The sequence below is a fragment of the Eupeodes corollae genome, chromosome 3 (assembly GCF_945859685.1).
Source record: "Eupeodes corollae chromosome 3, idEupCoro1.1, whole genome shotgun sequence".
Lineage (NCBI taxonomy): Eukaryota > Metazoa > Arthropoda > Insecta > Diptera > Syrphidae > Eupeodes > Eupeodes corollae.
In genome coordinates, this window is record NC_079149.1 from 62642017 (window position 1) to 62786195 (window position 144179).

The window sequence follows — 144179 nt, forward strand, 5'->3', positions numbered from 1 at the left end:
TTTAGCTTCACTAACAGTTCCCGTACATTTTGCACGTGAATTGCCCGTGAACGAAAACTCTCCACTTTGTTCTCCACTCATCTTCACGAGCAAGTTCACGGGTGAACCAAAAACTGAAATTTGTATGGGTTCACGAGATGGTTCACAAGTATGTACTAGGCTTTAAGTCGCAGAGGAAATTTCAACTATTATTGTAGTTGCATTCAGCCAATCAGAATCTCTCGACTACGTAGCAACTAGCTTTGTGAATGCGAACAATGCCCAATATTGTAGGTATTCACAAAATTCATATTTTGGACAAATTTTAGTAATACTTTAAATAATTTGAATTAGACTTTTCTGAGAGAAAGAGGAAATAGCCAATTTGATATTCTGATAATAAAAATTTGTTTACTCTCTTAACACAAATTAAAAGTTACCTTTGAGTTCCTGAAACTCATATTGATTTCCCTTTTATTTGTATAACACATATAAAGAGTGTTAGGCTTTTTGAAATGTTTTTTTTTTTTCTTTTAAAATTGGTCATCTATTAAATACATAAATTTGTAAGACCTTAACAAATTAAAAAACTCTACTAGTGTTGGAGTGAATTTGCTTTGGGTCCTCTAGAATTGGGATTTAAACAAGAATTTTAAGAATATAAATATTCAAGAGCAGCAAAAGTAAAACTTTCGTTCAGTTAATCGCTCATTAAGACTCTTGAGACCTGATTCTGCCACGTGGAAATTTTGTGTTCTACATTATACCCAACTTATTTGTTTACCTTAATTTGCTTGTTTTTATTTTGAAGAGAAGTATGTACCTAGGATACAATACCTAGCTTTAAATTAAAGAACTAACAGTTTTGTGGACTTCATTTGATCAAAATATTTTAAAAGTGTTTTAGTATCAGCTCCGCCCGGCAAAATCCTCATTCAAACCCTCCAAGTGGGTGCCAGGCGGGCAATGATCACCACAGATGTCCTGTGCGTTTTTGGCAGGATGGTGATTAGCTAAGGTTGAGTTGGATCGCTGAATTGTTGTAACTCCTCAATAGTGCAACGTTTCGGAAACCCAATTTAATCATAGTTTAGAGGTTCCTAATTTCAGTGGTGGTGTGAGCGTACTAGTACAAAAACCGTGCCGAAGAATGAAAGGCTGGAGGATAAACCAGCCGTTAACGAGCTCTTTCGCATGCTGTGGCAAGGTCCGTCATATTTCTGCCTTACCCTGGCAAGCGGCTCTGCCGGGGCTGACCGTCTTTCCGCTTTACTCGTGGGAACAAAATGAAAAATTTTAAGAACAAACAAACAAACAAAACAATAATCAAACAAAAAAATCGTACCAAGGCTGCCAATGCGGTCACATCACCTGAAAAGGCTGTCGAGCCAAATCAGGTGTGTGAACGTGTTGTCAACCCTGTGGTTGCTACAAAATCTGCGACATGTGGAATTGACTGGAAGGGTGAGGGCACACTTGGATTGGTATCGGTAGCGATTAAATTTGGAGGTGGACCCACATCTGTGACACACGGACATAGCTCTGAGCCGGCCAAAAAGAAGTCCAAGAAGTCACAGGCCAATCGAGACCAACGCAATGCCGAAGGGATTCTAGTCGCAGTCGGTGGCATACCGGCGGCGGAAAGAACCCCAGAGCAAACGCGTAAACTCGAGTGGGCTAGTGGCTTTCTTAGCAAAAAAGCTAAACCGACCTGCGGCGACTCAACGTCAAAGCGAGATAGGTCATTTGAGGGTGACAAGCCCGAACCAAAAAGGCAGAAGGAGCTTTCCAACAGCACAACAGCCGTCAACAAAGATCTCTCCTTCAGCGACGCGCTCAAAGGTAAGATCATTGCCGCGGTCATTGACAGGAGTCATGTGGATGGTAACATCTCTCATGATCATTGGGCAGAGGTCAAGGCTCATCTCGGTTTCAGATTTTTATCTGTTATCGAGGAAAATCCGGGGCCTCTCCCAGACACAGCCGATGCAGGATGGTACCAAAATCGTATCAAACTCATCGCCTGTGGTGATCAGAGAACTTTCGATCTATACAGGGCTGCTGTCAATGGCTTGCCAGAAGTCTGGCCGGGTGCCAAGCTCGAGGTTGTTGTAAGGGAGAATATTCCTTGCCGGCCAACAGCACGTATTATGGTCCCGTCTCTTCACAAGTGTCCAGACATGATCATGAAACTGATCAAAACAAGTAATCCGGACCTGCCTACTCACGACTGGAAAGTACCAAAGGTTGAGAAGCAGACTGTGGGTCACTATAGATCGGCTCTCGTGCTGATCAATAGGGAATCACTGGCTCCACTGGCCGCGACCAAAGGTGTGATTAGGTATGGTTTCGATGAAATCATGATGCGTATATACAAAAAAGATGAAGATACGCTAAACACGCCCCCCACAGAAGCCTCTTCAGCGGAGGGAAGCGATTCATTGGCAACGAAAATGGAGGTCGATGCAACACCAAAAGTGGAACCATCGACATCCACTGCCCCAAATAAGCCATCCGACGTGGAGGCTAAAACTAAAGTCGACAGTAACTCCGACATGGAGACTGAAGACGCCATCTTAGGCATCACCCAGAGTGAGGAAGACCTCCTTAGGTCCTCCTCAGACGAGGAAAACGCCGACAAAACAGTGGTGGAGGTTGATCTGACTAATAGGAGCAATGCTGCGATTAGTACAGATTAGTCTCCATCACGCCATCATGGCCACGAACAACCTGATACTCCGACTGCATATGAACAAGGAAGACATCGTATTAATACAGGAGCCGTGGGTCTCAAACTCCATCATCAGAGGTCTCAGGACTCCTGGCTATAAAATATTGTATGCATCGGAGAAAGGTGAACCAAGGTCATGCATGTTAGTAAGAAATGACTTAAAGACAGCGACAAGGACACCACCACCGCTGTCCTAACAACGGATAAAGCCACCTACTGGCTCATATCCTCCTACCTTGGCCACGACAGCCCAATTCCAGGAAACACCTTGAGGAAGGCAATTGCGGACGCGCAATCGAAAAAAGTTGGTCTCCTAATTGGTTCAGACGCTAACGCCCATCACACGGTATGGGGTAGCTCTGATATAAATGAGAGAGGTGAGTACTTATTTGATTATTTACTAAGCACTAACCTACTCATAAGTAATATTGGTAATGAACCCACATTTGTAACCAAGAATAGGAAAGAGGTACTTGATATTACACTTACCTCTGACTCGATCCACAATATGATTTCAAACTGGCATGTCTCAAAAGAGAATTCCTTCTCTGACCACAAATACATTCAGTTTGAGCTCAAAGATGTAGCAAATACATCTACGGGATTTCGAAATCACCGGAATACCAACTGGGAGCGTTATAGGGAGGTACTAGCACAACTGCTTAATCATAACCTTCTTAAAAGCTCCTCCAGTAAAGATGAACTAGACCTTTCTGTAAATCATCTCACCGAAGCCTTAAATGAATCAATGAGAACTTCATGCCCTGTAACCATTTTAAAGGGTAAAAAGAAACCTCATTGGTGGCATAAAGAACTCCTTCTGACTGGGACTTATACAAACAAGCTCTAAAGCAATATAAAAAAGAATTAAGAAAGAGTAAGAGGTCTTCTTGGAGAAATTTTTGTGGTAAAATAGAAGCCTCAAGACTCAGGAAAATTCTCTCAAAAAGTCCAACAGTACCCAGTGCTTTAAAGACAGAAGCAGGCACGTGGACTATCACAGATGAAGAATCTCTTAATCTGTTATTAGACACCCACTTTCCAGGTAGTTCTAACATACTCAACGACTTAACATCAGAGTCTCAAGCTTCTACAAGCGATTTAGTTGATCTAATAACGCGGGAAAAACTGCAATGGGCCATAGACAGCTTTGATCCATATAAATCTCCAGGACCAGATGGAATCATTCCGTCCGAACTACAAAAATGCTCAGACATGATTATTCCACCATTGGAAATCATTCTGACAAGCTGTGTAAGGTTGAGATATATTCCCAAAGCCTGGAGAATGGCAAAAGTAGTCTTCATTTCCAAAGCAGGGAAACCCTCACACGTTAACCCTAAAGATCTACGACCAATCAGCCTATCATCCTTCCTTCTTAAAACCTTGGAAAGATTGATTGAAATTTATATCAGACATAATTTAAAACCATGTCTCATTTCCACAGCTCAACATGCTTACTCTAAGTGAAAATCAGTAGAATCAGCACTTCACTCACTGGTACGTACTATTGAACATTCCCTCGAATACAAAGAATATAACCTGGTAGCGTTCCTAGATATTGAAGGAGCTTTCAACAACGTCAGTTACCAGGCGATCACAACAGCAATGGATAAGCTGAAATTAGAGAAGTCACTCATAGATCTTATAAGTCTCATGCTCAAAAGCAGGACAATAATTTCTAACATGAGAAGTTTTACTACCATCAGATCGGTGAATCGAGGCACTCCCCAAGGTGGAGTCCTTTCGCCTCTTTTATGGAACATGGTAGTAAACGACTTACTTACAGCATTGGAAACAGAGGGTTTCAAGGTGATTGCCTACGCTGACGATGTTGCGATATCCGTATCTGGGAAGCACCCCAAGTTCTCTCGGAGCTCCTACAAAATGCCCTAAACAGGCTAACTAAATGGGCTAAGCAATGTGGATTGGACATCAACCCACACAAAACAGAATTAATACTCTTCTCGAGAAGATATAAAATTCCTCAGATTAGCCCACCCAAGATTAAAGGAATACCATTAAGCTTTTTCGACCAAGCTAAATATTTGGGCCTCATTTTAGACAAAAAACTAAATTGGAAGGCAAATATTGATGAAAGAGTCAAAAAGGCTACTGTAGCGCTTTTTACTTGTAAAAAGGCCATAGGATCAAAATGGGGCTTCTCCCCAAAAATAACCCACTGGCTATACACTTCGGTAATCAGGCCGATACTCATTTATGGAGCCGTATGGTGGACCGTATGGTGGACCGCACTGGACAAGATGGTAAATCTAAATCTTCTCTAAAAAGATGGCTGCCAACTCATGTGTAAGGCTTAGAGCCACCTCTCAATGGACCAGTAACAATACTGGACATACAACTATTCTAGACAATTTCAGATCTATCCCAGATCGCTTAGACTATACCACCCCAAAAATGGTATTTGGTAAAAGATTCCATGTGTCCATCCCTTCAAGATCCTCCTGGGAAGAAGAGGGACCCCTGGAAGACGATGCGGTACACTTCTATACTGACGGTTCAATGACCGATCACGGAGTTGGAAGTGGTATCTTTTCAGAACAACTGAATCTCAGTCTATCCTATAGACTTCCCAATCAATGTAGTGTATTCCAGGCAGAAGTAATGGCGATTAAAGAAGCACTATCCTGGCTCAAAGAAAACGTTATATCTTGTAAGGATATACGAATCTTCTCGGACAGCCAAGCCGCTCTTAAATCTCTCGCGTCTGTCGCCACAAACTCTCAAACATTCCACGATTGTCGATCATCTCTGAATGAGATGACGGAACAGTTTAACATTCACTTCATTTGGGTGCCGGGCCACAGAGACATTCCGGGACATTGTAAAGCCGATGAGCTCGCCAAAAACGGAACACTTCTGCGTCATGTTAGACAAAAACATACCATAGGAACACCACTTGCTACATGCAAATATCTTCTCAAGCAATATGCTCTAGAAACAACAAATGCTAGATGGTCACAAAGTACCACCTACCTAGCAACCAAGCAAATATGGCCAAGTATTGACTTAAAACGGTCAAAAGGCTTGATATCACTGAACAGACAAAGTATAAGCTCTACAATTGGAGTAATAACGGGACACTGCCTCATAGGTAGACATGCTCTGAGGCTAGGGGTCTACACAAATGACTACTGTAGAAGCTGCATGGACGAGGAGGAAGAGGAAACAGTCCAACACCTTCTATGTACATGTCCAGCACTCTCCATTAGAAGGAATTACTTTCTCGGTAATCCCTTCTTCGATAATACCAGTGATCTGGCAACGATTAACACAAAACGTCTCTCTGACTTTATTAAAAGTACGAAATGGTTTGTTTTAATTCATTACTCTCCCATGAGTAACCTCATTAGTGGTATCACAATGGACCCTTGAGGTCTACGTGTGTCAATGATATCTGGACAGCCACTCCAACCTAACCTAACCTAGTATCAGCTCCAATTTATGAGAAAGCAGCCTAAAATGATGGTAATAACAGATTCCCGGAAATTGCGGAAGACAATACGCAAAAGAAAACTATACATTTTTTCAGATTTAATTTCTCTTTTTCTGGCTTGTTGCATCCAAATGTTCTTAAGCGTACAAGAGCAGAATATATTATTAATATTTTTGAAAAAAAAACCTTGCGTTTTAACTGCTACAACTGTATTATCTTATTTAGAGTTAAGCAAAAACATTTATATAAAATTATATTATTATAAGACATGTATAATGTATATAGAGAACTGTACAATTATACATTGCAGCGTCTAAACAGATAGGGTAACTATGCACACTCCCTGCGTGGGCACACTTTAGGATTTGGGGTAGGTGCTGTCACAATTTTCAGAATCCCTTTTAACTATTGTATATTAGCTCTTAAATAGGGTATATGTATTTAGAAAACTGTTGGAACCTTGGAATGCTTTCATATGTCGCACTTTCGGTGCAATATCAACGCAATTGCAATATTTTCTGAAATTGAGTTAAGAACGCCATAATGTCCCAAATGTCAAGTTTTATCCGTGGTAAAATTGACGTGATTGTATCTTTGCTAGTGCCCAAAAGGGGCCACTTTTTTGTTTGACACAAAAGTTTAAACTATAAAATTTTTCGGAGCAACAAAGTCGTAATGTACCTTGCGCTCCACAATAGTTCAAACCCTTCACAAGCTCAAAAAAGAAACAGGTGAAAGATATAAAAGGTTATAATATGAACTCTAACTCACTGAATAGTCAGCTATTTTTAGGACTCTTGAAGTCGATTCTGTAGGCCTATTTTAGGGCGATATAGTATTTTCAATAAGCAAACAAATTTTAACCGTGATTCCTGAACATTTAAGAAAATATCATTTACGTCATTATTGCACCGGAGGTGCGATGTATTAAGTCGTCCAAATTAAATGTATGTTATTTTAGTTATGTGTGTCATCCTTCTTTACTGAACATTAAAGAACATTTTTAAGCGGGGATTAAAAACTTTTGTTAAGTGTGTGAAATTAAAAGTTTGTAGGCCTTGGGTTTTAGGAACATATAGGTTAGCGGAGATAGAAAGAGTCACTTAAGTTTCTTTTGTTAATGAAGGAGCAATAGAAAGCAAAGCGAGCGCTCATTTAATTTAACTCTACCGCTCATAAACAGTGCATGGAATATATGTTTATGTTTCAGTTAGTAAAGTTCGTTTGCAAGTTTTTGGGTCTCCCGATATATTTCTGAATATATCCTATTGTTCACACCATAAGTCTATTGTCTCGGTTTTGCAATCAACCACAATAATTACCCATTAATAAATTTAAAAATGATAGTTTACAGATAGTTATTATATGTATGTTGTTTGTATTAGGTAGCGCAAAAGTCCGTTGAGAATTAGGGCGTTATGACTTACAACTAACAACTATCAACCATGCAAGACTTTAAGCAACAAAGAGACTGAGTTTAATATTAAAATCGTTAATCATGTTTTGTTAAAGAACTACTTAGCAGCAGTCTATGCACATAAAATATCGCTTAAAACGTCTGGGTCCCAAAAATTCTTCATCAGAGAGTAGTTGGTATTATTTTATTTGTATTTTATTATTCTAAGATGCTGATACCCTGCAAACAAAAATCAAGAAAATCCGCGTTTTGAACAACCTCCTCTAATCCGGTAAAAAAACTTACCAGTCCACTGGTTTCGAAAACAAAAGTACAACACCTCAAAATATGTTGGTACATGAATAATATAATGAATAATGGCTATAACTGAATAAAATGTCTGTTTGGTCTTAGATTGTTTGTAGTTTCATTAATTAAGAACAAATAAGAAATTCCCATTTGCCGACGAATGTGATGGTACCAAAAATTCAGTTTTCCAACGACAAATGTTCGGAACGTGATTTTACTCTTCAACTGATTTGATATTTTTAGCCAAATTCCTTTCAACTTTTATCTAATGTTTGCATTCAGAAGATATATGTACCTTGGTAAAAACGTAAATCAGAATTGACCATTTTGATGGCCCACAGAAAGAGTGGCTGCCCAGTGGTTTTGTGGGCTTTATTTTATTTTCTGTAAAATAATGGCGTATTTTTAACTCAGTTGATGAGATTATTTAAAAAAATATCGAAGATCTTTTATCTTTGAAAAGAAATAGGTACATTAAAAATGTTTGACTGTATTTAAAAAAACGCGAACAACTTATCGCTTTGCTCTTAGCAAAATTACCACGGCTACTGTCACAATAAAAATAATTGTTTTCAATGGGGAGAGGAATTGTGGAACTGAAATTTTTGTATCTCGTTACAAGTGGACATGGGAGGAGTAATACACCATTCGTTTATTGTCGTACTTGTACATAGATATTTCAGTGTAATTGAAATTGCGTACCTAGGGAGAAAGTGAGAGACTTCAACAATGAAGACTTTTGGTCTTGAGCAAACATAAACTTATGAATACATTTTATATGGGAAATATAGGGTATTTCTTTAAGAGCTTGAGAATAATGCTAATATTTATAATAACAATGCAAGACACAAATGTTTTTGGAAACAATTTTTAATTTTTACAATCTGATAGTTTAATGGCATTCATTTTTGAAGTAAGATTTCTGACATATATTCGAGAAGAGTACAAGTTATATATGTATTATGTACATATGTATATAAAGTCCATTCAATCAGTCCAGCTTTTTAATAAATATTGCAATAAAATTGGACACATTTTGTTAATGGTGGCTTGAATAATGGTTTCCAATACTTCAAAAGTTGCTGGTACGTGGGAAAAACAATGGGCAAGTTCAGGCAACATAAGGGACTCGAAAGTTAGGTAAGTTTCTAGTATCTGATTGGCCATCTGCCAAAAGATTACCTTAAAATTAAGTCAACTTTATAGAAAGTCAATCAAGTCAAGCCTACTTCTGTCAAAATGACAGTTGATCATGTTTTTTCATTGAACACAAAGCTGAACTTTATTATTTATTTTCTGCACAACTTTATTTGATGCTTTCTGTAAAAGTTTCCCTTGTCAATTAGGAAAAAAAAAATAAGTAATATTTCTTTACAATACAGAATCCAAATCGTGACTTATACTATAGCCGGCTTGAGAAGTGTTTTGTAGACAATAATGTTTTGTACTATGAACTTACAGTTGCCTTTGTCAAAATGTACGTTCAAAGAATGCAGTTGATTATTTTGTCTGAACCTGCCCAATGACTTACCGCCCTATACAAAAGTAATTAAGAGGATCCAAGTTACACGAATCAGAGTCCACTTAATACGACCATTTCTGGAAATGAAGTTCTTATGAAATTAATTTTTGCAAACAAATTGTGGCTAAGCGATCTTGTCAAGCCTTGTTCCGTCTTTTTGGAACGGAATAGAATAGTCTATGTTTAAATGATTCATTTTTACAAAGAATAAACACATAGAATTTGGTGGTCTACATTCAAATCTAACTTCAAAATAAATATATCACGTCAGGTTTCTGAGATATTATTTTTTAAAACTCGAAAAACACGTACATAAGGTTTTTTGAGGCTATCTAAATTTATGAAGTCGTTTTTTTTTTGTCTTTAAAATCCTTTTCTATAATATTCAGTTGGAATATTTACATATGTATATTATTTTTATATTATTCCAAAACTCTTCATAAGTTGTTAGATTTCACCTTTCTTAAACCACCTATACTAAAACGGGTTTTTAAGAGAAAAAGGTAATACGGTAAGTTTTTGCTTTTGTAATGAATCTATTGTCTACAAAATTCAATTGTAGTGTTACGAGTATGTTGAGAATTTTTAAAACTTGAGCAAAGAGTTAAAATTAAAGCTTGGGTTCGAATTCGGCACCAATAATTAAGTCCAAAAAGTATTTTTCAAAACTATAAATGTTTAAAATTCAAGGTTTGCTCAAAACTTTATGTAGAGTCAAGTAAAGACTCATAACTGAAGAATTTCCAGAACCTAAGTAAGGTACTTGAATGATTTCAATTGTTACTAGTAGAAAATCCTCAAAAGCAAAGGCATTACAATTTATTGTTAAGAAATATTTTGTTTTACCTAAGCCTTAAAAACCCTATTTTTAAGAGGCCTATTCTTTAAACATGATTTGATGGAAACATTTTAAGGTAAAATTCGAATTAAGGACATCTAGATCATTTAAATAAGTGTTATTTTGTTTGTGGGTCGGAACATAAACGTCAGCTTGATAGCATGCCATTAACTTAAAGAAAATCCTTCCTCATTTGGAAAGAAATAGCACCAACTACATATTCAATTTAAATGTATTAAAAATGATTCGTTAATGGCTTTAGGATTGTCTTCGCTCAATATATACCAATTTCGCTTATGATGAAGCTATTCAACCAGAAATGAAATTTGTTTTTTTCTCTATGAACTTCCCAAACGATTCCATGTTTTGATGTTAAGAGATTCTCGTTGAATTGCCAAACCTTACTGAACAGAAATGCCAACATATTTTGACATTCTTAACTGCATAGCATAGAATCTTCTTATGCTGCTAAAAAACGCCCTTTAATAGATTACATTTAAACGGAATGAAACTTAGAAGACTTGAAACAAAATTTGTAAGTAAATGAGGTCTTCTAAAAGATCTATAGTTGGTTCACTATGTTGTCCACTTTTTTATGGAAACCAGCTAAAATCATCTTTTGTTTGATTTCCGCTTTCAATAGCTTGACATAAAATATTAGATATGATGAATACGAACTAGAAATTAACGTTTATACAAAAACCTTTTAAAAGAACCAAGTCCAAGTCTCCCACTTTTCCCCTACATATTTCGTTCGCTAAGCTCTTGAACATAAGTTTACAAACAAATGATCGCGGTTGCGTGGGGTGTTACTTTTATCCAATGTTCCAGTTCCAGATTTTAATTTTCGTCATCTGCCCACTGCACACTGTGCCTCCGCTGGTACCTGGAACTAGAAACCCGATTGAACAGTCAGAGCTCTGAGTTAGGGCATGGCTCGATCACTTGTTGATTCAGATTCCATTTCAGTTACAATTCTGTGTCGGTGCATTTAATATCTTTAAAATGCTGATGAGCTCATCAAATTATTTATTTTGTCTTCTATAAATGTAAATTGTGTCTGACGATCGATTGTTTGATTATATTACATGTTAACTCATTTAAATGTAATTAGTTAATATCTTAACTTGTATATATTTTATTCGATGCGTGAAATCTATGCGTGAATATTTTATTTGTTTGGACAGTGTTGAAGTGACGTCATTTAATGATTTTTTGTTAAACGCAATTAAGATTACAATTTGAATACCGTCGTATGCTAATTTTTTATTTCTTATGGCATAAAGTCAACAAATAAGTGTTTCCTTCATTTCTGTCTCTAGATACATATTAATTAAAAGAGGAATAAAAATCTCATTTGGACATACCTACCTGATAGAATACGTTTCCGGAGCTGAAGAAAAAAGTACATATTTATTGCAAAAGCTCCTACATTTTTTTCTCGAGCGGAAAAATTAAAAAACAAATTAACAGAATCTAGATCATAAAAAGGTAAGCTATTAAATTTCGAAGCAAATGCAAATTTTTGTTAGATTAATTATTATTATAAAAATTTATTGATAGAAGGTAAAATTGCTGTTCGTGATTTGATTGTATATTTTTCATCCAAAAAAGTTTCAAAAAGGAAAAAAGTTTTCTTAAACTGTGTATAGAGATTGACTTTGCGAGTGAATAAATGTTTGACTTTGTCATTGTGCATATGTTTTGTGTAAAAATCTTTGGATAGCGTTGGCTACATTGCATTGCCTTGAATTTCAAGGGCCATTATAATCAATCAAACCGACAAATAAATTAACTTATTCTTTGATATATTTATTATTAAAATCATTGCTATTTGATCGATTTGAACCTTTAGAAATATGTATATAATATTGCTGCAGGTTTAATACAAAGTGAACAAATTGGCCCTTAGTCTATTATGCTAAATAACGCCCCCATGATTTTTTTGCAAATCAATCTTAATTTTGTGTTCTTTTATTTTTGTAAGAGTTATTGGATATCATAATGTAAACGTAATCCCAATTTAAAGAAAATCAGAAATACATTCGAATCTAAAGTATAAGATTCAAGGTCATATCTTAAGTCATTAGAGCAAGTTTCACAGAAATTTATAAATTTAAGAATGATGTGCTTTATATGAATAAATTATACAAAATTACGTGAATAGATATAATGCAGTTTCAACTTTGTTTTTAGATTTTTGTGCGAAAAACTTGCATTAATAAATCATTTTGGCATTAAAGTATCAGTTAGAAAAAAGAAAAACTAATATTTTTTAAATGTTAGTATTCCTATTTTCAATAAATGCAATCCCAACTCGAGGTATTAAATGTTCATGTAGTCGATTATGCTTTCTATCTACTAAATTATCATAACTCTAACATTCCGAAAATTGAATTAATCGTAAGAAGAGAGCATGTGGGTACCTTAACTTAATGACTGATTCGACATCAAATAGTAATGAACCGAGTATAATTGCGAACATGTTTGCAAACTACTTCAAATATGCTTTTGTAGATCGTAATACTGTAATATTCGGCTTGGTCCAACAATTAAAACTTATTCACACTTGCAAATAAAACACAATTTTACTTTATGTAATTTATTCCAAACTTATTTATTGAACACTTTCAATTAATACTTTTCAAACACAGTCTTTTCTCAATTATTACTTTTTAAACACAGTCTTTACTTTATCGCAGTTCACAACCAATAATCATCCCGCTTCGCTTATAAGCGCCTATTTATATACCTCAAATCGGTTCGAGAAACTACTAGGTTGTTCTCGATGCTTAGTTCTTCTCTTAATCATTAGATGTTTCCCCTTTTAGGTTCTTGTATGCGCTGAATGTTCTCAAAGTTAGTTCTCCTCTTAATCACTAGATGATTCTCCATACTTAACGAAGCGAGTTCTCCTCTTAATTACTAGATGCTTGCCCCTTATTTTATTCTAAAGGGTGATTTTTTTGAGGTTAGGATTTTCATGCATTAGTATTTGACAGATCACGCGGGATTTCAGACATGGCGTCAAAGAGAAAGATGCTCAGTATGCTTTGACATTTCATCATGAATAGACTTACTAACGAGCAACGCTTGCAAATCATTGAATTTTATTACCAAAATCAGTGTTCGGTTCGAAATTTGTTTCGCGCTTTACGTCCGATTTATGGTCTACATAATCGACCAAGTGAGCAAACAATTAATGCGATTGTGACCAAGTTTCGCACTCAGTTTACTTTATTGGACATTAAACCAACCACACGAATGCGTACAGTGCGTACAGAAGAGAATATTGCGTCTGTTTCTGAGAGTGTTGCTGAAGACCGTGAAATGTCGATTCGTCGCCGTTCGCAGGAATTGGGTTTGTGTTATTCGACCACATGGAAGATTTTACGAAAAGATCTTGGTGTAAAACTGTATAAAATACAGCTCGTGCAAGAACTGAAGCCGAACGATCTGCCACAACGTCGAATTTTCAGTGAATGGGCCCTAGAAAAGTTGGCAGAAAATCCGCTTTTTTATCGACAAATTTTGTTCAGCGATGAGGCTCATTTCTGGTTGAATGGCTACGTAAATAAGCAAAATTGCCGCATTTGGAGTGAAGAGCAACCAGAAGCCGTGCAAGAACTGCCCATGCATCCCGAAAAATGCACTGTTTGGTGTGGTTTGTACGCTGGTGGAATCATTGGACCGTATTTTTTCAAAGATGCTGTTGGACGCAACGTTACGGTGAATGGCGATCGCTATCGTTCAATGCTAACAAACTTTTTGTTGCCAAAAATGGAAGAACTGAACTTGGTTGACATGTGGTTTCAACAAGATGGCGCTACATGCCACACAGCTCGCCATTTTGAGGGAAAACTTCGGAGAACAATTCATCTCAAGGAATGGACCGGTAAGTTGCCCACCAAGATCATGCGATTTAACGCCTTTAGACTATTTTTTGTGGGGCTACGTCTACATAAATAAGCCAGCAACTATTCCAGCTTTGGAAGACAACATTTCCGAAGAAATTCGGGCTATTCCGGCCGAAATGCTCGAAAAAGTTACCCAAAATTGGACTTTCCGAATGGACCACCTAAGACGCAGCCGCGGTCAACATTCAAATGAAATTATCTTCAAAAAGTAAATGTCATGGACCAATCTAACGTTTCAAATAAAGAATCGATGAGATTTTGCAAATTTTATGCGTTTTTTTTCTAAAAAAAGTTCTCAAGCTCTTAAAAAATCACCGTTTACTATAACACGATATTAAAAGAGATAAAGAGTGTATATTACAATTTCATCCATTTTAAAGAAATGTGCTGTGTGTTTAGCATACCGGTTATGTGTTCTTTTAAACACGTCTTTAAGTAACTCGCTGTTTTCTTTTATCTGGAAGAGCTCCTTTATAATACCAGTACACGAAAAAGGTCCTAAAAACGAAATAATGAACTACCGACTTATTGCTAAACTAATACTTTGGGCTGATCGGTGTGGACTGGGTGTTAATCCACACAAAACCGATTTGGTATTATTTTTGAGAAGATACAAAATTCCATTTGTCAACCCTCCCTATATTAAAGGAATCCAATTAAAATTCTCAGACGAGGCTAAATAACTGGTCTTGTCTTGGATATAGAACTAAATTGGAAACGCAACGTACAGGAAAGAGTCAAAAAAGCTACTTTAGCTCACTTTTCTTGCAAAAAAGCTATTGGTAATAAATTGGGCTTACAACCCATAATCACGCATTGGCTATACACATCGGTAATCAGACCGATTTTAATGTACTGTGCAGCAGTATGGTGGACTGCTATAGAGAAAGGTATAAACAGGGATAAGTTAAATAAAGTCCAACGTTCAGCTTGCCTATGTATAAGCGGATCGCTTCGCACGACCCCAACTGCGGCACTGGACACCTTACTCTACCTAACACCTAAATAGCTGCATGCTCTGCTATTCGCCTCAATGCTTCGTCGCAGTGGACTAACAAAAACATTGGCCACTCCGTAATTCTTAGGTATTTAGAATCAATATCCCAATTCGAAATTTCCAGATTTCTATACCTCCCAGATCTTTCTGATGGGAGGATAGGACATTCCTGGAAGATGGGTCAATCCATTTTTATACAGATGGTTCAAAAACAAAAGAAGGGGTTAGTGGAGATGTGTACTCTAAACAACTGAAATTAAGTCTCTCATTCCGTCTTCCCAATCATTGTAGCGTGTTCCAGGTTGAACTTTTGGCGATAAAAGAAGCCTTGTACTGGCTTAAAGAAAACGTGATATCAACATCTGATATCCATATTTTCTCAGATAGTCAGGCCGCTATAAAATCTCTGGACTCTGTCTCTACAACCTCTATAACAGTCCATAACTGTCGATCATTTCTAATGGAGACGGCACAGCGGTTTAATATTCACCTTTGCTGGGTGCCGGGCCATAGAGACATTCCAGGTAACTGTAAGGCAGATGAACTCACCAGGAACAATACAGTACAGCCCATCCTACCACGTTTTTCACGTACTGGCATACCAATCGCTACTTGTAAACTGTTGCTAATGCAAGACGCTGTGAGGAGGGCAGGCACCAGGTGGAACAACATCACCACGTGTCAAGTCACAAAAAAAATCTGGCCAACACTGGATTTAAAACGTTCAAGATGCTTTCTCTCTCTAAGCGGATCGCATATAAGCTCGATAATAGGTGTCATAACCGGACACTGTCTAATAGGAAAACACGCCATGAGACTAGGCGTATTCTAAAAAAAGACTTTTGCTGAAGCTGTATGGACTAGGAAGAGGAAGAAACAGTTCTTCATCTTCTCTGTACTTGCCCTGCTCTGGCTTGAAAACGAAAGAATTACCTAGGAGATTTCTTCTTTAACGATCTAAATCATATCAACATAATCAGCCTCTCACGTTTCGTAAGGGACTCATAGGGAGGCTTAGGAGGAAGCCTCAAGATTCATGTGGTCTCACAATGGGCCATTAAACTGGCCTTAATGTGTCCGTTTCCATCTTGGATAGCCACTATAACCTAACGTAACCTGGGTTTTATTAAGAGATTTCTCAGTTAGGTCAAGTCATAACTTATCAGAATTGGGTTACTTATCTGTACCGCATCTTAACGGATTTCGAGTAACGGTTGTTCTACTGAATTTTTTAAAACCTCTTATTTTAATCAGTTTTTTACTCACTCTGTCCGCAAATGATATTTGTTCCCATTATATGTTTGTTAATATTTTACAATCTTGAATAAAAAGGGAGATTTTTTACCTTTAAACAATTTTAATTTTCCTCACTATTTAAACAAAAAATGGTTGTTCAAATCATATTTTAAAAATAAATAAATAAATTGGATGGCGCAACAATCCGTTGAGAACTAGGGCCTAGTGACTTACAACTCTCAACCATTCCTGTGTGCGAGTAATGTTGTCAGGAATGGAGGGATGACAAGAGTTACTCTTGGAGAATTTGTCAATTCCTTGCAAGAGGCAGTATCCGTGAAAAGACTTTAGATGGCATAGGTAGGGATCGAACCCAAGGCCTCTGGCATGACAGTCCAACGCACTAATCATGATGCCACGGCTACTACCAAATCATATTTTAATCAAACTTAATTTCTTATTTCGAACTTTACAATACTCTTATTAAAAAGTGATATCAAATAATACTAGTCCTTATTTTTAAAAACTGACTTTAGTTTTTAACAACACCAGTAAACATCAGAATAATTGATCTCTTTAGTTTGAGAAGATGTCAACAATAATCTAAGTCATAAACATGCCCCTTAGCGGTTACATAATTAAACTACAAAGCCATTTAAGATCTTGAAACATAGGTACGTTGACCGTTTATAATTATGTAAGCTTTTAACTTTAAATGAAGCTAATATATTGAGATACTTTAAATAGCTAGATGCAAATGTTAGACTAAAGGCTACAGCGACGGATTTATTGACCTCATTGGAACATACACACTTTGGTCCATTAAATAGATTTATTGCTTTTTTATACACTCTGGCTAGAGAGATACAAGACAGACTTCGCTCTTTTGCTAGGTACTTGATAATGGTCATGAATATGTTTGTTACTAAAATGTCTCTTATATATTATGTGTTGCTAGATCTACATATATATTCAGGCTTTATATTCCAAAATTAATTATTTAGCTATAGTAAAGTCATTTTAAAACTACCTTCATATAATTTCGAAATGTTTTTTTTTCTGGAAATGATTAAGACTTTTCTTATCGGTTTCAGTGTGTTTTTGATTTTTAATTAGATCTATCGTTTGATAAAGAAATGTATTCTTTTTTAAATGTTCAAGTTTAAAGTTGTAAAAGGTCCACAAACAAAACTACATATGTACATACATACATATATACAATTACCTACCCGGTATGTAAACAAGCTTACTCACTTTACTTTAGCTAGCGCTACAGCAGGTTCAAAGAAACACCGATTAGCAATAGTTATTATAAGCTGTATTTCACCACAATCCCATTGTAGAGTTAACAGCAGTACTGAGGTAGATTCATTCTTTGACAATCTCGAAGTTGTATCTATCAATAATCACGTTCTGATCAATTCCGCAATGATAAACGACGTTCTTTGATGGAAGTATTTATTCTGTTTTGTCCTAATTAATGACAAAATCTATTTTGTTTGCTTAAGACTTGATATTAGAAAAAGCTCGCTTGGTTCTTTTCATACTGTCGAAGTCATCTGGCATATCAAAGAAAGATAGTTGTCTCTGCTATAGAATGAAAACTGTTGAGAGGAATTTTTGAAAAGAATTTTAAGACTACCAAGCAACACCCCAAATCATGCCATCCACGTAGAAACTGGCTTTCCCAAAATATTTTTAAAAACCTGAGGGCAAATGCAGATTACATAACCAAGAACATGCGTCGGTGTGATCAAAATCGCCAAAAATGTGTCTCCAAAAACTTGTACGATCTAGCGGTGTCACTCAATTTTGCATAGTTTTACGACTGCATAGCCCGCATAGTTGATGTATGTCAAGTTTGGAAGTCTCTTACAGGATATGCCTTTCATGCGAAAAAATGTCGAGACTAATATTTGAGCATGTTATAATCACGCATGTTATAAAGAAGAAGTTTAAGTTTAGTTTTTGAAAACATTGCAAAAAAGACAGATTATTTTTGTTTTTAACAAGTTATAAAAGAGAAACTTATAAATTCACCGTAAAATAAAGAAGAATTGATTTGAATAACCAAGATATTGGATTTTTGAAAGAAGTGCCATTTAAAAAAATGTGCCATTCAGATTGGCCGTGGAGTTGCTCACTACTCTCCCTCTAGTTTTGAACCGAACAAAAATACTTTTAAGATGTGGGATTCTTTTTATATATTTTCAATTTTTTTTGCTATAATAAGCGCACACTTAAGGGGATATTACTACCCTTATTATGTAAAGACACAGTGTGAGCACTAGGAAGAGGAGAGAGAGGTTGAAAGGAGGTGTGTCGGTGTACATTGGTTTTGAATTCCTGAATATTGCAATGGCTGGGAAAAACAAAGTGTGGTAAGGCATTTCACATTCGCGTAGTACGGCTAAAGAACGAATCTCTATACTTGACAGTACGACCAAAGTTTGGCTCGAGGGTATACTGATGAGCATTCCTAGAAGCGCGAGTATTACGGTTGAATTTTTTAAGGGGAGGAATGCAATAATTTACACAAAACGATAATTAAGGTAAAAGAGAACTCAAACTACAAAACAAAACTAAAAGAGGTTTATGGGAGGAAGGTAGTTAAAACACTAGAAAAAATTATTGATCAAAATAGTCTTTTAGTGCAGGCTTTTGAAAATCGGTAAATGTTTCATGATTAAACAAATTATTAAATCACAAATAAAGTGTATTACCTTCATCGTACATTGGCTTCTGTGTGATTTATTTTCAGTTTACAAACGGCTATATCCGAAACAAAACCAATGAAATGCATATAAACAATTTCATAAATAGCAAAGCGATTATAACCATAAGCATTCGAATTAACTTTTGCAAATAGACAAGATTTCCTTTATCCTTAACAATACTAAACAGGTGAAGGTGTATCTACCTTTTAGTATAAATATAAATACATCTTTAAGAGTAAACAGAAATTGTAGCTACACATTAAATTGTAATGCATGCATATTTGGGTGGTTCTTAATTATTGGCTTTTTACGAAAAATATTTTAAAAGTTTGTGTTGTGCCTCTTTTTGAGAAATTGCATCTCTAAAGTCTCTTTTTAAGATAAGTACCTACCTAAAAGAATAAAAATAGGATTTTATTTAAAAACAATGTTATTATTCAGACCATTACAAAGCCTTTGTCCGTCCAAAGTTTGAATATAATTCGCATATCTGGGCAGGTGCCACTAAAATAAGTTTAAATCTCTTGGATAGGATACAAAAAGGGCTTTAAACATGATAGGCGATAAAACTATAATCGAAACATTCACATCGCTAGAACACCGTTGCAATGTCTCATGCCTTTCGTTGTTTTATCGATATTTTTACAAACAATGTTCTGTCGAATTATCCAGTTGCATTCCACTCCATTTCGAAAATGTTTCGCAACTATATTTAGCTCAGCCTAAGCTTTCATTTGATACCTTTAATATATGACATGATCATAACGAACTTGACTGAAATCGTTACTCAGCCTGTGGCAATTAACGCTTTGAGTTCAGATCATATTCCAATAAACTATTATATTCTCCTTAATAGTAAAATAAAACATGTACAATACTTAGATTTTAAAAAAGCAAATTGGAATAGTTATAGAACAAAAATCAAACAACAACTTAGATATAGATAGTATGAGTAGTTCCCACCAAATTGATGAAAAAAATGATTTTTTTACAAATTCCTTACTGGAATTTGTTGAAGAGTCAATTCCTAAAAAATCAAAAGCTACGAGAACATCTGTTCTTCCACAGTACATTTTAAATTTAATCAGGCTAAGATATAGATTTAGAAGTCAGTGAAAAGATATAGACAAGTTAGTGATTTTAATGAAATAAATATATACACAAAACAAATAGACTTCGAAATTTCTAAGTTCAGAAACAAAACATGGAATGAGAAACTTTGCACTCTCGATCCAAATTCGAAACCTTTTTGGAAAATTGCAAAAGTGCTTAAAAATAAAAATAAATTTGTTCCTCACTTAGAACACAATAATTCATTGCTAGTGAAGAAAAGGCAGAAGTTTTTGCAGATTCTTTGAAAACAATTTTCATAATCCGTTGATTAATGAAACCAGTTCAATTGATAATGAAGTATATGACACAATAAATGGCTTAAACCATACTAATGAATATTTACCCGTAGACGTCTTCGTTTTCAACGAAGACATAAAAGATATAATACGTAATATGCGTAATAATAAAGCACCAGGAATAGATACTCTTAAAAATATATACCTTAAAGAGCTACCAATCATTGGAATAACTTTTGTATGCTTTATTATTAACGTTTATATCAAGTTGCAATACTTTCCAAGTAAATGGAAAACCGCGAAGATTATACCGATTCTCAAACCAGGAAAACCATCTAATAACCCAAATAGTTATCGTCCAATAAGTCTGCTCAGTAACTTAAGCAAAATATATGAAAAGGTCATCAAAATTAAATTTCTGTATTTTCTTGAGACCTCGAATGTCGTACCAGACCAACAATTTGGTTTTAGCACCTCACACCAAGTCCTTAGAATTTGCAGACTCAAGAAAAATGATCGCAAAACGGTCTACAGGTCTTGTCCTTTTGGATGTTTAAAAGGCTTTTGATAGCATATGGCATGACGGGATACTTCATAAATTAAAGTTATTTGGTTGTCCTTTATATCTCGTAAAAATAATACAAAGTAATAGGTACTCATTTCTTTATTTATGTATTTATTTATTATTTATTCATATACTTATTATTATTATTATTATTATTATTATTATTATTATTATTATTATTATTATTATTATTATTATTATTATTATTATTATTATTATTATTATTATTATTATTATTATTATTATTATTATTATTATTATTATTATTATTATTATTATTATTATTATTATTATTATTATTATTATTATTATTATTATTATTCTCCTTCATTGTTTTTTTTTCATTTATTTATTAATTAATAAAAAAATGTACTTATTTAGTACATTTCTTGTTTCTTATCTTTAAAATTATTATTTAAAAACGCAAATATTATGTCCCATAGCCTGGCAATTCCCTTAGATCTTAAGTTTTATTTGTATTTAGTCATTTTTTCTTTTTATATAAAATTCTGTATAAAACATATTAAATGAAGGTTTTAATCATAGTTTTACTTCAAATGAAATCTCCAATTCAAGATATCTTTAAAATATTATAAAATTTGTCAGTTGTAAGATATAAATTAAATATCAAATCCCTGAGCATGCTGCGTATTATAAAAACAATAACAAAAATTTGTAAAAAGCATTTATCTATGAAAATAAAATATCTATCTATCTATGTTTTATACGTATACTCCCCATCGGCAGAAAAATGAGATATCTTCTCTCAGCACTATGCAGGTACAAAACTTTAAAAATAAAAAAAACCGTAGCCACGACATTTTTCATTTATGGTGCACAAAAAAGGAAAATTAAGATCTGATGTTTTTGATTTATAAGATCACTTTCTGATAATTGATATCAAATAAAATTAGCACTTCCAATTAGTTAAAGAATGATTAAATTTTGTAGAAAGACAGGACTTTTGTATTTAAAACAAATAAGTCTGCAATGATGTATTAAACAAGTGTCCCCAAATTTCAAAGTTTTTTTTAAGAAGGGGATGATCAACATAAATCAAAACTATTAAAGCAAGTTTTTACGTACAGTTTTGCTTGGCAAACATGGTATATTATTTCAGATAACTATAATTTTTAAGCGTATTGTTGTATTGTTGTTCATTTGAAACCTTTAACATTAATCAGTGAGAATACAAATAAGTTTCAGTTTTCTGTTTTTCAAAAAATACAAATGAATTAAAGGGGTTCAAAATGTTTGCCACAATTTCCTACAATAGCCGTGTTTTATTGGTATTCCATATATAGTACAGTGAGAAATTGCCAAAAAAAGATCCACAGTAGTCCAGTTTTTATGTTTGAAAGTTGATACAATTGAATATTTGCCAGAATGATTTATCAAACAATTCAAAAAAGGAATTGCGAAATTCAGACCAGGGCCAGGGGTGAAATCGGATTAGCTGGTTTTTTTATAGTTGACCATCAAAATCAAGAAAATACATCTGTGTAAGGTAACCAAACAATTTGACATAAAATAAAAACTTCAAGAAGGGGGTTTGTTCGTAGACTACTACATTAACATGTGGTGTTGAAGCGTTAAATCTGCTTCGGAGGTAGAAACACCAAAATCATTTATTTAATCTAAACTGAGATAAACCTTTGGTGAAAACATAGCAAACATAGGCCCATTAAGTCCATTTTCATGAGGTAGTGCGTACCGTAGAACAAACAATCCATTATAAAGAATTTACTCTTGCCACCTTCCTAGACATAGAAGGTGCTGCTGCAATACAATCACGTGAGTAGGGGAACACCCCAGGGTGGTGTTCTTTCGCCTCTTCTATGGCTTCTGGTCATGGATACAATTCTCCTTAAATTAGAGAGATGTGGAGTGAAGGCGGTAGCCTACGCGGATGATTTGGTGCTATTGGTATCAGGAAAGTACACCTCTTTGATTAGTGAAATCACGGAGTCAGCTTTGAAGAAAGTTAGCAAATGGGCCACTAGTTGTGGACTAGGAGTTAACCAAAGTAAAACTGAACTGTTGCTCTTTACCACCAAAACTAAAGTACAGCCCTTCACGCTACCTCGACTCAATGGTCATATCCTATCATTATCTTCCAGTGCAAAATACTTGGGAGTTATACTCGACCCTAAACTAAACTGGAAACTAAATATTGAAGTACGGGTTAAGAAGGCCTGTGTTGCCTCCTACGGGGACTTCAGTCGAAGATGATTTTATGGACGTACACAGCCGCAGTACGCCCTATCTTATCATATGGTTCGATTGTGTGGTGGCCAGCTCTTAGCAAAGCCTATAATATTAATAAGCTAAAGAAGGTTCAGAGAACAGCTTGCGTGGGCACCACATGGGCCATGCGTACTTGCCCAACGGACGCCTTAAACGTTATTTTGGATCTTCTACCAATCGACATTTTTATTAAATACATAGTTTCCTGCAGCGCTATTAGGCTGAAGGAATCAAATAGCTGGTTGTCAAAACCTTTGGTTGGTTCTGGGATCTTTTCTGGGTCCCTAAATGTAGCCAAATCCTTTAGGCTTCCTGACTTTGCTAGCGTTTTTCAGGCTGAACTGCTGGCAATAAGGGAGGCATGTAAGATACTTAAACAAAACCCAAACCAAAACCGAAATGTTGCTATCTTTACAGACAGTCAGGCAGCTGTCAAAGCCATTTACTCGGCCATATCCTCATCTAAATTGGTCCAGCAATGTCGCGATGAGCTTGCGAACCCGAATATTAACCTCGATGTCACCCTGATCTGGGTTCCGGGCCATAGTGGTATCGTGGGAAATGAACGGGCTGACGAGCTAGCCAGGCAAGGATCGGCCCTTCATAGCTCGCTTGCGGAAATGAAGAGTAAAATCTTTTCTATCTACCAAACTGAATCAAGCCGAAGGTGGAGCAATTTACCCAACTGCATTATATCTAGGAAGATATGGCCCACCTATAACAAAACCCGTACAAACGATCTTCTATGCAGGCCAAGTCAAGACATAGCCAGGAATGTTGCGGTTTGTAGCGGACATTGGCCTAAATAGGAGTTCATGCAGATAATTTGGGAATCTCTTACAACACCTTTTGCCGTAGGTGTAGTGACCAAAGAGAAAGTGAAACGATAATCCATTTCCTCTGCAAATGTCCTGCTTTGGCAAACACCAGAATGAAATGCTTTGGAAAAGCATTCTTTCAAGAACTCGATGAGCTATCTGAGACAAAGATTAGAGAACTAATCTTTTATCGCAATGCGACAAAATGGCTCTAACATAATCGCTATGAAGCTTCTCTATCAATCTATCCCTTTCAATCAAAGGTCAAACGAGTTTTTGGTATCAAAACGGCGCACTACAGCGCTAATTGGATCTCAGGCTAGGTTGCCTTGAGATCGCCATTTCTACCTACCTAACTACCTACCATTTTCATTAACAAAACTAAATTATATCAACAGTAACAGATTGATTTGTTCCTTAATGGAAAACACATGATTCCAAATGCACAACTACTAAACGAGATACAAATGCAATTTCAATCGTGCCAATATTTTAGAATGAAATCACATAAGATCCATTCAACACTAGTATAAATGTCAAAAACCCATCCATAGTATGATTCTACTTTAACTTTTATCGGTAGTATTCATACTGCGGATATTGTTGTTGTTATTCGTATAAAATCCAACTATACTATTAGATAGATTTTCCAACAAAACACGGATAATTCCTACCTACTATTTTATTCCTAAACTTGAGTATATATTTTTTTTAATTTGTTTAAAGTTCAATATTTTTCGTTACGAACCACTCTAATATTTTTAAAGATGTAAGCAAATTGTAAGCAAAAATGGGAAAGGTGATGCGGAACCTGTATATATTGTATATGCATATGCAATTAACTGCAATTTTGAGATTAAAAGAAGACATGGTATATTCACTTTAGAATAAAATTGAGTATACTTGCTTGTGATTTGTGTTTTAAACATACATACGTGTTTAGGTTTCTCCGACGATACAAGAAGTTTTTTACCCCTTCTGATGTGGATATAATTTACAAACTTGAGTATAACTCTCATATTTGGGCTGGTGCTACAATAACGTACTTGAGTCTTCTGGAAAGAATTGATAAAAGAAATCTGAAAATGATTGGAGATCGTTCTCTTACCGAGACATTTGCTTCTCTTGAACATCGCGGCAAGGTCATTGTTTTATCGTTACTTTTATAAACAATGCTTCGCTGAAATAGCCAGTTGCATTCCTCCCCTTAAACAATTCAACCCTAATACCCGTATTGCTAGGAATGTCCATCAGTTTACCCTAGAGCCCAATTTCGGACGTACTGGTACAGAGATTCTTTCTTTAGCCGCACTACACGAATGTGGAATGCTTTACCAGGCTTATTATTTCCCACTCATTACAATGTACAGATATTCAAAACCAATGTGCATCGGTTTCTTCTTTCTAATCCTATTCTCCTTTCCTAATTGTTCGCACTGTTGTTAATCATTATAACGGTATTTAGTACGCGCATAGTAAAAAAAATAAAAATAAAATCTTCATAGTTATACCTAGTTAAAGTTAGGAAAAGGAATTTGAAAATTTGGTCTGGTAGTTTTGTTTGTACACGAACCTTAAAAAAAAGTAATTTGGAATTTTAATAATTTGAAGAAAATGTTTAACCGAAGAAATATTTACTTTGTGTCATTTTTGTGGCCGTTATTTGTTATCACTAAAAATGGGGCTATGTAATATGTATGTCCATCATTTTCAAGAAAATTTTCTGCAATTGTTGCTAGATACTATACAACATATGTGTGCTGCTGCATCCACAAAAAAGTGAATTTTGCACCACTTTTTAGGCATCCGAAATAGAGATGAATGTCTGCTATATTTCTAGTATATGAGTATTTTCTCTTATTTTCTGGCATGCCACACTTTTTACCGTACCAATAAACTAATAAATGATTTTTTGATCACTTTGGGTTGGGTCTAGTGGAGAAGAAGGTAAAAGTGAGACGTTTGGGTACTATAATTCTTTAATATGAAAATTTGTTGGCAAAATACAATTTTGATAAAGCCCATCCACTAAAATTAGACAAAAATATACAAACAAAATCTACCCTACATTGGTATTCACTCACCAAATTTTCTCTCGGCCTAAATTTACCCTGAGCTAATTTAGCTTGTAGGCAATTCGAATCAAATTGGCTGAAATCACTTCAGGATAATTATATTTCTGCACCAGACGGCATTCCTTTGGCAGTGTTAAAAAATTGTTGTGATTCCAACTGTTCTCCTTTACTTAGCATAGTCAACAAGTCCCTCCAAGAAGGTATTTTTATTGATGAATGGAAAAATGATGTAGAAAATTATAGGAATATTTGTAAACTCTTCACAATTCCCAAATTGTTTGAAAGCATTGTGAAAATAAAGATTGATTTTCTTACAAGTGAATATTTATCAGAAGTACAGCATGGTTTTGTATCCGGTCGATCATCTGTTACAAATTCAACTTATTTCATTTCGTATGTCACTAATGCTATAGAACAAAAATTTCAAGTGGACGCAATATACACTGAATTTAGTAAAGCTTTTGGTTCTATGAACCACCAAACACTTCTGAAAAAAATTGAGATTTTTGGTTTTATTTTTCACTTTCTTCGTTGGTTATCGTCATATTTAACTAGTAGAACACAACAAGTTAAGATTATGGAGATACTTACTCAAAGAAATTCAGGTGTCCCGCAAGGTAGCCACCTAGGTCCGCTCCTTTTCATAATGTTCGTTAACGATATTGTCTCGGTCTTTAATTATTGTGAATGCTTATTTTATGCGGACGATCTGAAAATATTTTATGCAATCTGACATTTATTCCTTTTCAAATTGGTTCACATCAATAGCCTTAAATTGAATATCAAAAAGTGTAACACGATTTCTTTTTCCAGAAAATCTCATATTTTGTTATTCATCTATGCAATTGAATCTGTTGATTTAAATAGGGTTTCAAGTATTAAAGACTAAGAAGTTATTCTTGTTTCCCAACTTTTTTTAAAGGTTATTTCGATTATTTGGTTCCTAAGGCCAAGTCGCTGATAGGTTTCATAAAACAAAATGGAAAAGACTTTAAAGATCCTTTCGTGTTATTATACTTGTATATATCTCTCGTCAGATCAATTTTTGAATACCAGATGTTATTTGGAGTCCTATTTATTTATTTCATTCATTTTTAAGAAAACGTGTTGGAACTTTGGTGTTTGTTATGAGGCTAGATGTCAATTACTTGAATTAAAGTCGTTACAATCAAGAAGAAAACTTCATAGTGTTAAGCTTATTAGCGCCTTACTATGCTACCATATTAAATGTCCATCACTTCTTGCCTTGGTACTAATCCATGTTCCCGCTAGGTCTAAGAGAACTAAAGTCTTCTTATTAGAAAGAATTCATATGACAAATTATAATAGTAGTGGAACTTTATCAAGATCTATTGTATATTTTAATGAAGTGTATTCAAACATCGACTTTTTTAATCTTAATCGTAATAAATTTAAAACTGAATGATTATCTACAATATTATATTTTCTTCTAAATTTCGAAGTACCCAATACTTTTTCAAAGGAATTTGTTGTCCTGAGTTGGATCACGATTTTTAAATAAATATGATACGCTGTTTTACAATTCAAATCATTTTATCAAACAATGTACGAAAATTTTAATTTCTAATGAAAGCTTGCATGTAATTCCTTTATGTTTTTGAAAAATTCGTTTAGAATCCGTTTATTACTTGCGACATATAGGAACTATATGGCAAGTTTTGCATTCGTGCAAAATTTCGAACTCGAGATTTTAATCAAACATGATATTACGATGGTAGAGAAGTCGAAAAAAGTGGGTCCCGCGATTCCGTCCGGTCGGTTTTGTCTGTCTGTCCACGCTCCTACAGCCTAAACCATTGGGTCGATTGAGTTCAAACTTGGAAGTTAAGGTTTTGAGCAGATTCGCGTTAGGCGTTTTTTTCATTTTTTTTTTAAGATCGAAACTAACAGTGGCCCCCATACAATTTTTTTGGTCAAAAACCGAAAATTCGAATTTTCTCAAAAACAAACCGATAGATTTTTTTAAAATTTTCTTTAAAATTTTATTTTTTAACTTGGCTTCTTTTTATAAGAAAACCATATTTTTGTATTGCTCAGGAAAGGTACCGCTCATAGAACTGTTATTTTGTTTTTTAATTTTATCAGCAACTTATGAACTGATTTTAATAATTTTTTTTCTGAATAAGCTCCTTTATTGCCTCAACAATATTTGATTAACAAAAATGCAATTTTTAATTGTTTGGATTTTTTAAAAAATATTGAATTTTTATTTTTCAAAACTCTATATCTCAAAAACGGGTCAACAATTTTTTACGAAATTCAAACGTAAGACGTATATTTACAATCACTAAACAACTGCATTCCAAAAATATTTTTAGAACAAAATTGGAAAATTTTATATATAAAAAATTAATTTAAAAAAAAACCGCTCTAACGATTTTCAAAATAAAAATTTGAAAAATCAACGGTTTTTTAATTTATAAAATGGCATTTAAATTTTTGAAGACAAACTTATTTTTAAGGTAAAATTTTGAATCCTAAAATATTATTTTTTTAATTATTTTTACTGTGCATGAGCCCGAAAGAGCGCATTATTTTGACAAAATTGTAATTACATTCCTATCTTTCATCCAAATTAATGCATTTGGTACACATTTATATGATATATTTAATCAACAATCTATTTTAAAGAGTCTATCAAGAAGTATTATCTTGGTAACTTTGTATATGTGATTTTAAAATATTATTCTTTACGAATAAGGTTGTGAAACAACCTGGCTTTCGCCTATATAAAAATATAAATACTTAGTACAAGTTAAAGAAACTGGCCAGAAAGAGTATATGTATTTTCTATTAGAATCACTTTTTCAACGCATACATATTGTACCTATTTGTAAAGGTATTACGTACAACTTCTACAACTACTGCTTACGTGTCACTTCTTAACTAAAATCCAAAACGCACAAGAGCCTGACTGTAAACAACACATGAACAGCAATTTCTTGTACTTGTTCGTATGCTTGTTTTTAAAACTTTAGTGAAAAAAATAGACTGAACGTAATAACTCCATGTTTGCGCTGAAAACTTAAGAAGGAATGTAGTATGTACCTTCTAGCCACCAATAACATTCCTTCATTATCATCATAAACATGTCCTTATCTATCTATCTGCATAAAGCTAAGCACGCCAAGTGAACTATTCTATGGTCGTTTTAGACATCTACCTGCTACCTAACTACACAACCAATAGGCGATCGCCTTACAATTTAAACATTCATGGTCTGCCTCTTTCTTATCTTATTTATTTTCCATCCTGGTTCTTCTAATATGAAATTACAATAAAGCTATCTAAAGGAAAAAAGCTTTTAAGGAACCAGTTGAAACTATATAAATCGCATCGTAGCTTTATACATAATAAAAACCATTTTTCATATACAAAGATCGTACCCAAGTAAAAGCAGACTAAAGAATTTAAATAAAAACAAATATCGGTAAAAGATCCTAAACAGCTGACTTAAGCATGCAAAAGTTTGTTTCAACCCCTTATTAGATACAATATTAAGCCATTTTGTTTGTTATATGAAGTGCATCGAAATTGTGTTGACTTTTTGGGTCGAAAATTAATTATCTCCCTTATTCTGCTGGCTGCTTATGGGAATGGGAATAATATTTTTCTCTCGCTCCCGCTGAGTTTCTCCACTTTCGATACTAACGCCACGCCAACGACTCGGCATCTCGTCGCCCTAAAAGTTTCTGCTCATGAGAGTACTATGGTTTTCATATACAAAGATCGTGCGGTTTTTTGACAATTCAAATGGCATTTATATCTTTGAAGCCAAACTTATTTTATAGGAATATTTTTAAATCTCATATAAGTACTTTTTTAAACAGACTCTTTGCATACAGGAGCAAGTTCGTGCGACCCAGTCGTGCATTTTATTTTTTTCAATATATTCCATAGACTTGATGTTAAGGCTACGGATTCGTATTAAGATTCAAAATTCTTCTTATACCGCTTTGTGTTTTTCTTTTACGAACCGTTTTAACTAAAACGCTTCAGGGTTCTTTTAAGGTAATTTTTATGAAAAATAAATGAGATACTGAAAATTTTCATACGGAATATGGAAGGTAGGGATTGTAAATTTCTAAAAGAATATAACGAATTTTATTGAATAAAAAACAATTTCACTTTAATTTGATCACCAGCTACATAACCTTGTTGCCCAATTTTATTGAAACCTAGAACAAAATTTGTTATTCAACTTTACTGGGGTGTTCATTTGAATGACATTTAAATAGTGTTAACATTTAAAATGTATCGCTATGTGAGTTTTATTTAGTTTTACTTTCGAATACGAAAATCTAAGGATCCAATAATTAATTGGATCTTATCTCATCTAAAGAAAAATTAAAAGCTCTTTCAATAGATTTTATAAAACTTTGTCATTTAAAATAAAAATAAACACCAAAACATTTTTGCTTTTCTAATTTCCAGGAACAAAAAACAGTCAAAATGACGAAACCGAATCGATTTATTAATGTTTCAGACCTCAACAGTTGCGGTTTTGCTGACTCACAGGTACAATTTTTCAGTTAAAAAATGTGTCATCATTAGTCTTTAGTGACTATTTGTATTTAATTTATGTTTGTGTAGGCTCTTTTGGCTACCGCATTGGAACAAAGAAATATCCGAGAATTTAAAGTTGCCTTGGATATGGGAGCAGATCCAAAGCGACAAGATTCCAAATATATTAGTATTTTTGAAAAAGCTTTACAAACGAAGGGTTGTGCTGAGTTTGTCAAAGAATGTTTGGACTATGGTTGTGATCCCACTCATGTAAGTTAATAAAAAAAGCAAAGAATTCTAATAGAATTGAATCTTTTCAAATATACAATTTAAACTTTTACCTACGTTCTTTATTTTCTTCCAGTTCAATAAACGCTCTAATAAAACAGCTTTGAGTTATGCAGCTGACTCTCAGGATCCAAGGATACTAAAAATTCTTCTCGATTATAAGGAAATTGAACTTAACCCAACATACGCCAATCTCACTCCACTCAATAGTCTGGCCAAAAGTCTTTCATCAGTGAACGCAGCAGACGTTGAAGCCTGCATTGATCTTCTTCTTCAATATGGTGCCTCTCCAAATATCCCCGATCAGAGAGATATGACACCGATTCTTTATGTTCTTAAGAATAAACAAATTTCCACTGAACAAAAACGTCAAATAGTCGAAAAGTTACTTTATCAGCCAAAAATTGATCTGGATACATTTAGAGATGGTGAAGCACGAAATCTCCTGGAGAAAAACTTTCCAGATTTGAGTCTACCTCCAGCTACTTCAAATGCCGTTGATTTAAATTCACTTATGGCTTTGTTGCACAACAATAACGAAGATAAATTTTTAACAAGCTTTAGCGATTTTCAACTGTACGCTTCTGAGATGAATAATGGACCCAGTACACAGGAACCACACCTCGAACTTCTCATTGAAACTATAAAAAAAGGACTTCATAAGGCTTTTGATGCTATTTTGAAGACCATTTCTAATATCAATGCTCTTCATAATGGTTGTAGTGCCATCGAGATTGCTTGTATTTGGGGCAACTGGGTGGCTTTGGAAAAGTTGATAGATCGAGAAGACTTAAAACTTCACTATCAACGAAGTCTCTTAGTGATTGTGATTAAGAAATTGGAAGAAAAGCCTTTATTGAAAATGTGTGATCATAAAAAATGCTTTTATATTCTTCTAAATTGGAAAGGAATTGATATTAATGAAACTGATTCGTCTGGCTCGACACCATTGCACTATGCTGTTAAGTACCGAAATAAACAAGCTATTCAGGAGCTATTAAAACGTGGTGCTTACATTGGGTTGAGAAGTAAGTTTAACGATATTCCCATAGATGCAATGGAGTCAGATCTTCTGGAGGAACACTTTGATTCATGCATCACGACGAATGGATTTAAGCCAGGCGATGAGAGCTTCGAAATAATAATAAACTACAAAAATCTCATACCCACTCAGCCTGCTCAGGGCAAATCTCCACAGTACAGCTTACGAGATGAAATGACTCCCATAACTCACATAGCAGAATCCAAGGAAATGCGGCATCTTCTGAAGCATCCCCTCATCACAAGCTTTCTCTTTCTGAAATGGCATCGCTTATCACTCGTATTTTATATTAATCTTCTTGTGTATAGCTTGTTTTGCTGCTCAATTGCCATACACACCATCCTAAAGTTTAAAGAGAGTGACAATCAAGCTTTAATAGGACTTTTTGGAGTCTTTTCGTTCATCGGAATTGGTTATTTAATTTTGCGAGAGCTGTTCCAAGCAATGATAGCCTCAATGAATTACCTAAGATCTCCTGTCAACTATGTTGAAATAGTCTTAATCATCCTCTGTATAGTGACGGTTAAGGAACAAAACTATGATCAACAGACCAGGAAAATTGTGGCGGTTCTAATGATGCTCCTCTTGTCAGTGGAACTGTGTCTAATAGTTGGATCAATACCGGTGTTGTCTATTTCAACGCATATGCTTATGCTGAAGGCTGTTTTGAAGAGTTTCATGAAGAGCTTCGCGTTATATTCAATATTCGTTATAACTTTCAGTCTGTGTTTCTATATTCTGTTCGGGAAACAAAGCGAAGATGGTGATTTTAATGCTTTCTCTAATCCACTAACAACATTAATTAAAATAATTGTGATGCTGACTGGAGAATTTGATGCTGGAGACATTGAATTCCACACCGAATTTAGCTACTTCTTTTTTCTATTGTTTGTAATTTTTATGTCGATCGTTTTGTACAATTTACTCAATGGATTGGCTGTTAGTGATACTCAGGTAAGTTTAACTTTTTAATATTAACAATACATTTTTAAAACTTTTGCTTACTACCCTTTCTTTTATGCTATCAATTATGATAAGCGTCAAGTTAGAAAAACAACATTTCATTTATCCATAAGCGGTACATTGAAGAACGCTTGAATGATTTAATTGGACTAATTTTCAATGCGATAAGTGGAAATTCCTTTCACAAACATAGAATCTAACTAGTGTTTCAATAGATCTCGAAGTATACAAATGTGCTGATCTTTATTTTTATGAAAAGGTAAACTTGAAAGCTAGAAACAAAACTCCGTAATGTTTTTTTCGTCAAGCCTTAAATAGAGTTTGGAATTGGGAAAAAATTTCCTTTCAAACCGTGATATTATTCAAGTCAGAAAATCACCAGGGCTCTGACCTTTCTCCAACTTTCGTTCTCATTTTAAATTTGATCTCTTGTCTTAAACTTGTAATTCATTTCATCATCTTTTCATATTAATTTTTCGATTCCGAACCCTGTAAATTTTGACCCTAATAAAATTACTAAATGGCGAATAAAAATCGCGTACAATTTATTGAATCGAAAATTCAATGCTTCCTTAGTCGTTTAAGCGTTGCTTGCATAAAGGGAATATCGAAATTCTCGGTGTGTGTATTAGCAAACCTCTTCTTTTTTCACGATCAGGTCGCCAAAATTGTCGCAATATGTTTAGGTTTCCTAAGGTTTTTCCTGTGCAAGAAGTTTTCTACTCCTCTGATGTAAATATATAAATTACGTGGTGCAACATCTCTTATAGAACCAGGACCTAGGGACTTAAGACTCTCGACCTCTCGAGAAAGCACTTTTCATGACAACAATTATCCTTGGAGGATTTGTCAATTTCTTGCAAGAGACAGGACACGTACAAAAATCTTGTATGTGTCACAGACAGAGAGACGGTTATCCAACTCAAGGACTGTGGCATGACAGTCCTACGCACTAAAACTCACACCTCGGGAACATCTATGTAAGGATATCATCTATAAAATTTATATATTTAAGTCCAAAGCTTACGTTTAACTCCCATCTCAGAGCTGGTACTCCCATGATTTACCTAAGTCAAGCATTCAAAGAAAAGTTTTCAAAATGATTTGGAGCAATACCAACATCGTTTATGTACATCGCTTAGAAATCATCGTTGTATTTATTTTATTTCTTAATTTTTGACCGTTGTTTTAAGGAATTATGATCTATTAAAATAGCCAGTTATATTATCTATTTGACCAATTCAACCGTAACAAGTAAGTAACTAGTAAGTAATATATTTATTTACATTAATTTACAAAAATGTATCCAATTTTTTGAATTTAGATGTTATAGCTATGCCTTCAGCCAGGTTGACAAAAACAAATTAAGAATATTTAAATTTACATATGTATGTTTTGAATTTAATAGTATTCTGTTATTAATAACAATCTATACTTGTAAATATCTTTCAAAAATGTACTTAATGTTTTCCAATCATGCTCGTTAGGAATGTTTATGGTCTCTTGTAGGGAAAGAGTATTTTCCCCGAAAATGTACAGTCTTTGAGTTTTGAATATTGGACAGATACCAATGAAATGTACACAATCTTCTTTTGATTTGAAGTGGCACAGCGTACAGAATTGGTTGAAACTACCATTATAAGGACTTCAATTTAAGTTGAGAACTTCACATTTTGCTTTAAAGATAAGGGATATCTCTTCATAACTCAGAGAATCCTTGAAATAATTTCTGGCACTAAGATTATAGCTGAATTGACGTAGATTATTCTACTGAATGAGTCTTGAGCTGCTCCTATCTATTTTATCTATCCTATATATTCTCTATGATGCTGTACATTTGTTCTTTCATAGGGTTTACATTGCTGAAATCATAATCCAATCTCACTCCACACTCATTGCCATCTTGCTAATCACCTGTCTTGTTTCTCAGCTCGAAAGTTTTGCGCTCTGATGGTTGCTGCAGACTTTGATGATGTAGTCTGCTTGAGACTTCAGGGTGCTTGTTAGAAGTTTTGGAAGTCCTGTTTCTAAATATATGGCATAACTAGCCGTATTCAGAAATACGTTGAAATGTTTCATTATAAAATTCCTATAAAACTTGTCGATTTCTTCATATTCTTCTGATCCCTAAACCTGAGCAGCATACAAGAGAATAGATTTCACTACTGAATTAAATATTTTGTATTTTGTTGATAAATTAATTTGTTTGTTAGAGAAGATATTTTTCCCTGTTATTAATAATAATAATAATAATAATTTTGAAATGTTGTTAATGTTATATTCAATTTCAAGCCTAGATATTTTATCGCTTTTGCTACCATTATATTTCCAGCCTCTTCTATTATAAGCGCTATGTGTTCGGGCAACTATTATTATTTTGGACTTAGTTGTGTTGATAGAAAGTCCCCATCTGTTACAATATGTAAATATAACATATTGATCACCTTCGGGTGATTCTGAAACCACCCATTCTGGTGCTAAACCATTCTGGAAAGCTCACTCCATCCCAAACAGCAGCCTTCGTACCAGTGTATTATATATATATATCAAATTCCTCTGTAATTTTAAGGAGAGTATAGTGAGCCTTTTTATGTTTAGGGAAAATGACGGATTTTTTTTAATGATGAAGGTACTCGTATGTCGGCATTCATAAAGATTTTATTGAAAATTATTTTTAAATGGTTGGGAAGCAAAGGTTGCCTTTTTGAAGAATTCTTAAGGAATTCCATCTTCACCAGGTGCCTTGTTGTTTTTTGCTTTGTTTAACACGGCTTCAATTTCTTCGCTTTCAATGTGTTCATCTAATATTCGGTCAATGATTAAAGGATCCGCTGTGAAAGTTGTAAATCTGGAATCATTGGAGAAAAAAAGCTTAAAGTGAGTGGCAAGGGTTTCGGTAGAAATACCCGCACCTATTTTTTAGTTGGTTCCGTTAATTTCTTAAGGAATTTTAAAGAAGTCCTATGGATTTTATGGAATGTAACCCTCTCAAATCAATCAAATATGGATCAACAAAATTGAAATCAACATAACTTTCAAAAAGCCATTAAACAGATAATTACTTTCTTAACAACTTTTCAAGAGGTGAATTTAATTATGTTGATTTCAAGCCTAACTAAGAGTTTGTTAAAAACTGCAATGACTTAAACTGCAAAGCCTTAAATGACTTTATACATTTTTTAATTGTTGACTTTCTTTTTCTTTTCCAGGCAATCAAAGAACAGGCCGAAGTTAATGGATCAATATGTCGTGCTAATTTATTGACATGTTACGAACGTCTTTTGATCGGACAAAACCATAGAACCAGTGTAATTGTGAATCACCAACCATTTCTTGGTATCTGTCGAAGACTTATAAACCTCTTCCCCTATTGTATTTCGGGAACATCTATTTCTATTTTGCCAAATAATCGAAATAAGGTTTTCATTCCGTTTACATCATCATTGGAATTAATCAATCAACAGGACCCAAGTTCGAGAAAATCTTTGATTTCCGTACATGATGTTAGTGAGCAGGAAAAAAAACTTCTTGAACCTCCAATACAATTTGTACCATGTTGTTTAACTTGTATAACGGGTAGATGCTCGGAAATGGACTCAAGGACTGTAAAAACTGCTCTGGCTGTTATCGAAAGGAAAAATGAAATGATTAAGGAAAACAGTCAAATTGAATTTCAAGAAATTCGTCTCAAGAACATTGAGGATAAAATAGAAAAAATATTTGAAATGATGCAAAATATGACTTCGCAATAAAAACAATTTTGTATAGTTTATACACCGATTAATTCTTGAAAAGATGCCTAATTTTTTAAATTATATTTTTTGTACATAAGTTCTAAGATAAAAAAATTAAAAGGAAAAATCTCACTATTAATGTATTAACATAAGCCGTGTGCCGATCAGATAAAAATCTAATTTAATTTGTTTCAAGTTAGTCTTGTTCAAAATATTGTCAACGGTCAACTTTACGGTAATCTATTTTAAACAAGGTAAATTAAACTATTACAATTTTACACCATTTAAACTCAATTTTTGAATTACTATTTTGTACGTATATGTTAGGAAATAAGTGTTTCTAAAACCTCAAAACTAAGAAAAATATAACTGATTCCTAAAACCTTGTTACGGATTAACGAAGACTATGTACATATAACTTATTAATTAATTTTAAAACTCCTAACCGTCATTAACTTTTTAAAATATAAAATACCAGAATACACCGAATTGTGATCAAATAAACAAAATTCAAAAACATAAAATTACAATTCCTGAATTTATATAATTTATTTTGTATATTTATGTGTTTTACCAGTGTAAAAATTAATTTTCTTTGAATTCTAATTCAATCAAAATATAAAATATTATTAACACTGATCTAAAATATTAAACCATATCGTTAGCAAAAAGCAATTTTTAAACATTTTTTTATAAAGGAGTAAAATAAAATTAATTTTTTGTAATATTTGTTACTTGCAATGTTTATTGAATAAAACTAAATTGATCAAAGTTTGTTTTTTTAACTTCCCATAGGAAGTTATTGTAATGGGTCCGATTTGTCAAATTGAAAATTTTGACATTTCTCGACGTTTCAAGGTCCCTAGAGTCGAAATAAAAGATTTTTAGAAAGATGTCTGTGCGTGCGTGTGTACGTACGTTCGTACGTCCGTACGTCCGTACGTCTGTACGTCTGTACGTCTATACGTCTGTACGTCTGTACGTCTGTACGTCCGTACGTCCGTACGTTCGCGACGTTCGCGACGTTTTTTTCGTCGTCCATAGCTCAAGAACCAGAAGAGATATCGATTTCAAATAAATTTAGTTATACAGATAATAAGGCAGAAAGGGTTCTCAAGAAAATTGGGTGGGTGGTTTTTTTACCATAGCAGTTTGAAAAAAAAGAGAAAATTTTGGTTAACCCTAAATATCTTACGAACTAAAATTGCTAGAGACTTGAATTAAATTTTATATAATATATTGTAACGTGATACCAAACAAGTATATTTTTTGAAAAAAATCAATACAACGGTTTTTTTATAAATCAATAAAACTGAAAAAAAAATTGGCACCTCCAAAATTTTACGACTGAAATATGATTTCATGTCCAAAACAATTTTGTGCAACGAATAATAATATTTTTGATATCTCATAAAATTTTGAGAAAAATCGAATTGACAGTTTTTTACAAAAAATAAAAACCTAAAAAAATTAATAAAAGTTGGTAAAAATTGATTTTCGACTCAAATATCTTTTCAAAACTTTGAGATATTGGCTTTGATTTACTTAAATCTTTCAAAAAATATTGTTGTCAACATTCAGTTAAAGTTTGAAAAAAATCGAATTCACAGTTTTTTTACAAAAAAATAAAAACCTAAAAAAAATGTATAAAAGTTGGTAAAAATTGATTTTCGACTCAAATATCTCTTCAAAAATTTTAAATATTGGCTTCAAACTAATTTTATCTTATAAGAAATATTGTTTTCAACAATTGGTGAAATTTTTAAAAAATTCGAATTGACTTGGTAAAAATTTACTTTCGGCTCAAATAGCTTTTCAAAAATTCAAAATATTTACTTCAAACTTATTTTATTTCACAGAAAATATTGTTTTCAATATTCAGTAATTTTTATATAAAAATCCAACAGTCCATTTTTTCATAAAAATAGTACGCAAACTTGGTAAAAATGGATACGAGTACATATATACAAACTTTTAAGCAAGACAAATCGACAGACGGGATGGGAAGTTATCAGTGTGGGTCGCATCCCAGCCTCTTTTTTTTCTTATGATCACCAACTAAAGCAAAAAATATCAAAAAACTCCGTGTGGCACAAAAAAGTTAAAATTTTGTTGACCAGTGAGTCAATTAAATAAAAATTTAATTTGTGTATCTGAATCAATTTTAAATCGACCACTTTTTAATATACATATATTTAATGCTGTTGTTATTCAGGTAGAAAGTTAAAAGGGCTTATAGAATAAGAGCTGGCAGAAAATTTTTTGAGTGGTGTGATAACCAAAATTCATAGACATATATTTGGAATGGTCATGGTTAAAGGCGAAGAGTTATTAGAGCCTTAAGTTAAATATTGCAATTCAAAGGCATTAAAATGCGTCTGGCAAGAACAAGGCTAAAAGTAAATCGTCTTTCAAAAAATTTTCGAACACATTATTCAGTGTCAAAATGATCTCGGGTAGTTCACTCAAAGAGCTCTCAAATGAAAACAGTAAATGAAATTAAAAATATTTTACTTTTAAAAACCACTTTATGTAAGTAAGCTTACTTATCTAATGTGGCGCTACAGCCCTGTGTGAACTACGGTCTCTTTCATCCCCTTTTGTCATAGTGAGGGTCTTATATAGTGACACTTTGGTCGCACAAGAGAGGTCTTTTATCTTTTATACTCGACTGCTTTCTTAGCACAAAACAGCGGTTAGCAAGAGTAATTCTTTGTTTGATATTATGCCTAGGCAGACAAAGTCTTTAACTACCTCAAAGTTACGTCTGTCGATGGTGACGTTTTGACCGAGATGTTGGTTATGTAGGTCCTCGCTTCATGACAGCTTTACATTGTACATTGTACTTTGTTTTTTTTTTTTTTGAGTAGCGTGAATTTTCCATTGGGCCGATTCAGTCAACATAAGGGATTTTTTACCAAGGCAAGTAGTTATTTTTTTGAGTTTTATAAACTTCAAACTCGAATCTTTACTTCACTAACCTCTACCTTCAGTTGATCGTGCAAAAACTACCAAAAACAACATTGTCTACAAAACGCTCCTCAGGCAAGCTACAATTTAATCTCGATCTGCATTTTTTGTTTAAAAAGAATATTACTTATTCCTTTTCCAATTTGACAAGGCATTAAATAGAATTGTGTAGAAAATAAATAAAGCACAGAGTAATAAAGCTTTGAGTTAAATGAAAAAACTTTATCAATTGTCATTGTGACATAAGTGGACTTGACTTGATAGTTAGGGAGATTTTTCTTGACTAACTTTCCACTGAACTTTCCAATAAAGTCGCCTTAATTGGAAGGCCATTTTTTGGCAGCTGGCCAATCAGATGCTAAAAACTTGCCTTACTTTCAAGTCCATTATGTCGCCTGAACCTACCCATTGACATGCACAAACCGAAAGGCTAGTTCGTCTGTGGAAATGCTGTCATAAACGGCCTTGAAATCTATGAAGCATTTTGGGTGTCGATGTGATGTTCTCGAGTTTTTTTCCAGGATCTGACGTAATGTGACTTTTGGCTTTTCTGGTCTAAATCCACAATCATAAGGAATAATCAGTTTGTTGACAATGGTCTTTAGAAGTTCACATATAACTGCAGAGAAGATTTTGCAAACTATGTATTTTAGGAAGACTTATTTTTCAATAGTTGGTATAGAAAATAGGATCTCCTTTTTTCTGTATCGGACAAACAATACTGAGGTTCCATTCATCGGGCATGTTTTCTTCCGACCATACTTTACATATAAGTTGGTGCATGCTCCTAACCGAATTAACTTTAGATTCTTTGAAAAGCTGTTTGAAATATTGCACTGCTTCTCGGTACATTTTGCTGGTGGCAGAGAACTTTAAGAAAGGTTACTTGTGACTTAGTCGGAAAAAGATTTGGTGATCCCTTGCGATTGTATCCGTTCGACGTTGTATCTCCCTGTTTTGCCTTAGGACTGGAAACCTATTGTTGCTGCCTCGGCAACAATTAGGTTGTGGTCCGAGTCGGTGTAAGCTCCTCAGAAAGGTCGAACATCCATAATGCTGGAAGCCGGTCTAGTGTCGATCGCAAGATGGTCAATCTGGTTGACGGCAAATTTATCTGGAGAACTCAAATTTTTTTGTGGATGTTGAGGAGTGGAAAACGGTACTGGCCATCTAAACGTTTCGCTCCGCAAGAAAAAACGATGAGCTTGAATCCGTTATCGCAAGTCTTGTTTTGGTAAGCTGGTTGGGATAAAGATCAACGGCAAGAAGACACAACAACAACTACTAAGAAAGGATTGTACCAAGCTGGTCCTAGGAATTTTTAGCTGCAATTTAAATTCATTTTATTTATCATCTTCAGCCTGTTGAATAGTGCTGCTCTTATTTTGTATACAATTTTATAAGTTTTGCAGTCTATCTATCATTTATACACCTTAAGTCAGAGCAACCCGCCTATAATATGATAATAACCTAAATTATTTCAAATAATTAAAAAATTATTTAACAAATAAAGTTTTCAAAAAACAAATGATTTTCTCTAGAATATGCGAATTGTATTTTTTGTTGAACATATAAATTTATAATTTGTTGCACTCGTGTGGAATGCTTTTGTGGGCAATGTTAACGTGGTTCATCTTAACCTATGCATCAGGGACACCTCATACCGGAAACTTATTCAAAGAAAAATGTAACACTGACAATCGAAGATTAATGGTTTGTATCTTTCATTTTCGTCTTGGTATGGTGTTAGTTCAAATCATTTTAAGGAAGACTATGGGCCATAAAATAACCACGAATTTTTAACCTGGGTTATAAAATAAAATAGGTTGTAAAATAACCTGGGTTATAAAATAATCAAGGTAAATACAAAAAAGAGGCTGGGATGCGACCCACATTGATAACTTTTTGTATTCTGTCTGCCGATTTGTCTTGCTTAAAAGGTTTGTAGGTTTTCGCGTTTTGTTAAAAAAGTTGCCAATTGAATTATTCTAAAAAAATTAAAAATGAATAACAATATTTTGCATATGATGAAATAGTTTGATTTCAAAATCTATTTTTGTTAACGTGAGTTTTTAGTGATTTTTAAGAATGAAACTAATTTGAAGTCAATACCTTCAATTGTTTACGTAATATCGAGAGATATTGTAGATTTTATTTTGTTATGAAAAACAGACTGTTGGATTTTTATAAAAAAAAGAGGCTGGGATGCGACCCACACTGATAACTTCCCATCCCGTCTGTCGATTTGTCTTCCTTAAATGTTTGTATATATGTACTCGTATCAATTTTTACCAAATTTGCGTACTATTTTTTGTAGATTTTTTTTTTATGAAAAAAAACGGACTTTTGGATTTTTATATAAAAATTACTGAATATGGAAAACAATATTTTCTGTGAAATAAAATAAGTTGCAAGCCAATATTTTTAAGTTTTGAAAAGCTATTTGAGTCGAAAATAAATTTTTACCAAGTTTTAGTATTGTTTTTTTTTAGAGTTTTATTTTTTGTAAAAAAAACTGTCAACTCGATTTTTTAAAAATTTTACCAAATGTTGAAAACAATATTTCTTATGAGATAAAATTACTTTGAAGCCAATATTTAAAATTTTTTAAAAGATATTTGAGTCGAAAATCAATTTTTACCAACTTTTATACATTTTTTTTAGGTTTTTATTTTTTGTAAAAAAACTGTCAATTCGATTTTTTTTTCAAACTTCAACTGAAAGTTGAAAACAAGATGTTTTGAAAGATAAAAGTAAATTAAAGCCAATATCTCAAAGTTTTGAAAAGATATTTGAGTCGAAAACCAATTTTTACCAACTTTTATAAATTTTTTTTTTTAGGTTTTTATTTTTTGTAAAAAACTGTCAATTCGATTTTTTTCAAACTTTAACTGAATGTTGACAACAAGATGTTTTGAAAGATAAGAGTAAATTAAAGCCAATATCTCAAAGCTTTGAAAAGATATTTGAGTCGAAAATCAATTTTTACCAACTTTTATAAATTTTTTTTTAGGTTTTTATTTTTTGTAAAAATACTGTCAATTCGATTTTTCTCAAAATTTTATCAGATGTCAAAAACATTATTCTTCGTTGCATAAAATTTTTTTAGAGATGAAATTATATTTCAGTCGTAAAATTTTGGAGGTGACAAATTTTTTTTTTCAGTTTTATTGATTTAAAAAAAAACCGTTATATTGATTTTTTTCAAAAAATATAAATGTTTGGTATCATGTTACAATATATTATATAAAATTTAATTCAAGTCTCTAGCGTTTTTGGTTCGTAAGATATTTAGGGTTAACCAAAATTTTCACCTTTTTTTTCAAACTGCTATAGTAAAAAAACCACCCACGCAATATTCTTGAGAGCCCTTTCTGCATCTTTCTGCCTTTTTATCTGTATAACAAAATTTATTTGAAGTCGTATCTCTTCTGGTTCTTGAGCTATGGACGACGAAAAAAACGTCGCGAACGTACGGACGTACGGACGTACAAACGTACGTACACACGCACGCACAGACATCTTTCTAAAAGTCTTTTATTTCGACTCTAGGGACCTTGAAACGTCGAGAAATGTCAAAATTTTCAATTTGACAAATCGGACCCATTACAATAACTTCCTATGGGAAGCTAAAAAACTTCTGAATATCGAAAACAATATTTTCTGTGAAATAAAAAAAGTTTGAAGACAATATTACTAATTTTTGAAAAGCTATTTGAGTAGTAAAGTTTTAGTATTATTTTTTTTGAAGGTTTTTATTTTTTGTAAAAAAAACTGTGTTTTGGATTTTTTTCTTCAAAATTTGACCGAATGTTTATAACAATATTTTTAAAAAGATAAAAGTTTTTATTTTTTGTAAAAAAAACTGTCTGTTCGATTTTTCTCAAAATTTTACCAAATGTTGAAAACAATATTTTTCATAACATAAAACAAGTTGGAAGTCGTAATCTCAATTTTTGAGTCGAAATTCATTTTTTACCAACTTTGAGTAATGTTCTTTTTGGGTTTTTATTTTTATAAAAAAACTGTCAATTTGATATTTCTCAAAATTTAACCAGATGTTAAAAACATTAATTGTCGTTGCACAAAATTGTTTTGGAGATGAAACCATATTTTATTCGTAAAATTTATGAGGTGATAATTTTGTTGGCTTATAAAATAAATCATTAATTTTTAATACAAATTTATAAAATATAACTCAAGTCTCTAGGGTCCTTGGTTTAGGGTTAACCAAAATTTGTACCTTTTTTTTTTTAAACTGCTGTGGTAAAAAAAACACCCACTCAATTTTCTTGAGAGCCCTTTCTTTCTTTCTTAATATTTTTTTTTAACTTATTATTTGAAGTCGATATCTTCCTGGTTCTTGAGCGATGGACTAGAGAGAAAAAACTAATTTAGTTTTTTTTTCTCTCTGCTATGGACGACGAAAAAAACGTCGCGAACGTACGGAAGTACAGACGTACAAATTTCGACTCTAGGGAACTTGAAACGTCGAGAAATGTCAAAATTTTCAATTTAAAAAATCGTTCCCATTACAATAACTTCCCATGAGAGCTTAATAACCAAGGTTATAAGAAACAACCCAGATTAAAAAATAACCAGGGTGAAAAACAAGCTGTGTTATTAAACAAGCTGGGCTAGAAAATAGCCTGGACTATAAAATTAAATTGGTCCTAAAATGTCCAGGTTTAACCTGGGTAAAAAAAGCATCGGTTTCAAAACAAAATGGTATAGAAATAACCTATGAAACAAAATATTTGGTTTTAGTATAAACTAGGCTACTATAAAATAATTTAAATTGTAGAAGAAGGTTCTATACAATCAGCCTTATTACAGACCCCGTCGTAATAGATTCGTAGTACGAACCCTGAAAAAAAGTATCATTGCTCCCGTCGGTCGTACCAAAAAAATTTGCTACGAAATTCGGAGTTCGTGAAAAATGGTATCACTAGTAAGTTTGGCAGTTTTTTCTACGAACGGATTTTTTTTCGTAGGAGAAATTCAAAACTAGACACAACATTTTTGTCTACCAAAGTGAATGGATACAAATTGACAAAAATGTAAGTTCAAATACAAAATAATTGGGAAAAATATATACATATATATTTTGTTTTTAAAGGTCCAAAAAAGTAATTAAAAACAAAACACAGTACCAAAGGCTATTGGATTCGCTCCAAGAAAACCCTGAAATTGCTTAAGGGTACACAAAAGCAACAAAAGAGGAAGTCGCCGCGTTTTGGGATTTAATAGAAGAACTAATCAGCCTTGGTCCCAACGGCGGATCCAGGGGGGTCACATACTTAGATGAGTTATTACTCACCACTTAAACATGTTCTTTAATGTTTTGTAAACGAGGCTAACAAAATTTAATAATTGCAAAAATGGTAACTTTAGTTATCAAATTATTTTAGAACACTGTTGTCCATCAAGGTATGGTCTAACTATTTAATTTGGATGACTCCCTACATATCAAAGCATTCCAAGACTATAATAGTTTAGAGGGTTTTTGGGGCATTTCGCACCAAATTGTTGTGAAAAGTTTTTTCAAAACGTTGAAACGTTTTTCCAAAAATACAATACCCTTTTCTTGTTTTCATTTCTATTAATGCAAAAATTCAAAAATTAAGAAAATGAGAGAGGATCTGAAATGTAGAAATGTCGTTTTTTTTAACAAAGTTTTTTTGAACTCAATTTTCAGGAGTCTCTTATTACTATCGTTATCAATCTGCTTGCTCGTATTTTGATCTTAAAGGCGTCAACAAAACTTACAAATTTTAGAGATACAAAAGTTTTGTTCTTGAATTTAAGGAAAGAGTTGCATTTAAGTACATGATTTCGTTAAAAAAAATCAAATTAAAACAAAGTAAGGTAGGTAAACAAATAAGTTATGAAGAAAAGTTTTTGTAGCCCTCACAAATTACTCGTTTTAAAGTTTTCATGTCAATAGATATGAAACGTTTATTATGATTTTCACTTAGCCATTAGTTTAACAAAAGTGTCGCTTGATTTTGTTGGGACATTTGTATTATTGAAATTCGTGTTTAAATCTCAGTTCTAGAGCATCGTAGATTTAGCTGCGTGGTGAAACGCCATGGTAGCCAGTACGCGTTTTCCACACCTCAACATCCACAAAGGAACTTGGACTTCTCCAGATCAATCTACCGTCAACCAGATTGACCATATTGCGATCGACGCCAGACACGCTTTCAGCATTATGGATTTGCGAACATTTCGAGGAGCTAACATCGACTCGGACCACTACCTCGTTGTAGCCAAGGTAGCACTTCGGATTTCCAGACCAAAGGCAAAACCCGAAGGTGCTGGGAGAAGGTACAACGTCGAACGGCTACAATCGCCAGAGATCGCCAAATCCTTTTCCGACCGAGTTACAAGTAACCTCTCTCGAAGTTCCCTGCCGCCAACACAATGTATCGAAAACCAGTGGCAACATTGCCAAGATGCAATCAGAGAAGCCGCCTCTGATGTGCTGGGTTTCAAACAGCCACCAACAAGGAACCCCTGGTTTGATGAGGAATGTCGGCAGGCAAATGCAGCCAAACAACAGGCACGTAAAAGGTAAAGATTGCCATATCTAAGTTGAAGTCTAATAAAGCCGCTGGAGCGGATGGCTTGAATGCCAAGCTCTTTAAAGCAGCTAGAAAAAAGTTGGTTAGGAGCATCCACCAACTTATCTGTAAGATATGGTCGGAAGAAAGCATGCCCGATGAATGGAACCTCAGTATTGTTTGCCCGATCCTGAAAAAAGGAGACCCTCTAAACTGCACCAACTATAGAATCTTCTCTGCCGTAAAGCGTCTAAAGCCCATCGTCAACAACCTGATAGGTCCTTATCAGTGTGGTTTTAGACCAGGAAAGTCCACAGTTGATCAAATATTCACATTACGGCAGATCCTGGAAAAAACTCAAGAACACCAAATCGACACCCACCATCTTTTCATCGATTTCAAGGTCGCATATGACAGCATCTACAGGGACGAGCTGTATAGAGCCATGTCTAGTTTTGGCATCCCTGCCAAATTCGTCCGTTTGTGCAGGATGACCATGGAGAATTAACGCTGCTCCATAAAGGTTGGAAACAACTTAACAAAACCTTTTGATGTCAAAAAAGGTTTTAGACAAGGTGATGTCATGCGATTTTCTTAACATCGTGCTTGAAAGAATAGTGCAGAGCTCACACGTCAACACTAGAGGCACTATCTTTCAAAAGTCTGTCCAATTACTGGCATATGCTGATGACATTGACATAATCGGAAGAACTCAGCGTGATGTCAATGGGGCTTTTGTGAGTATTGAGGCAGAGGCGGCAAATATGGGTTTAACGGTTAATGAGGGCAAAACAAAGTACATGCTGTCGTCTAGAAAGGATATACAAAACCGACGTTTTGGTCAAACGTCACAATCGACAGATGTAACTTTGAGATAGGCAAGGACTTCGTCTACCTATGCTCCGCTGTAAACGCAGAAAACAAAACCAGCGCTGAGATCAAACGCAGAATAACTCTTGCTAACCGCTGTTTCTTTGGACTAAGAAAGCAATTGAGTGGTAAAGTCTTCTCTCGAGGGACCAAAGTGTTGCTATATAAGACCCTTATCATCCCCGTTTTGCTATACGGTGCAGAAGCATGAACCATGACAAAAGCGGATGAAAGCACCTTGGGTCGCTTCGAGAGAAAAGTTCTTCGTGTGATCTACGGTCCCGTATGCATGGAGGAGAAGATGGAACGACGAACTGTACGGGCTGTACAGCGACGTAAACTTAGCCAGAAGAGTAAAAGTCCAACGACTAAGATGGCTGGGTCACGTAGAGCGCATGGAAACCAATGCTCCGGCCCCGAAAGTCTTCGAATCCGCACCCACAGGACAGCGCAGTAGAGGAAGACCGCGGATCATGTGGCGCGTACAAGTGGAAGGTGACCTCACCCAACTTGGAGCGCGAAACTGGAGACATCTAGCTAGGGACCGAGCCAGATGGAGAAGTTTCTTGGGTGAGGCCCTAGTTCACACAGGACTGTAGGGCCACCTTAAGTAAGTTATAGAGCATCCAAAGCAAAAGTATATTTATTTAATTTTTTCAGAACTTATAAGATCTTTTGCACGACTGGGTTACTAGAACTTGCTAATTTCATTTCAAAATTAGTATTTTTTTTTTAAATAAAAAAAATACATACATACCTATTTGATCATAAAAAATCATCATCAATTTGATCATTGACAAGAGCTTGCACTGAAAGAAGAATTTAAAATCGTTTTTTTTGTAAATAGTTCTTGAGAAAACTTAAAAACAAAATAACGGTTTTTTGAGGGGTACCCTTCTGGAGCAATACGAAAATATGTTTTTCTTGTAGAAAGAAGCCAAATTAAGAACACAAAATTTAGAGAAAGTTTAAGAGTAATTACATGTTTGAACCAACCAATTATTATGGGAACTGATGTTATTTTTGAATTAATATAATAAAAAAAAGGACTTACACTAATCGGCTAAAATCTTAATTTTAATCAACACAATTGTTTGGACTGTAGGGGCCTGGAAAGACAAACAGACGGAAGAAATCGGGGTACCCACTTTTTCGACTTCTCTACCGTCGTAGTATCATATTTGATTAAAAGCTCCAGTTTGAAATTGTTGTACTAATGCAAAACTTGTTATGTAGTTCTTACGAGTATATGTAGCAAGTAAAAATCACTTGAATAATCACTATTTATGTGTGCCAAAAAAATGTAATAATAAAATTGAAGGCTAGTTTAAGGAATCTAAAGGCAACATAAAATTGATGATCTCTTATTCAAGGTTTCTTCTTAAGAACTTGAATATTTACTCTTTTTCTTAGAAAGAATTTTTATGGAAATAATTTAAAGCATTGAGTAAAAACAAAAGTTTTAGTTGTTTTTGACAGCAAACCACTTTTTGGTGAATGTCGTTAAATTACTAACAAATCTTTCGATGAAATCTTTACATATACAACTTAACTGTATAAGCTTTATGGCTCATATGACTCCCCTGGATCATCCATTGGTCAAAAGCTGATGAATTTGTGCTGTGTTTTTGGAATAGGGCTCAATATCCAATTCATATTAGGATCATTGTCCAATCTTCAGTCAAAAGTAGTACTTTTAGCAAAAAAGTTTAAGGAAGTAAAATACAAAAATAAATAATTCAAAATATAATGGGGGTCATATCCATTAACGCAATACGATTAGTTTTGAATTGAAGGGAATTCCTACGAAAAAGCAAACAAATTATCTCCCAGGGAGGGTCGTAGGGGTCATGACCCCCCCTGGGATCCGCCATTGCTTGGTACATTTAGTTAAGTTTGATTGAAAATAAGAACACACACGAGTCCATTTCTTGATCCAGCTCCTCCAATAAGTATTCAAATGCTGCTTTGTTAACTCTATAGTTTTTTCTGAATCTAGATATAGACCATATGTAAACAGTTTAAGAAGATAGATTTAAATTTTACTAACTACTAAATCGAGAGATGAAAAACGAGCTTTTATTTATTTTGACGCAAATCAGCTGATTTTGACACTCTAAAATTAGTATTTCTGTGTGGCAATGGGCGCATTCACAAGGCTAGTGGCTACGTAGTCAAAATCCAACTAGCTTTGTGAATGCAAAACTACATTCCAGAGCTAGTCAATCTGAAACTGTCATATTTTTGACAAATGCAAATATATAAAATAAGAAACATTTTTGATTTGATAACTTTAACTTATCTTTTGTGTTTTTAAATTCAATAAAATTAAATTCAAGACACAATTTGAATGATTTATATTTGTATTTAAATATTAAACAATTTATTCCATTTTGAATTCGTGTGTCCTTACCGAGCAGCTGATTGTGAAACGTCAAAATAATTCTCCACTAACTTTGTAGCCGAATATTTTACACTACGTCGGTCGGAGGGGAAATTTCAACTACTTTTGTAGTTAGATTTAGCCAATCATAATCCCTTGACTACGTAGCCACTAGCTTTGTGAATGCGATCAATGCTTTTTTGATTTCGTTCGGGGCTTATGATTATTATGTATGTATATGTATTCATATTCGTAGCGTAACAAAATGTTCCGGGGGCTTCCTACAAGGGACTCTGTGATAGGGATGATTAAAGTTTGCCTAGTCTTAATACACTTTTTATTATTAATTGCGAAAGAGAATGTTATAATAATAGTTAGCAATTTTTTCGCTTGAGGAGGGGTTGGGTGATGAACGGTAATCCACCCGACTGCACCAGCTTGCCGCTTACCACTAAGCCGAACACGATCTTATTGACCTCAAGATTCATGAGAAATTAAAAAAAAATAGAGTTCGCCCTTCAAGAAATGGGAGTGGATGTTCCCTAAAACCTTTACTCGAGATATGAATAACATTGACATTATTCAAATTCCCATTTTTCAAAGTTGCAAAAGATGCAGAGAAAAATGTTATTTACCATAGCTACCATATTAAATATAAATTATTTAAGAACTTCTCAACCAACTGCACATGCACAGGAATTAGGCTCCCTCTCTCTCTCTATCTTTGAGGTCTAAATACTTCAACTTTTTTTTTATGTATCTCAATAAATATTTTCTGTTTTCAGTTTTAATATTAACAATACGCATTATAACTGAATAATGGAATTGCTTACAAGAAACAATAAATAAATGAATTATTAAGACTTTAAGCAAAAACAACAGCAATTTATTTTCATTAATACAATGCCAACATCTTAAGCCTTAGCAGCAGATTTTCCTGCATGTTGCTTCATTCTTGCTTCGATTTCGGGTCTAAAATGCCTTATGAGACCTAAATTACAAAAAAACAAGGGTTGAGAAATAGAAACAAATATACATAACTTAACAAACCTTGTACTGGCCAAGCTGCACCATCACCAAGGGCGCAAATAGTGTGTCCTTCAATTTGCTTAGAAATTTCCCACAACATATCAATCTCGGATGGCTGAGCATTTCCAGCGACGAAACTAAGAAATTATTACATTGTTATTATTATTTCCATTAAATTTAAATTTTATCAAGTTGTTTAGTACCGAGCCATAATTTTGTTCATCCAACCAATGCCCTCGCGACATGGAGTACACTGTCCACAACTTTCGTGTTTGTAGAAAGATATCAAGCGGGCAATGGCTTTGATGATATCGGTTGATTTATCCATAACGATGATAGCAGCTGTTCCCAAAGAAGTTTGGGCAGCAATAAGACCATCGAAATCCATGATAGCATCATCACAAACTGATTTTGGGATCACAGGTGTGGAGGAACCACCTGGAATTATTCCTAGCAAATTGTCCCAGCCGCCAGTCACTCCACCGGCATGCCTTTCAATTAGTTCTTTGAGTGGAATCGACATTTCTTCCTCGACAGTGCAAGGATTTTTCACATGTCCGGAAATATTGAACAACTTAGTTCCAGAGTTTCGGGTACGACCGAAACTAGCAAACCAAGCTCCACCCCTTCGGCAAATAGTTGGCGCAACAGCCACAGTTTCGACATTAGTTACAGTAGTGGGGCATCCAAATACACCAACGTCAGCTGGGAAAGGTGGCTTTAGCCTGGGTTTGCCTTGTTTTCCTTCGAGCGATTCAATGAGAGCAGTTTCCTCTCCGCAAATATAAGCTCCGGCACCTCGGTGCATGAATACATCGAAGTCATATCCAGATCCGGATGCGTTCTTACCGATCAAACCAGCCTGATAGGCTTCTGCAATAGCCAATTGCATATTAGAGGCTTCGTTATAGAACTCTCCTCGAATATAAATATAAGCGGCTTGAGCTCCCATTGCACGGCCAGCAATCAGACAACCCTCAACAAGCTTGTGGGGGTCGTGTCTCATGATTTCCCTGTCCTTGCATGTTCCGGGCTCTCCTTCATCGGCATTAACAACCAAATACTTTGGCCTGCCGTCAGAAGGTTTGTTCATGAATGACCATTTCATACCACTAGGGAAACCCGCTCCACCACGTCCTCGAAGACCTGATGTCTTGATTTCATTAATGATCCAGTCGGGTCCCTTCAAAACTATTTCTTTTGTTTTGTACCAATCTCCTCGCTTCAAGGCTCCCTTCAAGCGCCAGTCATGTCGTCCATAAAGGTTGGTGAATATGCGGTCTTGATCAGCGAGTGGTCCAAACTTGGTCTTAGTTTGTGGTGGCGGAGTACCAGGAGGAGGTGCCTGTGTTCCTTGATAACGGACACACCAAACGGGAACAGCCGCTATTTAAACGATATAAAACAAAGAATTTTATTGTTTACCAGTTTTAAGTAAATACATTTCATTTGGTGATGAAATTAAAATATGTAGAATAAAGGAATTTCACAAGCGTAGAAAATTACATAATGATGATCGGAGACAGCACAATAACGTGAAGTTTTAGGATAATTTGTTCTCATACCCGATGAAAATTCGAATGGACAAATCTTTTAAATTGTTTAAAGAATATACTTACAAATTTGCGACTTTAAATTAAAATGTATTCTAGCTAGACTGCTAGCCATGTTGGAAAACTTTAATCGATTCGATTTCAAATATATTTTTCTATCTTGACATTACACAGATGAAGTTTGTAGAGTGACAGATGACATTTATATGGCCAATGCTTTCCGCTGAAGGCTTACGGCTAATTTCCAAATTGGATGTGTTTATTGACGGTGTTCTTAACAGACTCTTTTGTAACGACTTAAGTTGACGTTTAATGATTTTATTCGGCTCTCACACATTTAACAGAATAAGACTGCGAAATTTCCTTATCGCTTTTAACTATCAATTGAAAACAAGATAAAATGACTGGACATCAAAATGAGTTGACTTTTCAATCAATGAAGTACATTACACTTGATTGATTTATTGATTTCTTAAAATATCTTTCAATTTATTACAAAATGGGTTTTCACATAATGTCAGATGAATATAATACGCACTAATGAGATATACTGATAAATTGAACTTCTCCCTCAATATATTTTGGGTTGAGTAATTGATTGAGCCTTTCCTCAAAATTCTCTCAAAAAAACGTATCATTTTCTTCCGAAATCTGTAACCAATAGTTTTGTTTTTTTGTTGTAGAAAGGTGTCCACTTATTATTGCAAAACAAAATTAGATAAATTAGAAGTTCATTAAAAAATTATAAAAGTTCAAAATTTCCAATCTTTACTTATATCCAATTTTTTTGAATTATATACATAAATTGAGAAGTCTAAAATAGTAATATTTCGCGATTGTGGAGGAGAAGCATGTGAAAAGTCGAGTTATTGTTTAACTTTGAAATAAATATGTGTAATCAATACAAATATCTTGTCGTAGTGTTTAATTGCAATGTGTGTTAGAATCTAAAAATTCCATGTTACGTAGTTGAGATAGCTGCGGGACAATACCTTCCAACACTTTACAAAGTTTAAACAACAATGCTGCCTCCAAAACCAATATGTTTTTATGTGCTCAAGTTAAAGGATACCGCAAATATAACCAAGTTGAACAATTACAGCGTTTCTTCATGAAAATATTCTTTTAACTGCCCGATAATACGCCTGACTATACTTTGCGCTTTGAAACAGGTTTAACAAAGGTTTATCTTAAGTCCTTACAGCTATAATTTTCTTATATAAGGCTAGACCTAAAGTTCAGCGCGCAAATGCTCAACTTTTGGTTTCAAAACTGTTTGGTTTCTAAGCTATAGTCTTATGAGAGTCCGCGCACATGCAGAAACCATTCTGTCGCCCATACGAGCATGTTTTTAGATTGTGTTTTGATATAAACTAGACGATCACCTCAAACCAATTCCTTAGTTTGTGTCACAAGGAATTATAGGTGACTGCACGGACATTCTACTAAATCGTTGAATAATTTTCTATAAGTGCCAGAGAGAGAAATTTAGTCAATGTTTTCCTTTCACCAGAAACTCTGAGTTTTCTCTTTCATACATCGATTGAGAATGGGATATTCACTCTTACTAAGTTGTTATTAATCAAGTCCTGAGTTTAGGCTATTCATAAATAAAGGGCTAAATCTGTGGTTTAACTATAAACATAGCAATTGCTGTATTTAAGTTGATTTTATCACAGCCAAATGTCATATTTGATTTTAGTTTATGAATTGAAAAGCTAAAATTGTATTAAATATTAAATAAAAATGTCGATTGATACCGCAAATGAAGAAAATATGGATTTCTTAGAGTAGTTTAAGTTATTTGGTGTATTGCAAAAGAAAAAAAATATACAAAACACGGTTTAATTTATTTGAATTAAGCAACAAGAAATTTTAGGAATGATATCATTTGGATAAAGAAACAGGCACATTTTTTAATATTATAATTATATTATACATCCAATTTGAGGAATGACAGCACAAAACAACAGGTTTGAAAATATAAGAATTTTTTTTCTTTAAAGTGTGACGGGGATACTTCCAGGCGCGCAGAATAATATATCTTCCTCATAAATTTGTTTTGAATTTGAACAGTATATCTATTTTTTTCTTTCATAAGCAACAGAATAGGAGAAATTTGAATTTATTTTGTTTCGTGTATATGAAATATGAAAAGTGAAAAATGTTTCCTGTGTATTGGTTTATTTCCTTGATTACTTCGGAGTTGCTTATGATCGCGATGTTAGGGCAATTAACGATCGAACTATTGGGTTTCGAAAATCTTCCTAATGGTAGATTACCCAACATTTTATCAAAAACCATTATAAACAAGAACAAACCTCTGAGCTAAGGAATGGTTATATATTTTTCATCGATTTTCGTTGGATTTGTCTTTTGAAATTAACCTAATTAAATGGTATAGCTTACATTATAAGATTTACAAGTTGTAATATTTTTATCAAAGAACCAAAAAATGCCAGAAAATCGAGTTCACGTCAATCTAATGATACAAAATTATTGCAAGGATAAGGCTGTTAATATATGTTTCTCTGAATCATCTTCTTCCGTAGAATTAAATTTTCATACAAATCAAAGAATTTGTTTCCCAAAACCTGGCAAAATTGGTTTCTCCAAATTGTACACCGCTGAGACCAAAGTCTGTAACAACTACATCGATTTTAGACTTTTTCATAAGAAATTCACTAATCCTTCCAGTTTGTAGGTCGAAAGAAAGGGGTAGTTAAAATTCAAAAGTGTCATTCAGTATACATTTTATTTTAGTAAATTTCCCAAAAAAACTAACAAAAAACTTTCTTTGTTAGCAACTTGCTTACGCCTTAACAACGATTTTTACAATCCGACTATATTGTCATTTCTAAGACCGATTGTCCCAATTCAATTAATAATAGGTATATAAAGCGATGATAATTGAACAAGACAATTTATTGTCAATCAAAAAATTTGGGACAGTTATATAAACAGACATAAATTATAATTCCATTTTTAATATCCTAATATTGTTGAACGTGCCTAATGTCAATTATGAAAGATAAGGCTGTCAATTTGTTTGTAAATTTCCTGTTTGTCAATAGAATATTTCTTTTCTGGATTAAAAATAATAATAAAACTTTATAAACACAAATTATGGAATCATCCTCAACTTCCACCCATACTGAACTCCTCCCGAGCCCGTCAACAGTAAGAACTTAATATTGTTGACAAAACATGATTCGATTCCCAATTCCTTCTAGCAAACCCCGCCTATATTAAGACTTCGTTTGCAAAAGAAGAAACCTTCCAAAAAAGTGGTATGGACCGAAGGAACCGTCGATAACGAACATATGAACAAAAAGAAATCAAAGTGTATTTAAATAGTACTTATTTTAAAAATAATATGATAAATTAAATATATTACGTTTTTTAGGTTGCTGCATATACAAGAAACCATTGGTTTTTGGAGAGAGTTCCTCAGAGGAAGAAGAAGAATGTGAACATTGCTTTGGCCACCCAGAAAAGAGGATTAAAAATCAAAAAGATGATTTGGCATCTCATGCGTCGGATGAAGCCATGTGTTCCAAATCAGACACGGGTAATTGTTTTTTTGTAGTTTTACCAAACTGTGTTTTCGATATACAACTCAATGAATACCAAAGCTTCTGTATTGAATCAATTCAAGCAAATATGTCCCCGTCAAGTGACAAGAAAAGCTCAAGTATGATTTATCTTGTTTACTTTTTAGGGAGTTATTTTGTCAATTTTATACGTATTATATAGCGAAAGAGCATACAAAAAATATATTAACGTACAACAGAAATATTTTTGCCTTCGTTAAACTCATAAGTTAAGATCATTTTCACCGCTAACTAAGTGCTATTGTTTTTGTCTTTCACATACAAATGATTCTTTTAATCGGATTTGTTTGTGTAACAAAGCCTTTTGTTAAAAAGAAGCCATTCAATTTATGATTTCTTTTCAGGTTGTTCCACATCAAAAAAGGACTAACTTTGAGGACAAGGCAATGGTGTAAAGCAAAGGTTCTAAACATAAACTTTTTTCAAAACTAACTGTTAACAATTAAATCAATTCATTAAGACAAGTCAAACTCTTAAAATGAAATAAAAATTTACTGAAGTAAGATTATAAATTATTAAATAAATTATATGCACACAATTATTATTTTTTTTTTCGTAATGATTACGATCAAGACTTTGAACGCAACTCTACAGCTTTTATACACGTATCCAAGTCCAAACCAAGTTTCTTAGCACTTTCTTTGGATCTCCAAATCTGTTAAAAAAAAATCGAAATTAATATATTATCACTGTTGATTTAAGTAAACTTACTTTAATAGAATAATCATCGCTTGTGGTTACAAGCATTTCCGAATCTCGAGGATTGAAAGCTACACTGTTTACAACATCATCATGTTTATACTTTGCCAAGCATATTCCATAATATCGATCCCAAAGATACGCATGCATATCCTCGGCACCACTTAAAGGATATGAATTGAATTTTTTGTTTTTAATTAAGAACAAAAATATAAGCATTGTTTTTGGAAGCTCACCTCGCTACATAGTTATCAGAAACGTCAAGAAAGATAAAGAAACATTCGGAACCGGGTGTGTAAGCCTTGTGGGACTTGAGCATATTTCCGACAAGTTTTAAGCTCATAAGATCAATGACGTGAATGTCTATTTCTTGTGCAATTGGTGGGGGATCCAAGGCATTCGTTATGATGTAACCTCTCGGCCATGGACGTGTGTTAACATATAAATATCTACATTTTAAGTACAGCCATGTTACAATACTTAAATTGTTAACAATGAATTTAGCACTCTTACCTATGGTCTGGACTTAAAGCCATTCCAATTATGTGTCCGTGCAAGTCAATAACTTTGTCTATTTTGTCAAAGCGATCTGCAACGGCCTCATAATTCCACCAATCAGGTTCTACTCTGGGTTGATTAAGCTTGAATTTTCAGAATGACAACATTTTTATTCTCATATAAAATTAAAATCAAATACCTGTTCCTTTTTTGCCTTTTTCTTTGCAGCAATGCGTTCGCTTAAAGACAAACCAGGGTCTAGTCTTTTAGGAAAAGTAACATTTCTAACTCTCTTGATTCCAATCTGATGTGGTGTGTAAGTTTTGGAGCCCGTTGAAAAAATGATGTATCGTGGAATATTATTTTCCATTTCATCATCTTCTTCTGTCTTATCTTGTTTCGCTGCTGCACCTGAACTGCTACATGCATCTGCACCTCTTTCCATATCACTATCTGCAAAATTCATATGATATTCGTTTAGATAATGAATTGTTTCAACAGATTTATCGGTGTAGTTGCTGTTTGTTGATCTTGTATTGATATTTGGAAGAAAAAAGTCTTCATCGATACATTCTTTTGTGAGGCTTTGAAAATTCGAATTGGATAGTGGATTTCCACGGGCTTTACTATGTGATGATGTTTCTGGGATATTATCTTCGTTTGGTGATTCCGCTGGTTCTTCAGATTTTTCTAAGGCTAGAGGGTCATTTGATTCATCAAGCCAAGGACACTTAGCCATGATGACTGCTCGTACCGAACTTGCATTTCGATTGTAGAATTTATATAATTGGTTCATCACGGGAACATGCTCCGAGCTAACCTCTTGACTTGCCTTATTAAGCCAGAGAACAGACGTACTTACTAGATGCGCAAGCCAGTGTAAATCCCCTGATATAAGATATTGATCACAAAACCATGTACCAAAGACATCGTATGGACGATTTACTACACGACAACGAAGAGTTGACTCATCTGTAAATAAATATACCGGGGGGCATTTTAATACATTCATTTTTTTAGAAAACCTTTAGATTTATATGTACTTTTGTCATCAACTGTGAACACAGCTATTTCACCAGACGTGCTATGTGGCTGTCCAAAGTAAACTCCTGAAACCATTAACAATGTGTCACTTTGATTGAATTGCGAGTATTGTGTGTATTTCCAGCTGAAAAGTTTCATATTATGCGAATATCTTTCAGTACAAGGATGAGCGGAGTTCCAGACCTATCAACAACAAAAAAAAATAACTGAGTACTGATATACAACTATGAAGTCAGATTTTGTAAAATAAAAATTTAACACATAGTAAGGGAGGCTGGTTTGGAAAGGAGATCCCGATAACACATTGGTTTTGAATGTCTTGACATTGCAATAACTGGGGGATATTGAATGTAAATATTCCCTTATGGCAATTTGTTAAATTTAAATTAAACTTTATTGCTTTGATTGAACTGAGTTCTATTGATATAATTTCAAAGGCAACTATCTTAAGATATTGGAAAAAAATATGTAATTTTCAATGTGGTTTTATATTTTTGTGGGATATACATATTTGATTCCAAAATTGAAAAAGAGTCTGGTATGCGACCCACATTGATAACTTCCCATCCCGACCGTTGCTTTGTCTTACCCAAAAGGATTGTATATTTTTGTGTTTTGTTAAAAAAGGTGTAAATTAAGTTATTTAAAAAAAAAATTACCAACATTTGCATATGATGAAGTAGTTTGATTTTAAACTCTATTTTAGTTAATGAGATATTTAGTCGAAACCCATATTTTACTAATTTTAGTAGCATTTCTTAAAAGTATTGTTTTTTTTCAGGCTTTTATTTTTTTATACAAACAACTGTCAATTCAATTTTTCTCAAAATTTTATGTTGAAAACAATATTTCTTATAAAGCAAAATTAGTTTGAAGTCATAATCTCAAATTTTTTAAAAAATATTTGAGTCAAAAATTACTTAAGCTTAATTGTTACCAACTATGGTAAAAAAAGCACCCACACAATTTTTTGAGAGTCCTTTCTGCATTATTATCTGTATAACAAAATGAATTTAAAGTCGATATTTGCACTTGTTCTTGAGCTATGGACAAAGAAAAAAACTTCGCGAACGTACGAACGTACGTACAGACCCACGCAGAGAAATCTCTCTAAAAAACTTTTATTTCGCTTCTAGGGACCTTGAAACGTCGAGAAATGTCAACATTTTCAATTGGACAAATCGAACCGATTACAATAAATTCTTGGGGGAAGTTAATAAATGCAATTCCTGCAGAACACTATTAAAATTTGTTAGAACTTGTGTTGGGACTGAACTTCATCTTACTAACTATCTTATACTCAGTAAGACGAAAAAGTTGCAATTCCCGCAACCACTATTTGAATTTTAAATATAATATCTAATTTGGTATTTAATAGAAGCTATCAAATAATTTCACACTATGGCTTTTGTTGTTACGAGTGAACATAATAGAGTCTAGCTCCGTTTCGTTCAATTTTTCTGTTTCGTTAACTCAAGCAAGAGCGATCCCAGTCGCACGCCGCGTAAGTAAAATCTGACATATAGATACGTGAGCAAAATTGCATTATGGCTATCCGCAATAATTTCACAAACTTAAGTGAATCTTCTTTGGGTTTTTGACATAAGCTTATGTTTGCTTATGCCTATTATAGTTGGGCCTTTAGTCATGTCATAAGTTCTGTTATAAAACTTCAAGACGTTATTGCTATGTCGGTTTTGTTTCAGTTTTATTTCTGTTATCATTGAATTCGGCGCTAAAGCAAATTGAATCGCAATAATATTTGTACATATATACATTTGAATAGTACTATTATGAAACATAACATTTTGTTACGGAAGGCGGACAATGGGGGCGCTGCCTGTACGAAAACTAAGTGTGGAATCTTAGAGCGAGTGGAAGAATAAAAATATTGAAATAAATAAATAAAATAATTTACTTAATTGTAAACAAAAATCAGTCGTTGCCAACGTTTCCTGAGATTTGTTTGTATTCATACCTATCAATGTATAGAAGGTATGCATATATAATACATTTAATTGTATTTTTTTTAGATTTGTTAACAGAAAATTGTATTCATTTGATTTTAGATTTTCTATTTTTGTGAAATCTAAACAACGTTTTCAAATTTAAGTTTTGATACAATGCTTCGTTGTTATATTTTGAATTTTTCCACTGCAAATACATTCGATGTGTATTAGGTTGGTAGGTATGTAGAAAAGTAAGTATTAAGGAGCGAAGGTTGGTGTGTATCAAAGAGAATTTTAAGGACTTAAGTCGTTTCGTGATTGGAATTAATCCATGACTTAAGCTAAAAGTAAACAATCTGACGTCATAAAAACATCTAAATTTTCTGTGTCAACGTTCACAGAAAAATTGAGACTTTATGCATGTGTACCTATTTGCAAACATATTTTCCTATATTTATCCTTTTGAAAGCAGAGAGGTCCACGGTTTAAATAAGTACATAAATAAGTACGATATGATCTGTTTAGGTTGGCAGGTTGTTGCGTAGTTAAAATAGAGTTTTTAGCTAATAATTTTGTTAAACTAATGTACTGAACCAAAAAAGAAACAAAATTAATTTAAGAACCTACAATTCTTCTCACCCATATTTTGTTTTTTGTTTTGTTTTTGTTTTTTTTTTTTTTTAATGGAAAAATGGCTAAAGAAAGTGTAATAGCATTTTGCATTCTTAGGAAAAAGGGCATCATACAAAAAACCTTTTTAAGTAAAAAAATTTAAAATTATTGTCTCCTTCTAGACTTAACTTGATTTAATGAAAAAATGGTAATTAAATTCAAAATTAAGATTTTCTCCAAAATTAAAATAAAATAATCATTTATTCCAATTTTTCATTATTTTAATCTATTGATATTCACGTGCATTTCAATGTTCGCTTGAACTAAAATGACACTTTTATGTATGAATATGAAATTGAAATGAAATATTATCGTTTACACGGCTTTTTCAAAATGGTTTTGTATGTTTGTCATGTGTAATTAATTACGTTACGTTACAAAAAATGAAATTCTAATTTTACGGAATTTAATTTGGGAATTAAAATCAATAAATCTGAACATTGAAGAAATGCACTTCAAATTTTAAACTAAAATTAACTTAATTGTGTGTATATAACTAAATCTTTATCAATTTTATTTTTCACTTCAATTATTATTGATTTATTTGTATGGTGTACACTGTACACATCAAATCAACTAAAAAGAGTTTTCAAATAAGTGACCATTAAAGCGGTTATTTTAACATGAATATATTTTCAATATATATTTAAAAAAAAAGAGGTTGGAATGCGACCCACACTGATAACTTCCCATTCCGTTTAATTATTCTAGGAAATTTAAACATTAAACAAATATTTTGCATATGATTAAAGTCTTTGATTTCAAAATCTATTTTTTAAACGAGATTTTAGTCAAAAAACAATTTTTACATATTTTAGTACTATTTGCGTAACATTTTTTGTAGATTTTATTCTTTTATAAAAAAAAAAAAAAAACAGATTGTTCGATTTTTATAAAAATAAGCTGAATGTCGAAAATAATATTTTCTGTGAGATAAAATTAGTTTAGAGCTTTTAATTTTTGAAAAGATATTTGAGTTAAAAGTAAATTTTTATCAAGTTTTAGTATTGTTTTTTATTTTTATTTTTCTCATAATTTAACCAGATGTCAAAAACGTTATTTTTCTTTGTATACAATTTTGGAGATAAAATGATTTTTTGTTCAAAAAATTTTCGACGGGACACATATTTTTTTCAGTTTTTTTTTTTAGATTTACAAAAAACGGTTTCTCTCAAAAATATACTAGCTTGGTATCACGTTACAATATATAATATAAAATTTAACACAAGTCGCTAGCATCATTGCTTCATCTTTTTTTTAATTGCTATTGTAAAAAAAACCACAGACTTTTGTTTGAAAGTCCTTTTTGAATGATTCAGCATTATTATTAAATTTATTTGAAGTGAATATCTCCATTGGTTCTTGAGCTATGGACGACGAAAAAAGTCCCAGAATTTACTGACGTACGGAGGTATGTAGACACAGTTTTTTATTTAGACTTTGGGGACCTTGAAATTTCGAAAAATGTCAAAATTTTCAATTCGAAAAATCGGACCAATTACAATAACTTCTTTTGGGAAGTTAATAACATTGAATTTTCTCAAGAAACTTCTGAAGTTAAGTCATTCTTTTTATATTATTTATCCCTAAAAGAAAACTATACAACATTATGTTCGCACTATTATTAGTATTAAAAATATTTGTCTCATTTGAAAATTATTTAAAAAATGTAGGTAATTGGCAATTGGCCACCACAAAAAGTTTATATTCTAATTCTTTTTTTGTGTTGTGTGTGTTTTTTTTTTTAATTTTCTTCATTCCTAATCAACCAATCAGAAAACCACATTATACAAAATATAAATAATAAATTAAAACAAAAATGTCTTTTCATTGCCTACCTCGAACTGTCGCTCAGTTTGTATACATTCTTCTTCTGTTCTGGAAATTAATTATTTTATATTGGAATTCTCGCTCATTTTTACCCCCACTCCAATACATTCCACATGCAAAAAATGCGATCTGTTTAGGAAGTCAATGAAAATATGTCAGGCCGAGCGTTCCTTTTCACGATAGTACTATTCAAATGTATATCCAAAGCAATAATTGACTTCAATAAGTACGGAATAAGTTCTGGCAAAATGTTGTTTTTTTTTTTTCAAAAACTGATCTGTACCGTAAATATTTCGTGTATGTCACTAAAAAGTGTCATATCCCGCTTTAAAAAAAAGAAACGGCTGAAAAATTGTATAATAGAGATTTTGGTTAAGGGTTTACCAATTCTCTACGGGGCTCTTGTGAAATTAACAAAGCGAAGACAACACAAAAGTGGTTAAGGGTCAATGTCGTATGTTTTAAGTTAAGCTTAGGTTTAGGTAAAATCTATTTATATTAAATTTGTTGGTCAGAACATGAAAGCATGGCCTGTAAGATTTCTCACAAGAATTTTTAATCCTTTAGAGTTATCCGAAGTAGTGTAAAATATATGAATACAAATAGTGCGTCCTACGTCTGTTAAACGTTGTGACCATTGACCTATAGTAAATGGCCACAATGTTTAAAAGGTGGCATTAAAGCTGACGATGGTATTTTAAGTGGAACCAATTTTTTAATTAAATAAAAATTATGGTTAAATATATGAACCATAAACACAAAATATATATCTGAACATTAGTATGAAAAAAAAGTGTCCATTATTAGGTCAATACAAAAAATATAAAAAATGAACAAATTAAAAAAAAAGGAGTCGCACTTTTATCATGGCTTCCTATGTTGAAAGTAACATTTAAGTAATAACTAAATATCTACACTTAGTTTATCATTTTATAATATTAGCTAGGGGTTATATTTATGTGTATTTAAAAATATTAAATATAATATATTGTCTTTATATAACAATAATGTTGAACTCAAATTATTCTACTACAAAAAAGAAACTTATCAACTTACTATGACATTTCCGTCCTTGGAACAAGTTGCAAACATTGTACCATTATGGGAAAAACTGACATGAAGTACTTGGTGAGTATGTCCTTCGAGTTTTTGAGACAATACAAAAGGTATGTTATGGTTAAGCCTTTTGTATTCTTGCTTCCATGAATCGCAGCCTATAACACAAAAATCTATTGCATAAACACTTTAAAGCTGGTTTATGTATTTGTTTATAAATATACCAGGTTTAATTCGTATATTTTGGTCTGTTTTATGTTTTTGTTGAAACTTCTTTTTCCATATTGTATTATCATTGGATATATCATACCAGCGCTGACATGTCATGCCTGCATTAATTATATCCCTTGGCGATATATACAAAAGGATTTCAATAAGAACTGGCTCCGGCAGTGTCCACCATGAAGATTCGTCATTACTTTCTACTTTTATCTTTTTCCAATTGTTACAACAATCCATGTTGTAAGCAATGAATTGGTGTTGTATGATTTGTTTGTTTAAACTAAGTTTAAACAAAGTATATCTGTTTAACAATACAAAAAATAAAAACACAAAATTCAAATATTTTTATTTTGATTTGTTATAAAACTTTCCTTTCTTTATTGTTTCAGTGCTTCGTTTCACCCAAATATAAAATCAGCTGCTGGTTTGACGTTAAAAAACGGCGCGTTCGGTTACTAATCAATAATTGGTTCGGTGTCAAACGTCAGTTATAAAGAGGCAATCAATGGCTGCGTTCATTCTTGTGTTGGATAAGTCATACTGAATTTTTGGATAATATATTAAATGAGTTAGATAGTTTAATTCAAATAATTTCTAAAATTCGGACGAATATTTCATCGTCGGTTCGTCTGTTGCATATACCCTACCTTGCACCCACTCCAAATCATATAATAAACCAATGCAAGAGACAACATGCACTCTTACACACCTCGCCTTTTGTACGCCGCGTCCTACTATCAATTTAAAAAAAAATTGTTTTAGGCGTGTACTGTGGTTTAAAAAAACAAAATACAAGAAAGTAGGGTTAAGTATGAAAAAGAAAATAAAATAACTTGTAGCCTTGTTTCCTTGTCTATTTAAAACATGTTCTATTGAGACCCTTTCCTAACTGTAAAAAAAATCAAAAGGAAATTCATGCTGCCTTAATGGAAAGTCGCTCTAAAAATAAAAAAAACTCAAAACAATTTTCAGGTTCCTTCAAACTCAACCATATGTTAAGTCTGCTACATCTACATTCTCAAACATTTCTTACACAATTTGTTTTAGGAAAAATTTTCTAAGAAAATACATACATACATAAATACATTGTCCTTTATTTTTATCATTATAGTCACATAGTTCAAATATCATCAGATCGACAAATAAACTCAAAACCACGGTTGGAGTTGAAAAAAAGTGTGCGTCCAAAATTCAAAATGTAGCTAAAAATTACCAAAATAATTCAAGTCCGAAATATTTGTAAACAAAGAACAACGAATTTATTACTTTTTTTTTGACATACAATTATAAACGAAAGTATTTAAATTTCCGAAACAATGTTTACTTTTTTTTTACAAAAAAATTGTATAAACGTCAATTTCTTGTTAAGATTTTGATTTTTTGTACATCTAAGTATTCTTCACTTCGTTACTATCGAGATAACTCTAAGAAAAAGTTAGGAAAACTGGCAATTAAAGACAAACAAACACAAACTTTAACTTCATTTGGTTAAAATTTACGGTACATAAGCACATCATCCACGCATGTTTTTTTATATCGAAGTCCAAACCTGGACAGAAATTCAACTTTTAACGAATTTGATACTCTGTCCGACTCCATTCAAAGAATTGTTGCCCATTATCCTCACACTGAAATCATTATGCGGGCGATTTCAATGCATACAATTTTCTTGGCATCGTTATTCTGGCCAGTCAACACCGGAAGGAAGATATATTGAGGTCGTTGCTGAGTTAAATCAATTAACTCAGCTTGTCGATGAAACAACGCGAATCCTTGACGTAAGAGGTCAATCCGCCAACACCTTAGACTTGTTTCTTACTTCTGATCCTAATAAATACACAATCAGTGTATTACCGCCTCTAGGCACATGAGACCATTGTATCGTATCTGCAAATTTCTCATGTGTAAAAAAACCAGTTAAAGAAAAAACTCTTATGAGAACCGTTTGGCAATATGAGAAAGCCAACTAGGACGGTCTCATAATGAATTCGTCAGGAACTTTAAGTGGTCTTAATTTTACAAACAAATAAAAGCAATATAGGATGACTTCTTGACAAAAACTAAGTGTGAATTATATGTGAACAAACAAACAAATTACAAATATGGATTGATAATGATCTTGTTTTTGTTGTTTGAAATATGTACTCGCGTTAAAAAAAGGGATGTTTGCAATGAGTAACCTTATCACTTATCAGAATAGAAAACGACAAAAAATCAATATAATAGATGTTCTTATCTTCCTATTTAAATAAAAACAAAATACAAATTTTCTCTTCAGTTTGGTGTAATTTTAAGAATAAGGTATCAGATAACAAGAACTAGGAATTAAATAATTAAGTAAATAACAATTTAAGTTAAAATTTTTTCAGACGATCACAAATCAATAGAATTGGTAAATCAATTCATTTATTTATTACATTCATCATAATTATATTATATGATTAATATTATATAATAATTATGAAAATTATTTTATTTGGGTTAAATTTTCTTTCATGAATCCGTATAGAGTAAACTAAATGCACTAGTATTCGGGCAGTGCTAGTATCTAGACACTAACTTGTCATATTGTTGAGATTAATAAATACATAGGACTCGTACATCATTCAGAAATAGTTTCAAATATCAACAAAAACAAATTCTCCTATGTTTTGTATATACACTCCAAATTCCAGGCTATCAAATGCAAACTTTAGAAGTAATGCTTGGATTTTCTATCTTAAGTCTAAGATTCCGGCTCTATTGTTGGATTGTGTGAAAAGAAATGGCAGGAGTATTTTTATGAGAAAAGATGCTGGGATGCGACCCACACTGATAACTTCCCATCACGTCTGTCGAATTGTCTTGCTTTAAAGTTTGTCTATATGTACCCGTATCAATTTTTACCAAATTTGCTTACTATTTTGTGTAGATTTTATTTTTTATGAAAAAAGGACTGTTGGATTTTTATATAAAAATCACTGAATATCGAAAACAATATTTTCTGTGAAATAAAATAAGTTTGAAGCAATATTTTTAATTTTTGAATAGCTATTTGAGTCGAAAGTAAATTTTTACCAAGTTTTAGTATTGTTATTTTTTAGAGTTTTATTTTTTTTAAAAAACTGTCAATTCGATCTTTTTTCAACATTTTATCGAGTGCTGAAAACAATATTTCCTATAAGATAAAATTAGTTTGAAGCCAATATTTCAAATTTTTGAAAAGATATTTGAATCGATATTCAATTTTTACCAACTTTGAATAACGTTTTTTTTTCGATTTTCATTTTTTATAAAAAAAACAGTCAATTTAATTTTTCTCAAAATTTTATCAGATGTCAAAAACATTATTCTTCGTTGCACAAAATTGTTTTGGAGATGAAATCATATTTTAGTCCTAAAATTTTGGAGGTGACAAATTTTTTTGTTCAGTTTTTTTTTGATTTATAAAAAAAACCGTTAATTGGATTTTTTCCCAAAAAATATACTTCTTTGATTTCACGTCACAATTTATCATATAAAATTTAATTCAAGTCTCTAGCGTTTTTTGTTCGTAAGATATTTAGGGTTAACCAAAATGTTCACCACGCAATTTTCTTGAGAGCCCTTTCTGCATCTTTCTGCCTTATTATCTGTATAACAAAATTTTATTTGAAATCTATATCTTTTCTGGTTCTTGAGCTATGGACGACGAAAAAAACGTCGCGAACGTACGGACGTACGAACGTACGTACACACGCACGCACAGACACCTTTCTAAAAATCTTTTATTTCGACTCTAGGGACCTTGAAACGTCAAGAAATGTCAAAATTTTCAATTTGACAAATCGAACCCTAAGGGAAGTTAATAAGTGCATGTTAGAATATATGTATGTACATATGTATGTATGTATTTATTTCTTAACAATTCTCCTGTCATTTGTTTTTACCCAATTTAACAATAAAGCCTGAATCTCTGACGAGAAATTGTTTTTGTTGATATTTGAAACTATTTCTGAATGATGTACGAGTCCTATGTACTATCTCTATTAATCTCAAAAAATGTCACAAGTTTAGTGTCTAGATACTAGCACTGCCCGAATACTAGTGCATTTAGTTTACTCTATACGGATTCATGAAAGAAAATTTAACCCAAATAAAATAATTTTCATAATTATTATATAATATTAATCATATAATATAATTATGATGAATGTAATAAATAAATGAATTGATTTACCAATTCTATTGATTTGTGATCGTCTGAAAAAATTTTAACTTAAATTGTTATTTACTTAATTATTTAATTCCTAGTTCTTGTTATCTGATACCTTATTCTTAAAATTACACCAAACTGAAGAGAAAATTTGTATTTTGTTTTTATTTAAATAGGAAGATAAGAACATCTATTATATTGATTTTTTGTCGTTTTCTATTCTGATAAGTGATAAGGTTACTCATTGCAAACATCCCTTTTTTTAACGCGAGTACATATTTCAAACAACAAAAACAAGATCATTATCAATCCATATTTGTAATTTGTTTGTTTGTTCACATATAATTCACACTTAGTTTTTGTCAAGAAGTCATCCTATATTGCTTTTATTTGTTTGTAAAATTAAGACTATACTTCACAGGATCATTTCTGTAGTCAGTCTTCTCTTAAGGCCCAACTATAATAGGCATAAGCTAGCATATGCGCGCATAAGTAAACGTGCGAATGCAAAGAATCTCAATACGAGTGAACATAATGGAGTCTAGCTCCTTTTCGTTCATTTTTTCTCAGTTTCGTTAACTTAAGCACACTTAAGCAAGAGCGATCCCAGTCGCTCGCCGCATAAGTAAAATCTGGCATTTAGATACGTGAGCAAAATTGCATTATGGCTATGCAGTAATTTTGCTGACTTAAGTGAATTATCGTTGGGTTTTTGACATAAGCTAGCATATGCGCGCATAAGTAAACGTGCGAATACAAAGAATCTCAATACGAGTGAACATAATGGAGTCTAGCCCCGTTTCGTTCAATTTTTCTCAGTTTCGTTAACTTAAGCACACTTAAGCAAGAGCGATCCCAGTCGCTCGCCGCATAAGTAAAATCTGACATTTAGATACGTGAGCAAAATTGCATTATGGCTATGCAGTAATTTCGCTAACTTAAGTGAATTATCGTTGGGTTTTTGACATAAGCTTATGTTTGCTTATGCCTATTATAGTTGGGCCTTTACTTTTGAAGAAAGTACGAAATTAACAAACCTGCGATGAAGAGGCAAATCGTTTTATCTATAGCGTGAGGTTGACTGCTGTTTAGCGACTTGTTCGCATTGAATAGCATGTCGTCGATGATCGCTCGGTTTAATGGATAAAACGACTTCTGAGTGGTTTACCAATTTTATTTAATGAACGAAAATGTAGATACTAGGCGGGAATCGGGATTCGAAAATAACGTTGTCCTGAATAAGGAGATAAATTAAGTTATAAGTAAAAGGGATAAATAACTTCTTCTAAGTGATTTTTAAGCAATGTCAAAATTTTAAGATAAAGGTATTCGTTTCCTGCAATTGTGTTCAGTACTGTACACTATTTGTTTCGTTTTTTAAACAAATTGTTCCTAAATATGGCCTCGTTGGTCATTATTTTCTCAATCGATAATTTTTTTTTTAAACGATAAAATAAATTACACTTAATCAATCAGTCTCTCACCGCACACAATATTGAGTATTTCATTTCAAGATGTCTAGCATTAGAAACATTAGAAAACGTTGCGAGTTGTAGAACGGTGTGACGTTCTTTAATTCTTCAAACTAATTTTATCTTGTAAGAAATATTGTTTTCAACATTCGATAAAATTTTGAAAAAAAAAAATCGAATTGACAGTTTTTTTTACAAAAAATAAAATTCTAAAAAAAACAATACTAAAACTTGGTAAAAATTTACTTTCGACTCAAATAGCTTTTCAACAATTAAAAATATTGGCTTCAAACTCATTTTATTTTACAGAAAATATTGTTTTCGATATTCCGCAATTTTTATATAAAAATCCAACAGTCCTTTTTTTCATAAAAAATAAAATCTACAAAAAATAGTACGCAAATTTGGTAAAAATTGATACGAGTACATATAGACGGGATGGGAAGTTATCAGCGTGGGTCGCATCCCAGCCTCTTTTTATTTTATTATGATGGAACGTAATTAGTTTTCTGTGAACTAGAGATGATATTATTTATTTGAAGTCAATATTCCCTTGTACTCATAATACTTGAGGCGAAAACCATTTCTTATCAGTTTTTGTGTTGTTTTTGTAAGTTTTCAAGTTTTGTAAAAAAAAGTAACAAAATTAATAGAAGTTATCAACAATCTTTGAATGTAATAAAAGAAGTTTTATTTCAACGAGGTTTTTAGTCGAAAAATAATTTTTGAAAGTTTTTATTTTTTGTATAGACAAAAACATTTAGATTTTTCTAAGACCATTATTTTACTTTAACAACAAAATTCAGCACAGAAGCAAACCATATTTTGAAGTCTTTCATTTATTCACGATATATCGAGAGTCGAACATCAATATTTCGATTTTAATTGTTATGAAAAAACTGAGTGCTGTTTTTTTGTAAACAAATTATTGAATGCTGGAAACAATATTTTGTATAAGATAAAACTATTTTGAACTCAATAACGCAAAATTTTAAAGAACCTATTGTTCAAATTAAATCAAATGGGGTGGCGCAACAGTCCGTTGTAAACCAGGGCCTAGTGACTTATAACTCTCAACCATTCCTGTGTGCGAGTACTGTTGTCAGGAACGGAAGGGACCTACAATTTTATGCCGAATCCGAACGGCTAATTTGAGAAAGCACTTTTTCAAGACAAGATTTACTCTTGAAGGATGAAAATTATTTTTTTTTTAAATTAAGGTGGCACAGGCAGGGATTGAACCCAAGACCCCTTGCATGACAGTCCAACGCACTAACCATCATGCCACGGGTACGCACGGAACCTATTGTTAAGGGTTTAAAAATTTACAAGTAGCAATTTGTTAAATATTTAGTAATTTTATAAAGAAATCCCATATTTTAAGCCTTTGCTAACTAGTAAATTGCTAATTACCTTGTATTAAAAAACGAGCAGCCAAACATGTTTTAAAAGTAAAATATCAAATGGATTTATCAAATTGCTAAAAGTTAAAGTAGCCATTCCGTGATTTTACCTAGAGAGATAGTAAAATATTAAAGCCTTTAAAATTAGCTTAATTACCTTAAGCCTAGTAGATTGCTGAAAATGTATTTAACAATTTACTAAGTAGTTTTAAATTTTGCGAAAATATCTTTAATTTTTGCTACGATATTCGGATCGAAATTCAAACTTTCACGACTTTTATTAGGTTTTTCTTCTTATTGTGGTTTAAAACTTTACCATAATTATTATGTCAGAAACACAACATTTTAAATTGCTGAAATAAAAACAAACTCTTACTTAATTTGTTTGAAAGTCCTTTCTGCCTTTCTCTATGCATCTGTACCTAACCTATGCATAAAACATTTTTTGAAGTCGATTTTTATTGGTTCGACATACGTTCACACGCACACACAGATATTTCTCTTTAAATCTTTGATCAAGTTTCTATAGATCTCCTAACTTGTAAATTGTACGTTTTCGATACTAAAACCAAAATTGAATATGATTTTCAGTTTACAGGCTTGTTCAGATAATGAAAATTTTAGAGAAATGACTCTTTTAGATAGGTTTGGTACTTCATTATATTTTCTCTGACTTACAGAACGGAAATGTTTTCGTCTTATTCAGTATTCGGAAAGTGTTGGCTATAGGTTCGAATATGTCTGCCCGGATACGTACAAAATTAGCTTCAGTGTGTGTTATATTCATAACATAATGCTACTTTTTTGTATCATATATGTAGACAGTAAGATTTATTTGTGAAATGGCTAAAAAAGAAAAGGCCAACATCTTTGATTCTTTTCTGGTGATAATACATATACTAAATGCTTTTTACTTGCAACAAATTAGGAACTATATGGCAAGTTTTGCATTCGTGCAAAATTCCGAACTTGAGATTTTAATCAAACATGATATTACGATGGTAGAGAAGTCGAAAAAATTGGGTCCCGCGATTCCGTCCGGTCTGTTTTGTCTGTCTGTCCACGCTCCTACAGCCTAAACCATTGGGTCGATTGAGTTCAAACTTCGATGTTAAGGTGTTGAGCAGATTTGCATAACTAACAGTGGCCCTCATACAATTTTTTTTTTTGTCAAAAAACGACAATTCGAATTTTTTCAAAAACAAACCGATCGATTTTTTCTGAAATTTTATTTTTTAACTTGGCTTCTTTTAATAAGAAAAACATATTATTGTATTGCTCTGGAAAGGTACCGCTAAATAGAACCGTTATTTTGTTTTCGTGTGCATTTTATTTATAAGTATCTTATTATAGTTCTTTGATGTCATTTAATTTCATTTAAAACAATAGCGACTATTGCCTTATCCTTACTTTAAGACTCCGTTTCTCCCATTTCCCGCCAATTGATAATTTTTCAAAAGTGTTATTATATTCGTCTCCAATTTTTAAAGCTCAACACACCACTGATTAATCTTTTTATTGTAAAACATTATCGGGAAAAAGGAAAGAAAATGAATGCAAATTTTCATAAGTCGAAATCCAATTTTCACAGCTTTGGAATGGCTAAAAATATTTGAAGATAGTTTAAAAAGATACATCAGTTAACAAAATTGGAGATCGAAAGCTTATCTAAATGTTTACTTCGATATTCATCGCTTTAGCCGGCATGCCGCTATGCCAAGGATACTGTATGCGGTTATATTGGTTAATGCATTATAAAATATTATAAATAAATAAATTAGGTAGCGCAAAAGTCCGTTGAGAACTAGGACCTAGTGACTTAGAACTATGCAGCCATTCCCGTGCGCGAGTAATGTTGTCAGAGATGGAGGAGACATACAGTTTTAAGCCAAATACGAACGGCTAATTTGGGAAAGCACTTTTTAGGACAAGAAATACTCTTAAGGGATTTGTAAGTTCCTTGCAAGAGGCAAGGCAGTAACAGTTAAAAAACCTTTAGTCGGCATAGGCAGGGATTAAACCCATTACATCTAGCACGATAGTTCTACGCACGGGTTTAGAATAATCCCTGGTAGCATAGAATCCCTGGTAGCATTAGTTTTTATTGACAAATATTACTATGTGTGGTGTAATTATGTACGTAAATAAGTCATTCTTTTAACATTAATATAATTATATTATAATAACGAAACCTAGGTAAATATGCGCTAGCAGGCTGAAGCAATCGAGACCACTTGACTATACTAGCTCGGAAACTTCAACGTCTGCGTACGTTGTATGCATTCCCATTATGGAACTTTAACTAAATGTTACTTTTTTTCAATTTGTTTGTTAAAATATCTTAGTGAAACCATTGACCAATCTACGGTCCTCGAATTGAATTGTGCAGATACGTTTAATACCTTTTTTTTGTTACTAATCAAATATTTTAAAAGTTTATTTATTAAAAACAAAAACGACTAAAATTTCATACAAACTATTTGTGCCCAGATATTAAAATAAAATCGTCTAGAAAAAAGGACTTTTTTAAATTACTGATTAACAATTTAAAAATACATGTTTCCAGTTTTCTTTTAAACACTATGTAATTAAGCAATATCTTAACTATTATCAATAATACACCTGTCTGTTATTACATTTAAATTACGAAAATTGGTCGAAGTCAAAGTTAAGAAACACGTTAACTGTTCGGGTACTAGTGTCTTTACTTTTGGTACCTACCTTAAGCTACTTAAAATATATGGGGCATTTATTAACAAGGCTTATTTTAAAGAAAATAGTTAATTTAGTTTCAATAATAACTCCATTAGAAGTGGATGAGATAGTCAAAATACCAAATAAAACATCTTATATGTACCTTCATCGAGCGCCTTTGAAGTAAGGATACTAGGCTCTGCTGTCATGAACAAATACAAATGACAGCCTTCAAATTGTCATGAATAAATAAAAATGACAGCCTTCAAATTGATTAAATTTTTAATCGCACAATAGCAGACAGAATAATAGTTGTTTCAAAAATAATAATTATTCTTGGATGAATTATAAAACATCATTTACTCATTTATGAATCCACTTAGTGTCGTTGCAGAAGGGTAGCGAGATCTTAACTGTGTACATCTTTCACCATCTAACATAATTGTTTTTCGTTTGAGCATTATTTCTCGTTCAAGTTTTACACGATTCTGAATAATTTCATTTTTAATCTTTTCAGATTCTTTTAAAACATCCGATAAATTCGAAACTGCATTTTCTATTGTAACTACTTCTTCAATAAGCCCTTTTTGAGTGTGATCATTGCAACTTTCAAAGTGTGGGCGATATATTCGATTATCCAGACGAGTATGGGCCACTTTAGTAGGCGCTTCGAAACTCCTTATGGTTATGAGCATTTTTTGAATGCAGTTCTCGTTCTCCACTAATTTTTTAAGACACTACAAAAGACAATAAAACAACAAATTAAAAAAATCAATTTTGCTTCAAAAACAACCCAACATAATAAATTATAGACTCACCTCTTCCAGTTCAATTTCCAATCGTCTTACTACTTCTTGAGTACAGTTGATGCGGTTAGTCAATGCTCTTTCAGTATTGTCAGCTTGAATTCGGAGATCTCTTGTTACACACAATATCATCGATGTTATTCTACTTCGCAGGTTTATCGATTTAATGCGGCATTTTTCACATTCCTCAAGAGTTTCTCTGGTTACAAGTTCCCAAAATTGTTCGGAAGATTGCCTTTAAAATAAAAATAGGTAACGTTTTTAAAAGTTCTTATTTACTTAATTTTGTAACAAAATAATGAAATTTGAATGCAAGGTATTTAAAAGAATATAACAGGAGTAATTCAAATATATACTAAACTCATTCATAAATGAATGAAATCAATTGATTGCATTCACTTAATCTCAAGGTAAACATAATGTTTTGAGAATAGTCTTAGTTAAAAGATCATTTATAAACTAAGAATCATCTTTAGACTTAAATTAGCTTTAAGTACTAAATGAACGAGAAGTTATACATACAAAAAATAAACATACTCAGTAGGTGTTCTAGTAACTCCTGGTTGAAACATTATAGATCCTGAAGAATTGTTAAGGCTGCAAATTTTCGCCTCAATTTCATAAGCTTTGCACTTATCGCTCCAATCGTACTCCAACCGCTGTCTAGCATTTCTGTTTTCAATTCTTTGTTCCTTTATTTCCGTAAGTGCATTTTGAAGTTGAATTTTTATTTCCGAAATTAAAGTAATTTCCTTTATCAATTCACTTTCTGGATTATCCAAAATGAGTTCAGCCTCTGGGCGATAAGAACGCTTTTCTAAGCATTCCTTAGCTTTTTTTTATTATAAAAACAAATTGGCAAATTATGAAAAGTTTTATTACTATGATGTGATGATTTTACTTATTGATTCTGGTATTCCTAAGGCAATTAACGAATTCTGAAGCCTTATTTCGTCTTCTTCAAGCGCTGTTATTTCGTCTGTGATTGCAGATATTGATGCTGCTAATGCAGTTTTTCTCTCGTTTATAAGTTTTGCCCGACTTCTTATAATTGCTGAGTTCTCTTGTTGCATTTTCTGGCTTAAAGTAACCATTTTGGTGGAGATGGTTTTAGATGTGTGTCTGTTCCTTTAAATTAATGGATTTTTGTTCATGTTTCAAAATATACTCGAAATTTTGAAATAATTACCTGTCTGAATCTTTAAGCACTCTTTTTACATCTTCAAAAGTTTCTTTGTTCCTAGAATTCCAATCGTACTCATTGAATTGAGTGATTGAAAACCCATCTCTAATGCATCTTACACCCTTGTGATCATCAAACGAACTTTTCCTATCCAAAACATCAAGTTTGGAGAAAGAATCCATTACACTCTCAGATTCCTAAAATTCATAAAAAAGATAATTATAAAAACATATCAGTGTACATTTACATGGTACATAAATTGAACTGAATTTTTCAATAGTTATAAAAATCATATCAAAAATCAATGCACCGGGTACTGAATTTTAAATACATATTATAAAAATATTCCTTTTTTACATTTGGTGACTTTATACGAATGAGCGAAACCGCATCTTTTTATTAAGTTTTAACTTAGGTTAGGTAAGGTTACTTCTACATTAGCGTCGAACTTGTCGAGTTGTAGAAGCTGAGTTAGGTCAATGATTCTTGGGAATTATTTCTCCAGAAGAGTCCTGAAACCAAAGGTCGCTCTTCTTTGTGCTATTATGTTGGCTGATGGCTCCTTATCCCTTGACTGTATAGTGTACCACTGTCTGTCAATACCTAGTTTCCTTCCTCTCCTTTTTCCAAAACATATCCTTCCCTTCAACTTCCCAAATTAAAACAAAGACAAAAACAAAAACAACTGTGCCAAAAAAAGGGGTTGTGCCAAGTCACTGCTCATCTTCTTGTGCGGTACAGGTTGTATCTACACCGGGCTCGAGTTCGGCGGCAACGTCGGCTGTCGTTACTCCTGTGCCAAACACCGGAGAAGGGCTTGTGCCAAATCACTGCCCATCTTCTACTGCGTAACAGGATGTATCATTGGCGAAAACGCTTCCTCAGGTTGGTAGTGGAAAGATCATTATTCACGAACTCCAAAGAGAGTAAACCTCGCTAGGATGCTCCTAGGAGCTCATATAAACAACGGCGTTATGCGATGAGGATTCTAAAATCCCCTGGTTCAACATTGGGGGATGGAAGTAATCCCATCCGTAGCAAGAGGCAAGAGTGGGCTAAATCTAACCTAGACAAAACCAACATCAACTACGACTCCATGTCAAAGCGACAAAGGTCTTTGGAGGAGTCCACTCCCGTCCATAAAAGCCCAAAGTGCAGTACACCAGCAGTCCCAACATTGCTAGAGTACCTCTCACTAAACCTTTTAGTGATATACTTAAAGAGCCCAACAAGATCATAGTTGGGGCATTGATAGGAGCAATATTGATGGCACGATTACTCCTGACCGTTGGCAGATGGTGAAATTGGGGCTCTCGGCTGGGTTTCTCAAAGTCATGAGAGAGCATCCGGGTCCACCACCTGTAACAAGCGATGGGGGTTGGCATTAAGTTATGTCAAACTCATCGCTTGTAACGATCAGAGGTCTATACGCTTGCTGTCAGCATTCTAGGGGAAGTTTGGCCATGCGAAAAACTCGTGGTCGTTGCAAAGGAAGATATTCCCTGCAGGCCGAGAGCTCGCGCATGGGTCTCGAAGGAACCCTCATGTCTAAATGACATACGTGAAATGATCAAGATTAGCAACCCGGACCTCCCTTGTCACGACTGGAAGATCGCGAAGCTGGAGTAGCCAAAGGATCTTTATCGAAGTGAGATTATTAATAAGGATTTTGTGGCTTCTTTGGCGCGAGATAGGGAAGTGATAAGATACGGTTTCGACAAGCTCCGGATTTATAAAAAAGATGAGGTAGACGCTTCATGCGAGCATCCACAATTCTCTTCGAAAGTTGTGTCGCAAGACGTAGGGGGTCCCAGTGCTACTATCACCTTCCCATCCTTGGATGTGGATGATGGTGTACCTGGGCCCCCTTCTGTCGCAGCACAGTCTTCTTCCGAACCCTCTCCAGAAGATGTGGCTCAAGACATAGGGAATCCCAGTGCTATCATCACCTTCCCATCCTTGGATGTGCATGAGAAAGTAGCAAATATAGCTGTCAAACGTCAATACCCATTTGAATTTTGACTGAACTCATCATTTATTGCATTGAATTGAAAGATTTCCAATGGGAATGTTCTCAAAACGATTGCATTGTTAAAGTAAAAAAATAAAATACATCAAATTAAGGAACAAACTGTACTCCTTTCTTATAATAGCTGTAAGTTTTTAATGTTTAAAACATTATTATTTGAAAATTGAACACATGTATTTAATAGCGTCTTACAACTTTATATACTATTAACGTCGAATTGGTTGGGATGTAATACATCAAATATTTGTCGATATAGCTTCAAATCAACTAAGCTGGAAAATTAAAATTGTTTATAAAACTAAAGCCAGTTGTATAAAATAAAAATAAATACATTTCAATATTATGAAGAATGAACAACATATTATATTTCAAGTGCTAACCCTACCTTTTGTAAATGCTGCAAATGCTCAAAGTGATCCATGCTAGTTTTTTTGTAATTTCAGACACAATTAAAAACTAAAGGTTTGTATAGGTTATTTTCAATGTTAATTGAATAAAATAAATAAGAATCACAATATCTTCTTAGCTCAAACGTTAGCTTACAGATTTGTATTACTTTATACTTTTGAACAAGAAGTTAGTGTTGTTATTTTTGGTAGCTAAGCAAAATGGAAGGAATGTATCTATGATGTTTCTATGGCATTGGATTGAATCATTTTGGTTGTCGAGAAAAATAATTAAAATACTATGTGTATTAAAGTGTATTTTATGGTAGTTTTGAAAATCGATTTGTATTCAGTTGATACGAAGATGGTGAAAACCTTCCAAATAAAAAAGAAATTGCGAAAAGAAGTTTTAAGAATGTACTCGTAACTAAGTGGAGGCTGCAAAATGTTCATTGTTTAAAAGCTATTAATGAAAACGTCATTCAATTTAGGGCACCACATTAAGTTTAAAAGTATTCGTTTGCAGCTTGATAAACGATGATATTCCCGTTTCTTCAATTGTTCTTTTTTGAGAAAATTAGAAGTGATTCAGGCAGTCTTGAACCCTGTGTCGACGAATAATTTGTTGCCAACCTGTCAAGCAATAGTATATCAAATTCAAATGAAAATCAGATAATTTTAAGACTTTATTTGGTACCTACTATTTAAAAATATTTTAGATTTTCATAAACTTAATTTAACCTTAAATTGTAGTCGGTTTCGTTTTTGAATTTAACCTACAATTATAATTTAGTAAGAGTAGTAGTAGTATTAGTAGTAAGTATCAACTCTTTTCTCAAATAAGTGTAAGGACCTAGTCCTATCAATTTGTAACTAAATATTCGGAAGGACTCGTTTCTAAGCTAGGACCTGGTTAGTACACCAGTTGTTAGTACTCGAAACGGTAACTGTCCATTTTTTTCAGGAGTACAAAGCTGTTCTGTTATATAGGTACCGAGTACAAGTAATTTTCTGGTACAACAAAAACGATAGGCTAGGGCGTTAAATCTGGAATAAAAACAATAAAGTTCATTCCATAAGGCTCTTTTTTAGAAATAAGCACTTTTTATTTCATTGTTTTTTTTTTTTTTAAATTGTATCTGCATTTTTAAAATATAATTCGGTAATTTCTGCTGTTTATTTATGTTTGAAATATAGATTAAGTTTTTAAGCCGAAAATTTGTTTTATTTTTCAAATATTGTGAATGATGAAGAAATGGAATAACCTGTTGAGGTTTCTCAGCGTATTTACCATACGCAACCACAACAGCGAGGGGCGGCGCGGCGTATCGCTTTAATATGCAAGTTTACAGTTTGTTCTTTTGTAGCGGGTGTAATGCAACATCGACAGATATGGTTCTAATGGCACTTCTTCAAAATTGTAAGCTAATAGAAAAAAAAATGTTAAAATAATCCATTGCAAAAGGCTATACGGGCAAGAAATAAAGCAATAATAATAGATGGTTTCGTTGGTCGAGCACGTACCCTTTACTGACAGTAATTGGACATACATGCATATGCACACATGAAATTATAACACTTTGAAAATCTTTAACAATTCAATAACAATCAATAAAAAATGTACAACTAAATAAAACATTATTTAAATCCTTGTTACGTCAACCGTCGGCTTAAGATGCAAACCTCGTATGTCCATTTGTTTGTTTATTTTTATAAATCAAAAAAACTGAAAAAAATTGTCACCTCAAATATTTTACAAATAAAAAATGATTTCATCTTCAAAACAATTTTGTGAAACGAAAAATAACGTTTTTAACATCTGATAAAATTTTGAGAAAAATCGAATCGACAGTTTTTTTATAAAAAATAAAAACCTAAAAAAAAAACATTACTCAAAGTTGGTGAAAATTGAATTTGACTCAAATATCTTTTCAAAAACTTGAATTTAAATCTTCAAACTTATTTTAAGTTATAAGAAATATTGTTTCAACATTTGGTAAAATTTTGAGAAAAATCGAATGAACAGTTTTTTTACATAAAATAATAACTTAAAAGAAAATTTAACAAAAGTTCGTAAAAATAGATTTTCGACTCAAATATCTTTTCAAAACTTTGAGATTATGGCTCTCAACTAATTTAAACTTATAAGAAATATGGTTTTCAACATTCGGTAACATTTTTAAAAAATATATATATAAATATCTTTTAAAAAATATTGTTTTCAACATTCAGTAAAATTTTGAGAAATAATACTAACACTTGGTACAAATTTACATTCGATTCAAATAGCTTTTCAAAAATTAAAAATACTGTCTTCAAACTTTTTTATTTCACAGAAAATATTGTTTTCGAAATTTAGGATTTTTTAATAAATTTATTGAATTAAAATCGATATAAATTTTCCTTGGGAACAGTATAGTTAAAATGATCAGTAAAAATTAATTTTCAATCCAAAATGATACCTAGGTCTGAGAAGTTACAGAGTTTGTCTAAGTTCGTAGAGTTTTCATAATCTTACATTATGTTTGCATATAAAACTCATTATTTAACACTAAACGATTTGAATTGTACCAAACCCATAGCCGAATCAGATCATCTTGTAATAATTCACAGTCTGTTAAGGAATTAGATATTGCCCAAAAGTAGTTTATGGCTAAATGCTTTGCTTAAATCTGTAAATACACTATCAACTTCTTGTTTTTTTTCGAAAGCATCAAGGCAAAATTTTGTTAATTCAAGTAGATTTGTATAAGTAGATTTCCTTTTAACAAATCCATGTTGATTATCACAGAAAATAGAGGTACAATTAAAGGATAGATCATCACAAACAAGAAATTTAAACAGGTTTGGGATAACAGACAATTTAGCTATAATACGGCAGTTACAAATAAAATGCCTGATCTTTTTTGTGGGTTGGTTTAATAAACGCATTTATCTATTATTTAGTCTTTTAAGGTAGTACAAGCTTTTCCAATTGGTTAACATGAAATTAATGAATACTAAATAATAAACAAGATGACTTGAAAAAAAAGAAAAAATCATTAATATTATCAAAACTATTTTATACTTTTTAATTAATGAAAAAGATTTGACCAATTTATTTGAATACTTTATAAAACACCTTTAGAGTATGCAAAAAAAACAGAAGTTAAAATTATCACAATGATTTAAAATACTTTCTAAGTCTTATTCTAAACCGAGTAGTGCAGCCTATCATCCTTTTATTTTGAGGTAGGGAATTCCACAACCAAACCGCGTTAACGAAAAATTGACTGCTCGAAACAGGATAGAAGTAGCGTATTGGTATCAGATCTCTGCTTCGATTAGAGCATGAAAAAAGGATTCTGTTGTAAAGGTAAGTCGGTTGTCGTGTTTGCATGACATTGTGGAGCATTTATTAAGGTCCTAAACGAGAATAAGTTATCCAGAGAAAAACCATATATTTATCTTGCATATAAGGAAACGTGAACATATTTCCGTAGTCCAAAAATATATCTTGTCACACTATTATAGACAACATTTATTTGTTGTAATAAAAGCGGAATAAACAGTGACTAAGCAAGTATCATTAAAGTTTTTATTGGAGTGATTCTTTGGGCGGTCCATAACATACGTAAGTCTCCGTACACTCTACATATGATAAGTTGTATATATGATTACTCCAAGATTCTTGGGTGAGTCAATAAACTGAATAGGGTTATCATTGAGTAATATTGAAGAAAAGCAAGATGTATCTGTAGGGTCTTTTGAAATGACTAAGCATTTTGACTTAGTAGGATTTAAACAAAGTCCGTTTAATAGAAACCAGAGCAATATCTTATTAACGTTTTTTTCCCAAATACCAAAACTTGAAGTTTGGTTGTTAGCAACTACTGCTTGGTGTCTAGAACTAAGATATGAGACAATGAGTCTCACTGATGATGACGTAAATTGAGACTCATCCCTTATTCTTCTCTACACTTTCTTTTATCTCTTCGACCATATTTCTTTGAAGTTTGGCAAAAAGCACTTAAGTCAGAAACTGGTCACAAAGAATCAATGAACTTAAGACATAAATATCAAAAGAAATACAAATGTATCTGTTACCTGTCCCAAAAATGTATTTAAATAAAAAAGGTTGATACACCTAATCAAAAACATAAAATTATTTATTTTTCAATTAAGACCTTTTTGCCTAACGCCAAAAATGTATAAGGGCAGTAGTGCAACTGTGTTTGGACGGAAACCGGATTGATTGGGACATAGCATGTCGTTACGTTTTAGATATTGCCACATTTGTGTGTACATAATTTTTTCAAAAACTTTGGATAAATATGGCAAAATGGGTATTGGCCGATATTCATTTCGAGTTTTTGGAACAGGAACAATTTTAACACGTTTCCATATGGTGTAGGAAAAAGTCCAGTGTCAATGTAATCATTCGAGTTGCCTTCACGCATATTTCCATAAAATCGGAGAAAGTAATAAACAATGGGCATGATAGATGTTTTACACATTTTAGGACCAGGATTTAGATTTAAGTCAAGTTTTAGAGAGATCTTTAAATTTATGTAAACTATTCAATTCGGAAAATTGGCTAGTATTTGTAATAACTGTCGAGCTATAATTTGTGATTGATCAGACCATAGTTTATGGTTATCTCTGTTTTAATTTAACAGTCTTATAATATATTTTTAAAAAAAATTTCAGTTTCAGTTTTCTAACACAATAAATTAAGCAATTTCTATGTTTTGAGTGAAAAAAGTAAACAATGTTTATACTATTAGGTAGCGATAATATTTATTACTAATATGTACTATACTGTATGTATGGCTTAACGTAATATGACAACAAAAAAAGAAGAAGAAATGTCTTAAAAAATGGTCATTGTACTTTTCAAACACTCCACAACTTATGATTCATATAAAAGGTACTCGAATACGTAATGAACTTTAAACCTTCATTCGAAAGCAGAATATTCGATTGTGATGTAAACATCATCTTGGGTTTTAAGGTATGTTAAATTATGTCCCCCAACATACGAGTACATATTCTATGTACATTGTACCTACCTCTAGCTCTACCTCTACCTCTACCTCCAGAACATACATCAGCATAGCATATAATTCTGTCATGATGAGATGGGGGTAGGTATTTGTCATTGTTCTTATCTCGTGCTCGTCGTCTGTATTAAAAAATCGATTTCTAGTTGATTTACATTGTGTTGCTGGAGATAAACCACGGTTTATATCATGTTGGAGTGCACTCTTTAGAGTGTTCTCCTTTACTTATGTGCAAATGACATGGCAGGATAAAAATGTATATATTTTTTTACTTTTCCAGTCTCTTTTCCGGCAGCAAAATAAAAAAGTAAAAATAAAAATATGCGGGATTTGAGAAAATAAGTATTACTAACATGCTTGTATCTAGCAAACTCTTATAATGAATTGGAAGAAAATAAATACACTATAGTATAAACGAGAGCAGTGAAAAACCAAATAAACCATAAAAGCAAATAATAAACGTTCAATAAAATTTATATATAGATATGGATAAGTATCTTTATGGAGGAATGAGCTAAATGCTAACATTACATACCTATACAATACACATTTTCAATCAATGAAGGGATGCGTTCAAACAACAAAGGATTCATCGAAACGATTTGTTACGCGCTTGTGTACATTTGTATTTGGTTTTAGGTCTCGTAACAATACACGAGCAGGAACAATCTCAGTGAATTAATTGCTCATTTCATTATGATGGTAGTCCAATATAATTGTCTGCATCTGGAGATGGAGATGGATCTGGATGGCAAAGTACCTTTAATTGGCTGATTGTTTGTATTTAACTACCTTTAACCCGTTATGAAATAAGTAATTGGTTTGATTTGGTCTGTTTGGATAGTCCATGCTCCACAGTCCGTATACAAATACAAAAAGTTACGAAGCTATGAGTCGAGAAAACTATAGGGAGAATTTATTTGCTTAATGAATTATTGTTATTTACTCGAGATTTTAATCAAGTTTTAAAATGTAATGATAGGAGGGACGAAACAAATATGTTGTGTTTTACTGTCAGCCTGTCTGTATAAGGTGTAAACTTTGGATCTGAGTAAACACAAACAGTAATTTTTAATATATTTTTTACACTTTCAGTGGCCACTTAGCCACTAACTATACCCCTTATTAATATTTTTTTTCTTTTTATTGAGACATATTCAATCAGTTTTCAGTTACAATAATACTCAGTTTTGGTCTACTTAAGATATGTCTTAGCTAGATCAAAAATTGTTTAAATTTTGTATAATTCAAATTCATAGTATAACGATTTCTTAGTCTAGAAATATAATGCTATAGCTGCTTTGCTCTTTACTGGCTGAAAATAACTTACAGACTAGGACTAAAACTAATTTTACAACTAAATAAAACTAAACAGTCATAGATTAAGGTACAGGCAAAAAACCCAGAATAATCTTCTGCTTACCCCGAGTTCAGCAGTTGACTGAGCCTTGACCCACTTTCGGTTAAGAATAGGACTAGTCTCATTGCATCTATTACATTACGTGCGCATTTCATTTATAGTAAAGTGAAAAATTCCCAACAAAACGATCCGCAGTGGCCAGATTTTTGTATTTAAAAATTTGTACAACTGAAAGAAAATCTGTCAAAATGATAATAAAAAACTTCAAAAAGGGGGTTTGTTCGTAGACTGCTACATTAACATGTTGTGTTGAAGCGAGCTTGAAGCTTGTCTCAATTCTTTATATACCTGAATCGAGTTGAGATAAACCTTTTTTGGAAACATAGCAAAACATAAATCTCTTTTCTATTATTTTTTCTTGCAAAATAAGCCCAGTTAGTCCATTTTCACTAACACAACTAAATAATATCAACAGTAATAGATTCATTTTTTCCGCAATGGGAAACACACATGATTCCAAATGCAGAACTACTCAACGAACACAGCAATCGAGATACAAATGCAATATCAATCGTACCAACATTTGAGAACGAAATCACATAAGATCCATTCGAGGCTCCTATAAATGTCAAAAACCTATCCATAGTGAGATTCTACTCTAACTTTTATCGGTGTTATTCTCACTATGGATATTGTTTTTGTTATTCGTGTAAAATCCTACTTTACTTTGGATAGATTTCCCAACAAAACACGGGTATTATTATAGAATATTCTGACAATTAAAATGTAAGGTTTCATGTTAATAATATTTGTGCATGTAACCTCTATAATTAAAAGGGGATACCTTTTCATAAAACGGAATTCGGGCCGAATTTTTATCTGGTCTTTTTTGACCCCTCCCTCGTTGAGACAATTGAACGATGAGGTAAAAGTTGTCATTAACACTGTCAGTGGTGTTCGATTCTATAAAGGATCCTATTAGTGGGTTTGAATGAGAGATTGTGCGCTCTATCTTTTTCAAAAATAGGTCTGATTGGTTCTGCGTGATTGGTGTTACTTGTGTTGAATCCTAGATTGTTTCTGTCGTTAAAAATTGTTCGAATTCCTTGGCAACTGTTGATAATATGGTTAACCAAGTACAGAATCCGTACGTAAGAATGGGTCTTATAAGAATTGTGGTGTTCTTTTGCAGGAATTTCGAGTTAAACAGTATTTTTAATGAACCAGCTGCCATTTTTGACTTTATACTAATCATCCAACCATGTTTATTAAAGAGGATTCGGTTTTTAAAATTGACGACAAGATACTTTGTTTCTGAACGTAACGGTATTTCAAAATTATTTATTGTAAGGTTAATAGATTTACTCTCTTCAACTGCAAGGTATTGTCCTTTTCCGTTCGCATTTCTAAAGCAAGTCAATCCACATTTTCTAGAGTTAATTTTTAGTCTCCATTTTTTAAAATAATTTTCCACAAAAGGTAGTATTTGTTTTATTTTGTTAAGGGCTAAGGTTGGTCGAACATTACTTGCAAATACAATTGAGTTATCAGCATAGGGAATAGAACCCGGTTCATCCGATGTGGGAAATGAAGGAAGGAAATCATGCAAAAAATTATTAAACAAAAGTGGGCCTAAAATAGACCCTTGAGCGACGCCTGTATTAACGGGGAAAAAGGGGTGTGTTCAGAAACTATATTTATTGCAGAAGTCCTTTTAGTGAAAAAGTTTAATATCAACTTAATGAGCCAACTCGGAAAATTCAGTTGGATGAGTTAAAAAATAAGACCAAAGTGCCAAAGCGAATCAAACGCTTTTTCAAGGTCAATATCCAAGCACACTGTACACGTTTTATTCCTAAGATTGTGAACTACTTTATCTTGGAAAAGAAGGAATGCATGTTCAGTAGAGTTGCCTTTTTTAAAACCAGATTGGTTTCTTTAAATGATGTTTTCATCTTCACAGAACGTGTTTAAGGGATTAGCCAATACCCGTTCAAAAAGCTTATCCATGTTTGAGAGAAGCGAGATCGGTCGAAAGCTGTCAACCTTTGGACTTGCTTTTTTCTTTGATATTGGTAAAATCTTTGCCTGTTTCCATAATGTCGGAAAGTAAACATTATTAATGCACTGGTTAAAAACAATTGATAACACAGTGTCCAGAGAGAACGGGTATTTTTTTTAAATAGAATTTGAAATGATATCGGTGCCGTTTTTGTTATTGAGCGATGATCTATAGACATTGACAATGTTTGGAGAAGTGAACAGTAATGTTACTGGAGAACAGGCGATGTTTTTTGATGAAAAGTCAAAGTTTTAGAATTAGTTTCTCTAAACAAATTTACTGGGGTCATCTGTTGCTATTTCGGAATAATTAGTGGAGTAAAAGTCTTTAAATGCACTTAACTTGGACTGTGTGTAGACAAGTTCTTCCCCGTTATATAAAAGATTCTGATAGGGAATGTCTATCCCGAAAAATTTGCGACCCGTGTCCCTATCAATTTTTTAAAAGCATAAGGTGAAGGAGTAATTTTACTCACTCTTGTTTTAAAGGAATTAGTAAGTTCTGAAATATATTTAAATGTATGGTTATTCGTATTTATTAGTTATTTATTTTATTTATTTATTACAGTGTTGATAATAGAGTCAAACTCTGAATTTGATAGGTTTTGCTCGTTTGGCAGAATGAAAGAAAACAGTTAGTCGTGAAGACTAATTTGAAATGCCCTTCAGCTTGTGGTTTTGAAGCTTTTGTATGTGGGTAATGGCATCATAATAGGAGTAGATTCATTAAGCACAAGTTCGAAAGAAACTCCGAAATGGTCAGAAAATGTTGCAAAAGCTATTATAGAATCCGGATATCAACGTACTATTAGACTATTAAAGACGTCAGACCCATTTTCATGTTTTAGTTAAGGTAGATCAAGTTCATTGAAGGACAAATTCAGAAATTTCAAATTTTCGCACAGAAATATAACATCGACTTTACATGATAAATGAACATCATATCAACAGTCATCTAATTTTCTGTATTATTTATTAAATGAGCTTCCATTTCATTTCAATTCAAGTTTTTGTTTATCTTTGCTTAATGGCTAAATCACAACCACGCTTTAGGTCGGTCAGGCTTTTGACATAGCTTCTTACCGACTCCTCGATATTTCACGATAGCGAAGGGAAAGCCTGAGGAAACTTTTCAGATTACCTCATAAGAGTACATTGTCAAACTCAACGACACCGCATGTGTGGTTGTTTTTTTTTTTACTTACATTTTCACGTTACCAAAATATAAAAACTTTATGGATGCTGAAATGGATATTTAAACGAGATTTTGGGTGTGATTACGTAATACTACTCATCTCTGCAGAACTGCAATTTGAGGATATTGTTCTTTCCAGAACTACACACGGATGAAAAAGGACACATTTGGAAAATTATTGGAGAAAATAGAACTGGTAAACCACAGTTATGCGGTGTTAGTCGCAGCATCAACACTGCGTTTGCATACTTACTTACTTACTTAAGTTGGTGCTACTGTCCGGGGCGGACCTGGGCCTCAATCAACATGCGTCTCCAGCCAGCTAGGTCAATAGCTAGCTGTCTCCAGTTTCGCACGCCAAGTTGGTTGAGGTCTTCACCCACCTGCGTGCTCCACATGAGTCGCGGTCTTCCTCTACTGCTCCGTCACTCGGGATTGGATTCGAAGACCTTCCGGGCTGGAGCGTTCATGTCCGTAAGCTCTACATGACCTAGCCATCTAAGCCGTTGGACTTTAATTCTGTTAACTAGGTCAGTTTCGCTGTACTGCCCGTACTATTTGTCGTTATATCTTATCCTACATTCGCCATCTATGCATACGGGACCAAAAATCACCCGAAGAATTCTTCTCTCGAAGCATCCTTAGACGCTCTCATCTTTCTTTGACAGGGTCCAGGCCTCGGCGCCATAAATGAGAACTGGGTTTATAGATGGTGATTTTAAATGCTCGAGAGAGGATTTTACTTCTCAATTGCCTTGTTCTAAGTCCAAAGAAGCAGCGATTTACAAGAGTTATTCTTCGTTTGATATCAGCGCTGGTGTCGTTGTCTGTGTTTATAGCGGTGCCTAGGTAGATAAAGTCCTTAACTACCTCGAACTTATAGCTGTCCATTATGGCGTTTTGTTCAAGACGTTGTTGTTGAATGGCCTTTTTTGATCAGAGCATATACTTGGTCTTGCCCTCATTGACCACTAAACCCATCTTCTTCGCTTCCGTAGCAATGCTCAAAAATGCTCAACTGACATCACGCTTTGATCTTCCAATCATGTCAATACCATATGTGTATCCGAGTAATTGGATGGACCTTTGGAAGATTAGGCCTCTAGTGTTGACGGTTGAGTTTTGCATTATTTTATATAATATAATATTTCGTTATTTTATTTCTGAAGCGAGAAACAAATTCATCAAGTAACAGCACCTTCAACAACAAACTGCACGCTTTCCAGGGAATTTTTTTAAAACATATTTGAAACAGTAGCGTCAACTTATAATCAAGCATATCGTAGGGAAAAAGCTGTCAGCAATGTAACAGCAACAGCAAATTTAGGATTCAGGTCTAACGAGACACTATTGACTATTGTCATCTGTGCTGTTGCTGTTTCAATCTGTTTCGTGCATTAAACTTTTCTTATTATTTGCCGATTGATTCTTACATTAATGTTTTTGGCTATGGGTAAAATATACAACCTTATCATACGAGATGACATTAGGATGTCAGTGACAGAAATATCCAAACTTTCAACGGATACAGATATAAAATTCAATAAGGTTTTCCTCCTACAACTCGATGATCCTAAAAGTTTGTCCACACATCATTTTTGAAACATTTCAGAAATATTTAAAAAACTTTCAGAAACAGAGAAATGTTTTATTTGGTCTAGATGGTGAAAAGTGCGTAAGTGCTTTTAATATAAATATAAAAACTATGAAAACTATGGAGTAATGGAAAATTTGATCCGCTTGACTAACAATTAAATAAAATATAAAATGCCAATTCTTTCTTCTTAAATTTTCAAAAATAAAAATTATGAATAAGATGATGTTAAAAAAATATACTTAGATACGAAAATGGGAAACACTGCAGAAACATTTGAAAAATGTGAACTTAAATATGTGAAAAAATTTAAAGATTTGAAAGAAAACTACTGTAACTGAAATACATACATAAGTATAAAAATTAATAAATTGACATGATTGCGAAATCAATCAATTTCTCATTGGTTTTCGAAGCTTAATTATGATATTGCCAATGAACTTCATTGTCGATTTTTAAAACTACCTTATTAAATCTGATAGTGCATAATGAAATGCTTCATGGATACAGAGAACATTTGTTTTGCTTTTTTTAACGTTTGAATTGAGTAATCATAAGTTTTAAATTTATGAAGAAGTGCGAATGGTAAATATTTAATTGAATTGTTTTAAACATTTCCATAATCAGTCTATGGTGCTTTAAAAACGAGTAACAAAATTTGAATCACTAATAAAAAAGATAAGTTTTTCAAATTCACATATTGGAACCTTTAACTGTACGAGTATTTTAAGACATTCCAAATTTTTTTCGATTTTCCCATCACTAAGAAAAAACACCCAAACAAGAAATCAGTGCAAATCACAGTTTATAGAAATTGCACTTCGGTGGTGCAACAATGGTTGAACTTTCTTTCCAGATTTGGTAATAGCAAAAGTTTGGAAAATAATTGAAACTGTAACTTTAGTTTATTCGCGGAAATTTGTGAATGGAGCGATTTATTAAATTAAATATTTTAATGAATTTAATTGTTTACTTGTTTTTTCTTTGTAACATATAATTCGTTTACCTCTAAAAGTGGGTGCTTAAATAAATAAATACATCCAATTTAAATAAGACATATAACACAACACCTGGAATATTAAAGTTAACCAAAAAACTTTTACGCATAGAATAGATAAATTTAAAAAAAAAGCAACAAAAAGTTATGCCGTGGCTTAGGTCAAGTTCAGACCGAAGTAAATGGGGATGTTCATGCAGTTCTGTCAAATAGAATTCTTTAAAAAAACGCCATTTTTCTGTACAATAACTATTCAATCTTATATATGTATTTTTCCGAACAGGTTTTAAAATATGTCCTTTGAACTTATATTTTCAGTGACTCTTGTACTCGTAAAATATGTCTTCTTCAATTCGAAATTAAAACGAAGCTTAGGTGTACTCGCTGGTATATAAAGTAATAATAATAAAAGAATTGGATACTTCAGTTAACTTGTTATAATAAATCTCATCCACCCCTAAAAAACATATCTAACCATTTGGTATTAACCCAACTAAATACGAAAGAGGGTTATTTGATTTCCTTGAATTTAATTTTTACAAGCTCAATTGATCACAGTTTTCCATGAAAATAAGAAATCCACCCCCAATCCTTAATTTATCGATAACCTCCTTACTGTCTGCTTTTCTTTTTATATTCCAGTGTTTACAGGAACAGACATTCCGATTGATTTGTTCTGCTACTCCCCCATTTATACAGAGGTAAGATATTTCCTTATTTTTTTTCCAAGAAGACTTACTTGTTGTATATTTTTATCCCCGGGAGAGTACTTAGGAGGTCAAATTTGGGTTTTACATAATTGTATCTTTGGTTTTGTTTTGTTTTTGTTTCTTCTTTTTCTATTCTTTCAATTTTTGTTTTATACAAAAAATGTTTTCGCTTTTGTTTTCACTAAATTCTCTATTTAAAAAAAAAAACTTAAATGGCTTTTGTTTTACGTCTATGGGAAATATAATGTATCTATAAATAGTAATGTATAAAATAACATAGGCTAACATACTAATTAGGCATATTGGGAGGGATTTCAATGTTGAGGCATTTCAAAGCATCAAAACCATTTTGTTTAATGACTTGCAAAATATTCAGCGGATAAATGTTGCTTCTATATTTTTAACAGATTTTCTTCTGATTTATTGAAATACATATATTATTTTTTGGGTTATTTAAAAGTATGTTTTAAAAAAAGTTATGATACCCAATAGATATAGAATCCCCAGTTTATATTACATAGCTTTCTCTAGTATCTTGTATCGCTAAAATCGCTAAAATAAGTACCTGCTTCCCACCTCTCATAATTTGTAAAATGTTTATTTTTTTTAATTATGTCACCATACTTAATTTATTGATTTTCTTCATCTTTGTAGTTCTCCCCTGCAATTAAATTACACTCAGTTCATTCAAAGACTCATCAAATTTGAGACTGGCTTGGTTTTATTTTTTCTTATCTCATGAATCATGTCGTTAATAATCAAAGAAAGTTTATGTATAGACTTTCATTACTTCTAAGTAAAGAACTTATAACAATTTAAGTTAAGGAATTTGAACTTTATTATAATTATCATGCGTAGGCATACATACATCGTTTTAAGTTATGTCGCTCACAGTATTTTATTTTGGCTCTTAGACAGTGATTTATGCTGTTTCACTAAACGTTTTTGATTACAATTCAATAGTTGAAGCGTTTGGATGAAGAAGGGGATAAATGACATTTGCAACATTTCGAGATATAAAGTTTTTTGTTGAGAACTTTTTTCGTATTGCAATCTAAATAAAATTGAATAAACTAATAAAACAAGAATATTAGATTTTTTTAACAATGTTACTTTTATTTCATTACAGTAGCTTGGTATATTTAAAAAACAAAATTTTTCAGACAAAGAGAACTTAACTCTTTCTTGCACAAAAAGCTTATTAGTATTTTGAATGTTTAAGAATACAAATTTTCTGTTCGCATGGTTCCGATAAAGCTTTTTCATAAAACCAGTGGTGTTCCCTTGGTATGAACATCAATTGTTCCTTTAAATTTTGTATTTTCTCAACAGAAAGCTGCTGGAACTATTCGGATGTTTTTTGCTATAACACCTTCATTGAATAAAGCATCTTCCTCGTAGCATTACTTATAAAAATAGGATTCACATTTGTTTATTTTAAGCCATTTGACATTATCACGGAAATTGATAGAAATCGATTAATGATCGAAAGTGGATCTCCATGTCAATTATAACGGTATTTTTTTGCTGGCACTTTTTATCAGCAGTGTAAATAGATTAATTTTTTCGTAACTCTTTTTCGATTCTTCCAAGACTATCAAGATAAGTATGGCCAACTTCAGGAAATTTGTGGTCAATCAGATCAAAATATTTCGTCAAAAAAAGGACTTGGTATAGACACAATAACAAGAAGTTTTTGTTTTGTCCAGGGCAAGAATCGGTCCATGCAATCAAATGTTTCCACTTTTTGGCAATTTCACATTCTTGGAAGAATGTATACCTCGGTGCTTCCTCTGTCTGCAACATTTTCGGTACAGTTTAACATGTATACGACATCTCCACTTCGGAAGTAATGACATGGATTCCTAGATTATAAAACCACATCTACCTCAATTAAAATGCCTCAGACGTGGTTAATTTTGATAAGGGCATTGTTGCTGGAGGTCAAATGTAATATATATTTTTCTTCCACTAAAAATAAAATAGCTAAATAAGAAAATACGAATCGTAGCGCAACGTAGATTGGACAGAAATTTAAGTTTTCGCAAGGCATCCTCATATTTCGAAGAAAAAAACCAATAAAAATCACTTACCCCCTTCTTCATCCAAACGCTTCAGTTGTATTTTATAATTGTAAAGACTATCAAAAAAACATCGTAGAACCACAGTCTATGCTGAGAATACGAAAATACCACTTCTCCAAACTATATAACAGCGATGACGAATCGAATTCCACTGCGAAGGAAATAACACCATCCAACTTAGGTGATGTGGAATAACAATCCAGCCTTAGAGACCTCGAGTGACGATAGCTATATCGAATCTGACGTCTAACAAAGAAGTTTGACATCACAAACTCAGAGGCAGAGCAAGTGAATCTTGGTTGAATAAATACAAAAGATCGGATGGAAGTAGAGAACACAATTTTGTTATAAATATAAGATGGCTCCTTCTTTTCTACGTTGCTATTCAAATCTTTGAATCATTGTAACTTAGTTGTTGTTGAAGGCAACATTTAGGTTCGTTTTAGATTCTGAGCTTACTTACTTACTTAAGGTTGCGCTACAGTCTTGGCGGACCTGGGCCTCAACCAACTTGCGTCTCCAGCCAGCTCGGTCCCTATCAAGCTGTCTCCAGTTTCGCACGACAAGTTGGTTGAGGTCTTCAATCACCTGAGTGCGCCACCTAAGTCGCGGTCTTCCTCTACAGCGCCATCCCTAGGGATTGGATTCGAAAACCTGCCGGGCTGGAGCGTTGATGTCCATTCGCTCTACATGACCCAGCCATGTAAGCCGTTGGACTTTAATACTGCTTACTAGGTCAGTGTCGCTGTACAGCCTGTACAGTTCGTCGTTATATCTTCTCCTCCATTCTCCATCTATGCGTACGGGACCAAAAGCTATGACTGCAAAATATCTGGCACCCGTAAGTAATAATCGGGATAGTTAAAGTTTTTGCTAAGTAAAGTCTAATATCTTGTGGTGTATGCTTCCCAACTAAGTGTGACCAACGATATATTCTATATAAGTCTTCATTAAGTAGGTAAGCACTGCAGCGTTTTCAATCATGCTCAATTCACAACTTAGGCGAATCGGACATCGTCTGGGTTGGAAGGTCATAAATCAAAATCAAATGGGGTGGCGCAACAGTCCGTTGTGAACCAGGGCCTAGTGACTTACAACTCTCAACCATTCCTGTGTGCGAGTACTGTTGTCAGGAATGGAAGGGACCTACAGTTTAATGCCGAATCCGAACGGCTAGTTTTGAGAAAGCACTTTTTCATGACAAGAATTACTCTTGAAGGATTTGTCAATTCCTCGCAAGAGGCAGTACCCGCGAAAATTATTATTTTTTTTTTTTTTTTTTTTTTTTTTTTTTTTTTTTAATTAAGGTGGCGCAGGCAGGGATTGAACCCAAGACCCTTTGCATGACAGTCCAACGCACTAACCATCATGCCACGGGTACTACGGAAGGTCATAAATACACACGGAAAATAGCAATGGTCCAAGTATTGGTTCCTGGTGAACTCCGAAATAAAGATCCAGCATCCTGAAGCATGTTTATCTACAACGATAGCTTGTTTTTTTGCACAGAAAGTTAAGAAAAGATTAAATCGGAAGCTTTATCTTTGAATCAGAACAGCTTTTTAATTTTGGAAATAAAAATACTGTGATTAACCGTATCAAAGGCTTTCGAAAAGTCAAGTAATCCTAAAAGGGATACTTGATCATGGTCAATAGCACATTTAAGATCATCAGTTACTTTAATGATAGCAGACACACAACTGTGATTTATTGTAAAACCCGATTGGTTAACACATAAGAGATTGTTATTTTTTATAAAATTCGTGATCTGACTATGTAAAATGTTTTCTAAGACTCTTGAAATAAAATAAAAAATAATAAGAATCGAAATTGGTCTGTATTCGGGAGATGTTAAGCGAAAGCGAGTAGCAGGTTTATTGATCACAGGAATTACTTTTGCAACTGTCCAGGAATAAGGAAAAGAGCCTGTCGTAATGATTGTATTGAAAATATGCGTAATGGTGGGAAGTATGTGAGGAAGTATTATTTGAATAACGAGGGGTGAATTTCATTAAAACTCATCGGCTTAGATTTAATTTTTAAAATATTTTTTACTATAAATAGGCTTTGTCAACTGGGTGAAATTCAAAGGAATTTAAGCTCGGATCCACTGGCTCCATATCATTAGCTATTTCTACCTCATTGAAAGATTCAGACTTGACTTTCGCAAAATCTATATGAAGAGCATCAGGATTAATGTTTTCAGGGTATTTTCCTTTCAATGGTCTTACTCCAAGATCTCGTATATTTTTCCAGAGTGTGTCAGAAGGTAGATCTTTCCTCAATCCTTTCCTTCCCTTATTTTAATGCGTGCTTTGCTTCGAAAGTCACGAAAAGTATTATGAAATTCAGTCAATCGAAAACGTTTACATTGTTTGTAAGCTAAAAAAGTCCCGTTGCTTCATTAGTTCCTTAATTTCAAGAGAAAACCAAGAATTGTGCTTGTGATTGACCACTTTTGTTTTAAGCTTCACATGCTTATCGAATAAACTATGAATAGAATTTTCTAAGAACCAAACCTGGTCATCGGCGGAAGCCATAAAATACATTTGTTGCCAGTTAATTTAAAATATATCGTGTTCCAGTTGAGCCTAGTGAATATTTTTAAAATCTCTAAATTCAATAGTAGTGGCTACCGCTCTCGGAGGAATAAAATCAAAGGTAGCAAAAATTAAATCAAAACTAATTGATAATTTGCCAGTAGAAAAGAAAAGAGACTCTCTGAATTAAGTCAACTACAGACTTATAAGTCTCTTGAATATCGCCTATAAGATTTTTTCTGCCGTATAATGACAACGTCTAAAGCTATTCGTCAATAACCTGATAGGTCCATATGGCTTCAAATCTCAGATATCTAAACCATTGACCAAATATTCCCATTACGGCAGCTCCTGGACAAAACTCATTAATTTCAAATCGATACTCTTCATCTCTTTATCCTTTTAAAAACCACATATGACAATATCTATAGAGAAGAAACTTACAAAGCTATGTATGTATATATTTTACATTCCTGTCGAAGTGGTCCTTATGTGCAGAATGACGATTAAGAATGCACGCTTCTCTACCAAGATCGGAAAAGATCTCATTGATGCTTCTGATGTTAAAAAAGGTTTTACACAAAGCGATGTCACGTGACTTCTTTAACAATATTCTCTAAGGAATTGTCTAATTTTCAACCTTCAACACTACAGGCACAATCTTCTAAGTTTTCGTCCCATTATTTGGATACGCCGATAATATTGAATATCATAGCGTGATGTCAGTGGCACGTTTTTGAGTATTGCGACAGAAGCGGAGAAGATGGGTTTAGTGATCAATTGGGGCAAGACCAAGTATATGCTGTCATCAAGAAAGGGAATTAAGGGACGACCTGTTGGACAAAACTATAATTTTAAGGTAGTTGATGACTTTGTTTACCAAGGCACAGCTATATCGAGCCCTTCCCGCCATTTTGTCGTAAGCGACATTTTCAAATAAAATTTTCTAGTACACATAGAACCTTGAAGGTTATTGTCATGTCTTAACTTAAGCATAATTAATAATTTCCAATACTGACTATGGGTAGAAGTTGTTTCAAGGACCAACAGTAAGCTTTTGTTTTGTCGTTTACGATAACATTTATTTTGGCGCTTACGATAAATTGGCGGGAAGGGCTGGATATATTTATACAACAATACCAGCACATCAAACGGGTATCGATCGAACTAACCTAGTCGAACTGCAGTACCTACCGTTCATAAACGTCAGACTGTATGTCGTCAGCGTCTAGCAGATTGTACAGCTGAAATTGTTTGGCTGCAGAAAGAGTGGGAATTATTAAAAAAATGTTTACAACAACAAGAAGGACGAAGCGGCACTGACTCGTAAAGAATGTACATAAGTAATGGCAAATATTTTGCTGATTTTTTTGATAAAAATATTTGTTTTTAAGGGGATGATCAAAGTACTGCAGGTACTGGGTGGACAACTAACCACAATCAACTTTAAATTACAAAGCAAATAAGCATGAAAATGGAATTCAATGCTGGAAAGAAAAAAATTACACTGTGGAGGACGCTTGCATCTGGGATAAAGGAAATCTATCCATTTTTCGGCATTGGAGTCGATGATGAAAAAATAAATTCGTTTAACAAAATTTGTTTGACAGCCATTTTTCTCTGACGTTTATGAACTCTGTTTACATACAAATCGGACTAAGTCAGACCCTTATGTTTACTGCAGACATTCTGCATTGGGCATCCGTTCACAAATGCATCAGAAAAGAAATGCAATTATTGTACTAACGCAAATTTTCTGCGTTTATGAATATACCCTAACTCTTGCAAATTACTTCTGCTTTCGACTTAGAAGGTAGTTGAATATAAAGTCATTTTTTCGAGCAACTAAAGTCACCCTCTATATCCCGGTTCCTTAAATATAGCTCTGAGGCGTGTAAGTTATCAAGGCAAGATGAGAACGTCTTAGAATTCTTCGAATGAAAAATTCTTCGGGTGATTTTTGGAAGAAAAAATGACAAACTTTACGGGCTGAAAACGTGTGTTGGTGAGAGCCTAATTTCTTCCCGCACTGTAGCACCACCTTAAATAATTAATGATTGCAAAGCAAATGTTGTCTACTTTTATACTATCATACCTGTAGTCTTTTGTCGTTGCAATTCGAGTACTTAAAGTCAAAAATGTGTAATATCGTTTTTTGCTGTTATTGTCATACCTTCTATCAAAAAAATAAATTTTAATCTCATTCATTCTTTTGTGCGAGTAATTTTAGGGATGAAGGTCCTAGATGTTATTCATAATTTCAAACTTTTATACTGTCTAAATACTGGGCTGTATTTTCGTTCCGATTCCACCAAACCCTTTGTTATAAGATAACAATTTCAAAGTCTGTTCTTAACCATCTTTTGCCTGACAATCGTTAAGAACCAAATTCGAACTTAACATTTTTTTTCTACAGCATTTTCTTTCACCCTTTGCTTTTCAGCCTTCCCTTGAATGTAATCTTTCATATTCGTTGCTTGATCTGACCATAACAAGAAAAAAAAAAATTATTTACAAACGCCTATAAGAAGAATGGCTATTTATCTGCAGCAAGATATTTTCTGCTGCCCAAATATATTATGTACAAATTCAATATTTTTATGACCTGTCCTCTCCGCACATCATCATATCATAAAAAATAAGTCAAGAAAGTAAAAAAATATATGTAATATCAACACAAATCTACTTGAGGAATTTCAATATACACAGGACACACAGCAGATTGTATTTTGTCCACTATAAGAAAGTAGCACCATCTTTATTTTATGATTATAATATGCAAACCAAAGGACATTTGTATCGAACCACATATTGGCTATTCCTTCACCGAACTTCATGTTAGTGATTTTTATGATAATTATGGGTTGCAGGCGAAAAATTTATTGTTTTGCGGAGACCATAAAATGAATACAGACAATATGTAATTATATAGTTTCCTGTTTTGAAGCTTCTGAGTTATGTTACATCCGTATTCCGTTTAGGTATATCGCAAAAGATTTATATCGAAAACAAGAAGGTTTGAGAGACTCCATCATCCGATTAAATGTTTAGTTTTGAAATAGGGCTAGTTTACTGCCCATGATCTTTTTCTATAAATCAATACATTATTTTATAGAACGGCTATCCATAGCTTGACGCATCCCCAAAATCATGGAAAATGCATTCCCGTTTGACTGTCACCGCCCGTCGTCGTCGCTGCTGCCGCCGCCACCGCGCCATTGCCGCCACTGCCCTCCAGATCCCGGACTCCGGATCGAATTTATTTATTGCTTTGCTCCTTCTTAAAAAAATAAAAATAAAGGGATGCGAGAAGAAATAACTTCAAAAAGGAAACAACAAAAATCAAACAATAGATAATAAAAAACACCATTTGGCGATTAAGGGACGAGATTAAAAAATTTATTGCCAAAATATGTATGGACGGTCCAGCTTTGGCAGACAAAACATGTCAAAAGTTTTTCTGAAAATGTCGTCAGTCAATCGAGTGATTTACTGAGCAGATGTTCCTGTATTGGCAAAGGGAGTTAGTTGTGTGACCCAAAATTTACCATGTCAAGGGCTGTTTTTCTTTTTCTTTTTCTTTTTCTTTATTTTTGTTTTGCTTCTTCTTATCAATGTAAATTATAAGAAAATTCCCAATGATAGGATTGCATAGATTGTAAGGAAACTAATTTTGAAAAACCATTTTAAAGTTAATTTGACTTCAAAATATAGCAATTTAGTTAAATCTGTCGATGTAATAAGAAGTTCAGATATTTTTGAAAAAGAGGCACACTGCCTATTTGTCTTGCTTAAAAGGTTTGTAGGTTTTTGTGTCTTGTTAAAAAAGTTGTCAATTGAATTACTCTAAGAAATTTAAAAAATAACCAACAATATTTTGCATATACAGGGTCCGGCAAAAAAACCTCCTGTATTTTTAGACTTTATATTTAAATCTATTTATAGATAAAATGGTATTCCGGGTATAGATAGATAGAGGTCTACGTGCCATTTTTAGTAATCATAATGGCGTGGCACGGTGAGCATCGCGCATTTGTCGTAGAGGAATATATCCTTAATGGTGGTCCTGCGATTACTACTCAGCGAGTATTTCGCATTCGATTTCAACTTGGACGACATGATTCTGTTCCGGATAGAAAATCAATTCAAGTTTGGTTATCAAACTTTAGGGCACTCAGGAAGTGGCTAAAGAGAAAATCGTCTGACCGACCTTTAACCGCAACAACGCAGAATAATGTGGCACGTGTAAGTTCGTCTATCCAGCAATGTTTGAGGCTTTCAGCACTTAAACATGCAGCTGCCCTTGGATTGTCTGATATCATCATATGCATCCCTACAAAATGATCATCGCACAAGAATTAAGTGAGAGAGATTTTGAAACTCGTAATGCTCTTTGTGAAGACATTCTTCAAAACATTCCCGTTGGTGCTGTTTTAATTTCGTCTGACGAGGCCCATTTCCATTTATCAGGTATTGTTAATAAACAAAAACCGTCAAGAAATTCATCAACGAACACTTCACAGCCCTTATGTGACAGTTTTGTGTGCTGTTGCTGGTGTGTTAGGTCCGTATTTTTTCGAAGAAAATGGGCAAAAAGTTGTTACAGTAAATTCGGATCGCTACTGTCCAACAAAACTTAAACCAGTTTAATAGCACCCACAAAGAAGTCTGGTTCCAGCAAGATGGAGCCACATCACACACTTCACGGCGTTTACTAACCATTATGAGAAATATGTTTCCAGGGCATTTTCTTTCTTTACAGGAGACGTTAACTGGCCACCAAGGTCCCCAAATTTATTATCTTGTGATTTTTTCTCTGTGGACATTTAAAGGCTCAAGTCTACACTCATCTTTGGAAGCACTTAAGGAGGCAATCACTCAGGAAGTGGCATTATTAAAATCTGCTAAATTGTTTATTTATTTGTCATTGCCTTTTAAAATATGTTCGATCTTTTTGCCGGACCCTGTAATTTGGTTTTAAAACCTAATTTTATTAGCGAGATTTTTAGTCGAAAACTAATTTTTACCAATTTTAGTAGCATTTTTTAAAAGTATTTATATCTTATATAAACAAATAAAAATTGGATGGACATTTTTTATTTTTGAAAAAGATATTTGAGTCGAAAGTACATTTTTACCAAGTTTTAGTAATGTTTTGATTTCAGTTTTTTTATTTTTTGTAAAAAACTGTCAATTCGATTTTATTTGTAGATACATTTTACTAGAAGTCAAAAAACGTTATTCTGCGTTCCATAGAATTATTTTGGAAATAATATCATTTTTTGTTCGTAAAATATTCGGACAAATTAAAAAATTAGTGGAAAGTGCCCTCGATGTGCCGTGCGTAGGAATTTTGGACTTACATACATATAGCTCAAAAACAAACAGGCTGCCACAGAAAAGTAAATCTTAAGCGTCAGAAAATATTGTAGATGAGATCCACTCCATTACTGGGGTAACAAAAACAATAGTTAATTATTAAGCTATTAATTAATTTATGTAAGCCCCAGGAATCCAGAGTTGATTTTGTCCCATTACCCATTTTGTGAAGCAGTCAAATTTAAGAATCTAATGGGCTTCTTGTTACATGTAAGCAAAGGCTTATTATGGATTATAGATTTCAATAATATGAAAATAAAGGCAAAAGCTGTCGGAACTTGAAAGTTTCAGCATCTCCCGATCCCCTAAGACAAGCACATGTTACGACTCGTTATATTTTTATTGAAACGAACTTTTCAATTGATTTAAAGTAGTTTAATTTTGTTTGCATAAAAATAGCATAGTTTTTAATTAACAATAACATAGTACAATTTGATTAAAGATTGATACAAAAAAAGTAAGTATAAGACTCAGGTGGTTTTATAAAGACTACGAAATATCTATTTGACTTAAACTAAAATAATCAAGTTTTTTTCTGGAATATGAATTGTTTATGATTTTGCTTTCTACGCCTAAAAAATAAATGTTTTCTTCTGTTTTTTAATCTTTATTCTCTTTTAATTTTAAGAAAATAAACCACTTTCCTAATGAATGTACTTGGATGTACTTATTAGTGTAATGGTTGGATTGGAACTAGCTTATAAAATGTTTTAATACAAGCAGATTATGCAAAAATGGCATTGCAAATAGTTTCTGAGTAAAACCATCAGAACTCTAACTGGGAAATGGAGTTCATGTATGGCCTCATTCGGGTGTTCTTTATAGAACGGCCCACAGCAGCAATAGCATCTTCTGCACGCCACGCACTGTACAGCCTCTCTGAGGATGCGAATTATCCACTAGAGTGGATAATTTGATCGATTTTTTCGATCACCATTTATATTAACACAGTCTTCCCAGAACAGTCTCAATTCATTTAATTTGGGTTACTATACGAGTTACTAAAAACTAAAGAAAAACAAATTCAAGAATATAGTTCTGAAAATTCAATATGAATTTATTACGACAGATGTCGGTCTGGAGACTTTTTATAAACCCAAGAAAGCAACAAAGAAATGGTCTTGCAGATAGTAGTGGCAAAGAAATATTTCCATATCACAAGTATAAATCTAAGATTTTAAAATTCAGCATTATTCACTTAAATCGCTAGCTTTAGGCATATAGATGACTGCATTCTGTTAGGAAATCAATCTAAGTGCACAAAATCCACAAGGTTTGTTGTAGTTCGCCTGCTGGCTAAAATGTCCTCTTTTAGTCTATCCATTGTATAATTAATAATATTTTAAATTTGTGTGCCCGTCGGTAGCCTCAATTGATAACTCTGAAAGTTTAACACACCATTAATAAAAACATTTTGTGTAAGAAAAACAAAATTTAAAGTCAATATCTTTCTTTGTTTTTATAGTACTTAAGTTGAAATTAATGTCTTATTATTTTTAGTTTGTTTTCGAAGTTCGCAAACTAGATATTTTTCAAAAATTAATTAAAAGTTAACAACAAACAATTACATATAATAAAATAAGTTTGATTTCAACAACTTTTCTTGTTCCTGCGATTTTTAGTCGTAAAAAGCAATTTACATCAATTTATACAAAAAACGTTTTTTTATGATTTTTTTTTTAATATATACCTACTAGTTTGGTATCACCTCACAAAATACAGTAACAAAATTTATAGCAGTCGCTGGCCTTATTGGTTCACGATATATTAGGGGTAAACCAAATTTTTCACTTTGTTTTTTAAATTTCTGTAGTTAAAAAAAAACACTCGCCCAATTTGTTTGAAAGACTTTTAGTTATTTATTCAATCTACGATAATTTTTAGCATCTATGTAAATATAACAATTTATTTGAAGCCAATATTTCTGACGGTTGTTAAAACAACGAAATATACCCCGTACTATCTCTTAAAATCTTTATTTAGATTCAAAGAACTTTAAAAGTCGAGAAATGTCAAAATTTTCAATTCGAAAAATCTCACCGATTACAACAATTTCAATGGGAATGTATTAAATAGTTTAACCAAGGTTAGAAAAATGTTAAGAGATGAACAGAAGGTGTGTGGATAATTTTGTTAGTACTTGAAGTATTATTTATTTATTTATTTGCATATATTTCATCAAGTGGAGTACACAGCTCTTATAAAAGTACTAATTACAAAATTCTAAATAATAATAATAAACATTAAAAAAAAATGTATGTGACACTAAAATATCTAAACTAAAACATTGAAAAAAATCTACAATTTTATTTTTACACACTGAATGTGCCTATCTTAAACAACTGGAAATTGGTTCATTTTAGCCATAATTTACTCTGTGTTGAGAAACACGGAAGGTATCAAAGACTTTTAAAGTGTACCCCGGATAAGCAAAACAAACCTTGCTTAGCAAAAATGGACAATCAATTTTAGAATTTATTATGCCTCAATAAACAATGCATTAAAATATTTCCGTCAGATTTCAAGACTTTGTAATCCAAAATAGACCTCACGTACATATGAGAAATACAGGTTCTTAAGAGCGAAGGGATCCTTAAATTCCTTTGAATTTCTTCTAATAAAATCTAACATAGAACTTGATTTGGCTATATGATAGTCTATGTGACTATTAAAACTGAACTTAGTGTAAAATATTACACCTAGATCCTTTTTTTCTTTAATTTTATATAGATAGACAGGTTTTATTTTTATTTATTTATTATTTATTTATTTTCGCAAAAAGTGGACAGTATCCTCTCTTTCTGATAGGTTGCAGTGTTGCACAGCACATATTACACTCTAGGGGTAAATCAGGTCTGTGTGGAATGAAATTAAAATCCACGTAGTCTGACCATTTTTTTTTTTATTTTTTTAGTCTGACCATTATAGAAATCACACTGACATTATTGGAATCCTTAAAATAGTTGTTCTCTGCAAGGTTATGATTTAGTCTGCTGTAAGTAGTTGTTCTGTACAAGGAATTAGATGCTTCAGCATTATATTCACCTCTACATTTCTCATCAACCTTTGAAATGACTTCATACAAGATATGTTTAGCGGTTGTTAAATCCTCGATTGGTAAACTAAAATTAATTTTACATTCCTGAGCAAGATCTTGCCACTCTCGATACCAACTATTTTGATCTTGTATCGCTTTTATGGCCACTGTTTTCACGACCCGTGAATCATTCATTTTAAAAACGATAAGCAAGAAGCCCGCTTGGAACTTTTATTATTTGATAAATAAAAGAAGAAAGACCCGTTTTAAGCTTTATTATGTAGTTTGGCGTATTTTTCGACAAATGAAATATTTTTTTTTATAAAGTGCGTTAGGAGTGTTTCAACTGAATTGTACTTTTTACATCCCCATACCTGCGATCCATATAAAAGTATGCTCTCAGCTACTGCTTCAAATACTTCAAACTTGCTACTATGTGCTATACATTTAATAATAACAGTTTTCGACTTAACCAATTTCTCCTTCAAGTGTTTTTCCATATTTAAATTATTTGTAACAGTAATGCCAAGGTATTTTTCATTTGATGCATTACGTCCACCACCACTTTTAATAGCCATAACCTTTGATTTATCTACATTATATATTTACTATTAAATTCCCTAAAATTCCCTATTAAAAACCCGGTAAATCATGAGCTGCAGAGTTCCCGGTGAATGCGCAAAACATGACTATATCGTCTGCGAATAGAAATGCTAAAATCCGCATCCCTGCGAAATCCACTCCACCCGGCAGGTAATCTTAAAGTTCGGCAAACAAGGTAGGGCTTAATGTGCAACCTTGTCTCACTTACTAAAGCTTAATGTACAACTTTGTCCCACTCTCAATGAGGTTTCAAACCAGTCTGAAATTTCTTCACCTGTACAACCACCCTTGTTCCTCTATATAGGTGCTCAAGAACGCGACCAAACTTCAACGATGTCCCAAGACTATACAGCCTATAGAATAGTGCACCTATCTTTATTTTTATCAAGAGTCTTATTTTCTAAGGAATATTCAAAACAAAAAGGTGATGAACGACGACAGAACGTTTATAGGACCAATGAAATCGTTCAGGTAAGTAAGCCAGGGTCAGTTCATTGTTCCCTACGGAAAAGAGCCCTTAGTTTTTTATTATACCATTGTCGGGATAAAGAATATTTGCTACTGTTTGAAAAAGGATAGTTAAATAAAAAACAACTGAAATATTTACAATAAAAAGTTGACAACTCATTTTCAATAGAGTTTTGAGAAATATTTAAGTTCATTTGACCAAGAAGAATATTAAGGTTATAAAAACTGAAACGGTTGTATCTTCTTAGCACCGTGCGTCGTAAGGTTTCGTATCTGTCATTATTTTATTTTTTATTAATATCCAGTTGCATTCCGCCTTTCAAACAAATCGACTGTAATACTCGTTTTTTTAGGAATGCTCACCAATTTTCCCTTGAGCCCAATTTCGGGCGTACTTTAAAGTACAGAGATTCTTTCTTTAGTCACACTACATGAATGCGGAATGCCAGACTCAATATTTTCCACCAATGTGCATCGGTAACTCCTTTCTAAACCTATCCTCCCTTCCTAATTGCTTGCAGTTTGTTTAATAATTATAAGGGTATAAAATTTAAAAAAAAGAGGCTGATGGGATGCGACCCACACTGATAACTTCCCATCCCGCCTGTCTATTTATTAAAAGTTTGTTTGTTTTACAAATTCGATGATTTAAATTAATTTGAGCATCTCTCAAAAACCGAGCATCAATTTTTACCGAATTTGCGTTAGGTATATTTTTTGTTGATTTTACTTTTTTTTTTTAATGAAAAAAACGGACCGTTGGATTTTAATAAAAAAAAACAATATTTTCTGTGAAATAAAAAAAGTTTGAAGACAATATTTTAAACTTTTTTAGTTTTTTGCTAGGTTTTTATTTTTTGTAAAAAAAACATAAACTAGATTTTTCTCAAAATTTTACTGAATGTTGACAACAATATTTTTTTACAAGATGAAAGTAGGTAGTTTAAAGCCAATATCTCAAAGTTTTGAAAAGATATTTGAATCGAAAATCAATTTTTACCAACTTTTGTTAATTTTTTATAAGTTTTTTTTTTTTTAAGTGTATATTCGATTTTTTTCAAAATTTTACTGAATATTGAAAACAATATTTTTAAAAGAATAAAAGTAGTTTAAGGCCAATATCTCAAAGTTTTGAAAAGATATTTCAACTTTTATTAATTTTTTTGGTTAGGTTTCTATTTTTTGTAAAAAAACTGTCAATCCTATTTTTTTCAAAATGTTTCAGAATGTTGAAATTTTGTTATCAGTTAAAATTAATTGGAAGCCTTTTGTAGATGAAATCATTTTTTATTCGTAAAATTTTGAGGTGAAACATTTTTTTTCAGTTTTTTTGATTTATAAAAAAACGTTAATTTGATTTTTTTCAAAAAATATACTTGTTAGGTATCACGTTACAATATATAATATAAAATTTAATTGAAGTTTCTAGCCTCATTGGTTCGTGAGATATTTAGGGTTAACCGAAATTTGCATTTTTTAAACGGCTATGGTAAAAAAACACCCACTCAATTTTCTTGAGAGCCCTTTCTGCATCTTTCAAAATATAAAAATGTATTTGAAGTCGATATCTCTTCTGGTACTTGAGCTATGGACGACAAAAAAACGTCGCGAACGTACGGACGTACAGGCGTACTAAAAATCTTTTATTTTGACTCTAGGGACTCAAGGTCCCTAATAATAATTCGGAAACGTTTCCATATTGTTTATTAAACAATGAAAAAAATGAAGGAAATCAATGCTCTTAGCCTTTTAATAGATTTTTTGTAAAACAAAAATTATATTGAAGTCCAAATTAAGCACTAATTCTCTAATCAATTTCTCAAATTAAATTATTTGGTTTGTTTTCTGAAGGGATAAGTAATGGCCCTAGTTTAACGACAAGAGCTTACATATTACAGACCTGTGCTGTTCGTCTAATATTGAAAAAAATTGTATCAGCTTTAATTTTTCTAAATATTATGTAACTAATTATTTGTCAATAAATTGAAGTTCTCCTTTAGAAGACTTAAAATTAGATGCTCAATAACAATAAGATCCAAAACTTAAAAAAAGATCTTATTTGGAAAATAAATGTAAAATGGCACAGACCATATAGCGACACAAGTGTAAATGTTCAAAAAATTTAAATTTTGCAATATTTTCATTAACTTCAAAAAATTGTATGCATTATATATGAAAAACAAAAATGTACATGTCTTGCACATTTTTCTGGCATAAGATCAGTCATAATGTAAACATGAAACATTTACTAGTTGAATTTTACCATATATGTTAAGCTCTTTTAACTTTCAGCAGACAAACTGATGGAAATCAATAAAAACTTGAATAACAATATAATATGATCTGATTTTGTACTAAATAACTGAAATTATGATAAGTTTATAGATCAAATCTTATTTTTGTAATTTCAAATTCGTTTTTCTTGTTTTGAGCTGCCCAATAACACAAATCAGTTCTGAATGTAAATCGGGCTTGAAAGTCAAATGTGTCTTCTATACATACTTCTTCCAAAAAATATATTACGCTGTTGAAGGTTTTGGTCACTTGATGATTATTTCCGGTTGCAAATTTTGGTTGAATGTTAAAGAAAATATATTTGTATCCTGAACTTGATAGATCTGTTTGAAAAATAGGTAAGACGTCAAGTACACCATTACCAATGTAAGAATTGTTTTTACTGCATGAGTTGTTTGCTTTTTGCAAGATACCTACAAAAGCTATCTTGAAATAACAAGGTCTATTCAACAACAAGATCGTGAGATCTTTTCCTCTGGTTTATCGGTTATAAAGTTATAAATTTCTTTAGAGCTTGTAACTACATATAGTTCTCCAAAAATATGATTGTTATCATTTTTCCACTATGCCAAAGTATTCTACTTTAATCAAAAACACATATAGATCTTGACCAAATTAAAAAACGTATCCGTATCATTACTTCGGGGAAGATTTCAAAGTTAATTTAAATTGATTTTTATTCCAAGTTCTGATTATTGTAGATAAGTGTTTATTCACAAAATAAAACAACAAAATTCACCACACAACAAGTGCCCGTATGTACTAAAGGTAGATATAAGCCTTACCAAAATCCTTACATCAGGTTCTCATAGGGAATCTACTGTTTGCTTTCAAAAAGTTAAAAATCCACCTCAAAAGATTCGAGTTGAAATACAGCGAAAATCCTGCGCAATGCCGTCTTTTTCAACAGCCACAAAAACACAAGAAAGAAAACATACTATCCTAGGTACACGGACATTTGTCAATCGGGGTTGGCCGGAATCTACATGGAAAACTAAGCTCTGCTATGTTTTGTACTTAAAAAGCAGACAACAATTGGGCGGAGCTGGTGAATATTATCCCCTTGTATAACGATTTCAACGCCCAGTTTGCCTCCACCACTGTTAGCTTCATCAACTTTTCCGTAAAAGTTCCGGTTATGCTGGCTGTGAATACATGAGTATTTACATATACCCGCTGGATAGTGTTGTCCTCTGTCTCATTCTTCCGTTTACAAGAAAAGCTTTTGCAAACAAACCAAGTACTTACCTAGGCTTAAAGGTATAGCGGTACACATCAGTTGAAGAAATACGGGAAAAGCTCTGTGCTTTAAAGTATCTATCCGTTGAATATGTATAGCAGTTCGCAAAGATATTTTGCTTATAGTTAACAAGTGCATTCTACATGCCACCGGATACAGACACCTACATACGACATCGACATCGACAGAGCAAAGAGTTGCCTTGGAGCGTGGGGACTTTAACTTTATTCAACAAGGGGTATTTGATGGTAGAGAATCGGCGCCCTCCTTTAGTAGATACTATTAATTCTTTCGCGATGGTCGGATATTTGTTGTGCGTCGGAATTCAGTTTTAATAGCTTGTGTGATTATTTCTGTTGAGAATATTTTCCCTTCAAATAAAAAAAGAGTGTAGCTTTAATTAAAAATAAAATCGAAATAAAAAATACACAAATATACAATAATATTTAAAAACAAAACCATCCCATTCGAATTGTGGAATTTAGTATCTATGCACATTGAATAACCTCCCTTAATCTTAAATAAAAAAAAAAAACAAAATCGTAAATAAGTGACACAAAAAAAGAATAATTGAATGCATAATTCGGTTGCTCTCGATCTCACGATCGTTAGCTGAAGAAATTTCTTAATACCCTAGTTCCAAATGAAAATGGAAGATCCGAACCTAGCTGAGCAATACGTACAAGAATTTGTCCTTGATCATTTAGAGGACACAACGACTGGGGCGATAGGAGTTAAACGCGAGGACCAGAGTCCTCCAACGGCAGCTAAAATAACTTGGAATACGGTTCAAGCAGAAGAAGAAGAAGATACACCCATTCCAAAAATGAGAGCCTTTGCAAGTGGACTTCCAGCCGCTGCTGGTCATGTCTGGCACCACGAAGATCGCAGATTCCAGGCCCTTTCTCCACCTCCAGAACTATATACACATGGGCCGATCGCAAGCCAAGCAATTGTTGTAAGTGCGGCGGTACCAGGAGTACCATCAACCCCACCTGAGACACCTCCAATAATTGGATCTCCTTCCGGTAGTACCTGTGCTCAAGGATATCCTCCATCAAACCACTATGTACACAGGCCCCCAACAACGACGGGCTTGGCACAGGAAATGATGTGGCTGCCGCAGTCAATGCGCACCGAACCACAGCCCCTTGATTTGCGACCGCTTAATTGTTCGCTCCAGGAAGAAGAATGGGAACGGCAACGCGAGTACATGCATGTGACGTCGGTATCAAACCACGGACATATTATTCCAACGCACCATTTTCAGCAGCTCGAACATCTGACACCGATCAACATGCACACCCCCTATCATAGCAGCTCATCAGCCCAGCACAATCGCCCAATGTCGGTTAGCTCCACGAGATCTTCAACAGCCACCCCACGCACTTGTTCCGGTCAGTACAGTACATCGAGTAATGCCGGTGGCGATGAATATATCAATGATGACTTACTTACCACCCTTACAGTCCGGGAACTAAACAAACGCCTCCATGGATGTCCTCGCGAAGAAGTCGTCAGACTGAAACAGAAGCGCAGAACCCTTAAAAACCGCGGCTATGCACAAAACTGCCGTTCAAAAAGGCTCCAACAACGTCACGAGCTGGAAAAAATGAACCGACAGCTAGCCAATGAACTACAGAGACTTAAATCCGAACTATCACGTGTATGCCAGGAAAGAGATCAATTAAAACAGCGATTACAGGTACGTCAACCAGCACAGGCCGCTGGCCAACAGCAGGATCTCCACTCCGACGGACACAGTTCACCGGAATTCTACCTCTGACGCCAGATTGGCGTTCCTAATCATCAATGGTCTAGATATCAGCAGCAGCAACAGCAGCAGCAGCAGCAGCAACTGTAGCGGACAACTTGAACGAAACAGTGTAATGTTAAGTAATCTCTTATTATTGTCTTATAGAGCATAATAACTTTTTTCAAAAACAAAATTATTTGAATTTTTTTTCCTATAAAATCGGGACAATAAATTAATTTTAGAGATATTAAAAATAAAAATAAAAACAAAAACAACGTATACAACGACTTTGCTACACGTAACAAGTCACTTTTTATTTCTTTTAAAAAGGAACTTTAACAAAAATAAAAAAGAACGTATTTTAAACTCTCAGTTTGGATGTAATTTTTTATTATTTTTTTTATTGAAAATCAAATTATAAGTAAAGATTAAATAAATAGTTAAGGCTGCAACAAGATAATCAATGTCAATCGTTATCAAATAATAAATACACATTGTATCAATTCAAATCACACGCTTCATTTGTTGATTAGTTTTAGTATTAATATATAATATGTATTATATAGATTTGTCTTTGCAAGTCCCTCAGATAACATATGAACAGGTCTTTTAATATATTTTATTATAATATTTTTAATTTTTTTAATGTTTTAATTTTTTAATAGGAACTCGCAAATCTGAGTATATTTTTGTTGATTGAGATTTGCATTTCAATTTTACCTATTTTTTATTTTGTATTTGGAAGAAAAAAAATCCTTTGAGTTTTAAACTTTTGATAACAGTATGGTTGTGTTTAAATTTTATAATAATATGTCCAAATAAATTTATGTGAAGTATTAAAACTTTTATTTAAACAAGAAACAAAAGAAAAAGAAAAATATGAAAGTTGTGTCAAAACTGTGTTCTTCAGCGCAGCAAATCTTAAACCTAAATAAGAATCGATTGTAAAATATAATATATAGAACAGAGGGATTAATTCCGTAGAACACACTATAAGACTTGTGAAAATGTGTAAATACCTATGTGAATTACGAGTATAAACAATATTATTGATTATAGACACTATTATCAACTGTTAAGTTAAATAAATCATATTATATTAAATCCAATTGTATTTCGGTTTTTTTCTGTCTGGAGGCCTCATCTTTGGAAAAAGGAAAAAAAGTACATAATATGTATATTTTTTAAATAACTAAATACTTTTAATTTAATTTACTTTGCCTAATTTAAATAATTGTCATGTTAAAAAATCTAAAGGATTGCACTTCAGCTTAAATTGGAAATCCATTAACCAAACCATAAAACTGAGCTTTGGAGTTGAGCTTGTATAAAAACAACTAAATAGTCAAACCGACAACAGGGTGGGTTTGAAAGCATTGAAGATCACAGGTAATTTTTTGATGTGTTGTAAACCTTATTCGCGTCGGTTTTTTATCACTACATAATGAATAGTTCCACCCTTAAAAATTAAATTTACTATGGACAAATAAAAATAAAACTCAAAAAACATGTTACACCAACCACCCAAAACATGTTACAATCGACACAGTTTTTAATCTGACCAAAAATTAATTATTTACTGATAATAATAACCGCAATAGAAACCTAAATATAGTTAACTCTCAGATATCTCATCAGAAACTGATAAAGTTATTATTTACAAACCTTTCTTCTCATACCTTAATCTCTATCTATTGTTTCTTAATATTTCACTTAAGCAAATCCCGATCAAATCCTTATATATTGATGTTTTTCGACCACTGTTGATGCATAACCCCTAAAAATCTGGCCTTCTTATACCTTAATCTCTATCTATTGTTTCTTAATATTTCACTTAAGCAAATCATGATCAAATCCTTATATATTGATGTTTTTTGACCAGTGTTGATGCATAACCCCTACAAATCTGTCCTCGAGTGCAATTCGAAACAAGTTGTGTCAACTGTTGCAAAGAAGACTACTTTTTTTTACAAAACTCAAGTCAAAAATTTGGAAGTGTACCAATGCTGCTACAAAAATAATCGCTTAGAAGTTCTAAACCATTGTGTAGAGAAGAACTAACATGCTGATTTTGATGGTTTATCAAACCAAAACACACTCTTCAAAATTGTACGCTCTCGAAATACTAAAAATTCTAACAAAATAGACATTTGAAACATTTTTGCAGAGTTTATTGTTCTCTTGTAGCCGCACTGAAATTTCAAAATTTAAACATAAATTATATAACACTGATCTTAAAAAAGGTTTTTGTTATTTTAACTTTATTATAAAAGGTGGGTTTAACTAAAGGTATGCACTTCGTTCTTTTTCTTATTTTTTATTTATTATTAAACTTAAATTATCTACAGTCAGAATTGGTTGTGTCATTTAACATAGTATACCCCATCAAAGTCTATTAAATTAGCCTTATGATGAGTTTTGAATTTTCCAAGAAATAATATTATAATTTTAATTGTAGTCATTTTTTACATTGAAGCAACGGAAGCGTTAATTCTTATAATGTCACAATGGCATCTAACAAATCAGCCTAATGAAAAACTGTTGTGTCTGTTCAATGCCCAATTAAACTAAAACCCATAGCTTACTATTATTAGTTTAATTAACATAAACGTTTGTAAATTTCGGTTTTCAATTACCACATGAAATCACTTTGTTTTTGAGGAAAGTGTTATCGGAAATATAATTTTGAATTAAAATATCAAAACTATTTTTGTTTAACTAAAAATTGAAATTTCCTATTTACTTAGATTTAAAGCAGGGGTGGAATCGGTACATTTTTTTTATAAATCACAATACAAATAATCAAATTTGTTCTATCTAAGGTGATAGTCAAATTGATAGCTAAAAAGCTGTCATAACAAAAATGTGACTTACACAAAATGAAAATTTTGTTCAGTTACCTTTTTTAATTAATAAAAAAACATTCTTATATCCGTCAAAGCTTACGACATTCGACAAAAACAAAAGAAAGGTAAGAATGTTATTAAAATTATTTTATAGGAATCATAGCAATAATAAATTATGACAATTCTTATCTGAAATCAATCTTTCAATGGAATTAAATTGAGTTGAATCATCTTTTACAGACGGAAAACTCGGTATAAGTCAATTTGACTATCAAAAATATGATAGTCAATTATCATTTTAGCCGATTAGACTCCAGAATAAATTTTATTCTCTTTATTTTCAAATGTCCATCAAATAAAAAGCTGAAGCCATTCACACTCACGAAATGTAGGGGTAGATTTATGTACACGACACGTGGTGTTATAAAAGTTTACGGAACCATACAATTTTCATTTGACATCAATTATAAACTTAAACCTGAATGCTAGGGACCAATATTGAAAAAGCTACCAATACGAACTTTTGTATCTCTAAGTATTGATAGCTTCATATTGAAATATCTTAATAAGTTATTCGACAGTGGCTGCTTCACTATATGTTTAATGTAATTTATAAGAAACGGTAACGAGTAGTTGAACCGGGCGTATGCACACTTTTTTTTAAATTTTAACAAACAAGATGGTCGCTAAGAACAGTGGTATATAAAAATATTTTAGATGTTTGAACTTGGAGTTAGAATTTACAGGGAGAGGTAGGTAGGTAGAAATGGCGATCTCAAGGCAACCTAGCCTGAGATCCAATTAGCGCTGTAGTGCGCCGTTTTGATACCAAAAACTCGTTTTACCTTTGATTGAAAGGGATAGATTGATAGAGAAGCTTCATAGCGATTATGTTAGAGCAATTTTGTCGCATTGAGAAAAAAGATTAGTTCTCTAATCGTTGTCTCAGATAGCTCATCGAATTCTTGAAAGAATGCTTTTCCAAAGCATTTCATTCTGTTGTTTGCCAAAGCAGGACATTTGCAGAGGAAATGGATTATGGTTTCACTTTCTCTTTGGTCACTACAACTACGGCAAAAGGTGTTGTAAGAGATACCCAACTTCTCTGCATGAACTCCTATAGGCCCATGTCCGGTACAAACCGCAACAATCCTGGCTATGTCTTGCCTTGGCCTGCATAGAAGATCGTTTGTACGGGTTTTGTTATAGGTCGGCCATATCTTCCTAGATATAATGCAGTTGGGGAAATTGCTCCACCTTCGGTTTGATTCAGTTTGGTAGATAGAAAAGATTTTACTCTTCATAGCAACAAGAGGAATGTTAACCATTTCCGCAAGTGAGCTATGAAGGGCCGATCCTTGCCTGGCTAGCTCGTCAGCCCGTTAATTTCCCACGATACCACTATGGTCCGGAACTCAGGTGACACCGAGGTTAATATTCAGATTCGCAAGCTCATCGCGACATTGCTGGACCAATTTAGATGAGGATATGGTCGAGTTAATGGCTTTGACAGCTGCCTGACTGTCTGTATTCGGTTTTGGTTTGGGTTTTGTTTAAGTATCTTACATGCCTCCCTTATTGCCAGCAGTTCAGCCTGAAAAACTCCAGCAAAGTCAGGAAGCCTAAAGGATTTGGCTACATTTAGGGACTCAGAAAAGATCCCAGAACCAACTCCGCACTCCATCTTTGAGCCGTCAGTAAATACCTATCGACACGATATCATCCTCCCAATCTTCTCTCGATGGGAAAATAACCTTAAAACCTTTACTAAGGTTTAAAGTAGGAGTGCAGTAGTCAGTGTCTACCGAGATAATATCTGAGGGAATTAATTTCGTAGTGTTGCTGTGACCATAAGGTTTTGACAACCAGCTATTTCATTCCTTCAGCCTAATAGCGCTGCAGGAAACTATGAATTTAATAAAAAGGTCGATTGGTAGAAGATCCAAAATAACGTTTAAGGCGTCCGTTGGGCAAGTACGCATGACCCCTGTGGTGCCCACGCAAGGCTTTGCTTAGAGCAGGCCACCACACAATCGAACCATATGTTAAGATAGGGCGTATTACGGCTGTGTACGTCCATAAAATCATCTTCGACTGAAGTCCCCACTTTTTGCCGAAAGTTTTGCTGCAGGCGTAGAAGGCAACACAGGCCTTCTTAACCCGTACTTCAATATTTAGTTTCCAGTTTATTTTAGGGTCGAGTATAACTCCCAAATATTTTGCACTGAATGACAATGGTAGGATTTGACCGTTGAGTCGAGGTAGCGTAAAGGGCGGTCCTTTAGTTTTGGTGGTAAAGAGCAACAGTTCAGTTTTACTTTGGTTAACTCCTAGTCCACAACTAGTGGCCCAGTTGCTAACTTCCTTCAAAGCTGACTCCGTGATTTCACTAATCACAGAGGTGTACTTTCCTGACACCAATAGCACCAAATCATCCGCGTAGGCTACCGCCTTCACTCCACATCTCTCTAATTTAACGAGAATTGTATCCATGACCAGAAGCCATAGAAGAGGCGAAAGAACGCCACTCTGGGGTGTTCCCCTACTCACGTGTTTTGTTGCGATTGTATTGCCTAGAGAGGCTCGAATCTTCCTACCACTTAGCATGGAAATAATCCATTCTCGAATGAAGTCTTCAACACTGAACTTAACGAGCAATTCTTCTATGGATTCTGTAAGGACGTTGTTAAAAGCACCTTCTATGTCTAGGAAGGTGGCAAGAGTAAATTCATTATAATGGATTGTTTCTTCTACAGCACGCACTACCTCATGGAGGGCAGTCTCCGTAGATTTGCCCTTAAGATAAGCATGCTGAGAGCTTTCGAGAGGTCGTCCAACTAGGATTACTCTAATATGGTAATCAAGAATGCGCTCCAAGGTTTTAAGCACAAAAGATGTTAAGCTTATTGATCTGAAATCCTTCGCGGATTCGTGACCTCGCCTACCCACTTTCAGGATAAAAACTACTTTGACCTGTCTCCACGACATGGGCACATGTTTGAGAAGGAGACATCCTTTGAAAATTTGTCCCAGCCATGGAGCTGCCACATCATGCAACTTTTGAAGCATAACTGGCAGTATGCCATCCATGCCTGGGGATTTATATGGAGAAAAAGTATTGATGGCCCACAAAATATTTTCTCTGGTTATAACGGAATTGACTTGCTCCATATGAGCTACGTTTAGCTCTGTGGTTTCAAGCGATCCGGGGTTATCACTCTCGCAACCCGGAAAGTGTGTCTTCATCAGTATTCAGTAGTTCAAGAGATTCGGCTGGAGAGGCTGTCCAGGTTCCATCAGGCTTTTTTAGAAATGAAGGATTACAATGTTCCTTCGATAAAACTTTGCTGAGCCTTGCGGAGTCCTTTATGTCTGATGACAGGGCTTGTTTGTAAATTTTAAGAGAGTCTTTATAGGGTTGGTAAAACTTATGTTTGTGGCAGATATTGAAAATTGTCCTCGTCATTGTCCTAAGACTGGACAGTTCTTCATTCCACCACGAAGGAAGGGTTTTACGGCTATATTTAACTGGGCAAGAGACTCTTAAAGCTTTACTTATAGAAGTTTCAAAGGTTTTCACCTTTGATTCAAGGTCTCCTATCGATTCAGTGAGATTCGGTAAGTTGCTTAGTTGCAACTACAGGGAGAGAGTTGCATTTATTTTGCTAAACAAAAACTGCTAATTTCTGACAATGTGGTGTGTTCATGGCGTGATGGATAATGAGTAGGGCTGTCGCATACAATAGGTCTGGGTTCAATCCATGTCATCTAAATTTGTATTTGCTACACATAGGAACGTTATGGTAAGTATTGCAGTGGTAAAAAATTTCGAACTCGAAATCGATAAAATGGGATCCAACGATTCCGTACGCCTGTCTGTCTGTCCTTGCCCGTACAGTCTAAATCTATTAGCGATAACCGAAATTCCTTGATGTGAATGGGTTAATATGCGCACCATTATATCAAGTTTAACCGTCTTACAGGTTTTCTTTTTCTTCCGTGGTCGGGGATATAAGCGTTCTAAAGTGGTCATTTTCTGATTTTGAAGATGAGATCATAAAAAAATGGCATGATTACCAAAACATTTATCCAAGACGTTTGAATTTCAGCTTTCTGCTTGCCAAACGCATTTTTAGCTTTTTCAAATGCATTTTTCAACTTAAAACCCTGATAAATTTGTATAACCAACCACATTATATAAAACCGCCCTTAAAGTAAATAAATCACTATATGAGTCGCTTTACAAAACTTGTAAACCAATTTTTAAAACAATTTTTTTAAACATAAACAGTTTTTTGTTAAACCTCAATTAAATTATAAGCTTACACATGTTATTTTGAAGGAAGTTAATTGACATCAAATAGAAACGTTTTATTACAATTAATAATTCGTTTCAACTATTTATAAAATTTGGAAAAATGTGGCAATTAATACAGGCATAAATCTTTTTCCGTTTCAATGTGGCTGGACAATGTAGGATAACTAAACTAAAATGATCTTGCCGGATTTTTTTATTAACTTCCCATAGGAAGTTATTGTAATGGGTCCGATTTGTCATATTGAAAATTTTGACATTTCTCGACGTTTCAAGGTCCCTAGAGTCGAAATAAAAGATTTTTAGAAAGATGTCTGTGCGTGCGTGTGTACGTACGTTCGTACGTCCGTACGTCCGTACGTCCGTACGTCCGTACGTCTGTACGTCCGTACGTCCGTACGTTCGCGACGTTTTTTTCGTCGTCCATAGCTCAAGAACCAGAAGAGATATCGACTTCAAATAAATTTTGTTATACAGATAATAAGACACAAAGATGCAGAAAGGGCTCTCAAGAAAATTGCGTGGGTGGTTTTTTTACCATAGCAGCTTGAAAAAAAGGTGAAAATGTTGGTTAACCCTAAATATCTTACGAACCAAAAACGCTAGAGACTTGAATTTAATTTTATATAATAGACTGTAACGTGATCTTAAAGAAATATATTTTTTGAAAAAAATCTATCTAACGGTTTTTTTACTAAATCAAAAAAACTGAAAAAAAAAATTTGTCACCTCCTAAATTTAACGACTAACATATGATTTTATCTCCAAAACAATTTTGAGCAACGGAAAATAATGTTTTCGAAATCTGATAAAATTTTGAGAAAAATCGAATTGACAGTTTTTTTTTATAAAAAATAAAAATCTAAAAAAAACATTACTCAAAGTTCGTAAAAATTAAATATCGATTCAAATATCTTTTCAAAAACTTAAAATTTAGGCTTCAAACTTTTTTTTATCTTATAAGAAATATTGTTTTCAACATTCAGTAAAATTTTGAATAAAATCGAATTGACAGTTTTTTTTACAAAAAATAAAAACCTAAAAAAAAAATAATAAAAGTTGTTAAAAATGATTTTCGACTCAAATATCTTTTCAAAAACTTAAAATTTAGGCTTCAAACTTTTTTTATCTTATAAGAAATATTGTTTTCAACATTCAGTAAAATTTTGAAGAAAATCGAATTGACAGTTTTTTTAACAAAAAATAAAAACCTAAAAAAAAAATAATAAAAGTTGGTAAAAATTGATTTTCGACTCAAATATCTTTTCAAAACTTTGAGATATTGGCTTAAATTTACTTTTATCTTTTAAAAAATATTGTTGTCAATATTTAGTAAAATTTTGAACAAAATCGAATTGACAGTTTTTTTATAAAAAATTAAAAACCGAACAAAAATTAACAAAAGTTGGTAAAAATTGAATATGGATTCAAATATCTTTTCAAAAACTTGAAAGTTAAACTTCAAACTTATTTTATCTTATAAGAAATATTGTTTTAAGCATTCTGAAAGATGTCGAGAAAAATCGAATTGACAGTTTTTTTACAAAAAATAAAAACCTTAAAAAAAATTTATAAAAGTTCGTAAAAATTGATTTTCGACTCAAATATCTTTTCAAAAATTGTAGATATTGGCTTTTAACTACTTTTATCTTTCAAAAAATATTGTTATTAATATTAGGTAAAATTTTGAAAAAAATCGAATTGATAGTTTTTGTACAAAAAATTAAATACCTAAAAAAAATTTAACAAAAGTTGGTAAAAATTGATTTTCGACTCAAATATTTCAAAACTATAAAATATTGGCTTCAAACTAATTTTATCTTATAAGAAATATTGTTTTCAATATTCGATAGAATTTTGAAGAAAATCAAATTGACGGTTTTTTTTACAAAAAATAAAACTCTAAAAAAAAAACAATACTAAAACTTGGTAAAAATTTACTTTGGACTCAAATAGCTTTTCAAAAATAAAAAATATTGGATTCAAACTTATTTTATTTTACAGAAAATTTTGTTTTCGATATTCAGTGATTTTTATATAAAAATCCAACAGTCCGTTTTTCATAAAAAATAAAATCTATAAAAAATAGTACGCAAATTTGGTTAAATTGATACTAGTACATATAGACAAACTTTTAAGCAAGACAAATCGACAGACGGGATGGGAAGTTATCAGTGTGGGTCGCATCCCAGCCTCTTTTTATATGTATGTGATCCAAAATGTCTATTTTTTTTATTTTTTTAAAAGCATTATTTTTTTTTAATTCGAATATATGAAATGGGTTAACATTTCTTTAACGAAATTCAAATTTTTAGAAGTAGGGTGAGGCACACATTTTGGAAACGATTTTCTCTTTTTATACCCTGTGAGAGGTGTTGTAACCAGACTCTTTTGTTACCTGTGATAGGAACGTATTTCCCCATTACAAATTCATTAAATTTAAGGGCAAATTAAAAACGAGCGTTGTAATTACACATGATCAAATATTAAACTGCTAAAAACGCGTAAAAAAAGATTCCTCACTTAGATCAGGCTATTGCGAATATCTCCGTATAGGAGTTTTCATGTGAGTCCTTTTAAATACATTTGCATAGAATATCTTTAAAAGTCTTGAAAAACAATTACTTTGATTTGATTTAAAACAAACATGGGTTCTGGAAAGACTTTTACAGCTACATGCGTTCATGGATTTAAAATTATCAGGATGGAGTCAGTAGGGGAGTTGTATGCAATTATCTTGTTAACCCACGAAAATATGGGAAAACCTAAAAAGGGCATACGGCAGAAGCACAATATCAATAGAAAAGCGGTTGGTTTTACGGCTTGTCTCAAATTCCACTCCACCAGCGAAAAATATAAGAGCCAAAAGCGGAGTATCAGCCAGCATAACAACGCTTCGAAGGATTGTACAAAAAAGTGCTACTATCCAGAGAAGAAAACTAAAAACTAAACCTGTGTTGAGCCAAGTACACAAAAAGCATTTGATGAATTTTGCAAAAGCATGTTGCTCGAGCAGTAAATGCAAAATACATAAGTTTAGCTTGACGGTCCAGATGGTTACAAATCTTATTTTCATAATTTGAAAAAGGATAAGCTTGTTTTTGCAAATCATTAAAGCCGTACCTTAGATTTAATAGTGTGAAGAACTATAACTACAGCAGACAGTTTGAAAAACCATAAAATGTAAACATTTCATTGATGTGTTCTTTTTTTCGAAAATGTTGCAAGTGGCATCATCCTACTGACGCACTTTTTTTTACTCCATTTAAGTAGTTTAATTTTAATTTTAGGGAATTAAAACGCTTGTTTGCAAATTACCATCCATTTTCTTTAATTTGTAATGGGAAAATACTTATACATAGGAAGTCAACGTAAAATCTCAAGTACTAAAAACTCCACGCCAAAACTATTTCTTATAAAAACTGAATATTTGTATATAAAACCCACTCTAACGATTTAAAAAAAATGAATAACTATTATATGTTCAGGTTCTCTAAGAGCTGTAGCTCTACAATTTTTTTAAATCTTAAAGTTTTAATAACTCTTTTTTCCTAGATGTCATTTCTCCTTAAGGAATCACACCATCTTTATGAAATTGCAGAACAAGTTCTGCTAGGGATAATTAAGTTTTTAATTAATTATTGAAAAATTGTGAGTGTATTAGTATTTTTTGTTTAAAACTAACTAACTTATGAATTGCAAATTATTTGATGTTTCAGTTCTTTGTCATAATTTGTAAGTATATATCCAATAAATAGACACAAAAGCAATCCATTGATATTTTCTCAATTGGAAATACCTCCTTGAATTTTTATACTATACAATATACATAGTAGGTCGAAGCATCAAGTGAAATAAATGACCTCACTTGTGTCATTTTTCAATTCCTAGAATACAAGTTCAGTAAGTAGGCATTTGAAAAGGTTTAAAAACACAAATAACAAATATTTTGTAAAAAAAACATAAATTATAAGAATATTTAAACATTTTTGCCATCGTGGTTCTTTGACATTATTTAAATCGTAAAAACTCAATGACCACCCATGATTGTCACTGTTTGATTAATTTCTATACTAAATTTTTCTATTTCCAATAATTCACCTATAAAAAAAATAAATTGGGTGGCGCGACAGTCCGTTTAGAACCAAGGCCTAGTGACTTACAACTCTCAACCATTCCTGTGTGCGAGTAATGTTGTCAGGAAATTCCTTACGATTATTGTGTTCAATAATAAATGCGGTTAAGTTTAGATAAGTAAGGTAAATTCACATAAGTTTTAATTAAAAATTAACAAGTAACTTTTTAACAATTACTAACTTTTTCAGTATTGATTTGACTTAAAATACTTGGTGAAAGTTGCGCAGTTAAAACAATATGTAAGACAATAATTTAAGAAAATTTTGTGCTTGACAATTTTAGTAAAAGTGCTTATACTCGCACTGTTAAAAAACTATGGTTAGCTATAAATGGTAAAGAAAGAAATAAACAGATTAATAATGTTTTCGCGGCATTTGATAGTCCATAACTTTTGATGCAGACCTGAAATATTTTACACCATTCACACAATATCTGGAACACCAAAAGGAAAAAAATTACAGCTTACTATATCTCATTCCAATTAAAATTCTTTATTTACTGAACTATTTGTCCCCTTACAGCCAGCGTAAACAAATTCTATAGCTTTTATGTATATTTTAACACTCTCTCAAAACATGACTGGTTTCAATTGATGTAAAGAAATGTTCAATAAATTCAAAAGTGGCGCTCTAAACACGCTCAAAGTTGTTAGTTCGTGGATTTAGGCCACTGAGCCTAAAATTTCACAGCAGTCAAATGTATGGAATGAACAAAATCCAATAAAAAATTTTCGAGTTCGAAACTCTGGCAAATAAATAGTCGACTTTTTCTATGCCACAACTGGACTTGTGTCCATCATATCAATTGAAAAGTGCTGTTAAATAAAGCCAAATAAAATAGGACCAACTTTAAAAAATTGGTCCTATTGCACTTAACAAAAATTTAATAAGTCCAATTTTTGATTTATTTAACTTGGCTTTATTTCATCAAAAAGAAATGTTTCTTCATCAAAACGCAGGCTAATTGAAACAAATGAAATTTTGAAGACTCAAAACAATGAATTGTAGCTTATTTTTCTTGTTTTCAACAGCTACACATACAATTCGTCGACAACGTTTTTCTACACCAATAGAAACTTGAATCATGTTTAAAGATCTCTCACGCGGAGTGTTAACAATATATTGAGGGTCATAAAAATATACATATATATGTTATAACAATTAAAAATACTTAATATTAAATATTTGTTTAGAACAAATTCAATCTTAGACCGAACTCGAAGACTCTAGACCCTAAAATTGAAATCAACTTGTAGTTCAACATTATAGAACTTTTTGAAGAATTAAGAATAAAGAGCTAGAACTTATGGTGCTGTTATTGGGAGTTAGGTTACTAATTGACTAGTGTAAAATTAGATTCAAATAGTAGATCCTACACTTTAAAAATACGTATTAAAATTTGTATCTTAAATCGTCTCTATTTCAGAACCTTTTGCAATGTTTACCTGCGATATCATTTTTTTTTGTCACAGCGCAATAGCAATCATTTATTTTGAAAAATCTTCCGTAATATTTCTTCTTATGCCACTATGACAGCATACAATCTCCCTTCTAAAATGTTTACAAATACAATACTAAAAAAGAACTCGATTAAAAGGAACATCAATATAAACAAAATTAAAATCGACTACTGTTGGTGGCCTTCTTACTTCTGGTCATTGTGATCTTTATGTATTCACATACAAATGATATGAATTTGCGTGGGTCTCTGCCATACTACCAAAGTCACTCTATATGACTGTCGATTTGTTTTAATGTTTATTTGTACAGTCTTGGAGGGTAATAATAATAAACCAACAAAACCGTTCTTATATTATCAGTTTGATAAATAAAAACATTCAAGAAAGAAGATTATTTCAACAGACATAAGCACATTAAAGTTTGTTGGGAAATTAACTGAATTTTACAGGAAGTATCTTATTTCAAAAATTCTAATTTGAAATAGTAGACTTAGTAAGAAGCAAGACATGAGACTGCTGCAATACCTACAACATTCAAGAATGAACTTCTGAGAATTTTTTTAAAAGCTTGCAAATTCGCTCAACCGCACCTGTGAAGTCGAGCCATGGGCTTCGAATGTTTTTGTGTTTTTACTTATTTTTTTTATTTAAATTCAATGACATTGTTTTTGTATAGGAGAGATGTGTCAACTTTAATGTTATGAGTACTTTTTGACAACAGGAAGTTATACAGAGTAAACAGTTATAAAATAGATGCACAGTGATACAGAGATCAGATTGAGTTATGGCTGGACATAAGTACGTTACATAAGGGTGGGTCAAAATAATATCCGTGTTTTTTTGGCATTTTATAAATAGTATAGTAGAAAATTATGGAAAATCAAACTGTCTCACTTGCACTTCATAAGAAACATCAAACACAAAAATCTTCTTTTGCGATGGAAACTCGAACAAGATTTATTTAATCTAAACTGAGATAAACCTTGGTAAGCCCATTTAGTCCGTTTTCATTGACAAAATTAAGTAAAATCAACAGTAACAGATAGATTTTTGTCCCCAATGGAAAAGACATGATTCCTGCTGCACAACTACTCAACGAATACAGCCATCGAGATACAAATGCAATATAAATCTTACCAACATTTGAGAACATAATCACATAAGATCCATTCGATACTAGTATAAATGTCAAAAACCCACCCGTAGTAAGATTCTACTTTAACTTTATCAGTGGTATTCATACTGCCGATATTGTTTTTGTTGTACGTGTAAAATCCTACAAATAAACAGGTAATAAAAACCTTCTTAAATGCTCTTATATCACTTTTACCACTGAGTCCAATGGACTTGTTCTTTTATTTCAATATTTGTAGTTATAAGTAAGAAAAATCTAATCCAAAACTTTCAGAATGGTGTTGGATCCCTGGATCCTGACTTTGATCGGAATAATGTTTAAGATACTTTTTACTATGTATACATTATGCATAGACGTGCCTATAGACATTGTTAAATATGACATTTGATTGATTTGCACGCATTATGACTTAACTCAAACAAAGGTAGAGACCTTAAAGACTTTTCTGTTATCCTTTTGAACTTCTCCCAAATAAGATATGTAACTCAAACCTAAGGTCCATTTATGATCATCAATTATTAGTCTATCTTTGATAACATAGTTTTTGTTATTTCCCAGATTTATGTTTCACTGAGATGACTACCTTCTATAACTAAATCAAATTACTCCCAGTAAGGTTAAGTTAAAACTTGTTAGATTGTTTATGGACCTATTAGTTCCTACATAGATGTGCGTTATTCGCAGCCCGTAAAGTAAATCCCATTAGTGTAAGAGCCTGTGACGACAAAATAAAGAGTTAAAGATTGCTCGATTTGTTTTTAACTTTCGTAGATTTGATCATGTTTTGTCACACGCTCGTTAACTCATAGGTTGTAATTTTTGCTTCTTACATCGAAATTTCTTATTGCGTGTTTGACATTAAGTTTGTCTTGTCAGACAGTGGAATGATTTTCCCGGTCAATTAAGATCTGAAATCGAACACAGAAAGTTCCATAAACTATGCTTTGACAATTTTATATATTAAATATTTGTTGAGTTATAAAGGGCTAAGACACTCTAGAAATATTTTGAAAATTAGTATTTAAGGTATTACAAAACAACTTATGGATTTCTTCTATTCAAACCTTCAAACGTGTTTACCTGAATACTGGCTTTTTTTTAATTTGGATAACTGGGACAATTTTCAACCAATTAAATGGTAATTTGGAAATCATCTTTAAAAATATATCGAGGCGCATAAGATATTTGTTTAAATTGCATATTCTATTTTATTTTAACAGCATTTTTCACTTTAGAAGTACACCGTTTTTCCAAAAACATACCAACATACATCGCAAAAATCCCAAGTACTTTTCTATCAGTTGAAAAGTACAATGAAACCAATTTTACTGCCTCATTATAAGTTAAAAATAACAGGACTTCTAAATCCGGTTATGGACCCTGGCGTCATAGTTAAAACAATACAAAACCGCCATTTTTAAAATAATTATTTTAAGCAGCCTCATTTATTTCATAGTATACTAACCACATCCAAGTTTCCGTTAGAATGGAAGAAGGCCAAAATTATTCCCGTCCCTAAAAAGCAAACAGTTTATATTGCTACAGAATATCGGCCACTGCTATCTTCCGTTTCTCTCAAAGTCGTCCGAGAAGACTATTTAGAAGCAGATATAAAAATACCTAACAATCAACAACCTGTTAAGTTCCTGTCAATCTGGTTTTCGTCTAAAGCGCAGCTACAAATCAGCTTTACTTTTCGTGACTGAGGAAATAAGAATTGAAATGGACAATGGTTATATGACACTGCTAACGCTTTTCGACTTTTCAAAGGCCTTTGACACTGTTAGCCATCCAATTTTGTGTAAAAAGCTGCGGAGAAGTTTTGGTTTTTCCTAGAATCCTGCAAGCTTGTTCATTCGTATCTTAGCGGAAGACAACAATGCGTGGTGACAAGTGAACGTTCTTCTTCCTTTCTCAATGCCTCAGCTGGAGTGCCTCAGGGATCTATCCTAGAACTCATCCTCTTCTCACTATATGTAAAAGAGCTTCCACAAGTTGTTAAAAATTGTCTAAATCATCTTTATGCTGATGATGTACAGCTCATTATAAGTCCAACCTTTGTAGCACAAAATGATGCCGTAGAAGACCTGCTCCTCATTCTAAAATGGTCATAAAAGAACCATCTTTGCTTAAATCCTCTCAAATCCACAGCTGTTCCGATCTATCGTAAAACTTTTGATTTTTCGTTCCTAAACCCCTTAAAGCTTGAAGGCAAAGTCATTGACTATGTCTGTACTGCCAGAAATGTAGGGATAATTTTCATTTGTACCCTTACATGGAACGACCACCTTAATAGTGCCATTGGAAAAGTCTATGGTAGTCTTCGTGCTCTTCAGTTCACTCGAAGTTTCATCCCTACAAAAACTAAATTGCTACTTGCCAAAACTCTTTTACTACCTGTTATGTTATACGCATTTGAAGTTTTTTGCAACTTGGACTCTGCCACTAGCCGCAAATTAAATGTTGCATATAATAACAATACCCGCTACGTCTTTAATCTGCGGCGGTATGACCACATATAGAACTTGACATTTTACTATACTACCGATCGGTGAGCTATCTGCATGAAATTATTCAAACTCAACAAGCGGATTATCTACATAACAGGCTGAAATTGCCTAATTCATCAAGGTCCTTTGTCCATATACAACCTCGATTTAAATATCTCATTACTGAGGGTTAATTGTTTGTCCATGTTACAGGCCTTTGGAACTGCCTGCCCACCGCGATGAGAAGTATAAAAAGCACGCGTAGGTTTAAATCTTTAGTTTCAATTATTTGGCAAATCGTTTATAATATTTATTAGGAAGAAACGCATATATGAACACTTTTATGCTGGTTTATATTTATTATTTATGTAATGTGATTTTAAATCATATGTATCAACATATACTATGTTTTAAAAAAAAACCATTTCTAATGCCGATATATTTTTTAGTTTTTCTGCAAAAAAATAACGAAAAGGCTTTTTTTTAAATGTAAGTACTTTTAATGAAACGCAATACATACATGTATAAATTATAAGTAAGCAATATTTGGGGGTGTAGTGAGTAAAAATTTCCCTAGGAATGTTTTCTTCTCCCTAACATTGGGAACGTCAATAATGCTAAAGAGTTTCCTCAGAATTACTTGCTTTCGGTAAAAATTTCTAGGTAAATTTTTGAATAAGGAAAAAATTCCGTGGGAACAATAATTCATGACAAATTGAAATAACGTGTTCTTCTGTAAAAAAATAGAAATAGAAAAAAGAAAAAACAACCTAGTAAAAGGATCGAGAACACTTAAATAATGGGAACCCTGCTATCCACAAAGTTAAAAGTCGTAGGAACAATACAAATTACAATTTTTTTAAATTAAAAAAAAAAAAAATAAATCAAGAGGATTTTATACAAAAAAAAAAAAAACAGTTTGTTGAAAAATTATTCTAAAAATCATTAAAACTGTTTAACTTATTTTCATTATTATAGACTGTAAGTTTATTAATGTTTTGTTTAATTTAAAATACAACTTACATTTTCTATTAAAAAATGTTGTCTTCTTCTACTAAAAACTTAACGCTCAACTATTCCTGTGTGCAAATAATTGTATCAGGAACGGAAGGAACCTACAGTTTTCAAGTGGAATCTAGAAAAAAAATATTATATAAGAACCAAAAGAGGATTGAAAAGGATTTTACTAAGGGCACACACCGGACAATACCCTGACTTTTCAGCTTTAGTCTACCATATGCTTTAGACAATACTGCGCCTTGAGCTCCTTAATTGTGCACAGGACATATTAGTCAGTGATTAGATTTTTTTTCTTGTAAACATATCTTTTCAGGTGGCTTATCAAAAAGCAAAACTAGCACTCTATTATTTCGGTTGCCCTTAGTCTTCACAAACATGCTAGTGCGGGTATTAAAAAAATTTGCTACTTTGTAAAATCGAGAAAATTCAGAAATCAGTTTTATTTGACTCACCCTAATTTAAATTTGTTAACAATATGTTTGTACATATATCAAATAGTAGGTGTTGGAAAGAGAATAAGTTGTATCATATAGACTTTAGTGGTACCATAGACTTTGAGACAAAAAAATATGGTTTCATAAATTCACTGTCTGAATGCTCATTTTAAATCATTTGAAAGATACATAAAGAAAACAAATCATTCACCGTTCACCGAAGTCATATTGATTTGTTGTTTATCGATTGATGTAATGAATGTACAGAATCTCCTAGATTCCAAAATATTCACTTGATCGCCAAAAGGTACAAAATTAACTTTTAAAGATGGGTGTCCATTTGAGAGTAAACGTTAAGCGAGTCGCTCTCAAGCTGCTCTCGGGAGCGATCTCGCAAGTGGATATACTCTGGTGAAAAGCTAGCGAAGATCTTTTTGAAAGTCATTTCGCTATAAAAAAAAGCGTAATATTAACCGAATTTTCGAAATAGTTCTCGAGTTCTGAAGCGATTCATATGCTTACCGGATGCTAAAAATCTAAGTGTTACCAGCATACGCCCGCTTACTAGTATGGCTTCCCTTTATTGGGTATCTTTTTTTAAAAATTATGGGTCCAACGTTTTGTACCAAAAATTTAATTTTAAGAACAGTGCCGATTATTGAAGCAGCTATACAACTCTTCGGTTGTAAGAATAAATGGCCGGTATAGAAAAATTACAATATCGTAAGAAGAGACCGGCCAGACTCCACTCAAGGGGAAGGTGTCGCTCTCTTTATACGTCTCTCTCACTCCTCGTTGGCCTCGTTTCACCAACGCCTTAGCAAGAAAACTTCGTTCGAGTGACATAGCCCCACCAAACAACAGAAACCTGACAAATACAGAAATTGACCAACATTTACAACAGATGGACGAAACAATAAAACGAACGATGGAACGGACAATTCCAAAGTACAGAGAACGGGACCAAATGGACGCTTACAGAAACGCGACAATTGACGCACTACGTAGGCACAAGAGTGGCTTACTGACAAGACTCAAAAACTTGAACAGACGACTTAGAGACCCACACGACTTGGAGGTTAGGACACTGAAGTCGTCAATAAAAAATGTCAATCTATTGATTAAGGAGAACTACAGGCTATCAATTAACAAGTACTGGGACCGCAAGATCCGGTCAGTTAATTCGAGTGACCCTGGTATGTTCCCCAAAATCAATAAGATATTCAGGAAAAAGAACGACAATGACCTTCCGTGTCTTAAACTCCAAAGAACCGAAGAGAACAGAGACGTACTCAGAAGATGTCGATGGTATATCCAACGTTGTACTAAGACATTTACCGACGGAAGCAATTGAAATTTACACCACACTCTTCAACAATGCACTGAATAATGCATATTATCCAGTGCATTGGAAGACCGCTGTGGTTCATCCTCTACCAAAAAAGGGAAAGGATAACTCTAACCCGTCAAATCTTCGGTAGATAAGTCTTCTTCCGAGCATCAGCAAAGTTTTTGGAAAAATCATTAATAGGGCTCTGACTAAGTGGGCTGCGGACAACAAAATAATTCCGGATAAACAGTTCGGGTTCAAGGCGTGTCATGACACAATTCATGCTGCGTCTAAACTCGTTTCTGATATCCAATGGAATAAATCAAAACAACAATGCACAGGTGCTGTTCTGGTTGATTTGGAAAAGGCCTTTGACACCGTATGGTTAGAGGGTCTTTACCTAAAACTGAGCAGGTTGTTGTCAAAAGTGGCAATGTAACTTCTACCACAACACTCTCAATTAAAAATGGTCTTCAACAGGGAGCGGTAAATTCGCCGATTCTCTTCAGCATTTACACCAGCGATCTGATAGGTAGTCTTACAAAGGCAATTGCGTACGCCGACGATCTAATTGCGTACAGAACGGCCCGAAAGGTTGGAGTTATTAGAATTCTTTTGCAGCGTGATTTCGACAAGATTCAGCGATATTGCGACGACTGGAAACTGAAAATAAATGTCCAGAAGTCGGAGACAATTCTGTTCCGGACTCCATTGGCTAGGGCCACGAGGGATACGTGCAAGAATTGTCGCAAGATGGTTATCGTTGATCTTCACGGGCAACCATTAGCGAGCAAAAGTGTAGTGAAGTACCTCGGTATCTGGTTAGATCAGTATTTATATTTCGACAGACATATAAATGCTGCTCTGACCAGGGCCAGAGGAGCCTTCGCTCTGACGAAACGGCTGTTTTTTAGCAGTCGGCTTGACCCCAGAGTGAAGGTAATTTGCTACATGGCCCTCATACGGCCAATGATCGTTTATGGTTGTCCTGTGTGGTTCAACGTTGATGGAGAAGTTTCGGACGTTCGAGCGGCAGTGTTTACGACGCTGTACCGGCTTATATCGAACAGCCGAGTCTTCTTATGTGCGTTACTTTTCCAACGAGGTCCTATACAACGGGGCTCGAATCAACAGAATTGACAATTTCGTGATAAAACTCGTTCGAGGTCACATTGCAAGAGCTATGTCTTCGACCAACAATTTAATTTTAGGGGCGTTCTATCCGAACGACGAGTATTTTGAGAGTGCACGCTTGAGCGGCTTCATTCCACCAGAGGCATTCCTCTTTTTAAACAAATGCGGTCTGATACAGGAGAGATTGGCAGTTCCGTTAATCTTCCACGTCAGGCGAAGAACCGTGGATAGGCGACTCCTGTACAATCGGGACGTCAAAGCCCAAGGTGGTGCAGAGCTCCTTCGGTTCAGTAGGGCTGTGTCCAAACGGGACCGAACTGATAGGGTGAAGCAGGAGAACCAGTTTTGGTGGCTTCAATCGGCACTTGATAGTGGGTAGTCGGGATGGGGTTTTAAGCCTTGGCCGGCTTACATATTTGTTTAATAGTATTAGGGTTTGGTTTTAAGTATAGAAAAGGCATGGTGGCACGAAAAAAAATACGAAAAAAAAAACACAAAAATAAAAAAAAAAATAAAAAAAAAATAAACAACAAAATATGAAAAACAAAAATGTTAGATACTCGTAGTTAGATGTGCTGCTGTGGTTGTTCTAGTTTTAAGTAGTTTATAGGTAGAATAGGTAGTTTAAGTTAGTTTTAAGTTTTATTTTAGGACCTAATTTTAAGTAGTTTGTAAGTAAAAATAAAAAAGGATATTGATATTAGTTTTTTGTTCAACTTTTCTAATAAATACAAAAATAAATAAAATTTAAATGAAGTAAAATAGATCTTAGGGCCGAAAGGCATTAGTTTTAATTGTTATAGTTTAACTTAGAGTGTCCGTATGGGACCATTAATTTAGTTGTAAGTTATGGATAATTAGGCTAGTTTTATGAATTTTTGTCTAGCTTTAAGATAGGTTTAAGAATGAATTAATAAAAATGAATTATAAATAAAAAAAATAAAAAGAGTCCGGTATAGCAAAATTTATAAAATTTGTATCTAAAATTGACAGCCTCCCAAGAGTTGCTGTCGAGAGTAAACTAGCAGAAGTACTCTCAAATGGGCCTTAATATATGAAAGAGATATAATAAACGAACAGTCAAATTGAAGGACCAAAAGTCAACAAAATAAAAAAAAAATGTAAAAAGGGGCTGGGATGCGAGCCACACTGTTAACTTCACAACCGGGTACATCTGTCAATTTTTCTAAAACTTTAACAAAATATTAAAAACAATATTCTGTGTCAAAAATTATTCCCTATCCGTAGGTATTATCATTTTTGGTTTGTAAAATATTCTAAGTGAAACATATTTTTGGTTACTTTTTTTTGTATTTAAAAAAAATGTTTATTGAATTTTGTTTCAAAACTATACTAATTTGATATTACGTAAAATATAAAAACAACATTTAATTAAAGCAACTAGCGTTCATGGATCGTGAGATATTTGAGGTCAACACAAAATTTGAATTGCTATATAGTAAAAATCACCCTTTCAATTTTGTTAAAAGTCCTTTCTGCATCCTTCGATGTTATTATCTGTAAAACAAAATTTATTTCAAGTTGAAATCTTGACTAGTTCTTGAGTTATGGACTGCGAAAAATGGTACCTCGTTCGGAAGTATGAACGTATGTACAGATGCACTAATAGACATCTTTCTTTAAATTTTAGGGACATTGTAACTTCGAGAAACGCCAAAATGTTTGTTTGCAATAACTTCCTATATGAAGTTCATAAATACAATAGAAATCTGAAGAACTTTTTGCTATATTCTATTTTGAAATATTTTTTAGAATAGTTTGTTTAATTTTTGAATAACGAAGTCCTTCACTTTAACCGGTAAGTATTGTTTTTTTTTTTTGCTTTGAATCCTTATATAACTATATAGGTCTATGTGAAAGGCGGGTATTAACCTAATTTTCTATGTGGTTGAACTGAAAACCATGATGTACCTTCTGCAAATTGAACCCTCATCGAGATACTTTTCAAACTTTTTCTCAGAAATCCGAACTCATATAATGTATGTGTGTACCGTAACAAGAAACAGGGAATCAAGAACTTATTTGCAATGAATTAGATCAATTCATTCCAATGGTTATAAAGGAAGTTATGTTTCGCGTAAAAAAAAAAAAACATCAAACTAAGGGGTAGTTTTACGCGTCCACGTATTACGTTCTACATCCACTGTATACAGTATAAAACAACAAGATTTGTAATAAGAATGCAAGAAGGGTTCATTGCCATTCATTGAGAAAATAGATAAAAAATAATACAATCTATAGTATTTATTAATAGAAATGCCCTCAAAACACTTGTCTTAATTTTCTTATGTGTATAAAGTATTCCCTAAGAGAGGGGTGCACTGCTTAACTTAACAGTTCTAGCTTCAGATTCAGATCCAGCCCAGCGTTCAGCGTTGAGCGATGAAGACTTTAGTAATCTGTTTATCGATGGACGGAGATAAAAAATCGAAACTGAATTGAGCTTAAAGTCATAAGGATGGTATTTTGTCTTTAACAAGACAAATCAAGATTGTTGTTTCCTTTGACCATCGTCGTCGCCATTCCCATAGCATCGCCATCGATACAAATTACAGATGAATTATTCTACTTTCCTTTTTTGGACGCAGTTTGTATGGCAGATTATTCCGGTCCGAATTTCTTACCCTTAAGTTTAACGGCATTACGGTAATACGGAAAATACTGGCAATCGCATTTAGCAATATATATTGATCCCTTCGAGTCTTGAAATGTATATCAGAATAATGTTGGAAGATGAAGATGGGTAAAAAGGGAGACATCATGTCAATAAAAAAAGGAAGAAATTTATACACTTTGTGACAGTTCTATATGTATGAGATTGAGTTCCCCTTATGCCCTCACACTCTACAATGGATCTGGACATCAGGAGCACATTGTAGACATAATAAGACCCATCGGACGTGTAGCGTCTTTATTATCTTCACACACTGTAATGCTTCTTTTTATGACTGCCTTTGGCGGTAGGTATATTGAGATGCGTGGTGATAGCTTGTGTATAACAATCCGTCGAAGAATAGTTTTAGTATGCCGAAGTCGAACTGGATTCATCTTATTTAATCGTTGAATCGATTCGTAGACTCGTATGTACATTGTACATACCTTCTCGTACGTTCAAATTTGATTTTGCTTGTAATGTTTTGTTTAAATCATAGAATTTATTCTCTTCGTTTTTTATTAAGTGTGTGGTATTGTCACATTTAATTGGCAAAATGGAGTCAAAATAGATTACAGGTTATTGTGGGACAATCTAATTGACATCAGCACTGGTATAGATTAGCTTTATGGGAGACAGGTACTTAAAGTTACAACTAACCTTGCCTTGTGCATGAAAATAACTACGTATTTTTTTTAATAAAACGATGAGGCAGGAATACAAAGGACAGAGATGAAAATCTGGCAGTACAATACAATACCCGTGTTTTTTTGGCATTCTAAAAATAGTATAGTAGAAAATTCCCAAGAAAACCCATCGGCAGTAGCTAGATTTTTGTATTTTAGAATTGGTACAACTGAAAGAAGATCTGTAACACAAAAAACACAAATAAAAGAAAGTTTTGTGAAAATCAAAAGTTAAAATCAGAAAAAAAAAAACTAATAATATGGACAATTTTCAACAAGAAATGGTAAGAAAACATCTGGGAATTGAGATTCTATAAAAAAAAGTCCATTAACAATTGCAGCTTTGACATAAAATAAAAACTTCTAGAAGGGGGTTTGTTCATAGACTACTACATTAATATGTAGTGTTGAAGCGAGGTTGAAGCTTGCCTCAATTCTTTATTAACGTGAATCGAGTTGAAATGAGCTTGATTCGACTCGATTCCAACTGTGGGGAGGAGTTCATTTCACTAATAATGAATTATAGTGTGTTTTTTGCATGTTTGTGAACACAAAATATAGTTTTATTTTAATCAAATTAAACAAAAATTGCACACGGAGTGGGTAGCAAATTCTAATGTGGTGCTGAACTATTTAGTTCTTTATTGTTTAACAAGAATCAAACTATTTTACTTCTACTTCAAAAGAAAAATCGAAACAACATTTGCATTTTAGAAAGTGCTGTCAAACTTAATCATTTTTTAATCTTCTTGTGCGGCGAAAACCCCAAAAACATTTATTTAATATAAACTGAGATAAACCTTTGGTGGAAACATAGCAAAACTTAATTATCTTTTCTATTGTTTTCTCTTGCAAAATAAGCCCAGTAATATAAACAGTAACCGATTGATTTTTTCCCCCAATGGAAAACACATGATTCCAAATTCACAACTACCAGCGAACACAGCCATCGAGACACAAATGCAATATCAAACGGGCCAAAATTTGAGAAAGGAATCACATAATATCGATTCAAGACTCGTATAAATGTCAGAAACCCATCTGTAGTAAGATTTTACTTTAACTTTTATCTTTAGTGTTAATACTGCGGATATTGTTTTTGTTATTTGTGTAAAATCCTACTATTCTATTGATCCATTTTCCAAAACACGGGTATGTACATTTACCAACATTATTTTCGATTAAAAGATATTTTGCTTTTAGTCCAGTTGAAATAATATTTTATACTTTTTACTCGTAATCCGGGAGTCAAAATATTTGCCCATTTGTTATTTTAAAAAATGCATGTATTTTGAAAAATTGTCGTAATTTTGTAAATCTCGCCATTTGTAATAACTGTAATGAACGAATTCGATGAAATTTTGTTCGTGTGAACGACAAATAAAATTTAAATTTATTGTATCTTATATAATGTGATGTAATAAAAAAAATTTCTTGATTTAAAAAAAAAATAATAATGTTTGCTATATTTATCACCTCAAAATTTCTACGAAAAAAAAAATTGGTTTTATCTCAACAATAATTAACATCTGGTAAGATTTTGAGAAACTTTAAAGTGACGGTGTTTTTAACATTGCTACAAGTTGATGGGAATTGATTTTCGACTTTAAGATTTTTGAAAAAAAAAATAAAAGATAAAGATATTGGTTACGAAATTATTTCATCTTATAAAAAATATTGTTCTCAACATTCAGTAAAATGTTTTTACAAATTTAACATTCAGTTTTCTCATACAAATTAAAAACTACAAAAATATTAAACAAAATTAGTAAAAATTTATGTTCATTCTTCGATATCTCGTGAATAATTGAAGGCATTGACTTCAAAATGATTTTATTCTGCGTTAAATTGTATTGTTAATGTAAAGTAATGGTCTAAAAAAATCCAATCTGTATTTTTTTAAAAGAAATAAAATGCTGCTAAAATTCGTAAAAATTGGTTTTCGACTAAAAATCTCGTCAACAAAAACAGATTTTTAAATCGCTACAAAAAAACAAAAACCACAACAAACTGATATGAAATGGTATTAAACTCAATCATAAGGCCAAAAAAAAGATATTGCTTTAAAAAAGAATATATTTGTCCCAGTTACAGAGTGACAAAAAAGTAAGAAACACAGAATTTATTAACCCTGAATGAAAATGTACAGCGACGTAGACTTAGCCAGAAGGGTAAAAGTCCAACGACTTAGATGGCTGGGTCACCGATCTCCGACCGGAATCGAGTAAAATCAAGTTTATTTTAATTCGATTCAGTTATATAAAGAATTGAGGCCAGCTCCAAGCTTGCTTCAACACCACATGTTAATGTAGTAGTCTACGAACAAACCCCTTCCTTAAAGCAATTGTTAAATGATTTTCTTATAGAATCTCAATTTCCAGATGTTTTCTTAACAGTTTTTGAAAATTGTCCATTTTATTAGTTTTAGTTAGTTTTTTTGTTAGTTAATTTTAACTTTTGATTTTAACAAAACTTTCTTCTACTCGTATTTGTGTTTTTTTTATTATTATTATTCTGACAGATCTTCTTTCAGTTGTACCAATTTTTAAATACAAAAATCTGGCTACTGCGGAGCGTTTTGTTAGCAATTTCTCATTGTACTATATATGGAAAACCAAAAAAACGCACTGAATATTGATATTTTATCTTATGGACAAAGCAGCTTTGTTACCATTATAGTCTATGTCCAGCACAGAGTCAATATTTAATGTAACTTGTGTTCAACAAATCAGCTAAAAACTCTGTAGCATTACTGTTTCTAAAAATCCTTGGCGAACTATTTTACACCGTTTTCGTTTGAACAATAAAGCTTACTCTAGTTAAATCAATAATCTTTATTTAAATAGTCTTGTTTTAATTTATCTTACTTTTAACAATTAAAACAACTTACTTTAAACAACTCTTCTAAATAAAGAACCTATCTAACAAAATTACAGCAAATTTTTTTAAAACACCTCTAATTTTTAATGCTACTTAAATCAGAACGAACAATTAAAAAACTACAGGCCCTACGATTTTTGTTGACCGTACAATTTGCACATGAGTACATTCAATTGCTCTAATAACCTTAGGAAATCTTAAAGTAAGACGAGTGCCTTAGCGTTTTAGTATACTTGATATCGTTTAAAATCATCAAAGAGTCAACCCTCATTCTAAAACTTATTTTAAGAGTCGACTTCTAATATACAAATTATTTAGAGAAGGTTTTAAATATTAACAAATTTGCGCACTTATTTGTATTAATTTCCCATAGGAAGTTATTGTAATGGGTCCTCTCAAGAAAATTAAGTGGGTGGTTTTTTTACCAAAGCAGCTTAAAAAAAGGTTAATATTTTGATTAACCCTAAATATCTCACAAACCAATGACGGTAGAGACTTGAATAAAATTCTATATTATATATTGTAACGTGATTAACAGTTTTTTTATAAATCAAAGTTTAACGAATACAAAATGTCTTTCATCTCCATAGCAATTTTGTGCAACGAATAATAATTTTTTTAACATCTGGTAAGATTTTGAGAAAAAACAAATTGACAGTTTTTTTTGTTATCAAACATAAAGACCTAAAAAACATTACTCAAAGTTGGAGAAAATTGAATCTCGACTTAAATATCTTTCCAAAAACTTGAGTTTATGCCTTCAAATTAATTTTATCTTATAAAAAATATTATTTCAACATTCGAGAAAAATCGAATTGACAGTTTTTTTTACAAAAAATGAAAACCTAAACAAAAAAATTTATAAAAGTTGCTAAAAATTGATTTTCGACTGAAATATCTTTTCAAAATTTTGGCTTTAAACTACTTTTATCTTTTAAAAATATTTTGTTGCCAACATTCAGTAAAATTTTTGAGAAAAATATAATTGACTGTTTAATTACAAATCCTAAAATAAAACAATACTAGGACTTGGTAAAAATTTACTGTACACTCAAATAGCATTTTAAGAATTAGAAATTTTGTCTTAAAACCTTTTTTTATATCACAGAAAATATTGTTTTCGATATTCAGTAGTTTTATTTTTATAAATATCCAACAATCCGTTTTTTCATAAGAAAATAAAATCTCCAAAAAATAGTACGCAAATTTGGTAAAAATTGATGTTGGGTTCTTGATATCTCTCAATTTAATTCCATTCATCTTATTTGTAAAAAATTTAAGAAATGATACTAAAATTGGTAAAAATTTTGTTTTCGACTAAAATCTATTTAACAAAACTAGATTTTCAAACTGATAATAATTCAACTGAAAGCTTTTTTAACCCAACACGAAAACCCACAAACTTTTAAGCAAGACAAATAGACAGACCGGATGGGATGTTATCAATGTGGGTAGCAACCCAGCCTCTTTTTTTAAATTTATTATTTAATTTCTTATTTAAATAAATCTTAAAAAACTATATCTTTCATCATAACTAGCATCAAAACTACCAACCACCTACTTTGTAATAGTTAAAGTAATTGTTGTTGCATAATACGACGATGTATTTTGTTCTGTAAGGGTAGTTAAATAACAATCAATGCCAAAAGGGCTTACACCAATAATTGTAAAGAATCACAAGCTGTCAAGCGTATAATCTGTGATGTTGCGTGCGAAAATTGTTCAATCAATATATTTGCAGCCGTATTTGTTAGAATTCGTTTACTCAACGGGTGAATAATTACGCATTGTACTAAAGTTTATTATGGCCTTATTCAACGTGCGTTAATCCATATAATAAATTCAATGCCTTTGTGTCAGATAAAGTGTTTCTAATGTATGCTATCTAAGCAACTTCTAAAGGCGATAAGGTCAGAACTCAGCGTTACATAACTTATTTAAAGAAACCTTACGCAGCCGTTTATTAATACTACTTAAAATTTTTACATTTTTTAACTTTTCTTTTGAGTTCACGAAGAAATTCTGAAAAATTGTTCGAAAATGTAGGTTTTCATTCAATCTATAAATTTTACTGTCCCGTATTTACTTATCAACCATTTTAATAAATTGTTTTTTGTGTTCTAATATTTAAACAAAACAATGTGCAGTAAAGATAACAAATGAAGAATCAACAATCGTTTTAATTTTCAAAAACCTAATTTCCATGTTATTGGAAGTATAAGTATACATATTATAGGGATGTTTGCCAAACTTTATTGATAAAAATAATCCCTTGACCATTACTTGCTGCGGTACGTGCTCCTATTGTTTACTTATTCCTTAGACATGCAAATGTTTAAAGTGTGTCAAATGTGTCAGTTTGTTCCATAAACAGATAATATTGAGTTCAAAATATGCAAACAATGTTATGATGGTATTTAAAACCTTAAGGGTTAAATATATATAAAACACTATAAATACACACGCTATTTTTCGACACCAGTGTAACGTGTCTTTCAAGCAAAGCCAACCCAACATAAAGTGGTCATTGATCTAAAAATTTTTGGACATGCCTAAAACACGTTATTCAAAACACAGAGCAAAAAAATACAAAAATCCACCCTTTATCCTAGGACCTGTAAAACATTTGTTAACACCATGTATCAATGAAAAGGGTGGGCTGATTTGTATGCCACAAACATAATACCCCTTGTGTGTTCCGCATGGGATGAATTTTTATGAGGGATGTCCTTTCTTATCTACAGTTATTTAATGTAGTGGTCAGTAAATTGATCGACCGCATTATAAATTTGCAGATAGAAATCACACACCGCAATATTTATTTGGTGCTAACAAAGTGCATAGCAGTATCTTACATTTGCAAAGTTATTTCGTTCAAGATAAATTAAATTTGCTGAATGATCAAAGGAAATCATTGAATAAGGAACAAAAAATGTTATAATATTGTTCCTATTTTCTCGGACATACATTTTATGTATAATGTGTGAATAATATACAAATTCTAACATTACGCACTTAATGTATATCTTTTAATGGAAACTTCCGAAGCCTAAAGGTTGGGGGTAATTTTATTTTATGAAATATCAAAGCAGGTATTGTTACCGAAGAGTTTAAGTAATATTTATGAATGTGTTTAGTTAATTCTCTGTTTGCCTGAATTATTGAAATTGTTCATAGAAATTCATTTCAATTGTTTGATTAAATTAATTTTCTATTTTTGGGATACGCGACACTACGAGAATACGCGGGGTTTCACTATGTAACCAAAAGCGCACCTCTAATTTTACATATTGCATTGCAAATAGTCTTAAAGTGTTTTCAAATCGAATGTCATTCAATTCGTGGTATCAAGTTTTCAAGTATCAAGCGTCAGCATTTGACACTTTTCAAACTTGAATATTTTTCGAAGTATCATAATATTGATCAAATGTTATGCTTTTTACGATAACGGATTGCCTTGCAGTCGAACAACGCATTCAAATCACTAAAGCCAACCACAAGATATGTGATTTAAACTAAGCACACTGCGTTTCTTGTCGACCAGGCAAGTATTCGGGAAATGTCTGAAGAAATTTGAAGTGCAAGTCCGAAATTTATCGACTTTTCATTTTTGGGGGCATTTTAAGATCATTACTTGGATAATATGTAGTCAAACAAGGCGAGGTAACAAACCACATAACACGTCAATTATGCTGCGACATTAATTAGCCACAAAAATCGTGTGATTTGATACCTTCATACATTTTAACTGTGTGCATTAAAAACAAATATTGTATACTAATGTTATGCCTGAGGTAAATCCCGAAGTGTGTTAAAAAGTTGTTACCAAATTACAAAAGAATAGAGTTCCTTCAAATCTTCTTGAGTCCGCAATTTAAATGATATTGTTTCTCACACTCAATGGCAAAGTCCAAAATGTGTTGCTGTATGAGATACATTTAGCTCTACTTCCGAAACCGAAAATGAATAAAGCTATACTTAAACGGCTAGACCGATAGGTTCAAAATTTTACATCGATAAGTCCATAGTTACATTGTAAATCTGTACAATGTGTCTAACTTTTCTCAAAAATGATGATTGAACTTTGTGCTTTTGGGTTTGGATAGTTTTACATCAGCAACAATTATAAAAACCCGATACGAAGTAAGTGTGACACAATATTCTTACCAATTTTCAAAAGCTATTTGTTTTGGCACTGTCAGACTGTCAGCTATTCCGAGAAAACTTAACAAAAAAACAACTTGTGTTGCCTTTAACTTCAAGTCTCTGCTACTAACTTTTTAATTTCAGTTTGATTTCAAATTAAAGTTTGTCACCTGCGTACACGTGCAGCCGAACAATTAGCGGAAGCCCTAAACTGTTGCAAGACAGATATTACCGCCATCCAAGAAGTGCGATGGGATAGACCGGGCAAACGCAAACTAAAAGACTGCGATGTATACAACGGCGGTGTGGATTTGTTGTTGGAACTAGACGCAGGCAAAAAGTCATGAGTTTCAACAGTGTGAGCGAGGGCATCACGACAATCCGCATCAAGGCTAAACTCACCAACATAAGCCTCATATGCGCGCATGCCCCAACAGAGGAGAAAGGTGAAGACACCAAAGACATTTTCTTAGAGCTCTTGAACAAGACATACATATGAGCAGTACCCTGGCTATTACATAAAAATTGTCTTAGGATGTCTTTAATGCCAAGCTAGGAAGAGAAGACATCTTTGGTGGTACAATCGGGAGATACAGCCTGAGCGACAACGGATTCAGGCCGATCGATTTCGCTGACAGAAAGACCAGAGCAGAGACAAAGTGAAGATAGCTATATCTTAACTTAAGTACAATTAAACAAAGCTGCTGGAGCTGACGGCGTCGCTGCCGAACTATTTAAAGCAGCAGGCGATGACTGTATGGGGAGCATGAAGCAACTCATCTGCAAAATATGGTCAGAAGAAAGCATGCCCGATGAATGGAATCTCAGCATAGTTAGCCCGATACATAAGAAAGGAGACCCCCTCTAAATTAAGCCAACTACAGAGGAATCAGTCTCCTTAACATTGCATATAAGATCCTTTCTGCCGTATTATGTGAACGTCTGAAGCCATTCGTCAACAACCTGATAGGTCCTTATCAGACCAGGAAAGTCCACTATCGTCCAAATATTCACACTATGGCAGATCTTTTGAAAAACCCAAGAGCTTCAAATCGATACCCATCATCTCTTTAACGATTTTAAAGTAGCATATAACAGCATCCATAGGATAGAGCTCTACAGAGCAATGTCTAGTTTTGGCATCCCTGTTAAACTTATCTGTTTGTGCAGAATGACGATGGAGTATGCTCGCTGCTCTATCAAGATCGGAAAAGATCTCACCGACGCATTTGATGTCAAAAAAGATTTTAGACAAGGCGATGCATTGTCATGCGACTTCTTCAACATCGTTCTGGAAATAATTGTGCAAAACTCTACCGTCAACACTAGAGGCACAATCTTCCAAAGGTCCTTCCAATTACTCGGATACGCAGATGATATTGACATAAATGGAAGATCAAAGCGTGATATCAGTGGAGCATTTTTGGACATTGCGATGGAAGTGAAGAAGATTGGTTTAGTGGTCAATAAGGCCAAGACCAAGTATATGCCGTCATCAAAATAGGACATTGAACAACGAAGTCTTGGACAAAACGTCACCATGGACAGCTATAACTTCGAGGTAGTTAAGGACTTTTTTTACCATGGCACTGCTATAAGCACAGGCAACGACACCAGCGCTGAAATCAAACGAAGAATAACTCTTGCAAATCGCTGCTTCGTTGGACTTAGAAGGCATTCGAAAAAAAGAAAAATTCGTCAACCAACTTGGCGTGCCAAACTTTAGACAGCTAGCTAGGGACCGAGCTGGCTAGAAACGCATGTTGGTTAAGGCCCAGGTTCACCCCGGACTGTAGCACCACCTTAAGTAAGTAAGTAACCAGAACTAAGAAAACAAAATATCCTTTCATTTTTTTAACAATCTCAGAACGATAAGGTATCCGGATATTTTTTTGGTAGTGTTTTACGTGTAAAATAACAGCTGACCAAAAACAGCTGAGTTATCAAAAAAGGAATCCAAAGGTATCCAAGTATTTCTGGGGTATTATATATCTGATAACAGCTGATTCCACACATGGTTGAATTTTAAGAAATTGAAAATTGATTTCAGCTTTTTGTATTTATTTTTTGACTTATTTTGTTCCAGTTTTGTAGATGAACAATTTGCTAGGTCTTACCTCCAGTCTAGTGTTCAGCATTCTCAAGTTGAAGAACCTCATCCTGTTCCAGAGGCAGAGCAAAGTACAGGTAAATCTAACTTTTTTGTTTTTATGTATAAAAGAAGCGGACAGCTTGTGAAGCTACAAGCAAATAAGGTCGCTGAAAGAAAAGGCAAGTTATTCTTTCAGATGATTTAAAACCCCAAAAAACAACCACTCTATTCCCTTTTTTCAGGTTGGGAACATAAATCCATTCAGATCTTCTAGGAGGAGTGTAGAAAGAGAAAGGACCAGCTCCGAGACCCAAAAACCCCGCAAAGAACAATTTTTTAAGAAATTGCAAAAGTTGGAAATTGGAAATAAAATTAAAAAAATTTGAAAAAGCGCTACAACATTATCATATAGACAATAACAAGAAAACGTAGACTCGTCGAGGGCGAATGAATTGGCCATACTTTGAGATGATGGCTGAAATTTACCTCAAGGAGACACAAGTTAGTGAAACCAAAACAATAAGTTCCCTTGTGCCATCTTGCGTTGGTTCCACCATTAAGCTAAAACTTTTTCTACTGTGAACAAACCAACTGAAAACCTTACCGCAAAGCAACTTCTGCTCATGCGGAAATGAGATTAAATTCTTGCAATCTATATCTAAAAATTGTCACTTCATAATAGCCTTCGTATTTGTAGGATAGTTTTCTGTTAAACGTAAATCGTTTTTAACCGGAAATTTCGCAAGTAAATTATTAATCGTATAGAATTCTGATTGAACTAAGAGGAAATTTAACATAGATTACAAATTAAGGTTATCTCTTATTTATTAAATTGATACGCACCTTCCAATTCATCAACGTCCGAAGAATCAGTTGAATTATCCATTAAATGTTTTATTTTACAACAATTTTGACCTTAAAGCTTAATTTTTTCTCTGCTTTTTGCGAACAGCTGAAAGTTGTTTTTTTTTTTGACAGCTTACTCCATACAGCTATCCAACTCGTTCAACAAGGTATCTAAAAATTCACCTATCCAAGATACCCTATCCAACACGAGATTGAAGGCCATTGAAATAATTAAAAACTACTCATTGCTGAGGAACGTATTCAAAATTTAATTTTGTTTTGTAAATAACAATATTCCAAAAGTATTAATTGTTTTTTATTGGTAAATAATTTTTGAAATTTATAACAACTTACTTAAGGTTGCCAGCTCGGTCCCTAGTTACCTG

General features: G+C 33.0%; 6 protein-coding genes and 2 pseudogenes across 9 annotated transcripts; 5 read left to right on the forward strand and 3 right to left on the reverse strand.

Annotated features, from left to right (window-relative positions):
- Positions 1-11163: 11163 nt before the first annotated feature.
- On the forward strand, positions 11164-37416 carry LOC129952367 (transient receptor potential cation channel protein painless). 4 transcript variants are annotated; one of them, XM_056064921.1, is made up of 6 exons: positions 11164-11485; positions 11555-11723; positions 30609-30692; positions 30768-30950; positions 31045-32964; positions 36183-37416. In XM_056064921.1, exons 3-6 carry the CDS (start codon positions 30627-30629, stop codon positions 36723-36725), a joined length of 2712 nt encoding a protein of 903 aa, XP_055920896.1. In that variant the 5' UTR covers positions 11164-11485; positions 11555-11723; positions 30609-30626; the 3' UTR covers positions 36726-37416. The 4 variants fall into 4 exon arrangements, with proteins under 4 accessions (XP_055920896.1, XP_055920897.1, XP_055920895.1 ...); XM_056064922.1 differs by having other exon boundaries at positions 11164-11394; XM_056064920.1 differs by having other exon boundaries at positions 11164-11338.
- Positions 37417-50346: 12930 nt separating this feature from the next.
- On the reverse strand, positions 50347-52303 carry LOC129952369 (NADH dehydrogenase [ubiquinone] flavoprotein 1, mitochondrial). The gene is made up of 4 exons (XM_056064924.1): positions 52145-52303; positions 50729-51911; positions 50547-50662; positions 50347-50487 (listed from the first exon to the last, which is right to left on the reverse strand). The coding sequence occupies exons 1-4, from the start codon at positions 52191-52193 to the stop codon at positions 50411-50413; spliced, it is 1425 nt and encodes a 474-aa protein (XP_055920899.1). The 5' UTR covers positions 52194-52303; the 3' UTR covers positions 50347-50410.
- A 2794-nt stretch (positions 52304-55097) lies between these two features.
- LOC129952372 (E3 ubiquitin-protein ligase PPP1R11-like) lies at positions 55098-56230 on the forward strand. Its single transcript, XM_056064926.1, has 4 exons — positions 55098-55258; positions 55312-55423; positions 55485-55649; positions 56037-56230. Exons 1-4 carry the CDS (start codon positions 55205-55207, stop codon positions 56060-56062), a joined length of 357 nt encoding a protein of 118 aa, XP_055920901.1. The 5' UTR covers positions 55098-55204; the 3' UTR covers positions 56063-56230.
- On the reverse strand, positions 56160-64058 carry LOC129952368 (F-box/WD repeat-containing protein 5). The gene is made up of 8 exons (XM_056064923.1): positions 63665-64058; positions 63441-63598; positions 57933-58116; positions 57089-57861; positions 56905-57032; positions 56628-56840; positions 56404-56554; positions 56160-56347 (listed from the first exon to the last, which is right to left on the reverse strand). Exons 1-8 carry the CDS (start codon positions 63897-63899, stop codon positions 56261-56263), a joined length of 1929 nt encoding a protein of 642 aa, XP_055920898.1. The 5' UTR covers positions 63900-64058; the 3' UTR covers positions 56160-56260.
- Positions 64059-68240: 4182 nt separating this feature from the next.
- On the forward strand, positions 68241-68327 carry LOC129952988 (small nucleolar RNA U3; annotated as a pseudogene).
- A 495-nt stretch (positions 68328-68822) lies between these two features.
- On the forward strand, positions 68823-69000 carry LOC129952986 (small nucleolar RNA U3; annotated as a pseudogene).
- Positions 69001-73697: 4697 nt separating this feature from the next.
- Positions 73698-76740, reverse strand: LOC129950509 (tektin-4). Its single transcript, XM_056062445.1, has 6 exons — positions 76591-76740; positions 75401-75591; positions 75113-75339; positions 74749-75043; positions 74224-74446; positions 73698-74142 (listed from the first exon to the last, which is right to left on the reverse strand). Exons 1-6 carry the CDS (start codon positions 76738-76740, stop codon positions 73765-73767), a joined length of 1464 nt encoding a protein of 487 aa, XP_055918420.1. The 3' UTR covers positions 73698-73764.
- Positions 76741-108939: 32199 nt separating this feature from the next.
- LOC129952371 (transcription factor MafB) lies at positions 108940-111336 on the forward strand. Its single transcript, XM_056064925.1, has one exon. The coding sequence runs from the start codon at positions 109058-109060 to the stop codon at positions 110198-110200; it is 1143 nt and encodes a 380-aa protein (XP_055920900.1). The 5' UTR covers positions 108940-109057; the 3' UTR covers positions 110201-111336.
- The last annotated feature ends 32843 nt before the right edge of the window (positions 111337-144179 follow it).

Bases quoted from the DNA above. Each gene is read 5' to 3' on its own strand.
- LOC129952367 (XM_056064919.1), top strand. From the start codon at position 30,627: ATGACGAAACCGAATCGATTTATTAATGTTTCAGACCTCAACAGTTGC. The intron at 30,693-30,767 runs GTACAATTTTTC...ATGTTTGTGTAG, and splicing joins GCGGTTTTGCTGACTCACAG to GCTCTTTTGGCTACCGCATT. The intron at 30,951-31,044 runs GTAAGTTAATAA...ATTTTCTTCCAG, and splicing joins ATGGTTGTGATCCCACTCAT to TTCAATAAACGCTCTAATAA.
- LOC129950509 (XM_056062445.1), bottom strand. From the start codon at position 76,740: ATGCTCTCTCATGACTTTGAGAAACCCAGCCGAGAGCCCCAATTTCAC. The intron at 75,592-76,590 runs GTGAGAGGTACT...TATGAATTTTAG, and splicing joins GTATATCACTAAAAGGTTTA to GAATCTGAGAGTGTAATGGA. The intron at 74,447-74,748 runs GTATGTTTATTT...TTTATTTTAAAG, and splicing joins GTTACTAGAACACCTACTGA to GCAATCTTCCGAACAATTTT.
- LOC129952369 (XM_056064924.1), bottom strand. From the start codon at position 52,193: ATGGCTAGCAGTCTAGCTAGAATACATTTTAATTTAAAGTCGCAAATT. The intron at 50,663-50,728 runs GTACTAAACAAC...ATAATTTCTTAG, and splicing joins ATGAACAAAATTATGGCTCG to TTTCGTCGCTGGAAATGCTC. The intron at 50,488-50,546 runs GTTTGTTAAGTT...TTTGTAATTTAG, and splicing joins TGCAGCTTGGCCAGTACAAG to GTCTCATAAGGCATTTTAGA.
- LOC129952372 (XM_056064926.1), top strand. From the start codon at position 55,205: ATGGAATCATCCTCAACTTCCACCCATACTGAACTCCTCCCGAGCCCG. The intron at 55,424-55,484 runs GTATTTAAATAG...TACGTTTTTTAG, and splicing joins GAACAAAAAGAAATCAAAGT to GTTGCTGCATATACAAGAAA. The intron at 55,650-56,036 runs GTAATTGTTTTT...ATTTCTTTTCAG, and splicing joins GTGTTCCAAATCAGACACGG to GTTGTTCCACATCAAAAAAG.
- LOC129952368 (XM_056064923.1), bottom strand. From the start codon at position 63,899: ATGGATTGTTGTAACAATTGGAAAAAGATAAAAGTAGAAAGTAATGAC. The intron at 57,033-57,088 runs GTATTTGATTTT...TGAAAATTCAAG, and splicing joins AAAAGGCAAAAAAGGAACAG to CTTAATCAACCCAGAGTAGA. The intron at 56,348-56,403 runs GTAAGTTTACTT...TTTTTTTAACAG, and splicing joins GCGATGATTATTCTATTAAA to ATTTGGAGATCCAAAGAAAG.
- LOC129952371 (XM_056064925.1), top strand. From the start codon at position 109,058: ATGAAAATGGAAGATCCGAACCTAGCTGAGCAATACGTACAAGAATTT.